Source organism: Pan paniscus, chromosome 3 (genome assembly GCF_029289425.2).
Source record: "Pan paniscus chromosome 3, NHGRI_mPanPan1-v2.0_pri, whole genome shotgun sequence".
NCBI lineage: Eukaryota > Metazoa > Chordata > Mammalia > Primates > Hominidae > Pan > Pan paniscus.
The window spans coordinates 160,879,673-161,023,851 of NC_073252.2; the positions used below are offsets into that span (position 1 = coordinate 160,879,673).

General features: G+C 38.6%; 1 protein-coding gene across 2 annotated transcripts; it reads right to left on the reverse strand.

The window, feature by feature from the left end:
* Positions 1–54,596: 54,596 nt before the first annotated feature.
* Positions 54,597–97,634, reverse strand: NAF1 (nuclear assembly factor 1 ribonucleoprotein). 2 transcript variants are annotated; one of them, XM_008976132.6, is made up of 8 exons: positions 93,856–97,634; positions 91,711–91,885; positions 76,109–76,202; positions 73,560–73,642; positions 67,988–68,148; positions 64,964–65,015; positions 60,915–61,017; positions 54,597–54,877 (listed from the first exon to the last, which is right to left on the reverse strand). In XM_008976132.6, exons 1-8 carry the CDS (start codon positions 94,218–94,220, stop codon positions 54,741–54,743), a joined length of 1,170 nt encoding a protein of 389 aa, XP_008974380.1. In that variant the 5' UTR covers positions 94,221–97,634; the 3' UTR covers positions 54,597–54,740. The 2 variants fall into 2 exon arrangements, with proteins under 2 accessions (XP_008974380.1, XP_003822578.1); XM_003822530.5 differs by lacking the exon at positions 54,597–54,877 and adding an exon at positions 56,459–57,137 and having other exon boundaries at positions 93,856–97,577.
* Between the last annotated feature and the right edge of the window lie 46,545 nt (positions 97,635–144,179).

The window sequence follows — 144,179 nt, forward strand, 5'->3', positions numbered from 1 at the left end:
ATAACCACAAACTCGTAATAAAAATTGCCAGTTTCGCTTTGAAATGTCTTTGATAAATCAGCAAAGAACCATACAATTTTACTATTTAGTACACATATTTTTAATATTTTGTGTATATTTCATACACATATGCATAAAGAACTTGAACTACTGGTGATGTACGTAAATGTTAATTTTTGATATTACACACTGAAATGTGTCAATATTTGGAAAATTTGCATAACACAGAGAATTTGTGCATGATACTACAAAATCATGCGTGAGTTAGAACTACCTTCAAAATGTAAGACAGAAAAATGTTAATGTTACGGAATACAAAAGTATATTTACATGGTTTTATTGTCACAATAAAATTAACCTTTAAGAAACAACCACTGAGCCAGGAGTGGTGGCTCACGTAATCCCAGCATTTTGGGAGGCCAAGGTGGGAGGATTGCTTGAGCCCAGGAGTTCAAGACCAGACTGGGTAACATGGGGAAAACCCAACTCTATAAAAAATACAAAAATTATCTGGGTGTGGTGGTGTGCACCTGTAGTCCCAAATACTAGGGAGGCTGAGGTGGCAGGATTGCTTGAGCCTAGAAGGCAGAGGTTGCAGTGAGCCAAGATTGTGCCATTGCACTCCAGCCTGGGCAACAGAATGAGACCGTCTCAAAAAAAAAAAAAAAAAAGGAAAGAAAAAGAAAAGAAAGAAAGAAAAAAGAAAAGAAAGAAAAAGAAATTACCATGGATCCATCTTGTGCAGTACCAATTGTAGAGTATTCACAATTATCTGAGAAGGCTATTACAATATTCTCTCACTTTTTCCAACTGAATATCTATGTGGATCAATTTCTTCATATACTCCAGTCAAAAATAACTTACCTTAAAAGATTGCACAAGATGATAGGAGAATCAAATTACCTTCTATTATGCCACATGTTAAAGAGATCTTTAAAAACATGAAACAACATCACTTTTCTCACCATTGATTTTGAAAATTCCATTATTTTTATTAAAAACATATTTATATCAATATGTGATGAGTTTATTGTTATTCAAGATAAATTAGAGATAAACATTTTTAAATTTTGACAATTTTAATTTCTCTTTAATAACCCATAGTCCTTGAGTTCTTCAATAATTTTTAAGACTATCAATGCATCTTGAGACCAAAAATTCTGAGAACGAATGAGGAAGGTTTTAAAGACTTAAGAAGATTGGAACGCTGGGGTAGATTTATAATGTATAATTAGTTCCCTCATTCTCCTGAGAAGATTAAGAAGATACAACCTTCACCAAGACTGTGAGAAATACATTTGTGAGGAGAGCGCCAGCATTGTTAAATAGCTGTGCTGGCCATTCTCAGTAGGACAGAAATGACAGTGCTAACTGCTGCCCCAAGGTGGGCTCTCTAAGTTTACTGATGACAGGATCCCATAGTGACTGCAGCCAAATGCAGACACCCAATTATCAGAGACAAAGTGGGTATTTTTACTATAATGAACAACAGAGCCAAAGCAGTACTCAGAATTGATTGGTCTAGAGGAATCTTTGACATTAGCTAATAGATTGTAGTGTCTCTATAACAGAAATAAATGGCTGCTTATTGAAGCATTGCTTGACTTCCATAGAAGAAAAGCTCTAGATCTGGCAAATCCAAGTCTGATTTGAATTATCACAATAGGGAGCTGCAGCCCCACAAGCAAAATCCAGCACATTCATCAGTGACAGACCCAGAGTCATCCAAACAGTTTCCTTTGGGGAAAGACCCTCTTTGCCAGCTGAAAACTAACACTGTCAATCTGTTTCCTAGCCTTCATTAAAAGAATCTGTCACCATTTTCCAGGGTGACTATGCTTTGAGGAAAGTAAAATAAACAGGCTTTTAGAAGATAACTAAACACTGGCTTAAAATCATTAACCATAAATTTAAAAATCGACAAACTAAGCTATAGTAAAATTAGTATTTTCCGTTCATAAATGGCACCATTAAGCAAATAAAAATGCAAGTCACTGAGTAGGAAAGATATTTGTAACACATTGAAGGAAACCAAAATATTTCCCCAAAATATTGAGGATTGTTAATTTAAAGACATTAAAAACACAGGGGAGGCCGGGCGCGGTGGCTCACGCCTGTAATCCCAGCACTTTGGGAGGCCGAGGCGGGCGGATCACGAGGTCAGGAGATCGAGACCATCCTAGCTAACACGGTGAAACCCCGTCTCTACTAAAAATAGAAAAAATTAGCCGGGCGTGGTGGCGGGCGCCTGTAGTCCCAGCTACTCGGGAGGCTGAGGCAGGAGAATGGCGTGAACCCAGGAGGCGGAGCTTGCAGTGAGCTGAGATCGGGCCACTGCACTCCAGCCTGGGCGAAAGAGCAAGACTCCGTCTCAAAAAAAAAAAAAACAAAAAAAACAAAAAAAAAAAACACAGGGGAACACTCCGCCTCAGCCTCTGTTTTCCTGATGGCAAAACATAAATCCTTTCATACTGGAAACAGCACTTCTTTATCAGCCCAGAGAAGACATCAAAGGCACCAGAAGAATCTGGGGACAGATTTTACTACCTTCCCACATATTCCTACCTTTTCAAAGACTTGAACTGCTCTCTTCTTTGTCTTGTCACTACATAGAATTTATGGCTGTTTGTTAAAATACTATTTAAGCAAGGTCTCGAAGCCATTGCCTTAAAAGAGAAATACTTTTGAACTGAGGCCTTTCCTACCTGATGGGCACACCATGCGTTAATTAACTTCTGTTTTTCTTGCATTAATATGACATTTGTTTTCACGAGAGTGTCTCAACTAAGAACCTAAAAAAGAAAAGAAAAGAAATTGTTTTCTCCCCACATCTTGAAACCAACAAGGGGATCATATCCAGAATATATTAAGAACTATCAAAATGTTTAAAAAGATTGGCAAGGTACTGTTTTTCAGTTTGACAAGAGACCTGAACAGCCACTGACCCAAAGAGGTTCTTTAGATAGCCAATATATTTAAAAGAATGCAAACTCGTAAGTAATCAAAAGAAATAAAATTTCAATGAGATGCCACTACATATTGACCAAAATAGTTAATTTTTAAAAAATACACAAATGTTGGCAAGAATATAGACAGAGTGGTAATTTTATGTATGATCATAAGACCACCTTTGTGGCCAGGCACGGTGGTTCACGCCTGTAATCCCAGCACTTTGGGAGGCTGAGACACGCAGATCACCTGAGGTCAGGAGTTCGAGACCAGCCTGGCCAACATGGTGAAACCCCACTTCTACTAAAAATACAAAAATTAGCCGGGCATGGTGGTGGGTGCCTGTAATCCCAGCTACTTGTGAAGGTGAGGCAGGAGAATCGCTTGAACCCAGGAGGCAGAGGTTACAGTGAGCCAAGACTGTGCCATTGCACTCCAGCCTGGGCAACAAGAGCAAAACTCCGTCTCAAAAAAACAAAAACAAAAACAAACAACAACAACAAAAAAACACCTTTGCAAAAGTATGGCAGTAAGAAATATCTGACATAGTTGATTCTATCTTGCTTCTGACCTCCAAGGTATCCTTGGTCACTCCTGGGCATAGGCCAAGCTAATTTGGGGAGGAATTTAGTTTATAATTTAACATTAAAGCTAGGATGATAATAGCCCTTCCCCAAACTAAATTGCCTTTATAAAATTAATGAAAGGGCACAAGGTTGGGATTAGGCGATGGGGCATGAATTCTGATAAGATGTAGACATAGTTTCTACAATTCCTTACTGCTCAGAGGTCATATGGCCAGAAGTCACAAGATTTGTGACTTCCAGCCAGGCGTGGTGGCTGACACCTATAATCCCAGCACTTTGGGAGGCCGAGGCAGGCAGATCACTTGAGGTCAGGAGTTCAAGACCGGCCTGGCCAACATGGTGAAACCCCGTCTCTACTAAAAATACAAAAAAATTAGCCAGGCGCAGTGGCATACCCCTGTAATCCCAGCTACTTGGGAGGCTGAGGCAGGAGAATCACTTGAACCTGGGAGACAGAGGTTGCTGTGAGCCGAGATGGCACCACTGCACTCCAGCATGGGCAACAGAACAAGATTTTATCTCAAAATAAATAAATAAAAAGATCTGTGACTTCCCCATTTGCTCCTATAGATAATATCACTATTGTAGAGCTTAAGATTGGTGTTTCGAGATTTTTTTTCAGACTTTTTGGCCAACAATTGACCCTGCCCAGACCCTTGACTCGTGATTCAGCACAGGAGGACTGTTTTCCACAGCCCTATGATTTCATCCCCAACCAACCAGCAGCACCCATTCCCTAGCCTCCTGCCCACCAGATTGTCCATAAAAACCTTAACCTCTGTGTCTTCCAGGAGACTGATTTCAATGATAATTCTAATTCTCCTGCATAGCCAGCCTCATGTCAATTAGATTTCTCTACTACAATGCTGCAGTCTCAGTGATTTTATTTTCTTTGTGCAATGGGCAGGAAGAAACCATTGGGTGATTACAGTAAAGGTTATATAAACTGGTATAAACTCTTTGGAAATTTTTACATTATCTACTAAATTTCAATGTATACATACCCCATGACCGAAAGAAATGCCTTCACATGTACAAGAAAAATTGTGCATAAGTATGTTCATGGCACTGTTATTTGTAAGAGTAATGGTCATATATTTATATAATAAAATATAGTCCAGAAAGGAAAATTAAAGAAATACTTGCTATTTGCAACAAAATGAATGATACTCAAAACATAAATCTTGAACAAAAGAAGGCAGACATCAAAGATTACATACCATAGGATTACATTACAACAGAGTTGAAAAACTAATAGTGTCAGAATTAAGGACAGTGGTTACCTTTGGGAAAGGGGATAGAGATAGAAATTAGAAGGGGCCCTGACAAGGCTAATGGTGTGCTGGAAATTCTCTACATCTACGTTTTGATCTATGTAGTGCATATGTAGGTGTTTCCAACTTGGGATAATTTATTAAACTATATGTATATGAGTTACACATGTTTCTATGTGTTTAATATATTTAAGTGTTTAAAAAGTATTTTTAGAAGACAAAAATTGGATGACTAGATTTTTTTAAAAAAAATCTATGAAAGTGACAATAGGCCAGTGGTTATAAAAGTGTAGCCTCTAGACCAGCAGCCTCAGTATCACATGGAATGTGTTAGAAATTCAAATTCTTGGGCCCTACTCCAGACCTACTCAACCAGAAGCTCTGGGAGAGGAACCCAAAATTATGTGCTTTAAAAAACTCTCCGGGTGAATCCAAGGTACCCTTAGGTTTGAGAACTGCTGCAGTAGACACATCTAAAACTTAAAGACAGAAATATTGGAAATAAAATAATGGAAAATATAAATATCTGGCAATTCTAATTAAGTCAGCATAGCTATATTAATTTAAAACAAAATAGAATTTAAGGCACAATGAATTATTAGAGATAAAGAATAAGTTCTTTATAGAGACACAAGGTTAATAAAGTCACTTCTTTGTAAACTGATAACATCTAATCCAGGGGCCAAGGGAAAGCTTCTCCTCCACCTTCTAAAGGTTCACTGAAAAGGAACTGACAAAGGTCAGGTTAATAAGTGAAAAAGATACACAAAGTTTATTTAATGTGCATAAACACAGAAGCCATACACAAAGAATGAGACTCAAAGAGGGGCCAGATGGTCAAGACTTAAATACTCTCTTCACAGGAGATATATGAATCCCCGGGAGGCAGATATTATTTTGTAAATGATTCTCTTTGGAAGCTAGATGAGACAAGTTATGAGAAAGGGCCAGGCAGAGCTGCATGGGAACAAAGATTGTCTTATTATGCAGATAAAGTCTGCCAGGTAATCTCTCAGAGTGCCTTCAGAAGAACAGATGAAAAATCAGTCTGATGACTCACAGTCTCTTCTCTTCTCCAGTGATTGATCACTCCTGGTTATTTGATGAGATTGCTAGGGAGGGTACCTTAAAATAATTGTATTTCTTTTGGAAAGAAGCGTTCTTAGAGAAGAAAATTCTAGAGAGAGTCCCTCTCGGTGCTGTGAGGAAGATCAGAAACAGGTCAGCAGAGGAAGATTAGAGAGATACCTTGGTTCTGAGGTTTATTTCTGTTTTTTCTTTTCTTTTTTTTTTTTTTTTTTTTGAGACAGGGTCTCTCTCTGTCACCCAGGCTGGAGTGCAGTGGCACAATCTCTGCTCACTGCAACCTCCGTCTCCCAGGTTCAAATGATTCTCCTGCCTCAGCCTCTTAAGTAGCCTGGATTAGAGGCATGCACCACCATGCCAGGCTAATTTTTGTATTTTTAGTAGAGACAGGGTTTTACCATGTTGGCCAGGCTGGTCTCAAGCTCCTGACCTCAGGTGATCCGCCCGCCTCAGCCTCCCAAAGTATTGGGATTACAGGCATGAGCCACTGCACCCAGCTGGTTCTGAGGCTTATTTCTGAGGTCTTCCAATTTTCAAAACTCTCAGCATGCCAACATCCGCACCCCAACACTATCTAACTAAAATCAACATCTTCTATATAATTGGGAAATGTTAAAATAGTTGTTTTAAAATCAGAAAGAAGACAAGAATATTTGCTGTTATGGGCTGAGTTGTGTTCTCATAAAATTCATATTGAAGTTCTAAACCCCATACCTTGCAAAGTATGTAAAGATAGGGTCTTTAAAGTGGTAATTAAGTTAAAATGAGGTGATATGGTTAGGCTTTGTGTCCCTACCCGAATCTCATATTGAATTATAATCCCCATAATCCCCACATGTCAAGGGAGAGACCTAATGGAGGTGATTGTATCATGGGGGCCAGTTTTCCCCATGCTGTTCTCGTGACAGTGAGTGAGTTCTCAGGAGAGCTGATGGCTTTATAGGTGTTTGTTAGTTCCTCCTGCATTCACTCTCCTTCCTGTTGCCTTGTGAAGAAGGTGCCTTGCTTCCCCTTCACCTTCCACCGCGATTGCAAGTTTCTTGAGGCCTCCCCAGCCATGCGGAACTGTGAGTCAATTAAACCTCTTTCCTTTATAAATTACCCGGTCTTGGGCAGTTCTTTAAAGCAGTGTGAAAACAAACTAATGCATAAGGATATTAGGATGGGCCCTAATCTTACATGATCAGTGTCTTTATAAGAAGAGGAGATCAGGAGACAGACACAGTCACAGGGAGAACTGTGTGAAGACAGCAGAAGACAGCCCTCTATAAGTCAAGGGGAAAAGCCCTAGAAGATGCTATTAGGGATATATGAAAAACAACAACAACAACAACAAGAAAAAAGCATACTTTTTTCCTATTCTCTACTCTTTACTCTCACACAACTACTCAATACACTTCATCTCTGGTCATCAAAATGTGTGAATATTTCTCCCACCAGCAACCATTTCTGCAGTGTACACCAGCTGATTGTCCTATATTCTACCTACCTGGAGATAGCATCGAATCCCACAGGTTAAGGGCTCAGACCACAAGACAGTCCCCAAGCCAGTCACGAGTTCAGGTCCCTGGAAATTTTTACCAACTTTCTATTTAGGGTCCCCACAACCCTTTCTGCAGGTTTGATTCATTTGCTAAAGCAGTTCACAGTGTTTATCCAATTATTATAAAGGATATTACAAAGGATGTAGATAAATAGCCAGATGGAAGATTTGTGCAGGGCAAGCCTTGAAAGAAAGGATGAGGAGCTTCTGTGCCTTCTCTGGCTGCACAACCCTTCAAGATCTCCCATGTGTTCAGCAGTCAGGAAGCTCCCAGCACCCTGTCCTTTTGAGTTTTTATGAAGGCTTCATTATATAGGCATGATTGATGACATCATTGACCACTGGTGATCAGCTTAACCTTCAGCCTATCTCTTCTTCCCAGAGGTTGGAGGGTGAATCTAAAAGTTCCAACTCTCTAATCCTGCCTTGTTCTTTCTGGCGACCTTCCCTATCCTTACTCTCCAGGGGTCCCCAGCCACCTGTCATCTGATTAGCATTATCACTCTGGAGATTCCAAGGGTCTTTGGAGCTGTATGTTGAGAAATGGGAAGGAAGACCAAATATATATTTCACAGTTTCACAGGCACCAACCCTGTACACCTTGATCTCCAACTTCTGGTTTCTAGAATTGTGAGAAAATCAATTTCTGTTGTTTAGGCTACCCAGTCTGTGGTGTTTTGTTATGGCAGCCCCAGCCTACTAACATACCTGTTATTACCACATCTATTGGACCCGGCATTGGAGTTCCTAAACAATACAATGACAGACAGATGACAGATAGATAGCTAGATAGACTATAAGAAAAGGAAAGAAAGAAATACAATTGTAATTATAATGATTTTATTATTGTATACATAAAAATTCAAAGGAATCTACCACTGGAATATAAAAATTACTAATTAGAAAATTTGCAGAATACAAAATCAGTGTATAGCATTTGACTTTTTCTACACAGCCATGAATAATTAGAAAAAAATACTTTTAATAAGCATACTAATTATATAACAAAAATAAAATCGTATAATTTTAAATAATATGTAACAACATTATGAATAAAATTATATTTAAAGAATTGAATGACATGAAAGAAAATCATATTACATGTGGAAATACTGTGAAAGGAAAATAAATTATGGGACCCTCCTTGCCCCTCCCCCTAAATCACTAAGCCAAGGGAAAAGTCAAGCTGGGAACCGCCTCCTGTTTTATTCCTAAATAAGATAGCTACAAAGATGAAAAGCTACATACCTCCCTCACAATTTGCCCACATGGAAATTCCTTGTGGACGAACCACAGACAGAAGTAAATTGTGTATTCAAAAAAGGCTGACCAAGGACTCAAAAGAATGCAGTCTTTCATCTCTTACCTGCTTATGACCTGGAAGCCCCCATCTCAAGTTGTCCCACCTTACCAGACTGAATTGATGTCTCATGTCTCCCTAAAATGTATAAAAGCAAGCTGTTCCCCGACCACCTTGGGCACATGTCGTCAGGATCTCCTGAGACTATCTTATAGGTACATCCTTAACCTTGGAAAAATAAACTCTGTAAATTGATTGAGACCTGTCTCAGATGACTTTTGGTTTATAATACATTATGTTCATAACTAGGAAGACTCAATATTAGAAAGGTTTCAATTCTCCTTGATTAATATAGTCAATGCAATTGCAAAAGATTTTTGTGGAACTTGTAAGTTGATTCTAAAACTTATATGAAAGTGCAAATTGCCAAACATAGCTTAAACACTCCAGAAGAATAAAAACAAGTCCAGTGGGAGGAAGTTGCCTTTTCAGATATCAGTATTTCTTATAAACCTCCAATAATTCAGGATGGGTAGTATTGATGCCATGTGAATAAATAAATGAATGAAAGAGAATGAAGATTCTGCAAACAGATTCATAAATATATAGAAATTTAGTGTATGACAGAGCATGAATTGCAGGTCCATGAGGAAAAAGTAGACCATTAGGTAAATATTGTTAAGTCAAATAGTTATCCCATGGGGTAAAACAAAGTATAAGAAATTTGATGACTTTCTCACCATATTCACAAGAAGCAGAGGAAATAAAAAAAAAAATACAGACCTTCAGTTTAAGATTAGCACTATGGGCCAGGAGCAGTGACTCACCCTTTAATCCCAGCACTTTGGGAGGCCGAGGTGGGTGGATTTCTTGAGTTCAGAAGTTTGAGATCAACCTTGGCAACATGGAGAAACCCCATCCTACTAAAAACACAAAAACTAGCCCAGGTGGTGGCATCCACCTGTGGTCCCAGATATGCAGGGGGCTGAGGTGGGAGGATCACCTGAGCTGGGGAAACCCAGGTTACAGTGAGCTGTGATTGCACCACTGCACACCAGCCTGGGTGACAGAGGTAGGCCCTGTCTCAAAAAGAAAACAAAACAAATAAGATTAGTACCATGTGGCCGGGCACGGTGGCTCACACCTGTAATCCCAGCACTTTGGGAGGCCGAGTCGGGCAGATCACGAGGTCAGGAGTTTGAGACCAGCCTGACCAACATGGTGAAACACCATCTCTACTAAAAATACAATAATTAGCCTGGCGTGGTGGTGCGCACCTGTAATCCCAGCTACTCAGGAGGCTGAGGCAGAAGAATTGCTTGAACCCAGGAGGTGGAGATTGCAGTGAGCCGAGATCCCGCCACTGCACTCCAGCCTGGGAGACAGAGCAAGACTCCATCTAAAAAAAAAAAAAAAAAAAAAAATTATAACCATGTCACCATGGCCCTCCTATTAATTACATTTCTGGAACTTAAAAAATAAATCAATCAATCCTGATACTCAGGTTTCTTCTAAGTCTATACTGGCTTTACAACACTGGAGAAGATACAGAAGTCAAGCAGATGGAGGGTATTTTGAGATTTCTGCTTGACTCCACAAAGTTTATCAGTGAAGAGGAGTTAATGGTAAGTATTTATTTAAGGAAAAAAGAATGGAATTAAAACAATTGGAATTCCAAGACCAAGAATTTGGAGAAGTATAAGTAAATGCCATTTTAAACATTTATGCATTGTGGTAGGCAGAATTCTAAAATGATTTCCAGTGACATTTGCCCTTGTATGATCAATTCCCCTTGAAGTGTGGGTGCAACCTATGAGTAGGTATCACTCCCATGATTGTTTCATTACATGACAAAGGCAAGTTAGCCTGGTGGGCCTCACCTGGTCAAATGAACCCTTTAAAAGCAGAGAGTGTTCTAGCATTGAGGAAGAAGAGGTAGTCAGAGAGATTCCAAGTGTGACAAGGACTTACACGCTTGCTTGTTTGAATACGGAGGCAAGGATCTGAGGTGGAGGTACATGAATACAACCTGAAAACTGCCTCCAGGAGCTGACAGCAGCCCCCATCAGCAGCTAGCAAGACCACGGGACCTCAGCCTTACAAATGAATTCTGCCAACAATGTGAATGAGCTTGAAAGGAGATTGTTCCTCAGAGCCTCCAGACGCGAGACCAGTCCAGATGTGCTTTGATTTGGGAGCTGTGAAACTATAAGCAGAAAACCAGGAGAGCTCACCCAGAGCTTGACCTACAGAATCATGAACTAACAATTGGGTGTGGTTTTATGCCACCAGGTTTATAGTAATTTGGCGTACACCAATACAAACCAACACATAATTATATATTCAAATAATGCCTTTATGAAAAATGTAACAATGTTTAAAGCGTGGTGATATCTGTCGCCACGTTAATACTTGAAGGTTTTTGAGGCTAGGCTTTTCATAATTAGGCATGGTAATATAGGTGAGGTGATAAAAAACTAAAGTTTATTAAAAATAACTAGTTTAAATAGCAAAAAATTGTTTCAAGGTAACTGATGAGAACCTTTTTTTTTCCTCCAAGAGGTATAACTGCTTCTTCCTGTGGGTGGATGAAAGCAAGTCACCTTATAGCCCTCATTTGAAAAACTCCCCTTCTTCATATAAATGTTTAAAGGGTAGCACTCTATCACCCTGTGAAAAGTGCAAAACACTACATTCGATGGTGAGACTAAAGCAGCTTCTCACTACACCCCGTGGCATGCAGAATTGTCATGAGAGAGCTGAGGAGTGTTCTCCTAGAAACAGGATCAGGCATCTTGCCCTCTTGCTTTTCAGTTGCAACATTATTAGAGACTAATGGATTAGGATTGTCTGCTGATAGGAAAGGACCCAAAGGTCTCTGCAAAGGGGACTTATCAAGAGGGCAGTGGCAGAGCTGGGAGGAGGGTGCAGGCTCTGTGTCAGGGTCTGATTGTTCCTGGGGAGAGACGGTTCCAGCCAGAGCGTGTATGTGGCTGAATGTCCATCTGGATTCAACCGTGACTTGAAAAACAATTTCTCTGCATGAGGACACAAACTAGGAAAAACTGTGAAATGGGAACTCTTAGCATGGATTTTAGTCAATAAAATTACAACAACAATAAATAAAAATCCACCAAACTATATAGTATCATTTACCACTGGAGACATACCATGAAATGAGAACAGAGACAAAGGCAGCCTAAAAACAGATGCCCAAAACCACACAAACCATTTGTCAATTCAGGAAGAATGGGTGGATCGCTGATAATGAACAGGAGGGAATTGAGTGAACAATCCGAAAACTGAAAAACAAAATACGGGGCAAGAACAGATTAATACTCTGACACACTGCAACCTTTTATACCAGTTTCTTAATAAAGCAACTCACACTTGAAAAGTACACCTAGAAAGGTACTCAGTAAAATTGCTGCTCTCCTGATTTGTTAACAGGGATGCACTCTTGAGTCTTAATCAATGTAGGTTACATTGATGTTGATTAGAGGGCTGTTAATTTGCAGCTCATGATCAAAACTTGTATGTGTGCATGAGTTTGTATGTGTGTGTGTGTGTGCCTGTGTGTGTGTTTCCAGAGCTTCAAAAAATCCTAATGTGAAGATCCTATTTTTGCCTCTATCAGTTCTCATCCAGGAGCGTGGTGGGCAGAGCTGTTTGTCCCACTGCTCTGTTCACTGCTGAAGGATTCCTCACAGGCTTCTGTCTCCCTTTCTGCCAGAGTACAAAACAGGAAAAGGAGGCACAGCCCTTGTATATTCAGAGGCCAGAATTTCCTCTGTTTTCATGAATCCAAAAAAAATCTGCTTTCCACTTTATCCTTAAAGACTCAGTGGCTTGAAAGTCTCCTTCAAACCTGAGGTTCTACCATTTTATGTAGTAAACACTTCCATCCGCTTTTTAGCAAGAGATTAACTATATATAATCTGAAATCTTTAAAATAGCATTTAAAATGATCTAAAAATGCCAACTTTTAAGGCTCTCTCAGAAGGAATTTCCCAAAATCTGTTCTCAGAGATGATCACAGAATAGTGTGAGGATGAATGAATGAATGAACAAACAAATCAGCTAGCTGGGGAAAGACTGCAGGGCACGACAGTTGTGCAGATACACATGCACAAACACAGTATCCACCAGCATATTAAATTGTCTAGCATCACAAATCTTCAGGTCCCTCATTTTTAAACCTGATGTCTATGATGTTATCTACAAAATTTCAAGGTCGTATGAGTCCCAGTACTCTGGGTGTCTTCGGTCATTTCCTCCTTCAGCTGCTGCAGTGAGTTGCCCCATCCATATCTCCCTCTTTCAAGATGGGAGCACTCTTCCCCCAGCTTCTAGATTGCTGACAGCTGTCAGGTCACAGGATCTCCGTACCAGATGACTACCCTCAGCCTAAGGCAACTGCCTTGCCCAAGGTTACACTTCCTCCTCAGGGCAACCGTCAGCCATGATTGGTCAGTGAGTACAGGGGAAGGAGTAGAAAGACCCAGTCCTCCTGATGGAATTCAGGGTAACTTTGAAAAATTATTTTATCCCTAGAGCTCCCTGTAGGATTGGCTAATGCATCTACTGTGGTTCCCTAAGTCCAATCCTGCTTTCTGTCCTCAAGATCCATTCTGATCCTGAGAGCACTTCCTTCTGGAAGCACCCATCACTGCCTCTCAGTTAGCTTCCTAGGTAACCTTACCTGTGACTGTAGCAGTTTCTTAGTAGGAAAGTAATATATGAGTATAGTCCCAAGGCCTACTTATCTTGGGTCTCTTTGTTTTCTAAACCAGTCCAAAAGCTGAATGATAAAAAAATTAGCAAGTTCATTAAGGCAAAATAGCCAAAACATACAGAAATGCATTTTGTTTTTATCATAATTAATTCTAAGGCATCGTTATACTCCATGATTTTTTTCTTTAATTCAGGGTCTCCTTCTGCCCCCCAGACTAGAGTGCAGTGGCAAGAGCATAGCTCACTGCAGCCTTGACCTCCTGGGCTCAACCAATCCTCCCACCTCAGCCTCTCGAGTAGCTGGGACTACAGGTGGCTGCCGCCACACCTGCCTAATTTTTAAAAAGGCTGAGGCAGGAGAATTGCTTGAACTTGGGAGGCGGAGGTTGCAGTGAGTAGGGATCATGCCAACTGCACTCCAGCCTGGGTGACAGAGTGAGACTATGTACGTCTCAAAAAAAAAAAAATTTTTTTTTTTTTTGTAGATGGGGTCTCACTGTGTGTCCTGGCTGATCTTGAACTCCTCATTTCCAGTGATTTTCCCATGTTGGCCTCCCAAAGTGCTGGTTTACAGGCACAAGCCACCAAGCCAGGTCCCTATTTTTTTTAAAAAACGAGCAGCCATAGGTAATTTTTACTATCCTTTTCACATAATGGGAGGTATTGAGGAGAGAGCCGCTATGATAAAAGCATAAGCTTCTAAGTAAAATTTATCTCTGAAATATTTTTTTTTTTACTGTCCATTTCTTTCTACAAAGACCCTAAAATTTTGCTCCTACTTTTAAAAAACTTTATGCCACAAGGAAGGCATTGCCGTAGGAAAGAGAGATAAAAGGGGCAATCTATGAGTTTGTTTTGATATTTGGAGCACACTTCAGGCATATTCATTTGTCTTTGATGGCTGCTGCAAATTACAAGGCAAAAATAGACTGATATTTTGAGTTCTGTGAAACAGGTAAATTACAGAAAGAAAGAACCTTGCCCAGCCCCCTTCAGTGCTAAATCCTTCAGGCAGTTTTGAGCACATAATAAATGTTTAATAGTACTTGTTAAATAAGTAAATAAATAAATGACTGATGTGTAAGTGCATTCTTAAAACTCAGAAGACAGGACTCTATTGAGTCTCATTTGGAATATATTTTTTTCATGTCTAGCAAAATCTAAATTATTCTCCTTATGTTTTCTCCCCACTCTCCACATGCTTGATAATAGGTGATAATGCCGTATTACATCTGAGAAGTCCGTAGCCTCCCCTTTGCGTTAGACACAGAGCCAAGGGTAGAAATCAACTTAGAATGAGAGACCATGGCCGTTGTCATCGAAATGAAATTTAACACAGTTTTTTCAGACAATTAATTTGTTTGGCACTCATTCTGTCACGATTCTCATACCCTTTATTCTTTCATTGTGATAACTGAAAAAGTGTAACACACATGGAGAAATAAAAAAGATGCTCTTTGTCTTCTTCCATTCTTCTTAAAAGACGTTTACCACACTTCTTTCGTGAGTCAGACACTACACTGAAGACACAAAAATGAGTAAAGCAAAGCTCAAAGAGCTCACAGTCTGGGGAGGAAAAACATGAGGCCCCCATGAATAGGAAAAGGACAGTGAAGGAGGTGCAGAGCCGCAGAGCACAGCGGGAGAGGCCGAGCGCTGCAGGGGGAGAAAGGCCTCCCAGAGGAGGAGAGCCCACCACGCAGTCTTACAGGATGAGTTCGTATTCACCCAGTGTGGAGCCAAAGAAGCGATTCTTGACAAGAGTGGAGGGTTATGGAAACAATGGTAGTGGGAATTGTTGTAGTAGTCAGGAGAGATACTTAGGTGACAGATTCATAATGACTTGGTGACAGAGTGCAAATGGAGGGGGTGTGAAATAAGAAAAGTCAATGGGAGAAGAAAATTATTGTGAGAGAGAAAAGGGAACCATGAATATGGCAAAAGTCTAGGTCAGGGTGGACAAACTGCTACAGACCAAAAGAGTTTAAAACTTATATCCACACAAAAATAGGCATAAAAATATCCAGACAAAAATCTTTATAGGAACTTTCTCATTGCCACAACTTGGAAGCAACCAAGATGTCCTTCAGAGGTGAACAGATAAATGAACTGTGCTTCCTGCAGATAATAGAATATTATTCAATGCTAAAAATAAATGAGGTGTCGGGCCATTAAATGACAAGGTAGAACCTTAAATTCATATTACTAAGTGAAACAAGTCAAGCTGAAAAGCTACATACTGTACCATTCCAACTATAGTCATTCACTTCATACTGCAGTTTCAGTAAACAACAGACAGCATATGCAATGGTGGTCCCATAAGATTATAATAGAGCTAAAAAATTCCTATCACCTGAGTGCCATTGAAAGCTTTGCAACGCCACAGAGCAACACATTACTCAAGTGTTTGTGGTGATGCTGGTGTAAACAAAGCTATGACTGTATTGCCAGTCATAAAAGTATAGCTCATACAATTGTATAGAGCACATCATACTTGGTGATGATAATATTAATAACTATGTCACTGGTTTATGTTTTTACTATACTAAATTTATTGTATTTTAGAGTGTACTAATTCTACTTATTTATTTTTTAAAAGTTAACTATAAAATAGCTTCAAGCAAGTCCTTCAGAAAATACTACACAGGAGAAAACATTTAAAATAAAAAATTAATAGAAAAATGCTTATAGAATAAAGATAAATAGAGATAAAATATTTTTGAATGGCTGGCTGTACAATGTGTTTGTGTTTTAAGCTAAGTGTTATTACAAAAGAGGAAAAAAGTTTAACAAAACTTCATAAAGTAAAAAATTACAGTAAGCTAAGGTCCAGTCCAGCAAGCTCCATCCTTGTGAAGTGCCCTCTACAGAAGTACCATTTTTAAATATTTTATCTCATATTCTTACTGTACCTTTTGTAGACTTAGACATGTTTAGATACACAAATACTTACCACTGTGTTACAATTGCCTATAATATTCAGTACAGTAACATGCAATACAAGTTTGTAGCCTAGGAGCAATAGGCTATGCCATATAGCCTAAGGGTGTAACAGGCTATAACAACCAGATTTGTGTCTCTACATTCTTGATGTTTGCACAACAACAAAATTGCCTAAAGATGCATTTCTCAGAATGTATCCCCATTGTTAAATGACACATAACTTCTATGACATTCTGGAAAAGGAAAAACTCTGGTGACAGTCAAAAAAAAAAAAAATCCACTCCTCTCAGGAGTTGGTGGGAAGGGATGAATAGGTGAAGCACAGAGGATTTTTAGGGCAGTGAAAATACTCTGTATGATACTATAAAGGTGGACACGTGTTATTATACATTTGTTCAAACCCATGTCTTAGTCTGTTTGGGCTGCTGTAACACCACTATCATAAACAGGATGAATTATGAAAAACAGATATTTGTTTCTCACAGTTCTAGAGGCTGGGAAGTCCAAGATGAAGGCACTGGCAGCTTCAGTGTCTAGTGAGGGCTCTGTGGGCTTCGTAGATGGCACTTTCTTTCTGCATCCTCACATGATGGAAAGGATACACATGCCTTCAGGCCTCTTTTATAAGGGCACTAATTCCATTTATGAGAGCCTAGGACCTAACTACCTCCCAGATGTCCCACTTCCCAATACCACTACAGAGGGAATTGAGTTTCAACATATGAATTTTGAAGAGATACAAACATTCAGACCATAGCACCAACAGAACGTCCAATACCAAAAGAGAACCCCAATGCAAATTACACACTTTGAGTAATACAAACATAGATCAATGTAGTTCATCAGTTGCAATAAATGTATCATTCCAGTGAGAGCTAGGTATAGTGGGGAAGTTGTCTGTGGGGTAGGGGTTGCATGAGAACTCTGGGTATTTTTCTTTCCCCTTAGGAAAAAGAGAAAGAGAATGATGTCATAATTTTTTTGAAGCCTCTACTAGTGATCCTAATTTGCAGCCAAAGTTGCAAAGTACTCTTTTAAAAGAATTATATGTTAAAAAGGGAATGACATTCTGAAAGACATCAACAAAATCAGCAAGAAAAGAGCACAATGGGAGCACTGAGACCAATTAGGATTTTAATACAGTAGGAGAAGTGACAAATGATTGTGGTGGGAGTGCAGAAAAAATATAAGTTGATAGATTTTAGAGTTATTTTGGATAATCAAGAGATCTGGTAATTTGCCGAATACGGTGGGTAAAGACAAAGGATTCAAGGATGATACCATTTTTGGGCCTGGGCAACTAAGTCTGTGGTTATAAGCAATAAATTAGCAGCCCTGATACTGTTGGCTGGTCGCTGGTCATGCCATTCTCCTGCTAAACACAAACAGTTGCATGGAACATCACCATTAGACAAGTTCCTTCTGTTATCATGCTAGTGTGAGACAAAAACAAGGCCCTCTGTAATTCTGACAAGCATAAACAAAATAAGAACACCATGCAAACTTCAAAAATGACCAAACATTTTCTTCTTCAAGCAATTAGGAGTGACGCCACTTCTCTATCGACTATAGTACCAGCCCTGCTCCATCCCTTCCGCCTCCTACGTAACAAATATTAAGATAACTAATTACAGGATTGTCCCTAAATGAATACACCCAATCTAGAGCCAATCCTCACTTCCATGAATGCTCTCCAAAATATCAAACCCAAGCTCATCTAGCAATCCCTTCCTAGCATCCTCTTACTGAAATGTCCCACATTCTGTGTGTGTGTAGAGTCTCCCTTGCTGCAGCGAATAATAACCCAACTTTGTTTGACTACAGATGTCTCCTGGTGGTCTTCTACTGGTGACATTTACTGAGAAGAGAAATATTGAAAAAGCATAGGATCATTTGAGAGTAACAGGATAGAGTTTTGGTTTTTGCATGTCGAGTGGGAGGTACAATTTTTGAAGGTAACTAGATTTATTGATCCAAGACACAGAAAATGATTTTGTACTGAGAAATAGATCTGAGAGTCCAGTAAAAAGATGGTAAGTGAAACCAGAGAGAGTGGGGCACAAAAGGTTATCATGAGAAAATCTGCACAGTGAGAGGATAATAATAGGTCCAGTAGAAATATTTAGAAATGGATGAAAGAGTAGCCAAAAATAGGAAGGAACCTAGAATGACCATAAATTTAAGGGAAGAAAAAAAAAAAAAAAAACAGAAGAGGGATGTTACAGAAGACAAGTAAAGAAAACACTTCAAAGAAAAGTAGTTAACTAGATCTGCACAATTTATTTGCTATAAATGAATATATCAAATAAATGACCCTCACTGCAACCTAGATAACCATCATAAAGATGGTCATAAAGATGGTCATTTGGGTTGCTTCCAATTTTGTAAACAGTGCTGCAATGAGGATTGTACATAAATATTTAAGTACTTGTGCAGTGCATTTGAAGAATAAATTCCTCAGATTGGAATTTCTGGGTTAATGAATTTGTGTATCTGATTTTTAGTAGTTCATTATGCACTTCAAAGATTGCATAAAGTAACATACCCACAATAGTACATAAGTTCTTATTTCCTAAATCCTCAGCAAATACACATTTTCCGTAGCCTCAAAATGAATGTTTTCCAATCACGGCCCAGTATCTACTGATTCAGCACTGTCCTGATTTCTTGATGAGCACTTTTAATTCACAAATGCTAGTTCCCGTGCATTAGCTCACTCTCCAGCCTGCTAAGGCTATGCCAAATGTTACAAATTGAGAGCAAACTTTTGATGGTATTTTGTGCTTTTATATCTAAAAATATAAAAATGCCTAAAGCCTGTCAATCATTCCTCCCTCTCCCTAATTTCCACAAATTTCCTAAATTAGCTCTCTAAAAGGAAACATAGCAAAAAATGGAAAATAGAGCATCACTTTAGTAACTGTGGAGTCAGTGACCAATGACCACAAAAGCATATTTCTGGCACAGGCTATGTGGCTTTGGCTAAAAATACCTGTATCACCCCAGGCCCCATTCAAAGCTATATCTCGGGAGGATCTGAGCATCACATAGATCTATTAGGTTAAAAAAAATGGAGGAGACAGCAAGTTGACTGAGTTTGTTGGTAAATTCTCTAGAATCCAGCCACAAAACATATAAAAAAGAAAGATGAGAATATTTCAATATTAACATGGCATTTTTATCATAAAGCAATGTCACGCCTGGTGAAAGAAGTAAGCCTCAGTGTCTTGGAGGCTGATAGATATACCAGGGCGGCAGCTCCTCTTAGCTGAGTGCTAGGAGGTGAGTGGGAAGGATGGAGCAGAAATGTCTTCCTCCTACACCACTTAACCATGACCTAAGAGAACAGCCACACTAGCTTAGACTAGAATACAGGTCCCTGAAATGGTCTCTTTTCTTTTTTCTCTCTCTCGCTTTTTTTTTTTTTTTTTTTTTTGGAGACAGAGTCTCAGTCACCCAGGCTGTAATACAGTGATGCCATCACAGCTCACTGCAGCCTTGACCTTCTGGATTCAAGCCATCCTCCCACCTCAGCCTCCTGAATAGCTGGGACTACAGGCACATACTATGCCTTGCTAAATTTTTATTTTTGTAGAGACGAGGTCTCGCTATGTTGCCTAGGCTGGTCTCAAACTCCTGGACGCAAGCAATCCTCCCACCTCAACCTCCCAAAGTGCTGGGATTACAGGTGTGAACCACTGTACCCAGTCTCTTTCTTGACAGATCAAAGTGGGTGTCATTACAAAGGCATAACTACAGAAATTTCTCTTCTCATTGATGCATTACTTTCATTTTTATTTACTACAGTTTATCTTTGTTTTAACAGGGTGAAAGGAAAACAAATGGTAAAATATTTGGCTGAAACTGAAGTTCATTGTGAATTTAAGGATGAACTTCACCCTTAAAGTATAAGGCCCATGTATAAAAATGTATAAATATGCTACCAGTTTCCATTTTTAAAGATTAATTGAAAAAGATTTACTAAAGATGTAATGATTGTGAGTTTTCCTAGAATCAAGCTGAATATAACCAAAATAATGGTGTGATTTCATAGTCATGCTTTTACACTACTCTCTGTTTTAGTAGATACTGTAGCCTATTCTGAGTGCTATTTTTTTCTTTTTGTCAGCCTGGAAGACTCCTACTTAGTCTTTAAGCTACAGCATAAGTGTCACCTCCTCTGTGTTGCCCTTTCCCTGTTCTCTCCTTTAGTATCTACTGTGCCCCATAATTATTTATACGAAGGAATCTATATCATTGAATGGAAATCATTCATTTTTTTCTCTGTCATCCCTGATAAACTATCAGATCCTTAAGAGTATAGTTCTGAGTTTAGTCATTTGTATGTCTCCAAAACTTAAAACAATGTCCTGATCATGGGTGCTCAATAAATACTTATAGAGTAAATAAAGAAAAATACGTCTTTTTCTTATGCTTCTGATTCATCAACTTGAACCAGAAATGATAAGGCAGTTAAAGGGAGCTTATCGTAAGGGATATCATCTCTTTAAAGGGCCAGGTTGGGGGGAAATTCCAATAACCAGAACGTCTCATAGATAGAGAGCTCATGAAATTTGAAAATCGATGCCAGTATCAAAATGTCAGGAATACTGATTGTCAGGCCTCTGAGCCCAAGCCAAGCCATCGCATCCCCTGTGACTTGCACATATACATCCAGATGGCCTGAAGTAACTGAAGATCCACAAAAGAAGTAAAAATAGCCTTAACTGATGACATTCCACCATTGTGATTTGTTCCTGCCCCACCCTAACTAATCAATGTACTTTGTAATCTCCCCCACCCTTAAGAAGGTTCTTTGTAATTCTCCCCACCCTTGAGAATGTACTTTGTGAAATCCACCCCTGCCCGCAAAACATTGCTCTTAACTTCACCGCCTATCCCAAAACCTATAAGAACTAATAATAATCCACCACTCTTTGCTGACTCTCTTTTCGGACTCAGCCCACCTGCACCCAGGTGAAATAAACAGCTTTATTGCTCACACAAAGCCTGTTTGGTGGTCTCTTCACACGGACGCGCATGAAATTTGGTGCCGTGACTCGGATCTGGGGACCTCCCTTGGGAGATCAATCCCCCGTCCTCCTGCTCTTTGCTCCATGAGAAAGATCCACCTATGACCTCAGGTCCTCAGACCGACCAGCCCAAGAAACATCTCACCAATTTCAAATCCGGTACTCTCTTCTCCAACTTCCCTCACTATCCCTCAACCTCTTTCTCCTTTCAATCTTGGCGCTACACTTCAATCTCTCCCTTCTCTTAATTTCAATTCCTTTCATTTCCTGGTAGAGACAAAAGAGATACATTTTATCCGTGGACCCAAAACTCTGGCGTGGGTCATGGACTGGGAAGGCAGCCTTCCCTTGGTGTTTAATCATTGCAGGGACGCCTCTCTGATTATACAGCCACGTTTCAAGGGTGTCAGACCACGCAGGGACGCCTGCCTTGGTCCCTAACTCTTGGCGGCAAGTCCCGCTTTTCTGGGGAAGGGGCAAGTACCCCAACCCCTTCTCTCCTTGTCTCTACCCCTTCTCCTTCACCCTTAGCGGCAAGTCCCGCTTTCCTGGGGCAGGGGAAAGTACCCCTCAACCCCTTCTCCTTCACCCTTAGCGGCAAGTCCTGCTTTTCTAGGGTGCAAGAAGCCCCAAACCCCTTTCCTCTGTGTCTCTATGCTCTCTTTTCTCTGGGCTTGCTTCCTTCACTATGGGCAACCTTCCGCCCTCCATTCCTCCTTGTTCTCCCTTAGCCTGTGTGCTCAAGAATTTAAAACCTCTTCAACTTACACCTGACCTAAAACCTAAATGCCTTATTTTCTTCTGCAACACTGCTTGGCCCCAATACAAACTCGACAGTAGTTCCAAATAGCTGGAAAATGGCACTTTCAATTTTTCCATCCTACAAGATCTAAATAATTCTTGTCGTAAAAGGGGCAAATGGTCTGAGGTGCCTGACGTCCAGGCATTCTTTTACACATCAGTCCCTTCCTAGTCTCTGTGCCCAGTGCAACTCATCCCAAATCTTCCTTCTTTCCCTCCCACCTGTCCCCTCAGTCCCAACCACAAGCGTCGCTGAGTCTTTCTAACCTTCCTTTTCTACAGACCCATCTGACCTCTCCCCTCCTCGCCAGCCCAAGCTAGGTCCCAATTCTTCCTCAGCCTCCACTCCTCCACCCTGTAATCTTTTTATCACCTCCCCTCCTCACACCTGGTCTGGCTTACAGTTTCGTTCTGTGACTAGCCCTCCCCCACCTGCCCAGCAATTTATTCTTAAAAAGGTGGCTGGAGCTAAAGGCATAGTCAAGGTTAATGCTCCTTTTTCTTTATCCCAAATCAGATAGCGTTTAGGCTTTTTCATCAAATATAAAAACCCAGCCCAGTTCATGGCTCGTTCGGCAGCAACCCTGAGATGCTTTACAGCCCTAGACCCTAAAAGGTCAAAAGGCCATCTTATTCTCAATATACATTTTATTACCCAATCTGCTCCCGACATTAAATAAAACTCCAAAAATTAAATTCCGGCCCTCAAACCCCACAACAGGATTTAATTAACCTCGCCTTCAAGGTGTACAATAATAGAAAAAAGTTGCAATTCCTTGCCTCCACTGTGAGACAAACCCCAGCCACATCTCCAGCACACAAGAACTTCCAAACGCCTGAACCGCAGCGGCCAGGCGTTCCTCCAGAACCTCCTCCCCCAGGAGCTTGCTACAAGTGCCAGAAATCTGACCACCAGGCCAAGGAATGCCCGCAGCCCAGGATTCCTCCTAAGCTGTGTCCCATCTGTGTGGGACCCCACTGGAAATCGGACTGTCCAACTCACCTGGCAGCCACTCCCAGAGCCCCTGGAACTCTGGGCCAAGGCTCTCTGACTGACTCCTTCTCGGCTTAGCGGCTGAAGACTGATGCTGCCCGATCACCTCGGAAGCCCCGTAGACCATCATGGACGCCGAGCTTTGGGTAACTCTCACAGTGGAAGGTAAGTCCGTCCCCTTCTTAATCAATATGGAGGCTACCCACTCCACATTACCTTCTTTTCAAGGGCCTGTTTCCCTTGCCTCCATAACTGTTGTGGGTATTGACAGCCAGGCTTCTAAACCTCTTAAAACTGCCCAACTCTGGTGCCAACTTAGACAATACTCTTTTAAGCACTCCTTTTTAGTTATCCCCACCTGCTCAGTTCCCTTATTAGGCTGAGACACTTTAACTAAATTATCTGCTTCCCTAACTATTCCTGGACTACAGCCGCATCTCATTGCTGCCCTTCTTCCCAATCCAAAGCCTCCTTTGCGTCCTCCTCTTGTATTCCCCCACCTTAACCCACAAGTATAAGAGACCTCTACTCCCTCGTTGGCGACTAATCATGCACCCCTTACCATCTCATTAAAACCTAATCACCCTTACCCTGCTCAACGCCAATATCCTATCCCGCAGCACGCTTTAAAAGGATTAAAGCCTGTTATCACTCGCCTGCTACAGCACGGGCTTCTAAAACCTATAAAGTCTCCTTACCATGCCCCCATTTTACCTGTCCTAAAACCAGACAAGGCTTACAGGTTAGTTCAGAATCTGTGCCTTATCAACCAAATTGTTTTGCCTATCCACCCCATGGTGCCAAACCCATATACTCTCCTATCCTCAATACCTGCCTCTACAACCCATTATTCTGTTCTAGATCTCAAACATGCTTTCTTTACTATTCCTTTGCACCCTTCATCGCAGCCTCTCTTTGCCTTCACTTAGACTGACCCTGACACCCATTAGGCTCAGCAAATTACCTGGGCTGTACTGCCGCAAGGCTTCACAGACAGCCCCCATTACTTCAGTCAAGCCCAAATTTCATCCTCATCTGTTACCTATCTCAGCATAATTCTCATAAAAACACACGTGCTCTCCCTGCTGATCGTGTCCGATTAATCTCCCAAACCTCAATCCCTTACAAAAGAACAACTCCTTTCCTTCCTAGGCATGGTTAGTGCGGTCAGAATTCTTACACAAGAGCCAGGACCACACCGTGTAGCCTTTCTGTCCAAACAACTTGACCTTACTGTTTTAGCCTAGCCCTCATGTCTGCATGCAGTGGCTGCCACTGCTTTAATACTGTTAGAGGCCCTAAAAATCACAAACTATGCTCAACTCACTCTCTACATTTCTCATAACTTCCAAAATCTATTTTCTTCCTCATACCTGATGCATATACTTTCTGCTCCCCGGCTTCTTCAGCTGTGCTCACTCTTTAAGTCCCACAATTACCATTGTTCCTGGCCCGGACTTCAATCTGGCCTCCCGCATTATTCCTGATACCACACCTGACCTCCATGACTGTATCTCTCTGATCCACCTGATATTCACCCCATTTCCCCATATTTCCTTCTTTCCTGTTCCTCACCCTGATCATGCTTGCCTCGTGCTATCCCCAAACTGCCATTCTTAACTCTTGAAGTAAATAAATAATCTTTGCTGGCAGGGCTATGCTGAATCTCCTTAGGCACTCTCTAATCAGGTGTCCTGAGTCGTCCCAATTCTTAGACCTTTTATACCTGTTTTTCTCCTTCTCTTATTCCATTTAGTTTTTCAATTCATACAAAACCATATCCAGGCCATCACCAATCATTCTATACCACAAATGTTTCTTCTAACAACCCCACAAGATCACCCCTTACCACAAAATCTTCCTTCAGCTTAATCTCTCCCACTTTAGGTTCCCACGCCGCCCCTAATCCCGCTTGAAGCAGCCCTGAGAAACATCGCCCATTCTCTCTCCACACCAACCCCCAAAAATTTTCGCTGCCCCTAGACTTCAACATTATTTTGTTTTATTTTTCTTATTAATATAAGAAGGCAGGAATGTCAGGCCTCTGAGCCCAAGCCAAGCCATCGCATCCCCCGTGACTTGCACGTATACATCCAGATGGCCTGAAGTAACTGAAGATCCACAAAAGAAGTAAAAATAGCCTTAACTGATGACATTCCACCATTGTGATTTGTTCCTGCCCCATCCTAACTAATCAATGTACTTTGTAATCTCCCCCCACCCTTAAGAAGCTTCTTTGTAATTCTCCCCACCCTTGAGAATGTACTTTGTGAGATCCACCCCTGCCCGCAAAACATTGCTCTTAACTTCACCGCCTATCGCAAAACCTATAAGAACTAATAATAATCCACCACTCTTTGCTGACTCTCTTTTCGGACTCAGCCCGCCTGCACCCAGGTGAAATAAACAGCTTTATTGCTCACACAAAGCCTGTTTGGTGGTCTCTTCACACGGACGCACATGAAAGTGATGGCTTCTGTACACTTAGTGAGAACTCAGGAAGAAGAAAATAATTTCCCTTTTATGGATTCATCTGAGCTGAGCACCAGATCCAGGACCTTCTAGTGAGCTTCAACAGTTTCATAACAAAATACATAAATGTGCTAACAATACTTGCCTCCTTTTCCTTTCGATCATTCTAAGACTTACTGGTGAGCAAAGATAATTTTATATATATATATTTTTTTAAATGGCCCTTTTAGAGTTTTCCCGTAGTTCATTCAAATTGCTCTTATTGGCTTAACTATTCCCTGAATCAATGTATGATGATCGATCCTCTCATTTACCTAATATAGGAAGTCAAGGACCTAAATGAAAAATATTTATCTTACTGTTACAGGAAAACGGAATGACTTTCATTCCAAGTTCTACTTTCCTTTCTATACGTACAACGTGTTATTACATCTTGCGATTCCTTTTTTTATTCACTTGTGAAAAGTGAATCACATAAATATGTTATTTTTATTCATCTAGGAAAGTTAAATGTATTATTCACAGATAAGATTATGCAGCAAGACAATAGCCACACTGACAGACTTGAGAGAAAATTTTAAAAATTAATGATTTTTCCCAACAGTATATCAACAACCAATTTTGAAGTACTTCGTTCATAGAAATTTTTATAGTGTAGAGAAAGAATCATTAAAATTTAGAGTCAGAAGGAGGAGGAGAGCAAGTCAGAAGATATGATGTAGAGAAAATCCTCCAACTGGGTGTTATGGGGAAGAGGGAGAGAGAGGTGGTACATGGTCGAATGTGTGCAAATTAATTTTAGGTTCTCTAGGCTCTATGTGTTTTGGGAGATGAGGGGTGGGGAGTGAGAGAAAGATACTTAGATACTATATGAGATAAGACCAAGGCGGGTTGGGCTGGGGGATCCAGGAGGAAGCAGCTCCCCAGCTGCCCCCTATCCACCTACTGGGGCACAGCCCCTGCAGAATAAACCTGGCAGCCTGAAGTTGAGCTTTCTTGAGTCATTCTGTACCATCTTTCAAGAGGTTTTGCCAAGAAAAATTTGGAACTTGGAAAAATTTTGGTACAACCAACGTGTGTCACCCATCAGCTGACAGAGGTATGTTGGTCCCAGCCCCAGGAGTAGGGCAACGCCTATTTATTCTACTGAATGGTTTGTTTGAGTGAAAGTTAAGCAGGCTCTCTTCATTTTTCAAAACTAAACCTTTACTAAGGGCAACTTAAACATTCAACAGTTAAGTTTACTTTCTTATAGAAGAAGTCTTTCAAGTTAAACAAAAACTGAAATCAAAATCAATGCACTTATCACTTAACTTTTGTTTATAGTTCTTATTATTCATCACTTCTCTTTCTCGCTTCAGAGAAACACTCTTAATTTCTTTCAGATGCTTCAGTTCTGACATATCAGGACTTTAACAGTACTGATCTGAGAGATTTCTTTTGGAGTAAACAACTAAGAAATTTCTTTTTGCTGCAGGCTGTGACTTCAAATTCAGTTTCTTTCTCTTTCATCTATCATAGGGTGAACTACCAAAAGAAAAAAGAAAACAGCCCCTGTTTTTTCTGATTGTTTCTCCCTGTTTTTATCTTCAACATACGAAGCAGAAATAGGGCTGAAGGTAAAGAGAAAAAAAGAGGCTACATGTCTGTGTTTCAACGCTGAAAAGTCAAAAAAATGCCCAAGCCTAATCTCCTATAATATAAAATGACAAACTCACATGGAGTTTACATTTTTTTTATTCTATACTCCTGCTCACTTGAGTCTTTGTTGACTATTTATTATTAAAACAATGACAACAGAACTGATTCATTTTTATTGAACAAATTGTGATTGGTAGAGTTTTTATGTATGGACTTGAAATTTTTCTTTGTTCTTAGCTGTTTGTTTACAACTAAATTGTAAGCTTGTTGCAGACAGGGAATATATCTTCTATTTGCTTGTTCAAACTACTCTGTTTACCACAGTACAGGGTCTGCACTGGGTAATTTCAAGAGCTCCTTAGGCATATATATATATATATATATATATGTGTGTGTGTGTGTGTGTGTCACGTGCGTCCGTGTGAAGAGACCACCCAACAGGCTTTGTGTGAGCAACAAGGCTGTTTATTTCACCTGGGTGCAGGCGGGCTGAGTCCAAAAAGAGAGTCAGAGAAGGGAGATAGGGGTGGGGCTGTTTTATAGGATTTGGGTGGGTAGTGGAAAATTACAGTCAAAGAGGGTTGTTCTTTTGCGGGCAGGGGCGGAGGTCACAAGGTGCTCAGTGAGGGAGCTTCTGAGCCAGGAGAAGGAATTTCACAAGGTTAAATACTCAGTTAAGGTGGGACAGAAACAAATCACAATGGTGGAATGTCATCAGTTAAGGCAGGAACTGGCCATTTTCACTTCTTTTGTGATTCTTCACTTGCTTCAGGCCATCTGGATGTATACGTGTGGGTCGCAGGGGATATGATGGCTTAGCTTGGGCTCAGAGGCCTGACATTCCTGTCTTCTTATATTAACAAGAAAAATAACATAAAATAGTATTTACGTGTTGGGGCAGCAAAAATTTTTTGGGGGTGGTATGGAGAGATAATGGGCAATGTTTCTCAGGGCTGCTTTGAGCGGGATTAGGGGCAGCGTGGGAACCTAGAGTGAGAGAGATTAAGCTGAAGGAAGATTTTGTGGTAAGGAGTGATATTGTGGGGTTGTTAGAAGCAGCATTTGTCATATAGAATGATTGGTGATGGCCTGGATACGGTTTTGGATGGATTGAGAAACTAAATGGAAGACATAAGGTCGGAATAAGAGAAGGAGAAAAACAGATTAAAGGACTAAGAATTAGGAGGACACAGGACATCCAATTAGAGTGCCCAAGGGGGTTCAGTGTAATTACTTGCTTGGTTGGCAAGTTTAGGCTCTATCCTTGAGTTTTTTTTATGTTGTCATATACTAGGCCAGATTGATTTAGGTAAAAACAACACTTTTCATTTAAAAATATACAGAGTCCCCTTTTTTTTTTTTTTTTTTTTTAAGCAGTGAGTAAGTTGAGGCTTCGGAGATTTTGGAGGAAAGAGAAATACAAAGCCAGCAATTGTCTGTTAAAGAAGGATTAGAAACGGCTAGGAGACAGTGAGTGAGATTGATAGTGTGGAGATAGCTGGGGAGAGGTAGAGGGTGCCATAAGAACAGGAACAAGAATAACAGTGAGTGTAAAAGTAAAGAATAGGACCTCACCAGGGTGAAAGTATTGGAGTATACCCTGTTACCAAAGATCATCTATCCACTCTAAGAGGGAGTTAAGAGTGGCAGTTTGGGGATAGCGCCAGGAAATACCAGCTGTGATGGCTTGGAGAAACAGTGTAAACCGGCAATGTAAACAAGAGCAGGACATTTATGAATAGTTGAGAACAGTGAATACGAGCATGACTAGACAGAAGATAGTAGGGATGACAAGTTTTTGGGGTGCAGTCCAAGTTGGGCTGGTGTCTCGAATGAAACTGGGGCCAAATAGAAAGGAGTATCCATACAGGAGCTCAAATGGGCTGTACCCTGTAGCATCCTGAGGACAGGCTCGAATTCTTAGAAGGGCAAGTGGTAAAAGTATTGTCCAGTCCTTTTTAAGTTGGAGGCTGAACTTGGTGAGGTGTGTGTTTAAAAGACCCTTAGTCCGTTTTACCTTTCCTGAAGATTGAGGATGGTAAGGGGTCTCAACATTCCACTGAATACCAAGAGCCTGAGAAACTGCTTGGGTGATTTGATTAGTAAAGGCCTGTCTGTTATCGGACTGTATAGAGGTGGGAAGGCCGAACCGAGGAATTACGTCTGACAGAAGGGAAGAAATGACCATGGTGGCCTTCTCAGACCCTGTGGGAAAGGCCTCTACCCAGCCAGTGAAAGTGTCTACCCAGACCAAGAGGTATTTTAGTTTCCTGACTCAGGGCATGTGAGTAAAATTAATTTGCCAGTCCTGCACAGGGCCAAATCCCCAGGCTTGATGTGTAGGGAAGGGAGGGGGCCTGAACAATCCCTGAGGAGGAGTAGAATAGCAGATGGAACACTGAGAAGTGATTTCCTTGAGGAGAGATTTCCATGATGGAAAGGAAATGAGAGGTTCTAAGAGATGGGCTAGCGGCTTGTAACCTACATGGAAGAGGATATGAAATGATGACAGAATAGAATGGGCCTGTGAGGCTGGAAGGAGATATTTTCCTTGGTCTAAGAATCATTTGCCTTGTGTGGGAAGAGATTGATAGGTGGAAGTTTCAGTGGGGGAGTAGGTGGGAGTGACCAATGAGGAGAAAAACCAGCCGTGAGGGACAGAAGTTGGAATGCTACCTGCTTCTTTAGTTGTCAGCATAAGCGTTGCCCTGAACAATGGGATCTGACGCCTTTTGATGGCCCTTGCAGTGAATGACTCCAGCTTCCTTTGGAAGTAAAGCAGCCGTGAGAAGAGTTTTTATTAAAGAGGCCTTAATGATGGAGGACCCTTGCATAGTGAGGAAACCTCTTTTTGCCATATAACAGCATGGTGGTGTAGGATATGGAAGGCATATTTAGAGTCATTATAAATATTGACACATAGTCCTTTTGCAAGAGTGAGGGCTTGAGTTAAGGCAATGAGTTCAGCTTGCTGAGAGATAGTGGAGGGAGGCAGAAAGTATATGCATCAGGTGTGAGGAAGAAAATAGATTTTGCAAGTTATAAGAACTGTAGAGAGTGAGTTGAGCATAGTTTGTGATTTTGAGGGCCTCTAAAAGTATCAGGGTGGTGGCAGCCACCACACAGAGACATGATGGCCAGCCTAAAACAGTAAGGTCAAGTTGTTTGGACAAAAAGGCTACAGGGCGTGGTCTGGCTCTTGTGTAAGGATTTTGACTGCACAGCCCTGCACTTCAGCTGTGTGTAATCAAAAAAGGGTTGGGATGAGTTAGGGAGAGCTATTGTGGGAGCAGCTTTTAGGGCTATTTTTTAAGGAATGGAAAGGGGAGTGGGGAAAGGATTTAGGATTTATGGGGTCAGCTAGGTTTTTTGTGTGTGTGTGAGTTTATATAATGGTTTTGTAAGGATGGCAAAACCAGGTATCCAAAGGTCAAAGTATCCAACCATGCCCAGGAAGGAAAGGAGTTGTTGTTTTGTAGAAGGGGTTGGGGTTTGAGAGATCAATTGGACACGATTGGCAGGGAGAGCATGTGTTTTCATGAAGAATTATGCCAAGATAGGTAATGGATGAGGAAGAAATTTGGGCTTGACTGAAGCAATGGGGGCTGTCTGTGAAGCCTTGCGGCAGTACAGCCAAGGTAAATTGCTGAGTCTGATGGGTGTCAGGGTCAGTCCAAGTGAAAGCGAAGAGAGGCTGGGATGAAGGGTGCAAAGGAATAGTAAAGAAATCATGTTTGAGATCCAGAACAGAATGGGTTGTGGAGGGGTCGCGGAGGGAGGTATTGGGGATAGGAAAGTATATGGGTTTGGCACCACAGGGTGGTTAGGCAAAACAATTTGGTTGATAAGGCGCAGATCCTAAACTAACTTGTAAGACTTGTCTGGTTTTTGGACAGGTAAAATGGGGGAATTGTAAGGAGAGTTTATAGGCTTTAAAAGGCCATGCTGTAACAGGGGAGTGATAACAGGCTTTAATCCTTTTAAAGTGTGCTGTGGGATGGGATATTGTCATTGAGCGGGGTAAGGGTGATTAGGTTTTAATGGGATGGTAAGGGGTGCATGATCAGTCGCCAAGGAGGGAATAGAGGTTTCCCATACCTGTGCATTAAGGTGGGGAGATACAAGGGGAGGATGCGAAGGAGGCTTTGAACTGGGCAAAAGGGTGGCAATAAGGTGTGGCTGTAGCCTAGGAATAGTCAGGGAAGCAAAGGATTGATCTCCCAAGGGAGGTCCCCCAATCCGAGTCACAGCACCAAATGTCATGCACACCCGTGTAAAGAGACTACCAAACAGGCTTTGTGTAAGCAATAAAGCTTTTTAATCACCTGGGTGCAGGCGGGCTTCCACACCAAATGTCACGCGCGTCCGTGTGAAGAGACCACCCAACAGGCTATGTGTGAGCAATAAAGCTGTTTATTTCACCAGGGTGCAGGCGGACTGAGTCCAAAAAGAGAGTCAGAGAAGGGAGATAGGGGTGGGGCTGTTTTACAGGATTTGGGTAGGTAGTGTAAAATTACAATCAAAGGGGGTTGTTCCCTTGCAGGTAGGGGCGGAGGTCACAAGGTGCTCAGTGGGGGAGCTTCTGAGCCAGAAGAAGGAATTTCACAAGGTTAATCACTCAGTTAAGGTGGGGCAGAAACAAATCACAATGGTGCAATGTCATCAGTTAAGGCAGGAACTGGCCATTTCCACTTCTTTTGTGATTCTTCACTTGCTTCAGGCCATCTGGATGTATACATGCAGGTCACAGGGGATTATGGTGGCTTAGCTTGGGCTCAGAGGCCTGACCATAAGCATGTAGTTAAGGCTGTAGTTCTATTAATGCCATATTTGGTGTACTTCGCAATTCATAAAAATAGGTTTTCAATAAATTTGAACATACATACTCACTGAAAAAAGATACTATTGTAAAAATGGCTATAAAAATATGGTTAATGTTGGGTTGATATTGGATTCTGATATATTTCATACCTGTGATCTCATTTTGTTTCTAGTTTTACTGAATATAACCAACCTTGGACACCCAAAGATGTTGTTTTTATTTCTGAAATTACTCAGCTATAGTAAAGTATCAAGAATAGATATTTATATTTAAGAAGACTCACTCATCCCAGACACTGAACTCACTAATTAGCCGGTCAGAAAGATCACTAAGGAACAATTTACAATGCAATAAAAGTGATACGCTTTACTTTCTGAGTAACGGCAGAGCAAGAGGTTCCATAAGAATCCTGGCAAAGCAATCTTTCCACTTTCAATGTTGATCACTTAGATTTTGTGAAATTCGTGGTGATTTTTAGTATAAATGACTAGGAAAGCTATTATTTGTGCATAAGAGAAACCTAACTTAATTATATCCATAACTCAACAATTTGCTCAGTGCTTTTTTGTGCATTGGGAAATTATGTTTCAGAAAACCAAACCAAAACAAAACCAGTCGTTGAAATTTTCTTTATTAGACTCAGTACAAATCTTTCTTCATCCTTTATTAAAAGTGTTATTCTTGCAGTATATACCAAGGGATCAGCAGCCCCCTACTATTTAATCATTAGTTTGAAGTTTCTATTGTTGTTCCTGGTGTGTATTGTTATATGCTGGAAAATTCTTAAGATGCAGTTGGTGCAGAGGTTAAGATGTGAGCCATGGGCTCTGGGTTAAGGCAGAGCCTGATGCAAATCTCAGCTCTGCAATTTGCTGGCTGTGTGAGCTTTGGTAAGTTAATCACTGTGAACTGCAGTTTACTTCATGATATAATTCAGATAGTAACAGCTCTGATATAATAGCATTATTATAAACATTAAGTAAGATAACATCTATCGAATTACCACTTAACACAATGCCTGGTGTATAGTTCAAAATGCTTAATAAATGTTACCTGTAAATAGTTCCTAAAGTAAAAACTGGAGGCAAATAGAATAATCACAAGCTGAAACATCACTTTTGAAGCTGTTGTGACCCTTAACTAAAAATGTGTCAGCTATTTAATATTAAACCAATTAATATAAATATCCTATCATGCTATCTCTAAACTTTAGAAGACAGTCTTGTATTATTGCATAAAAATCTGTTGGAAATAATTTCTTAAGATCATAAAGAGTGCATTACATTTTCATTAAATTATAAGCAAAATTTCATCCCTACAAAATAGAATACCTATTTAACTCAAATAAATTTGATATACTTCCTTTTGGCTAAACAAGTATATTGCATTTTATAAGTAAATTATTTGGACTTGTCTGGCTTGTATCTGTCTTAAATCTTTTAGCAGATGTGGAAAACATGTTTATTTTTGCAGTGTTCAATAATTGTCTGCTGGGTTTTGTCACTGAATGCAAGCTCTAATTCAACTTCTGCTGAGAATTAGGCTTAAGTTATGATTGAGAATAAGGAAAATTATGAGCAAGTTGCCAATTATATCTTGAAAAATGTTTACTTCTAAACATTTTGTTCTAAGTTGCATATTTCATTTAAACATGTCAATATTCTTTAATATTAGTCTAATCATTTAAAGGACGTTAGTTTTTTTGTGTAAGAAACACACAATTGATCAATGCATTTTCATTAACCACACCTGTGGGAGGCCTCCTTATTTGGATTTGAACCAGGAGACCACTATCGACAGTTATCCCAAACAAAGACATAATATTAACCTAGGAGCCCCAAATACGTGTAGTGAGGAAAACTCACAATGGTTTGCCAGTGTTCTTATTACATTATTTCAAACTAAGGAATTTGATTTTGTAAATTAAAGTATGCCAAACATCCTCAGAATCTAAGTGTTGCACTGACCAATATGGTAATGCACTAGCCCCAAGTGACTATATGCTAAATTTAATTAAAATTAAATGAAATTTAAATTTAATACTTCAGTCCCACTGCTATACTTCAAGAACTTAATCCCAAATAGCTAGCACTTTCATATTAGAAAGTGCCTATATAGTTCCTGTCCATCACAGCAGGGTATTTCATCAGACAACACTAGTCTAGCGTTTCCATTTTCTATAATAATGAAAACTAAAGTGAAAAAGAACTACTGAAATAATATGAATAGTAAATAGTCATTTTTTTATTCCTGTATTTTTCTCTGCCCACTTGTTTCTTATATTAATACAGAATCATCCAATAAGATTTCAGCCTAAAAATGGAAAAAATAACTTATTTTAATTAATAAATAATTCAGAAAAACAATCAAGAGTTAATCTTATGTTTTCTGAGGTATTTACAGAATATAGAAAAAAAAACCTGAGTGTTAGAAGAATATTAACTTATACAGAGAAATCTAAAACAAAGATCTATTTATCAGTGGCAAATTAGGCAAAACTAGTAGACAAAATTCACTTCGATTTATAGTACCACACATTTGAGAATCCTCCATTCTTTTCTCATATTTTCAAAGAATGATACATTTCAGGGTTATTTCTCCACATCTACCTTTCTTAGAAAAAGTGGCTAATTTGAGGCTTTTTTTTTTTGAGATGGAGTCTCGCTCTGTCAGCCAGGCTGGAGTGCAGTGGTGCAATCTCGGCTCACTGCAACCTCCGCCTCCTGGGTTCAAGCGATTCTCCTGCCTTAGCCTCCCGAGTAGCTGGGATTACAGGCACCCGCCACCACACTTGGCTAATTTTTGTACTTTTAGTAGAGGCGGGGTTTCACCGCGTTGGCCAGGCTGGTCTTAAGCTCTGGACTTCAAGTGATCCGCCCGCCTTGGCCTCCCAAAGGGTTGGGATTACAGGCATGAGCCACTGTGCCTAGCACTTTGAGACTCTTGCTACTTATTATGTCATTTTGCTAGTAGAGGGGATCACTGGGCCCAAAAGCAAGTCTCTATGTGTACTTGCTGAGAGCAGCCTGTGCTCAGATACAGCAGGCTCCTTCAGCCTGCTCTTTCACTCTGTGTCCAGGTACACTGTGCTCTCGCTGTGCAATTTTCTCTCCAGGACAGAGCTTTCCCTCTTTCTGTTTCAGGTTTAGATCGTCTTGTAGGAATGACTTGACTACAATTCAAACAATAAGGACCTCACTTCAGTCCCAGATCTAAGCACAGTCTGTAAAGAAGCTTTTACCTGAGAGTCCTACATTGCTCGACTATTTTTAAAAAATGGTTCCCATAGGACTATTAGTTCTCTATTATTTGTTCCATTAGCCTGAACCTGGAGGAGAATAAGATTTTTTTAATAAATGGAAAGCACAATGTACAATAGTGTTTCTTAAGCTTTTTTGGTTATCCCCTCCGCCCTGCTTGCCAAGGAGCCTTTTTAGACATTTTTTCCCTAAATCCCCCACTATGAAATTATAATACCCCAGATATGCGGTATCTGTAATTACTGTATGTATGTCTGTGCTTATTATTGTACATTAAAAAGATAAGAACTTTCCACCTTCCAATAATGAAGTTTTATCCCCTTGGGGGCGATATTGCCCTCTTTGATAATGTTTGACATACAGGAATTGAAACATCAGAAATAGATACTACTTTCAATATTGCAGAACATTGTCAAGTATACTTCAAAGCATTTAGCTTGCTAGAGTGTGGAAATTAAGAAAATTTTTTTTCTTCCTGCATGCATCATAATTTGCATACATCAACAGCGATGTAAGTAAGGAAATAACTTATTTGGGCTTTCTGAAAAGTCATAGTATCTGAAATCACCTGGCCCTTGACCTTAAAGATCTTATGTCATTCTACTCCAGCATTTTTCACTGTAATTGCTTATAGGCAGGGAAGGATTGTGGAAGAATGAGAGACAAGGATATGGAGAAAGAACAGAGAAATGGCTGTAGATACCTAGATCATGGCATATGGTACATTTTTAACTTTCCAATAACCATTAATTCAAGCCCATTAGCCAATAGCTTGCTCATGTTTCTTTTGAAGCCTCCTAAAACAATAGTTGACACCTGGAGAACATCTCTTACTCCCCAACTTCAATTATGAAAAGAAAATAATATTCAAATGTTAAGCACTGAATTCAGTAAGAGAAAGCCAGTCATAGATTAAAGTAATAATTGCTAAGATTTACACTAACCTGTTTTTTCACTTAGTCAAAAATTTCCTCCATATTAGTTGATAAATCAAGAAATCTTTACAATTAAAATAAAAGGTGCTTCACTGATATTTTCTTCCATTATGCTTTATAAAACTAATAGAATATGGGTTTTCAAAGAGTAACATATTATTCTTAAAATGTATTCAATTAAAGTTAACACAGGCAAAAATACACTCTCTAATGTATTCTATCATGCATTCCCTCATTCAGTGAATACTCTCTGTGGGCCTACTATGTGCCAGGCATTATGCACCAGAGGAAAACATATCTTCTTGAGAAGCCAGTGCTAAGTCACTGTTCTTGTTCATATTTGGATCCCTTCCCTTTCAGGTGAATTTCTTATAAGAAAAGGGCTTAGTGTCTTTTCCCTTTGTTAAGTTTCTTAATGAAATTAGGCTTAGGAAGACTGAGTTCCCTATTCCCTCCTTTCTCTTCCTAAATCTTTACTGCATGTTGAGAGTAAATATTAAAAACTTTCTGACTGTACTTATCACATTCCAAGGCATTTCAGTGAGGAGCAGAAACAAGCTTTTTATTAAATCAACTCCAGTCATGTAAGGTTTTGGTGCTCTCCTTTTCACCCTTTTTTTTTTTTTTCACATAGAAACTTAATCTTGGAGGGGCTAAGTGAATACAACTTAGATTAAATTACTACTTTCACAAACAACTCAAGAATACTTAGTTCTTCTCCCTCTTCATTAGCTTCTATCTTCGTATTTCTTATCAAATATAAAATTTATAGAGAATTTATACCATAAATTATCTCAAATGATGCATTTAAAATAATTTCATGATTAAAAAACTAATATTATCTACCTATGCTAATCTGAAACATTAGCCTACAATTGTTATTTATTCACTTTGGGGAAAGAAGAAAAAAGTTTTGAGTAGTTACACTCCATTTATTAAAAATCCTTTATTTTCTAGTGTCTAAAATATTTCAATGTCTAGGAAGAAAAAAAATCCTCTTATTGAGAGGTTAATAATGTATTCAAAGCATTTTTCTATTAGTGAATTTAAAAAGCACATACAGAAAGAACACAAGTGGTAACAGAAAAGTGAGGATGATCTAACCCTACCTCACAGCCTAAAAAAAGAATGCTATGACTTGTTTCTGTGAGGTCCTCAAGTGGCAAGAAGAGAGTGCTCCATGGGGAGCTAACACCTGACATTTTGCACAGAAAGGTGTCTCCTAGAATTACCTCACACTCTACATAGATATAGAGATTACTGCCATCTTCAGTGAGTTTGAGAGGGGCCTATAAATAAGATCAGGTGAGGTCTGAATAAGCAATGATATGTGTCTGATTTTCTGATCCAGAATGAAATGAAAACATAGTTAACACGGAATGTGCTTTTAAAATGCAGATATGTAATCCTTATCTTACTTTTGTATGTCTCTCATTTTTACCTTTGTTTACTGCAAATGATATGTGAGGTAGCATCCTGCCCTATTAAGTATGCAGATATGGAGAACATTCAATAAGATAGCTTTTCATTATTTATTTAGGCAGAACATACAGTACTTGAAATCTGTGGGTTGCCATGAGGTTCCCATGGCAACTCTTCTATGGATAAGAATGCTTGACTAGGCTGGTAGACTTGCTGTTACCATCACCAGCCATACCATCATTTGAGGATACAGTACTCTCCCCTCATCTGTGCTTTCACTTTTCGTGGTTTCAGTTACCTTCAGTCAACCATGGTCTGAAAATAGGTGAGGTAAAATCAGATATTTTGAGAGAGAGAGAAAGAATACATTCACATAACTGTTACTACAAAATATTGTTATAATTGTCCTTTTTTATTATTAGTTGTTGTTAATCTCTTACTGTGCCTATTTCCTAAATTAAACTTTATCATAGGTATGTAAGTATAGGAAAAATCATGGTATATATAGGGTTCGCTACTATTTGTGATTTCAGGCATCCGCTGGTCTTCGAACATATCCCCCAAGGCTCAGGGGGAACTACTGTATCATCATCTTAACTTTGAAAGTTAACTTGTAAATGAATTTTGCATATTCTCTTACTGATCTGGAAATCTAAGGTCAAGCAAAAGTGATGTTTATTTGCTTCAATACATTTCCACTGAAAGAGGACAGGAACTAGAGACAGATTTTAAGCTTTCAGTTTTGTTTTTGGTTTTCCTATTTTTGTTTCCATCAAGTTAAATTCTACTATGGATTTTTGTAACTCAAAATTGATGAGCTCTAGCACTTTGTAGCGTAGTTATTTACATATTTAGTCTTAGGAACCTGGAACTGTAATCTCTAGGGATTTATTTATATTTTTTAAAAATGGATTAAGGCCTACATAAAAACTGAGATAGAGCTGCTTGAGTTTTGTTTCTCCCTCTATAATAACTAGAAATTGTATTCCTTTTCACATATTAAACACCGGAAACATTTTAAAAAAGGTAAACCCCAAAAATTGCTTCTTGAAGGTTCCTCAGAAAACTCCTTATTAATTTATATCTCGCAAAAAAATCTTTTTTGTAGATTTCTAGACATAACTTCAGCTATTGCATAACTACCTTTTGTTTTTTCAGAAGTGTCAAGTGTTGAATATATACTTCTAGATATAAAGCTGAAGGACTGATTTGGTGTTAAAAAAAAATAGGTGAATATGAGTCAGGAAGTAATTGAATACCAGAGGAGAGGGAGGAAGTAGTGGGAAAATGTCTTTGGTGGTTGTCAACCCATTTGAAACATTTAAATTCAGAGTGCTATCCCTAGAAAATTGGAAAGCAGGTTAATTCTTTAACCACCATTATTCCCTCCCCATCTCTGAGCATAAAGTAAAAGTAATATACAATCCTTATTGTTCTTCTATTTTGTTTTGAAACACAAAATAAAATGAAATAGAATGAGCTTGATCAACTGGAAGGATGGAGTTGTCATAAACTGAGGGAGCAGAAATGTCCAGTGGCGCAAGTTTGGGGTGAATTTAGAATTCATTTTGGACGTTAACATACCTATTAGTCATTTAAATAAAGATGTCAGGGAGTTTGTGCATTTCTGAGTCCAAGTGTCTGGAAGAGAAATGTGTACATAAAAAACATAAATGGACCAAGCATGAACTCTGTGACCCTCCTACCTTAAGAGACAGGGAAAAGAGAATCAATTAGAAAAGGGGACTGAGAAGTAGAGCCACCGCTAGTGTTTTGTTCCAGGTAAATGGCATTTCTTCGAATTGTGCACTAGGTGGCCCATCTGAGAGTGAGCCGTGAACTAGGAGGAGAAAAAAGTAAAAGAGTTTGATGTCCTTGGAAGCCAAGTGGGAAACATTTTAAGGAGTAGAAAATTTTACCAATCACGCAAAAAACGTTAAGTATGATGAAGACTGAGGTCAGACCATCATAGTTTGCACTGTAAAAGCCATTGATGACTTTGAAAAGGGCAGTTTCCACTAATGGAGGGGGAAGCCTGATTAGAATAAGCTACAGAGGAAATGAGAGAAGAGGAATTGGGAGTCTGAGATTAATAATTTTGCAAAAGAAAGCAGAACAGCTCAGTAGCTGGTGAAATGGGCCAAGGCAAGGATAAAAAAAAATAAGATGAGAGAGATAATAGCAATTTTACAAAATGGAAAAAATGATTGGGGGGGGAGAAAAATTGCTAGAGTTCTCTCTCTCAGTAAGCAAAGACAGTACACAAATGAAGTGATTAGCTTTAAGTAAAAGTACTCTGTAAAGAAGGCAGTCATAGAATATTGAGGAAAAAAGTAGGTTGGTAGGTGAACATGGTGATGGAAATCTGAATGTATTTGAGCTATCACAGGTTGGATTCACTGGAAGCAAATACTGAGATGGAAATTGGAATACTGAATATGTGTTAGGGACCAACACTTAGGGAAGGAAGAGAGAGGAAACAAATGGATGGAGGAGAAATTCAAACTACAGTACATGCTTGGCAAAGCTTAACCAACCCAAAGAGAGCTCTGGATTTGTTCCTCCAGCCTTTATGCTGCCCTCAACCACTCCTTCTGGAAATGGACATTGGATTTGGGCTCCCCCTAGAAAGGTGCACTTAGGGCTCTCCATAAGTGAGATGGACTTTATAGTTGCTGAATGCTGGAAGATATCTGCTAACCCCAGCAGCTGGGGTATAAGGCTCTTTTTGTGAAGAGGGATGTGGATGATACAGCTCTATGTCCACCCAATAAAACTGTTTCCATTTTCTCAGTACAAAGAGGAAAACAAAACTGCTGCTGAGGAGGGATAGTGAAATCAGGGAACAGGAGGCTTGAAGGTTGTAGAGGACAGTTATGAAATTGTCACCTTGGTGAGTGACAAGTGAATGGACTAGGAAAAAAATATTGCAGCTTTAAGGCTCCCTTTTAGGTTTGGTAGTTATGAATCTCAAGTGATACCAGACAGCATGAGTGTTGGGTTTTCTCCGATCACGTTCAACTCTATATGTGTAGATGCAGGAGCAGAGGGAGACAAGAAGAAAAATTGAGACATCAAACCATTAGTAGGAGGCCAGATTATTTAGAGACTTGTCAGCCATTTAAGAATCTTGTCTTTTGTTTCCCAGTTAGATGGCAAGCACTTCAGGGTTTTGAGAAATAATACATATATAGATAGTTCCAGAATATAAGTGTACAGCTCAAAAAACTATCACAAAGCGATCCCCCTTGTTACCTTAGTCAATCCAAGGAAGAGAGTATGGCCAGCATGGAAACGGTCCCCTCTGGTCCTCTCCCAATTATTATTCACTTCTCCACTTTCATAATTCCTCTCCTAACATTTATGGTAATCCCTTTTTTTTTTAATAGTTATGCCATCAAAACTTGTAAGGTTAGTTTTAATTTTTTCATCTTTTCAAAAATGCAATTAGACCGTATATCCTTTTTGTATCTGGAAGTTTTGCTCTCCATCATGTTTTTGAGATGCATCCACATTGCTGCATTTGTAAGTTCAGCCGCCCACAGGATCAGACTTCAAGCTTGGTTTTCAGAAATTTTAACCCTGCAGCTACAGGAGATATTTCTCTGTGTGTCTGTGTTTTCCAGGACAATTATAGAAGTTTCCTGGATCCCTACCCAGGTTGTGGATTAGGATTCAAAGCCATGAACTCATCTTTTCCTTCTTCCGTATCCTCCAGTACACTTAGTAGAAATCAAATCAATGCAAAAGCCTTTATTCTTTATTCCCACAATAATGTTTATTGCAGCAACTACTTGATCACTTAAAGTTATCTTCTCCAGACCCTAGCTACCTGTTTAGTTATTGCATGCCATGGACTACTTGTGTTTTATTTACCATGGCAATGAGGTCACTAATGCCTTTAAGTCTAGTAGGATTCTCATCCTTAAAATTCTATTGCTTCTACTCTAATTCACTTCTATTACCAAAAACTGTATTAGCCAAGATTCGGTCAGAAAAACAAAGCCACTACAAATATCATGTGAAAAGGAGGTTTACCACAGGAATTAGAGCATACACCAATGTGTGGGAAACTGGAAAAGGAAAGACTGGAAGAGAATGGAGAAATAACAGCATCACTAATATGACAGTTGTGGGTATGTAGGAGCATGAGGTAAAATTCAGGAAACTGCATGTATCTAGCCACTAAAGTAGAACCACAGAGGGGATTTGTGGAGAGGTCTGTGGAATCTACCACCTCTGAGGAAATGGCAATAAAGCACTTAGTAGTCAGCAGGTCCAGGAGCTGGGCAGAGCTAGAAGCTAGAGCTACCTGTGTCTGTCACTAAGTCTGGGACCAGGAGCTTCCTCCTGGTATTTACCCCTCCTTTGCTTCTACCTGTCCAATCTTGTGAGTGCCTTCCTTGATCAACTCGAATCCAGAATTATGCTGAACACAGGATTCCAGAAAATTTATTTTCAAGGCTTACACAGGAGTGGGAGTGCCAAGTTGATAAATTCAGAACATTCTGTTCATGTGATGAATAATGATGGATAATCACGTGTTAAACCAATGTCGTATTCCTGGAATAAGTCCTACTTGGTAGTGTATCTTCTTTTTATATTTGCTGTTTCCATGTTGTTAATTCACTCTGTGAGTAGTATTTTTATATCTATATTTGTGAGATCTGCTTGCAATTTTTCTTCTTTATAATGTCCTTGTCAGATTTTGGCATCAAGTTTATGTTGTCCTCACAAATGGGTGACATTGTCTCTTATTTTTCTACTTTCTGGTAAAGTTTACGTAAAATTACATATTTTGTCCTAAAATATTTAGTAAAATTCACTGGTAAAGATATCTGGACCTGGGGTATTTGCTGTGGGAAGATTCTTTTATTTTTCCATATGGTTTCTACTTAATAGAGGACTACTCTGATAATTTATTACTTTTTGTATCCATTTTCATAAGTTTGTTTTTCTAGAAATTTGACTATTTCACTTACATTTTTACATCTTATTGGCATAAAGTTATTCATAATATCATCCTATTTCCTATGACGGTTATCTTAACTATAAAAATGTGACAGTCAACTAGACTTTCTTCATAATGTCATCATAAATAAATTTCAAAACGTAGGATCATTAGGACCACAGGCATGAAAGACTCTACATTTTTTCTGTTATTCTCAATAAAGTTTGATACTATTGGCGATATAGGACAATAATTTTTTTTTTTTTTTTTTGAGACGGAGTCTCGCTCTGTCACCCAGGCTGGAGTGCAGTGGTGCAATCTCAGCTCACTGCAAGCTCCGCCTCCCGGGTTCACGCCATTCTCCTGCCTCAGCCTCCCGAGTAGCTGGGACTACAGGCGCCCACCACCGTGCCAGGCTAATTTTTTCTATTTTTAGTAGAGACAGGGTTTCACCGTGGTCTCGATCTCCTGACCTCGTGATCCACCCGCCTCGGCCTCCCAAAGTGCTGGGATTACAGGCGTGAGCCACCGCACCCAGCCAGGACAATAATTTTTTTGAAGCCGTTGCCATACTCAGTATGACAATCGTGTTTCTATTTATTTTTTGCCAATCTGATACACTCAAAATAGTATTCTTAATTTTATTTTTATTTCTTTAATTAAGTTTATTTGGAAGGTTGGGCAGTATTTTTGCAAATTTTTATTGGTAGTTTTTTTGTGACTGGGCTGACACATCCTGTGGGTTACATTTTGATTTAAATGATTAAACAGGAAAAATCTACAAACAGAAAAAAAGTCAAGTTCTTTCAATATGACCACTGACCAGTGTTACTAATAGGAAATTACTACTGAAAATACAAGTTGTACCCTTTATAATGTGTACAAATGCAACAAAATCTTGCAGCTGTTTTGCATAATTCTTCCCTATCAGTTTTATTTGTAGAGATCTATTTCTATGCACAATTTTAAAAGTAAAAAAAACTACGTTTGCCAAATTATCATGTATACTAATATCATCATTATGACACTAAATTGCCTCTTGAAGTAAAATTGATTTAATAAACCAATAAAGATGCAACAGATGCATTCAATTCAATAGATTTTAGAAGTCTAAATTATTGCTACTTATTCTAAATAAATTCCTAAAACTGACACAATATGGCAATCTGATGACACATCATCAGTTTTTTATTGATATTGAGTTAATGCTAATAAACAACAATCCAGTTTCCAACTAATTAATAGGTCCAAAAATGTTATGAAGTTTTAACCCAGTGGTGTATACATAAGTGAAACCCTTGAAAATGTGTAGTTTAATTATGTAACTGCTACCACAAGTGTCCTTATTATGGAATTTTGAGAAAATTATAATTGGATGAATAGAAAAGTGTATCACTGAGTTAACCTTGAATTATTTTTGTTCGTGTGTGTGTGTATGTCTGTGTGTGTGTGAGAGAGAGATCTGTATTAAGGCATATATGGGTATTAAATATATGCAGTTAGTTTCTAGCAGAATTTCTTAGCACTAATGTCTCCTTAAATATAAATTTAACAGTTTTTTTCCTTAGTCTTTGTTATAATATTTCTTCTTCTCTTCCTCAATTCCAACTCTGAAAATCTTGTGGTTTACTAGTGCCTTTGAGGAATCCTACAATAGTGGCTACAAGCTCAGATCCTGGGATCAGACAACTCTTGTGTTCCATATGATTTCATCAAGTACTAGCTGCAAGAAATCAAAGAAAATCTTTAAACTATACAAGTCTTCACTTTTCTTCCTTATAAAATGTTAATGTTTACCACCTCACAAAATTGTTGTGAAGATGTAAACACATAAAAGATGCAAAATATATCCCTTTTTTCAGGGACTACCACCCTACCTAGCCATTCAAACCATAAATAAAGCCAAGAGTCATTCCAGACATCTTCCTTCTGCAGCACAATCCCTAACATTGCCGAGTCCTGTCAATTCGTGTCCCATTACTTCCAGGATAAAATCCAAACTCCTTAGTAAGGCCCCAAAGGTCTCCTGTCACCTGACTTACAGTTACTTTCTAGCTCTAGGAATTGTTTTCTTCTATTCCATCCTTGTACACTCTTCATACCCGTCATACCTATCTGCTGGTTTCAAAACATGCTGAGCTGTTTTACAGTTCTACGGCTTTTCTCAGGTTTATCTTTTATTTTTTAAGATTCAGCCCTAAGATCATGTTCTCTGTGAATTATTCCCTATCTTCCTCCTCTTCCCATCTGCACCCAAGGTGGAATAGACTTTTCTCACCTCTATGTTCCCACCATACCTTGTACAAACATATACTTGTATTATAGCACCTAGTGTCTTTTTTATCCATTTTCTACTATTGCACTTAGGATTGCATTCCCAGCATCAAATGACTGACCAATAATAAGCACAAATGTTCATTGAATAAATGAATATATTAAATTTCAATGGCTAATTTCACTAGGTTGGTTCATTAACGGAAATATTAACAGCAACTTATATGTACTTCCCCACTTGTTGCTCCAAGAGATTTACAGGTTTGTGCTTCTATTTTTTTTTTCATACTTTCAAGTAAATCTAAGTACATGGCCTCAGATGGCTTTCTCATCCTGAACTATTTTACAAAGTAGAGAAAACCAGAAAGGGAAAGCAAATGTCTCCTAGGATACTAAGTCTTCTCTTATTCTTTATTTTTAAACTCCCTGGAAGCAATACACACACACACACACACACACACACGCATGAATACATCATCCACTATTCGTTGCTATCTGTAAAGGTCAGCACTCTGGTATGTTTACGGATAGAACAGCATGGATACACTCTTACTGAATGATCATATAGAGATCAACCCAAAAACCTTGCAGCAGATTGATTGGCCTTAATCATTTGGTAGCCAAATTTTGGTGTCATCTGAAGTTGAATTTTTTAAGCAAATTTTATTATCCTAGGGGAAAAATAATAATTTTTCTAAAATGCTATGATTTCCAAATTAGAGGTGATAGGGTCCTCTCAAAACCAGTTCCAAGAAAAAGAGAATTCATGTTCCATTTATCTTTCGGAGCCATTTTTGATGAACAACTGACCTGGAAATCTGTGCTAAAATAGGTTATGATACCTTGTGAAATACTTTCAAGTCATTAAAAAAAAAGAATCCTCACTAATGCTTGTCACAATAATCTTGAATCCACACATATAAACCACTATACTCTAGAAACACAAAGGAGAATCCCAGGGGTGATGAATCAGAAAGCGGTATCTAGAAACAAGGTTTCAGTTACTGTCTCTCAAGTAGCTTCTCTGTACTAGAGTAGGGACAGGTGTAATAAAACAGTGCTGGCCCTCAGACAATACTTAAACAGAAAAGATGATTTAAGCAATCAATTACAATAAAATGTCATGAGTATTATGACAAGTAGAGCACTGTATGAGAACTGAAGTCTATTCTCATATCTCATGTTACATTCACAGACAGAAATAAAACCTATTTTTGGCCAGGCACGGTGGCTCACGCCTGTAATCCCAGCACTTTGGGATGCCAAGGCAGGTGGATGACCCAAGGTCAGGAGTTTGAGACCAGCCTGGCCAACATGGCGAAACCCCGTCTCTACTAAAAACACAAAAATTAGCCGGGCGTACATTAGCACATGCCTGTAGTCCCAGCTACTTGGGAGGATGAGGCACAAGAATCACTTAAACCCGGGAGGTAGAGGCTGCAGTGAGCCAATATCGCACCATTGCACTCCAGGCTGGGCGACAGAGAGAGATGCTGTCTCAAAAAAAGAAAAAAAAAAGAAATAAAACTTATTTTATATGAGCATTTGTAACGGTCATTGCTACTTGCCCACATTAGGAACTGTCATGACATATCTATCCAGTCCAGCCAGCTATGTGAAAAAGTACCTCGATGGGTCCTTTGACTAGAACTCTACGAGAACTAACAAAATATTAACTAGCATGATTGAATCTACTTTTTTATAAGGGCAATTTATATATTTTGCTTTTCTATAACAAAAACAAATTATGCAACTATAAGACTTATATATAAACTTTCAGGTCCTCTAAGTAAATGGAGAGACACCTTAGCCTATTAGGCCTATGAGAATGGTCTCATTCTGGTCTTCATTTCTCTCCTTCCAGAAACCTCTCTGAATGATTTTCTACATTCCATTTGTATCTTATCCTTTTCTGTCATTGTTGCGTATGGGCATTTTTTAACTATTTGTAGAATGTCCTTAGAATTTGTGTGGACTTGCTCAGATTTCACTGTTTATCACAATATGCCTGGAATCAGCTTCATAAAATAGGGACAGACCATTAAATTTGTTAAGCTGAATATAGTGCCCCTTCTTTTAATGTAAGAATGATTTCCTATTTATATCCTAAATGACGGACTCTTTGTCTCCAGCCTCTTTTTCTGTCTTCAGATACTACTTTGAAAACAAGATGAAAGCCACGGAATCTCCCCCTGAGAAAAATGTACATCTTACAGACTTTCAGTGAGTTCTGGAATACCAGGAACCAGAGCCCACACTAATGAACAGCAGTTTCCTAACCTAATGAGAGAGATTTGAGATTTCTTCTGGCTCCCATGATCTTCTAATTGTCTTCTTAGCAAGACTAAACACATCTCCAAGAAATGTGCACTGCCATGAATGTCTTCCAGCTATCTTCTATGACAGCACTTCCCAGTGTGTTCTGTGGAATAATGGTACAGGGTGATGTTCTATGAAGAAAAATACGGAAAGTAATATATTCCACAGTCCGTATATTAGATCGGACTAATAAAAATAAATATGGAAAGTAATATATTCCACAGTCATATATTAGATTGCCTACACAACAGCAATTTGATATAGTTTAATAGGATTTGAATGAATAAAATTAATGCCCACAGCTACTTTCTTCTGCCGGTAAATATTTTCCTGCCCATAATCTTGCTAAACAAAATTCATCTGAACTTACGTTGTTGCCAACAAATATACGAACAATTATACCTAATCAAAAACAAAAACCAAACTGATGTTAAAGAAAATTAATCATTTGCTTTGAATAAATCAACTATTAAGAAAGCTTATATAATTGAGTCTGACAGTGCCAAATCATGTCTGAGATGAAACGCTGCATGATACATAATCAAACAGACATTCGCAAGAGCTGTGGGTTGGGGGAGAGTGCAAATGTTTCCCAGCACTCCTGTATGTCATGGGAGCACACAATAAAACACTTGAAAAGCTGCAATAATAAAAGGTTTAAAGAGCTGCAATAATAGGTTTTGCACACTGTAGTGGCTACTGACACTGAGAACATTTTAGAAGTTCATCTCTATCATCCAAACACTACACACCACCATAATCTATCTATTACGTTTTAATAGGAATTCTATGCTAATATTTTATCCCTTTGCATCTGCTCTATTTTACTATTTGGGTCATATCTCTTGTTAGAAACAATGTTTGGCCCATCTATCCTCAATATAAATAAAAAGCTTTTACCACATAAACAAGGTCAGTTTGTTCTGTTTGAAAGATGGAGTAATGGAACTAACTGTAAGATATGCAATGTAAAATTTATTCCCATTTCACCTTTATATGAGTAGAAAGGGTACTCAACTAAAATATGCGTAACAATTAGGCTTTCTGTACTAGCCTTCAAATAAATACGTGTGTACTTATACAGATAATAGTGTAAATGTATGCTTTCTATAGAATGCACAGAAGAAAATATTTGATGTTTTTCTTCATGGCTTATTTTCATTATTAAGTATTTTACCATTTGATACATGAATCTGTACTTTGTTTTCAGGTAATTGCATATATCTAGTCTGCCAATGACAGCAATTTATCATTGCACAGAGTCAAAAATGAGATGTAATTTTATTGCTGCTAGTAGCTCAAAACAAGTCCTTTGGTCTGATTTATTTATTTTTTTTGAGATGGAGTCTCGCTTTGTCAACCAGGCTAGAGTATAGTGGAGCGATCTAGGCTCACTGCAACCTCCGCCTCTCGGGTTCAAGCAATTCTCCTGCCTCAGACTCCCGAGTAGCTGGAATTACAGGGATGCACCACCACACCCAGCTAATTTTTGTGTTTTAGTAGAGATGGGATTTCACCATGTTGGCCAGGCTGGTCTCGAACTCCTGACCTCAAGTGATCTGCCTACCTCAGCCTCCCAAAGTGTTGGGATTACAGGTGTGAGCCACCCCGCCCAGCCTGATAGGTAATATTAAGGGAATATTTCTCAACTTTAATTTCAGCCACACTATAGAAAATAGTCCCTTGGTTTCTGGAACATAATTGCATGTAGTCCATTTCCATACAGGATATTATCCATATCCTAATTTATATCCATATAAATTTAGGATTGGACTGGGTTACAAAATGAGAAGTAAAAAAAAACTTTTGAAATACTGGCAATTTATCTGCAGAAAAGGACACAAATACATGCATTTTTTTTCTTTTGTATCCCGAATGCACTAAATCATAAACAGTGTAGCTGCAACATTACCTGAAAATGAATTCTTGTGAATAATACTGTTCTTTATTTTTTGTATTTTCCAGCTTGCATTACTAAAATTACCTACTTTTTAAACATTTAGACCTCAGAGATTATTATTGGTGTTAAACATGAAACGTCAGACTGAATATTTTATGAATGCATATTGTGTGAACATGAATTCATTCTACAAATTAGTTTTTAATTCTTTTTTTAAGATCTAATATTTAATAATACACTAATTTACTTTCCTTAGCACTTAATTATAGAAGTACATGACTGCTTATTTCAAAAAATTCTAAATACCCTGAGCAGGTTAAGATAGTGTCCTAAGTAAAGAATTTCCTCAAGTCTGCTTTATGTGCCTCAGCCAGATTGGGAAAGACTGAGAAGTAAAGACACAGAAAGAATTGTTTATCTTCTTTTGCTTATATTTCCTGATTTGAGTCATCCAGAGGTGAAAGAGATTGCCTTTTCTGCAACAGAAAATAACTCAATAATGGCAAGTTGTGTAAAAGAACTAGTATGAAGCATTGAGCCAGTTTAACATACTGCCTAAAAACTTTTAAGTTAATAAAATCAAATCCAAATGCCAAACATTCTTGTTGAAAGAAAATACATACAAATGACACATTATATTTGAGACTCTATGTCTCCCTAATTCAATGATTAGGACTTTAAGAAACTGTTCCTTAAAACATACAGTAAGATTTTCAATACCTGAGAATTTTAAATACCACTTCTTTATATTTAATAAATAGCTTAAAATTATAGCAAACTGGAATTCAGATTCTCATTTCTTCTTTATCAAATTGGCCTCAATTTTTTTTAAATATAGTTGCTGTTCACCAGCTCTAAACAATCAACAAAAAATGCAGAACAAAAAGAAGTGGAGAAGAGTGACAAATCACAATTTGGTGGGAAAAGAGGAAAAGAATGAGAAAGCATTCGATATTCATTGCCCCAAAACAATGGAGACCTGTACACAGGCACCATGGTAATAACTTACATCTTCCCTATGTCCCACTAGTACATATTAATAATTTAGTTTCTATTACTAGTCACTTACCTACACAGAAGAAACTGATACATTTTGGAATTTATATGACTTAACTACATGGCTTTTAAGAAGTATCCTACTATAGCTTGACTGTCTGTCCCCTCCAAAACTCATGTTGCAATTTAGTTGCCACTGTAACAGTATTAAGAGATGGGACCTTTAACAGGTGAGTAGACCATGAGGGCTCCACCCTCACTGGGGGACTTCTACCGTTATAAGGGTGAGTTCAGCCACTCCTGTCCTCTCTTACCCTCCTGCCTTCACCATGTGATGACATAGCAAGAAGGCCCTCACAAGATGCCATGCCTTGATATTGGACTTCCCAGACTCCAGAAGTGTGAGCCAATAAATTTCTATTCATTATACATTACCCAGTCTGTGATATTCTGTTAAAAAAGCACAAAACAGAACATGTCCTTTGGTAAGTTATGCAACTGCACTCTATTCCAGGTTTCCCCTAGACAGTCTGTAATAGTCTGTTTTATATTGCTATAAAGAAATGCCTGAAGCTGAGTAATTTATTAAGAAAAGAGGTTTATTTAGCTCACAGTTCTACAGGTTGTAAAAGGAACATGACACCAACATCTGCCTCTGGTTAGAGCCTCAGGAAGCTTTCAATCACAGGGAAGGTGAAGTGGGAGCAGTTATGTCACATGGTGAGTGTGAGCAAGAGAGGTGCCATGCTCTTTTAAACAGCAGCTCTTGTGTGAACTAACAGAGTGAGAACTCACACATTACCATGGGGACAGCACCAAACCATTCATAAGGGTTCCATCCCATGACCGAAACACCTCCACAAGGATCACATTTCAACACAAGATTTGGAGGGGACAAAGGTCCAAACTATAGCACAGTCTCAACCCAGTTATTTCAATTATCTATTTCTAATAAGTAAACAAGTCACCCAATTACCATGGTGTGATCATAGCTCATTGGAGCCTCAACCTCCTGGGTTCAAGTGATCTTCCTGCCTCAGCCACTTGAGTAGCTGAGACTACAGGCATGCGTAACCATGCTCGGCTAATTTTTGTATTTTTTGTAGACAAGGTTTCACCATGTTGCCCAGGTTGGTGGTCTTGAACTCCTGGGCTCTAGCAATCCTCCTGCCTCAGCCTCCCAAAGTGTTGGGATTACAGGCATGAACCACCCTACCTGGCCTACAGCTACTCACCTTAATAAAACAAATATATTAGCTTAGGCAATGATTTTAATTTCATTCTATATTTGCAACTGTAGACATGCAAAGGGGTTATCCATACACAATGATGTGAATGTCAGCCTACCTTATTATATAGTAAAAGGCTAATATAAAGAATTCTCCATAGAAAGTGAGAAACTGTGTGAGTGGAACATTTTAAGTATTTGCCCTTACATCAGTTTAAAGATCTAGGGACACAATTTTAAAGAAGCACTGTAAGATTAAGGTGAGGATAATGACAACTGCATTGTTTCTCTCTCCCCAATAAGAGACACTTGGTGACTTAGTCCTTTTGTGCTGCTGTAACAAAATATCACAGGCTGAGTAATTTATAAAAACAATAGAAATTTATGCTGGGCATGGTGGCTTGCGCCTGTAATCTCAGCTACTCAAAAGGCTGAGACAAAGGGATTGCTTGAGGCCAGGTGTCCGAGAGCAGCTAAGACAACATAGCAAGACCCTGTCTCTAAAATAAATAAGTACGCCTTACAGTTCTGGATGCTGGGAAGTCAAGATGAAGGCATTAGCAGGTTTAGTGTCCGGTGATGGCTGCTCTCTGCTTACAAGATGGCACCCTGTTGCCACATCCTCCGGAGGGAGGAATACTGAGTCTTCTTCACATGGTGGATGAGACTGAAGAGCAAAATGGATCTAAGCCAGTTCCTTCCAGCCCCTTTTATAAGGCACTAATCCATACATAAGTGCAGAGCCCTCATGACTTAATCACTTCCCAATACTTTAAACAATTTCTCTAGATTATTTATAATGCCTAATACAATGTAAACCTTATATAAATAGTTATACTCTATTGTTTAGGGAATAATTACAAGAAAAAAAAGTCTACCATGTTCAGTACAGGTGCAACCACACATTTTATTTTTTCTATATGTTTTCGATCCACAATTGGTTGAACCCACAGATGCAGAACCTACAGACATAGAGGGCCGATTTGTATAGAGAGGAAGGCAACCAGACCTAAGTGGTTAAGACACCAACTTAATTTAAAGCAAAGATCAAATGGTATAATTCAGATGTTTCTGTAGATAGTAAATATCCACTGTCAGATAATACTACAGGCGTACAGTTTTATTGTACTTCATTGTACTATACTTCATATATATTGCATTTTTTACAAATCAAAGGTTTGTAGCAATCCCACACCTAGCAAGTATATCAACTCCATTTTCCCAACAGCATATGCTCACTTCATGTATTCTGTCACATTCTGGTAATTCTCCCAATATTCTGAACTTTTTCTTAATTGTTATTTGTGTTATAGCGATCTCAATCAGTGATCTTTGATGTTACTATTGTTTTGGAGGCACCATGAACTATGCCCATATAATACAGTGAACTTAATGGATACATGTGTATGTTCTGACTGCTCCACACATCTGCTGTTTCCTTTTCTGTCTCCTCAGGCCTTCCTATTTCGTGAAACAACAACACTGAAATTAAACCGATCACTAGCCGTATAATGACCTCTAAGTATTCAAGTGAAAGGAAGAGTTGTACATCTCTCACTTTACATCAAAAGTTAGAAATGATTAAGCTTATTGAGGACAGCATGTTGAAAGCTGAGGCAAACTAAAAGCTAGGCCTCTTGTGCCAAACAGCCAAGTTGCGAATGCAAAGAAAAAGTTCTTAAAAGAAACTAAAAGTACTACTCCAGTGAACACAGGAATAAGAAAGCAAAACAGCTTTACAGCAGATATGGAATAAGTTTAAATGGTCTGGATAAAAGATCAAACCAGTTACAACATTCCCTTAAGCCAAAGCCTAATCCAGAGCGGGCTCTAACTCTCTTCGATTCTACGAAGGCTGAGAGAAACTGCAGAGGGAAACTGCAGTGGGAAGGTAGCAGAGGTTGGCTCATGAGGTTTAAGGAAAGAAGCCATCTCCATAACATAAAAGTGCAAGATGAAGCTGCAAGTTATCCAGAAGATCTAGATAAGATGGATGCACTAAACACTAAACAACAGATTTTCAGTGTACATAAAATAGCCTTATATTCAAAGAAGATGCCATCTAGGATTTTCATAGCTGTAGAACGGGAATCAATGCCTGGCTTCCAAACTTCAAAGGACAGGCTATCTTGTTAGGGGTACTGCAGCTGGTGACTTTAAGTTGAAGCCAATGCTCATTTACAATTCCAAAAATCCTAGGGTCCTTAAGAATTTTGCTAAATCTACTCTGCCTCTGCTCTATAGACTCTATAGATAGAAAATCTATGCCTGGATGACAGCACATCTTTTAAAATCATGGTTTACTAAAGATGTTAAGTCCACCATTCAGTAAAAGATTTCTTTCGAAATGCTACTGATCATTAACAATGTACCTGGTCACCCAAGAACTCCAATGGAGATGTACAAGGAGTTGAATTTTTTTAATGCCTGCTAACACATCCATTCCATAGCCCATGGATCAAGGAATAGTTTTGACTTTCAAGTCTTATTATATAAGAATATTTTTTGCAAGGCTATAGCTGTCATAGTGATTCCTCTGATGGATTTGGGCAAAGTAAATTGGAAACCTTCTGGAAAGGATTCACCATTTAAGATGTCATTAAGAACATTGATGATTCATGAGGGGGGTCAAAATACCAATATTAACAGGAGTTTGGGAGAAGCTGATTCCAACCCTCATTAATAATTTTGAGGTGTTTAAGACTTCACTGGAGGAAATAACTGAATATGTGGTAGAAATAGGAAGAGAACTAGAATTAGAAGTGGAACCTAAAGACATGACTGAATTGCTGCAATCTCATGAAAAAACTTGAACAGATGAGGAGTTACTTCTTATGCATAAGCAAAAATGAGGTTTCTCAAGTAAAAGCTACTCATGGTGAAGACGCTATGAACACTGTTGAAATGAAAACAAAGGACTTAGAATGCTACCTTCTTCGTTGATAAGGCAGTGGCAGGGTTTGAGAGGACTTGATCCCAAATTTCAAAGTTTTACAGAGAATAAAATGCTATCAAGTAGCATCACATGCTACACAGAAATCTTTGGTGAAAGGAAGAGCCAATTAATGTAGCACACTTCACTGCTATCTATTAGGAGAAACTACCACTTTTAGCAACCACTACCCTGATTAGTCAGCGGCCAACAACACTTGAGTCCAGACCTTCCAACAGCTAAAAGACTGTAACTCAGCGCAGGCTCAAAGGGTCATTATTATTTTTTGAACAGTAAAGTATTCTCCAATTGAGACATGCACATTGGTTTTTTTAGACACAATGCTATTGCATACTTAATAAACTAAAGTAGCATGTAAACGTAACTTTTATATGCATTTGGAAACCAAAAACTTTGTGTGACTCACTTGACTGCAATGGTCTGGATCCGAGGCCACAATATCTGTGAGATATACCTGTACCTGGGGTAAAGAAATGGACAGATTTTTACTTTGAGATGGAGTCTTGCTCTGCCACCCAGGCTGGAGTGCAATGGTGCGATCTCGGCTCATTGCAACCTCTGCCTCCCAGGTTCAAATAATTCTCCTGCCTCAGCCTCCCGAGTAGCTGGGATTACAGGCACGTGCCACCACGCTCGGCTAATTTTTGTATTTTTACTAGAGGCAGGGTTTTGTTATGTTGGCCAGGCTGGTCTCGAACTCCTGACCTCAGGTGATCCACCCACCTCAGCCTCCCAAAGCGCTGGGATTACAGGCATGAGCCAGTGCACCCGGCCGAAATGGACAGGTTTTTAAATGCCATGATGATCAGAACAGCTTGATGACTAATAATAACATGTTACTGTTCCCACTCTTGTGGAAAAGGATTTGGGTTTTTCTTTTAGTGCTTTTAGATATAATCTCATAAACTCTTACAATATTCTAACAATCATAAAAAGACAGTGCTATAACCTGTGAAGGTAACTTCTAAAGAGAAGTTGTAAAAATATTTTTAAAAATAATGAAGAAAGTACTCATATGATGAAGTTAAGGTATACCAAGGCAGAGCCTCTCAACTTGTGTACTAGGAATGCTGCAAAGAGTCCCCTCAGCTCATGGGGAAGAAAAGTGGGGCCTTAGTGCAACCAGAGTGCATGGGCTTGTGCTAAGTGGTCTCCAGATTACTCCAATGTGCCATACAAATACTGTTTCCTAAGTGTGTAAAGGAATGTAAGATTGGGAAACATCTACTTAGTGGAAACTGCTAATAAGAAAACCAGAAGAACTAGGTTCAACTCCTTGTCAACTCACTAGCTGAGTGATCTTAGTTAAATTATTTTAACCTCTTTGGAACACTTAGGCTCCTCATTTACTAAATGAAAACTGGAGTATTTCAATGGTCTCTTCTAGTTCTAAAACTCATAATTTCCCTTACATTGACACTTCATAATATAAAGCAGTAGTCATTACTCATTTAATTAAAAACTCTAAATTCAGATATTCAATAAATATTTGTTATTTATTGAACCTAGTCTGCATGTGAGGATCTGGAAAACAAATATGGAAGACAAAATCCCTAAATAGATCTTATTGTGAATAATCTTTGCATCCCTTTTAGGAGGTTAAATAGTAAAGCCTTCTGAACAGTGCCCAAATAAAGGAAATATTTTGCACAGATAATGGAAGCTTGCCTATGCATAATAAATATTTTTTACTTTAGCTATAATCAGAGCTTCTACCAATATATAAGAATTTTCTCCTCTATATCCCTCAACTGCTTTAAAAAGAAAAATTATGGTCATTTAAACTTACTCACAAATTACATTTATAATTAAAATTGATTTCCAAAGTATAAATTTATAAAAATAGTTTAAAGACTCTCAAAAGGACTTCATCTTATATTCAGATTATAGCAAGAAAATCAATGTGCTCCATATATTTTACCCATGATGAAACTTGTCCCATATCCATTACCATATATATATATATATATATATATATATATATATATATATATATAGTTTAACTGGGTGGGGTTGGGAGGGAGAAGGCATGAATTCAAAATTTTAATTAAATATTACATAATTTAATGTTCTCCCAAGAATCTGAGCTGACATTTTCATATGAATACAATTTCACAAAGGTTACAAATATATATCAACTTACAACAGAAGGAATCATTTAGTATTTTACAGTGTTTTTAAAAATCTAGCTCCATAATCACTCTTGAAAAAAAAAATCCTTACCACATAATATGAAAAGTCCACATTTCTCTGGAAATGCATAGTCACCTAATAGTAAGGTCCAAAATGAGAATTACTATCTCCAGAAGAGGGTGGAGGAGGCAGCGGTGGAGGGGGAGGGGGTGGGGGTAGGGAGTATGGTAAGTTAAGTAATGGATGAGCAGCCATGTTTGGTGTAGCCCAACCCATGTTTACAGGTGGGGGTGGTGGTGGGGGTGGAGGGCGGAGTGGAAAATTATGCATGTCAAACATTGGAAGAGGAAAGGGGTATTGTGGCATAATGGGATTATCTTGTCTCTGAGAAGGAAATCCTGAAGTCTCCTGAGATACCATATGTTCTGAGTTATAGAAATGCTGAGGTGGAGGCCTGGCATGGCAAGATCGAGGGTATCTGGCCCTGGAAAATCCTCGTGTGAATTCTCTGTTACGATATCCTTTTGCATGCTCTGAAGCAGAGCTATGAGCATTCCAATTCTGATGTACTTCAGTAAAATCTTCACCTTTGAGTGAGGGGAGGGAAAACATAAAAAGGAAAATAAGTTTAATATATCAAAAAGCATTGTTTGAAATTTCAATTATGATTTTTATTATCCAGTATATCTTATGGCAGTTAAAAAAGTGTAAGACATAAAATGGTAAATTTTAAATGAATTGAAAAGACAAAACTTAATGCCAAAGAAAGAGAACCCAGCAAGTCAGAAAACACTTAGATGATAACCATTCTACTCTAGCCAAACACCACAGAAGAAAATGTGGCACCATCCCTACACACTCTCAAAGGCTGAGTACGGATCCTAGACTTCTATCCTTGACAGGCAGTAATGAGGTACTCCAACCCTTCCACCACAGTAGCATCAGGAACAGGCTGAACAGGGTGCCAGTAACAAGCCTCCCTGCAAACAATGAACATCACATGGGGAACCTGAACTTCCACCTCCACTGGCAGCAACACAGTGTTCTTCCCTCTTTTACACTGGGGCAATGTCAGAGAAGACGGAGTAGAGTTAGGATTTTTGTCCCCAACCAGTGATAACAAGGCCATCCTCCACTGGTGTCAGTGCATACCATATGGGGAGGAGTGACAAAGTACTCCTGTCCCTACCAGGCATAAGACCTCGTGGGATGTCAGAACTTCTACCCTCATCCAGCAGTAACAAGGCACCCCTTGGCCAAAGGTGTCAACAGAGGCGAAGAGGAATACCTAGACTTCAATCTACCCTGCTCCTTTCGCTGCCAGAGTAGCATTTTTAAAAAGACAAAGAAACAATCACAACAAACCCAGCTAAATGAGAAGATTTACATAAGATCCATGGTCTTGTAATATAATACTCAATATACCCAGGTTTCAATAAAAGAAAATTGCTCATCACAAAAAGAACCAGGAAGACTTCAAATTCAATGAAAAAAATAAATCAAGCAAGGGTGTCACAAAGATGTTAGAATTATGAAAGGTATTAAAGCAGTCATAAAAATGCTTCAACAAGATATTATGAACATTCTAAAAAATTAAAATTACAAAGTTTTAGGAAAAAAAAGAAGACATAAAATAAAGAACAAATTGCAATTTTAGAACTGAACATTACAATAACCAAAATTAAAAACTCAATGGAACAATATTGAAGGAGAAGAACAAAGCTGGAGGACGGAAACTACCCAACTTCAAGACGTATTATAAAGTTTAAGTAATCACAGCAGTGTGGTACTGGTGAAAGAACACACAAATAAATCAATGGGACAAAATAGAAGGTACAAAAATAGACCCACATAAACATTAAACGGATATTTAACGAAGGAGGAAAAGCAATACAACAGAGCATAAGTAGTGTTTTCAACAAATGGGGCTGGAACACCTGGACATCCACATGCAAAAAGAATAAATCTAGACAATAACCTTACACCGTTCACAAGAATTAATTCAAAATGGATCACAGACCTCAATGTAAAATGCAGAATTATAAAATTCCTAAAAGATAACATAGAAGAAAATTTAGACAACCTTGGGTTGATAATGACTCTTTTTTTTAGAGACGGTGTCTTGCTCTGTAGCCCTGGCTGGAGTGCAGTGGCATGATCTCAGCTCACTGCAACCTCCACTGCCCGGGTCCCAGCTGATGCAATTCTCCTGCCTCAGCCTCCCAAGTAGGAATGCGCCACCATGCCTAGCTAATTTTTGTATTTTTAGTAGAGATGGGGTTTCACCATGTTGACCAGGCTGGTCTTGAACTCCTGACTTCCTGATCTGCCTGCCTCGGCCTCCCAAAGTGCTGGGATTACAGGCATTGGGCCACTGCGCTCGGCCAATAATGACTTTTTAGATAATGACTTCTTAGATAGGACATCAAAGGCATGACCCATGAAAGAAATAATCAATATGCTGAATTTCATTAAACTTAAAAATTTCTGCTCCACGAAAGATACTATCAGGAGAATGAAAGAAAAAAGCTCAGAAGTTCAAGATTACAGTGAGCTATGATTGTACCACTGCATTCTAGCCTGGGCAACAGAGCAAGAATATCTCAAAAAACAGACAAAAACAAAAACAAAAACAAACCTCAGCAAGACATTTGTTGATGTAGAGAAGATTCTAAAATTTATACTGAAAGGTAAAGGACCTAGAATACCGATTATAATTTTGAAAAAGAGAAATAAAGTAGGAGTTATCACTCCACGCAATTTTAAGACTAACCTCACATTCTATACAAAATTTAACTCAAAATGAATCACAAGTGTACAATTTAAAACAGAAGACTACAAAACTTTTAGGGAAAAAAATAGAAGAAAATCATTAGGATCTAAAGCTAAGCAAGAAGCTCTCAGATTCCATAAACAAAATTGATAAATTAGTTTTCCTCAAAACTAAAAACTTTAGTATTGCAAAAGGCCATCTTAAAAGAAGGAAAAGACTACAGACTAGAACAAATCATGAATGAACCAAATATTTGACAGAAAGCTAGTATCTAAAATATACATTTTTAAATTCTCGTAACTCGACAGTAAAAATCCAGCAATACAATTTAAAAGTTGGCAAAAGATAGTGAACTGACATATCACTGAAGATACAGATAGTAAATGAACACATGGAAAGATATTCAATGCCATTAGCCATTAGGAAAATGCAAATTAAAACCACAATTATATTAGCACTACAAACCTAGCAGAATGGCCAAAATTAAAAACAGTGATAACACCAAATGCTGGAGAAAATGCAAAGAAATTGTCACTCATACATTGCTGATAAAAATGTAAAATGGTATAGCCATGCTGAAAAACAGTATGGTAGTTTCTTAGGAAACTAAACATGTAATGCAACTATTATACAACCAAGCAATTATACTCTTGGGCATTTATTCCAGAAAAATAAAAATCTCTTTTCACAAAAAACCTGTATATAAATATTTATAGCTGCTTTATTCCTAATAACCCCAAAATGGAAACAACCTAGATGTCCTTCAATGGATGAATGGTTAGGTAATCTGGTAAATTCATGCCATGAAATGTTACTCTGTAATGAAGAGGAACAAACTATTATTGATACATGCAATAATGTGGGTGGATGCACAGATACTACGCTCAGTGGCAAAAGCCTTTCCCTAATCGTACTACAGTGTATAACTTCACTTATATAACTTTCTGGATATGACAAAATATATGAAAATGGAGAACACATTAATGATTGCCATGAGTGAAGGAGGGGCTGAGAGGTAAGGACGTGGCTGTGACTATAAAGAGGCAACTGGGTAGCTCTCTGGTGATGGAAATGTTGTATAGCTTCATTGTATAACTGTCAATATCCTGGCTGGGACAGTGTTCCATATATAGTTATGCAAGATGTTGCAACTGGGGGAAACTGAATAAAGGGCATACAGCACCTCTCCTATTATTTTTACAACTGTATGTGAATCTACGGTTATCTCAGAAAGTTTAATTTTCAAAAAAGGTAAAGGGAATGCATGTTTAAAAATAAGATACTGTTATTTAGGGGTTCATCAAGTACTTGATCATAAAATCCTAAAAATGGAAGCAAATAGGTATCTTAAGAAAAAAGTGCTGACAACACGAGTAACAAGGTTTAGTCTCTCTGTTACCCCACGAAGCCATTTTTACTGCTTAAGCTCATAAAACTACCACACCTCCCGCTATGTAATGGCTCTAAATGTTAGCAGGATGCTAGGAGGTAAACAGAGAGAACCCAGATGTTTCCTTCAGTTTTATTATTGATAAACTTATATAGATGTAAATGAAGATAAAGAACGACTATATATATTGTATTCACTCACCAGGCTCATTAAATTCAGATTTGAGTTTTTTCCGGCCTTGAATCTGAGATTTTTTCCTCTGTTTGGCTTCCTTCTCTTTTTCATCATCACTAAAATCTAAGGCCTTGCAGAGAAAAGTATATAATAGGTTTATGTTACATGAATTTGCCAATTCAATAGTACATACTTGGAGGTGAAGAAAATAAGCCTATTATGCATCAATGACTCTAAAAAAAGTTGTCTTTTTGATACTTAATATTTTCTATATCTGAATTAGACATGGTATAAAAATAAAGCATTTTTTGATAAATGCTTAATGACTTTAATTAACACAGGCCAGTAATCAGCCTTCAGATATGAGTCTGACTTCCAGTTTAGACTTAAAATTCATCATAGTATCAGATGCAAAAGGGTGCCAAAGGTAAGAGTATCAAGGACTAAGCAAATTATATATATTATCAGAGCCAATAAAAAACAGAAGACAATGTTCCATAATTCATTCATTCAAAATACACACCCAAGCACTGTTCTAAACATTTCACAGGTTCATTCTTTACAGGTTTACCATCTTATTTTTTAAATATAATTTTAGGTATAGAGCAAGAGTTATAAGTAAATAAGGCAAAATAAGGGTATACAAATCATGGGGAAGCTATTTAGATAGAACCATAGGCAAAAGCTTTTGTGTGTGTGTGTGTGTGTGTGCAGTGGTGCAATCTCAGCTCACTGCAACCTCTGCCTCCCAAGTTCAAGCGATTCTCCTGCCTCAGTCTCCTGAGTAGCTGGGATTACAGGCGCACGCCACCATGCCCAGCTAATTTTTGTATTTTTAGTTTGAGGCCAGCCTGATCAACATGGCAAAGGCTTTTATAAGCAGATACATGAATGATCCAACTCCTAAGAGGAAATTATTTAAAAATTAAAGGTGGTAAAACTCACATTAACTAATTATTAGGATTCATTGTTATAGTCCACCAAGAAAACCAAGATTATGAGCTATATATATTATGACTGCCATCTATAGTTCAGGCATTTTATTATTCTATTAATTATTCTATTAATTTATTATTCTATTAATGCCAGAAAACTTCTATTATGTTTCATACAAAAAATATATGAAAGCAGGCCCACCATATATGGATGGATACACATTTAAAAAGAAGAAATAAAATGTATATGAAAGTCTTTGTATGTAATTTTCAGTATGGCTTCACTGGAATACATTCCAGATCAAATCCTCCATGAACCAGGAATCCATACACTTCAGATTCTGAAATCTAATTTGAAAACATGAACTAATTGTATGCCTTCCAATGCATAATTTCTTATTACTGATCTTAATACGATAAGATTTTAAAACTCAGGTTAAATCTGGTATCTGAAAGACACTAGAAAGTATGGAGATCAGATAGAAGACTCCTTTTTCTGAGAAAACAGATTAAATGTACAATGAACAAGTGCTATGACTTAATGCTATGTTATTATAGTGCTGGATAAAGAGAAAAAAGGAAAAGATAGACTTCTTGGTATGGATAACCCAACAGAAATACCTGAATGAGTTAGCTATGAAAATAAAGGGAATTTTCAGAAAATGGGAACAATACACACAGAGGCATGATAGAACAGTATATACAAAAAAGAAAAATGGTTCTGAAAGGCAAAGTGAAAGCTGCTTCTTCTTACATGGCAAAACCAGAAAAAATAAAATTGGAGAAGCTTATAAGGAACCTTATTGTGCCATTTTAAATAATTGAACATCATCTTAAGAGCAGGAGGGAGGAAGTAAGGATTTTAATTGGGAATAGTTTATTTCAGAGAGATTACTCTGGTAGTATTTTGCTATCACTCCTAAAATCAGAGAAAAATTCATGTTTCTTATATGCAAATTAATTCAAATTTCCATTCATTAAATACATTTATTCAACCATAAAGTATATGGTGGCATATTAAAAATGGCTATGAAGATGAACATGATACAACCGTAGGTAATTTTTAGGTCCTTTACGCAGCCCAACATTTCATAGCACATAATTTCTCTTATTTTCCTTTATGCAAGCTTTCTATTTTCACATCACGCAATGTTTCTCCTTTTTCTCTTTTTAAGTTTAAACCTCACAAATTTCTAATTTTAATCTATGATCAATACCAGGCAATAATTCTAGACTACAAAGTTTCACCAACAAATATTACAAAATTAAATCCCAAGATACTTAATGATCCAGTTCAAGCTACCTGGAAAAAACAAACACCATGAACTAGGTGAGATGTAATTTTGCAATTAACCTAGTCAAACCAATTTTACAAATAACTCGCATTGTTGTAATTGATAACTTCAATGCTTAGGTCCGAAACAAGAGGGATTCATTAGAATATCTGGATTTTGGCCGGGTGCGGTGGCTCACGCCTGATATCTCAGCACTTTTAGAGGCAGAGGGGGGTGGATTACTGGAGGTCAGGAGTTCAAGACTAGCCTGGACAACATTGTGAAACCCCGTCTCTAATAAAAATACAAAATTAGCTGGGCGTGGTGGCATGCGCCTGTAATCTCAGCTACTCAGGAGGCTGAGGCAGGAGAATTGCTTGAACCTGGAGGCAGAGTTTGCGGTGAGCTGAGACTGTGCCACTGCATTGCAGCCTGGGCAGAAAGAGCAAAACTCCATCCCCCACCCAAAAAAAGAAAAAAAGAATATCTGGATTTTATAAGAAATATGATTTGAGATGTTTATGAATCTCTAAATACTTTTAAAACATGTAATTCCAGTAATAAGATGCTATAGATACTCTAAACTTAATTCAGAACATTAAGTGAATATTCAGAGCCTTAACTGAAATCACATAAATACATAACATTAATTAGAAAACATAATTCCATTTCAATTCAGATACTAAGCAAGGATCATTCACTGGTTAAGTGATTCATACCTGTATAGAACCCTCCAAGTGGGCATAAACCTGATTCATACCTCAGTAAAATTAGAAACACGGATCATGATTTATGATTGCTTTAAACATCTAAAATGACCAAGGTTAAATCGGTAAGTATCAAAAATCTGTAATACTGGCTGGGCAAGGGGCTCATGCCTGTAATCCCAGCACTTTGGGGAGCCAAGGCAGAAGATTGCTTGAGGGCTGGAGAATCACTTGAGGCCAAGAGCTTGAGACCAGCCTGGGCAACACACTGAGACCCCCATGTCTATATTTGTTAAAAAAAAAAAAAAAAAAAAAAACTGTAATACTGAGAAACCTTCATAAGAACTGCTGAGCAAGCTTTAAAAACTCTCATGTATAATTTTTACTTATAAAAATATTTATATACATTTTTATTTTATACTGTATAAATACATGCTATTTTTAAGAAATGAATATATTCATTGTTGTACTTCAAAAAAAAAAACCCCTCAAGATAATCTGCTTAAACACTTTCATGGAATGTTAACCAAGTAATCCTATTAAATCATTAACGTATTTACATATTATTCCTAAATTTACTTCACATCTCTAGGAAGACTAGATTATCAAGTCACCTTGGGGCATAAAACTATTGTTTTGCTGACATGGATACAAAAAGAAAATCAAGGTCTCTTTTTAGAAAGGTAGTTATATCGTAAAAAGTAGAGAGGTAGGTAGCTTCCAATGATCTTGTGCTTCCAATGATTCTGTACTTCCAAAAGAAGGACAGCTATTAAAAGCACCATGTCTTCATGTCCCATATGGTGTATTTACTAAACTCAATTAAATTTTTTAAAAATAATGACAGCCTGCCTTTATCAGACATCAACAAAGTTGACAAAAATAGTAAACTACAATGTAAATGATAAGGTGATAATTATTAAAATACAACTAAATGTAACTGAAAAAAGTTTTTTTCCTAAATGATCAATCAAAACCTTTCATTGAAAGGTATGAAATAGTCATCTAGGACGGTGAGAGAATACATGCGCTAGGACAGGATAAGGCAGTATGGTTGCTAGCCAGTATTAATGACTTCCCTAACAGCAAGAATGATAAAATTTATAAGATTAAGTCCTGCCCTACTTTATAAAATGTTGCATAAAAAGACTTATACTTACCTCTGGTGGTGGTTCCTGATCATTCTTCCATGATGCATCTGATCCCTTATCCCTGAGTGGGGTGGGGATGGGAGTCAAAAAAGTATTCATCACAATTCTATTAAGTGCTCATAACTTAAAAGTACAGAAAATAATAAAGTAAAGGACATGAGTTCAACCTTTAATTTTGCAATACAGTTATGTGTCTTTTACCTTATTTCAAAAGATGTGGGAAGCTCCTAAGAAAAACACAAAAGTTGAGCAAGTAGAAATATTAGGATTAGGGAACTGGAATGAGAAGCCAAGGCTATGGTGTGCAGTGGAAAGCAGATGGACAGCTCTTTTGATTTTTGTTTTCATAATATTTGCAGTTTTCACAAAACTCAGTTTAAAAAAAATGCTTATTTCACACCAACTGTAGATCAGAAGTTGTTCCATGTGCGAAGGACATAAAAATGACTATGAGGCATTCCCTTTTCACAGATTTTACAGGTTTAATGGCAGAGATATCAATATGAATTATTTTCTCCTCAGTTTACCTGAGGAATGTCAGCAATCCTCTATGAGTAACCAAGGCTTATTCCAACACTGATTCTCAAAGCAGTGAGGGTCAAACAAAGGCTAACTATGAATAGTTTGAGGAAGAGGAAGAGGAGCTGCTTTAAAGATTCTGAAGGACAATATGATGACTGGCATGTGTGAAATGTGTAATTGCAGCTGAAAATCAACAACTTTTGGTGGAGAGTTTTACACTTTACATCCAACAAAAGTACAGATATCTATTATGAGTAGTATAATTTGTGAAAGCTCATTTTTAATCTTTTTAATTTTGTTAATTTCATAGTTTCAGCTACTATTTTGTTATTCCATTATGTTAAAATATCACAAAGTAAAATATTACAAAGTATTAGGACTAGATGTCCTTATTGTTTTAAACTAGATCTCAAAAATAAATGAGATTCCCAGGAATTAAGGCCATTAAAATCAATGTACAGATGTCAGTTTGCTGGCACAACATGAAAGTTATTAAGTTTGCTTTAAATTTTTGATTCGGAACTTTGACATTATATATGAGCCATTATCAATGGCTTTTCCATCACTTAAAAGAAAAAAGTATTTCCTCAACTGTCATTTCACATATGGGCCTTAAATATACCTCTGGTATTCCTTTCTGCATATATGACATCTCATGATCTGGACTGCTGTTAGCCTGGAATCACAGACATAAATGTGAAAAATTCCCCAACTAGTGCGTCTATTACAAAAAATCAAAATCTACTAAAGGAAAGATCAAGCAACATTTCAAAAGGCACTTTTAACAAGACAGTAAGTACATGAGAAACTAAGATCAAAATAGCCTCATTAGAGAACAGTAAGCTGGAAAGGAGCTGAACTTCTCTACCTCAAAGACAAAGTACTCCACCAAGTTCCCATGACAGACGCCAAAATGAGTTCTAGAATACAACAGTTTTCCTGGGAGAGGGAGGTTTCTGCAATATAGGTCTAATTTCCCAATTCATTGATTTACTACTGCTTCTTAATAGAAGAACTGCAAATCAAAACCAAAGACTGAGTCTATTATCTAAAATCTATTTAAAAACCATCTTCAGAAAACCTCTTCAAATTTATGTTTTAAGCTAAAATACTCTATTTGTTAAAAAGCTAAATATATGGCATATCCACAGCAGTATCTTTATATTCAAAGCAGGATGAAATGCTAAATATTTAAAGCATTTTAGAATATATTAATATCGTGAAGACTTTATGTGTATTTAATTCATCTTTCTTGTCAGTGTTATTTAAGAAAATAACCTTATGCAATGTGAAGAATAACTTAGGCAAAATATTCCTCCAGATCTTTATGTAGATTCTTAAACATGAGTTAAATCAATTATCAGGATCAAAATTTTCATCTCTGAAATAAATGAAATTTGGTGACTTGAGACTTGATTTAACATGTAAGTGGTATAAGTAATCTTCTTATGCCATGCAACTGGGGTTGGTACCTTTGACATAATACCAAAGTTACTAAGTGACCAAAGTTCCTTTGTTTTCCTGCAAAAACAACATCTATAAAAATGTATCGCCTAGGTTTTAAGTTTCCAATAAAAGAAGAGCTAGAACTAAAAGGAACTTCTGTGTCAAACTGAGTGCAAAGTCTTTCTGGATTCAACCTTCCCCCAGTCTTTGGCAGTCTTTTCTTCCACTCCCAATTTGAAAATATTTTTAGTGGCTCATATTCATTACATCATTCGAAAGCATTCAAGTTATTTTTATTAAAAAAAATTCTTAAATTCATATGCTATTTGCTGATATAAAAAATTAAATAACATAATTATAACAAGTTCAGCTGATACAAACAGCTCTACAACTAACAGCTGGCAACAGCTAACATTTGAAAAATATTCAACCAATGGGAGCACAAACATAAAAAAATATTGCGGTCACATGCCACAGAAATCACTTAGCATTATTGATAGACAAAATGGAGAGCACTGGTTTGTTGGTTAGGTCAACTCCATACACCATAACTTTCTACACAATTTTTCAGGGACACGTGTTAGTTGTCTCTTCTACAAACTTAAAATTTATAAGCAAAATAAAGAGATAACACTCATTTTTTTTTCTCTTGAAAACTATTTTAAAGTTTTATTGAAGAGCAAGGCCCCTAAATACAATCCAAAGAGAATTTTACTTAACTGAAAAAAAATGTTATTAAGAAATGATAATAATATTAGTACTAATACTAAAATAGTAAGTACATTAAAGAATGTACATAATGGAAAAAACACTGAACTAGAATCAGAAAGTGCACATGGCTCAAATGTGCTCTTAATGGCTGATCATCTCATTTTTTACAAAAGATATGAATTCTACGTACAAAATCTGAAAATAAATTGTAGGCTTCAAAGATATTATTAGGAAAATAAATGAACTCTTTGCAAGACACACACAATATAACTGTAAGAAATTACATCACTGAGAATTATTCTTAAAATATAAACGTTAGGTAAGTGAAGAACAACATGCCAGTAAAGTACTTACTGTTTAAGTTTTTCTGTGAATATATATTGAGTGAAATCTTTCATTGATGGAGCAAAATACATAGTCTCCTTTATTTTAATACCTTTACTCTCAATGTGATCTGAAGAATTAAACCGTAACACATAAAATGGATGTGCAACAGGTCCAAATATCTCGAATATCTGTAATAGAAACATAAAGGCCTCTTTTAACATGTAAAATAACTATTTGAAAAGTCAGCAGTGTTTTATTTTAAAAATCCCACTGATAATTGCCAGAACAAGGTAATTTTGTCAGTGTTAGGGCAATAAAATAATTTTTTAGTTATATTTATGTCATTTTTACATATTCAGTCTTCATATATTGATTAAAATGCACTCGCTCATTCCAGATTTCCCTTCTATGAATGTGAAACAATAGTAACAAGTTTGTTCCTCACCAAATTCAAATCATTTTGATGGTACCAACTCGATGCAAATTATGATTTTTTTAAGTTATTGCTCATTTAACTTGTAAGGTACAAAGAAAAGGATTATAATTGGTAACTTTTGAGAAATAACATGCTGTATACATTTGGAATCATCAGATGGGAAATATAAAAGCAAGCTTCTGACTTCAATAGGAGTTAAATCACTTTTGCTGTTTCCATAGTGTTAGGAATTTTGTAAAATTACAGACTTTTTCTAATTTAACAACTAATAAAGTAGAAGTTATTTATGTTTAAAAAACACAAAGATGGTGCAGCCTTTAACATTTAACTAAAAGAACTGCTTTTAGCAGAACCACATATTTTACTTCTGAAAACGTTTTAAGAATAATGAAAGGAAACTTCTTGGTTTCAAATTGTATTTTCTTCTCAAAATACGTGAATTAAAAAATATATTTTCTGGCTGGGCGCGGTGGCTCATGCCTGTAATCCCAGCACTTTAGGAGGTGAGGCGGGCGGATCACCTGAGGTCAGGGGTTCAAGACCAGCCTGGCCAACATAGTGAAACTCCGTCTCTACTAAAAATACAAAAATTAGCCAGGTGTGGTGGCAGGCACCTGTAATCCCAGCCACTCAGGGGGCTGAGGCAAGAGAATCGCTTCAACCCAGGAGGCAGAGGTTGCAGTGAACCGAGATTGTGCCATCGCACTACAGCCTGGGGGACAAAAGCGAGATAATATATGTATATTATAGAGATAAGACCATGACCAATGCCAGTATAGATTTTTCCAGTCTTTTTTCTATAATACGTTATTTTTTTCTTTAAGACCATACTGTAGTTTTGTATACTGCCCCCTTTTAAAAACCTAAAGTTGTTCCATGTTATATTCTTTGTAAGTATAATTTTAGCAATCATAAAACACCCCTTTACAGACTCAGGACAACTTACTTAACTTCTTCCTTATTGTAGGACATTTAGGCAGCTTCCAATTTGTTCAACATAATACATGATGCCATGATAAACATCTTATATATAAATCTCTATACTTCAGACTTCCTAAAAATTGATTTGTAAGGAGTGGAGGTATTGAAGCTGAAAGTACGATAATTAACACTAAGGCATAAAAGTTTTAATGGAAATTACTAAATAGCTTTCTAAATAGCTTGGACCAATTTATACCAACTGCATTGAACATGGCTGTTTTATTACATCCTCAGTTCTTGATTTTTGATAGTAAATGCTCTTCACATTTTATGATTTTAGTACAGCACTGAATCTTTCATTAGTTTTCATTAAGGCGTAAAACAGCTCACCTATCAGGGCACCACCATTCTGAAGATATGTGTACTCTAAAAAGAAGTAGTGACATTAAAAACTATTAAAATGCCAATGTATTATGAAATAACACTAATAGCATCACAAATTTAAAGCTTTAAAAAAGTGTAAAAGCAAAAAACTTTAAGAAAATAGCAAGACGTCTGCTTTGAAAAGGTTTAGATAAATCCAGTAGACCTCGTCCAGTAAGAACTGTGAAGGACAGAAGAGGTGCACTCAGCACCACTCTTACTGGCCTACATGACATATATTATTGTAGTCTTACTTTCACTTAAAATTGTCTTAAAAACAATTCACAAGTTTAATTCTCTCACATATACGCAAACCCAATTCTTCATTTGGTCAGAGATTAAAAAATATCTTCTAAGTTTCCTGTGTATCCATTAATACAAGGTAAAATAATCATCGTTTGCAACCTGGTACACAGACTGTTTCCCAGGGATTTGTTTCCTAGATAGCATGAATCCATTTCGTAAGTGTGAAAAACAATTTCAGTGGAAAAATTCCTTGCCAACTTCAGGTCTGTGCAGTATGGTTTGAACTAAAATATAAGTGACATTCAAAATTCTTGGACAAAAGCAAAGCATAGTATTTTAGTTGACTGTTCCTAGGTTCTGAAGTGTTTATGAGCCACAACTATAATGAAATCATTATAAAGTTTTAAGTAAAACAACATCACAGGCAGTAGATAACAGGAAGCCATACAATAGACAGTATGTGGCATGAGCCAATACTAATAGGTATGTTACAGGAAAACTTGACCAAGTTCACATAAGCAATTTGGCTAATCCAGAGTAGAAAAGAGGAATTTAACAATATTTTAAATAACCATTAGCCTCTGAGTGTAGAGTTTAGATTGACTAACACCTGAGAGCTAAACTGTAAAGAGCAACTTAAGACACAGCAAGGCTCAGGCCGGCCCACTTCTCCTCATACAGCTCCATAGGAGGCACCCATATCCCTTCTTGGTCATTCCACCCAACTTAGTGGATTTTGGAACTTCCATACTACCTGATTCAAGATAAAAGCAAAGGAAGTAATAGACTGTAAGGAGAGTATAAGAAACTGAATTTGGAAAAGTAGCAGCTGAGACCTTTACTATGAGGTGGGCAAGCAGCTTTCTTTATATCTTTAAAACTAGTATATATTCTGTAGGTGTTCATATAAACATTTAATCCAACTGATGCTTTATACTTGCCCTGTCATTGAGAAGTGGTTTTCTAGGTATCCTTTCACTTGGCTCTAGGTGATAATACTCACCATTTTTTACTCAAAGTCATTATATTTTTGCTACAAGATCTCCAAGGATTCCTATCACACACAGAGGTTAACACACACTGTAACAACAACGTGGTACAGCTATAATGTAGGATCTGCTGGGAAAAATAACTGACAAGCAGAGAAGATATAGAGTGCATGCAGTTCCCCAAATTCCATCCCAGCGTAGGCTGGGCTTAAATGTTCTGTGTGCACCATGGCAAAAGTTTCAGCGGCGTAGAAGGCCTGTTTGAACCAGCAGGCTGGAGGTGCACAGACAATACTGCAAAAGGGAGAATGAGCTGTACTCTCCTCCCCCTCTCCACACACATACCATGTCACAAACTTATTAAGTTATCTAGAGGGGACTAGGTAACTCCCAGTTTTTCTATTATCTAGGAGGGGACTAGGTAAATCCTAGTTTCTCTAAGTAACAATAAATACATCAAGGAATCTCCAGGCCTAGGAACAATGCTGGCAGGCTGTGCCTGTGAAGGGCCAAGGTCTGCACGCTGCCACCTGGGAACAGCCTTCAAACAATGTCTCTCTAGGTGAGCAGCTTTGGGCTAAACTGCCAAAGGAGAAAGGAAATGAGGAAATGAACCTTTACAACTATTCAACATTGTCTTTTATCAATCACTTTGTGCTTTTTTCAATTCCCATCAACAAAAATGAAGAAAATACAGACGAATAGAGTATTCTAATCTATGAGTTAGGTAAACTGATCATTTCAATCACTGTGTGTATTACTGTATCATAAGTTACCTTGAAATATGTCATGAGAACTGAGGGGGTGGGGAACAACACTCCATCAATATAATACAGAGTCCTCTAGAAAATCATCATATCCTACCAAACAAGACAGTAATATAATCGTTTAAAAAGGAATCAGTAAAAATTTCCTACCCACTGATATATGAGAAGGAAACAGATTTCACTAGTTCATCAAGAGAACTAGCAATTCTTAGGATTAAAGGGCAAAGGTAGGAATAAAAATCTGAGACTGTCCTCCCTTAATCAGTGGGGAAGGCAAAGGGAGGTGGAAGGGAAATGAACCTGGGCTGTAAACTCATCCATTTCAGCTTTGTGACTTTTTAGCAAGGTTTCTCAAGTTTTAAAATAGAGGTAATTTTACTTCCTTGCAGGGTTTCAGTGAACTTAAAAAGATAACATAAATATCACTGTAGCTGATTACTATCGTGTTACTGAAGAAAAGAGGGAAAAGATGTTCGATGGCTTGCTACTGAAGGTAAAACTAATTTAGTATTTAGATAAGACATGCTAATAATCTAAAAGGTACTCAGTTTCATATTCTGGTTATTGGTTTGTTTAACAAATACTTTCTAATCTCTACTCCCACTACTATTTTGGGGAATCATTTCAAGGCACTTAGATTTATAATCAAGTATTTTTGAAAGACTTGTCACAAAGTCTTTCAAAAGCATTTATAAAGCATTCTATGTAAAATTTAGAAATAGATTTAATTTTTGCCAACAGGCTTATGCCATATAACTAAAGTTAGAGGTGTAAATGTTATATTTTATCTGACTCCTTTCAAAGCTAAATGACAGCTGAATATTAATATTAGTCACATTTACAGGTCTAGAAATTCAAATGTAGTGGGAAATACAAAAAAAAAGTCTGTTTAGAGGTTTTAATTTAGCAAAGTGTTGAGTATTTTCAGATTAAAATTGTCTAAGTTAGGTACTAAGAAAAAAAGACAACTGTCATGAAAATCACAAATAGCTCCTTTCTTATTTGTTTGTATTCAACTCAATACACATTTACTTGGCACAAATAATTTACAAAGAACTGTACTAGATACAATGGGGAATATCAAGGTGAATAAAACTGTCCCTATTGCCAGGAAATAAATACTTACTTAGTATTTACATTCTTGATTTTAGAATGTTTTATGTCTTCTGCCAACCAGTCAGAATTGCCTACTTGCTGAGTAAAGTGCACAGTTTTCTACATTAAGGTGGACATGCAGGGTTGTTCCATTAGAAAGATGTTAAAAGGGACCAAATCTTGTAGTAATTACTTGAATGCACATATTTGTAATTCCCCAGGATGTGCCTACAGTGACAATTCATTGCTGTCAGTGAAATATTTTTCCACTTGGAAAAGATTCCACACCGAGCTTCCACCTGAGGAAGTCAAAGTCTGAAAAGTCTGAGAGCCACTATTCAAAGGAGCTCACAAGACAAAAATGCTTAAGAGCTACTATACTATGGGAAGTCTTCTTCACTCAGCTGAGTATCTGGAGGGTAGGAAACGATGTGTTATGCATTACGTAGACTCACTGCCTAGCAAGTTATCTGACAAACACTAGGAAAGAATTCTATACATGTGTATTTAATAACTCATGTGGCAAAGAGTAATAAGCAGTATTAAACCAATTTACAGACAGATATGAAGTACTAAAGGAAATCAAGAATGTACTGAAATTAGAGAGCTCTAGATTGTCCATCAATTAAAATAAATAAACTCTTCTGAGAACTGATGGGGAAAGTCAGAAAAAAACAATAAATAAATAGAATAATTTGTAAGATTTGAAATGTTTTACAAACCTTTCCTGCTGCTTGTCGATCACTTTTAAAAATTACAGTCTCCTCATTAACTGGAGGTAGGTTAGTCATAGATTCAATTATTACTGAAAAATAAAATAGATTACTTCAAGATTTACTTATAAGAGAATGTAGAATTTTAATGAAAATCTAAGCTTTAATTCCAACATAATTTAAAAAAAAATTGAAGGTGGGATTATTACCTCATTAACCATTTTCTCTTCAGTAAACAAAGTCTACTTATTACCAAATAGCACTGGGAAATGTTTTATACCTATTTTTAATACAAAAAGCTACAATTCTAAGGGAAAAAAATTAAAATGCAAATCCCACAGAAAATCTGAATCATCCATTAAAGATTCAACAAATTCAAGCTATGTACATATTCTCAAGTAATTTTTACCAAAAATAGTGTAATCACGTTTAGTTGTAAAACTGTTTTAGAAGAAATTAGTCTTCTTTCTCACTCTTAAAAATTCTTTTCTACAAAGCACTGTTTAGTTACTGGTATATGAAAAAGTTAAATAAAAGGCTTCACAAAAGCATCTTCCTATGAACAGAAGAAGTAAAAGTGCTAGAGCTCACAGTAATTTTTATCATTACATGAAAATTCCTTCCTCAAAAAGCAAAAACATAATCTCCAAATCTCCAGTTCTTTTAAATGACACAAATGTTAAAGAACTGATCTACCATAACAAAGAGAAAACACACGCACACACAAACACACTCTCAATAAGTTTTTAGAACATCAGAGCCACAAGTAAGAACACTGTTACATTACATAGATAATACCATGTCAACTAAGGGAATAAAATATATTACCTCAGATTATCAAAATTAATTCAAACAATTTCTTTTGTATCTCAATTAATTTTAACAGTGGGTACTTCAGGCTGGGCACAGTGGCTCACGCCTGCAGCACTTTGGGAGGCTGACGAGGAAGGATGGCTTGAGCCCAGGAGTTTGAGACCAGCCTGGGCAACGTAGCAAGACCTCGTCTCTATTAAAAATCTGCAACAGTAGCATGTGCTGATTTTGACCCATTTACTCTTTATTCCCATTAGGTTGAGAATTTTTTTAGTCTATGTTAGTCAAAATAGTATTGCTAAAAAATGCAAAAATGACATGCATTATTCCATGTATGTCAGAGTTTACATTTATTTTTTTGAGGATCAACATTATGACCTAAAATTTTTCTGTATACATCAAGTCTAATAAATGTTTAAATCATACCACATAATCAAGAAATTAGTTGCCTGTTTGATTTATCTATATATATTATTAAATACCATAAGATAACTCTAAAACTAGTAAATGTAATGATTCCAGAATCACGGAAAGAATTTTAATTATTATTTTTGAAAAGAAGGTTCATTTTAATCTACATTTTTATTAATAAACTGAAAAAGTACAAAATTATGTAAGTATTAATTTTTAAAAATATCAATATAGACACTGTTAGAAAAAAGTCAAAAGAAAAAGGTCCTATTTCTACCACTGACTCACTATACAACTGGTCCTAAGAGCAACTGACTTGAATTTTTCTGTTTCCTTAGGTCCTGTGGAGGCTGGTGGGCAATCTAGGTCCTCTTCACAGTTCCAAAATCCTATTACTTTGTCAGTGCTGAGTTCTATTCTCCAGCATATCCTACTACGAGTTAATAGTACCTATATTAACAAGAATCTCACAGAACAAACTCACATGTTGGGGCTAAAGAAGTCTAAAATATTAAGTTCTCTTATAACTCAGCAACTTCATATTTCATGCCATTAATAACAGTATTAAATTACAAAACTTTCTCACATGTTTTTAAACAAAATCAAAGGTGGTGAGCAGAATGGCTCCCCAAGAGATATCCACACTCTAATACCTGAATCTGTAAATACATTACATTTTTAAGAGCCTTTGCAGATGTGATTGAAGTTAAGGACCACGAGATAGGGGAGATTATCCTGGATTATGCAGGTAAACTCAATCTAAAAAGTCTTTAAAAGCAGAGAACCTTTCCACATGTGGTTAGAGTGAGGTGAGATAATGGAAGAAGGCTCAGAGACAGACGTTACATTACTGGCCTTCAGGATGAAGAAAGAGAGCCCAAAGTCAAGGAATGTGGGCAGGCTCTAGAACCCAAAAAGAGCAAGGAAATAAGATTCTCCCCTAGTACCTACAGAAAATAACTCAGCCCTGTTAACACCTTTGATTTTAAGCCCACTGAGACCCACATGAGAACTGTATGATAAAATTGTGCTGCTGTAAGTCACTAAGTTTGCAGTAATTTGGTATAGCAACATTAGAAAAGTAATAAACCAAATCAAAGGAAATTCCGGAGGAAGTATGTCAGTAAAAGCAGACATTTAAATTTCTATATAGAAACTGTATTTATATATAATTTTAGTATATGAAAACTGAATTTTATCCCTTCAAACTTAATGACTATAAAATAAAGTGTTAATTACGTATGTCAAAGAAAATTTACTAGTCATAAAAGTCATTGATTCAATTATTAGTGTGTGTTTGGAAACAATTTTTATTAATAGAATTCTTAACATACCTAGTTGTTCAATAATACTTGAAACCATCCCAAGAGGCTTTAACTCAATATCTTCAGGCAGAATAATAGTGAGTTCTTCAACAGAAGGCAGTTCCTATAATTTAAAACAAAACAAAACAAAACATTAAACTTCCTCCAGCTTCAACAACTTAAAAAAAATAAATTTTCCATTTAAAGTGTTACACATCTCTGAAAATGCTTTAAGTGCTTAGAGCATCTCTTTAATGTTATCATTTTAGTGGCTGCAGACTTGTGATAGCACTTCTCTCCCTCCAACATTTCTCCACCTAAGTGACTCAACAGGTCTCAAGTATACACCCCAAATTCAGTTAGACTAAGAACACAGACATAAGTACTATTCTACATTCTTTCAGTCACACTTGAACAAGAGACTACCTACTTCCTGTAAAAAAGGCTATTATCAGGCAGAGACATTCCATTTGAAAAGAAATAATTCTACTGGTAACTATAATTTCTCCACATAAGTTCTTTTAGCTGTCTTGTTAAATTGGTTAGTTAATTAGTTTGACTGTGATTAAACAGAATACAGAAGCAGCAATCTTTTCTGGGACTGTGTCAAGAAGAGTTGAATGGCCTCTTCAGGAAAAAGGAAATGACACCTATCAGTGAAATATTGAAGTCCTGAAAAAAGAATATAGGCTTTAGCCTATAAAAACATGAAGGTGTTGCCTGATACCTTCTCTCTCTAGGTTAAAAAATAAGTTTCTTTACACCTAAAGATTTCTCTTTTCTTACCCACCTGCAAACTGCATCTCAGTTGCTATGGAAACTAGATATTGAAGTACAGATGAATCTGAAGAGAAATCTAAGAATAAATCTGACCTTAGCCTTTAGATTAAAAACACAGCTTTCTGTTCTTGACCCTTGCCAAATGATCTAACTCTCAGAAGGAAGCTTTTCCTCAAGATGGCTTGAAGTGCAAAGACCCTACCAATGGCATTTTAGCAGTTAAACTGGGAGAAGGATAACTTTTGGAGAAATGTTGGAAAAGGTGGGAAAACCTACATAACATGAAGTATACTGCAGATGAATGCATCTTGAGTAATCATATTACCCCTACGGAAACTTAAACTAGGTTCTTAAAATCATTCAACCAGAGTTGATAAGCAGACATCTAAAATACACTTTGTTTCTGGGATATGCTATTTTCTGATAAAGGATTACTTATGGAGAGCAACACTACGGGTCTCAACCAACTGATGCAGAAGGAAGTCAGCAACATGCCTTTGTATGGTTAGTCTGCCTGGTGTTAGAGGAAATTATTTTGTTTTATCCATCAGAATTCTTATGAGTACTTTCAAAGAGAGAATAACCACTTGCCCTTTCATCATATTAAACGTGGAAAGCCTTATCTTGGGAAGACCATGGTTTGAAAATGGTTCATGTGTGTATCAGAATGCAGAAGGGAGTTTAGTTGTTAGAACAAACTGTGACATTAAATAGCCTTTTTACAGAAGTTCTTAGCTAAAGCAATCTCAAACCTTGTTAAATATAAGACTGGATAACTATAATTTTGAGGGACTGCAGAGAAGAGGGCTTTAATGATATTTCAGAGGGCAATTGTGAGGGGAGTTTCACATTGACTCGGGTTCTGGGAGTGGCTCCTCTTGTAAGTTGCAAATATCATTTGCTAACCCAGAAGTACAGTGATAAAATCTGTCCCATCACCTAGACAAATTATAAGATCTAAAACAAAAATTTCAGTACTTTTGGATTGGGATAAAGCCTACCGGTTAAATATTCTCAAATAAACAAGTGCTATTTAACGAGCAGGAAAGGCCCCTGGTTTTGTATTTTCTATTATGAGAAATAAAGGCCCATGTAATATAATAGTTATGCTTTGATATAAATCTAAACTGATACTGTTTTGCTTTTGTTGTTTGTTTAAAGTATAAAAGTAAAACATGTTCCTATTTTTACAAAAGGAAAAACTCAAGCAGTTATGGAAGGATACAAAGTAAAAAGTGAAAATCCCCCTACTTTATTCCTTTCAACCACCCAGTGCCAAGCCCCATAGATAGCTAATGTTAACATGTATCTTTCAAATACCTTTACTATGCAGATATAAACTTTAATTCTAACTTCAAAATATTTTTTACTTAAATAAAATATCCATATTTTAATACAAGGTACCCTTTTTACTGATCATACCCTGCACATCTTTCTATAACAAACAAAAACATATATCTAATTTTATTTAAACACTTAGGATATTCCACTTTTATCAGTGGTACTATAATACACTAGCTGCCTGACACAACATATATCTGCCCTTTCAAAACTTTTGCCACTACACACAATGATACAACATTCTTTTACATATATCTTTGTGTAACCCCTGTGATAAATTATTTTAAGTGGTCCTGATAGACTAAAACACATGCATATTTAAAATTTTGACAGTTACTGCTAAATTTCTTCTTAAAAAGTCACATCAATTCACATTTCCACAATGTATAAGAGATTTCCCCACAACCTTGCCATTACTGATAAGTAAATTTTAAATCTTTGCCAGTCTTATGAATATAAAATAGTATCTTGCTTTAATTTGAATTTCTTCATTCATAAGGAAGAGTGAACATCCTTGCATGTATCCTGGCCATTTTTATGTGTGTTATGAATTGTTTCTTGTATAACTTTACATATTTTTTAAGGGCTTATCTTTTATTAATTTATAAAAAAAAAAACTTTGGATTTTCAAGGACATTTGTCTTTTATCAAATATGTAGCAAATATCCACTCCCTTACCCCACAGCATGTTTTTTAGCTAAAGAACTTAAACTAAACAATTTCAGTCGTTTAGTTAACCTTTAGCATTTTAATTTTTATGTAGTCAAGTATATATATATATATTTGGCTTTTGAAACTTGTGTCACATTTAGAAAGGTCCTCCCTATCCCCAAATCACTGAAAATTCACTACTGTTTTATTTCTCTGGTTTCTTTTTTTTAATATTTGTGTATTTGGTCCATTCACAATTTTATTCTTGTATAAAAGTGCAGCAGTGATTGGCTTTATCTTTATCCAAACTACTAGCCAGTTATCCTGACATGCTGTAGAACAATCCATCTTTTCTCTCACTGATTTGAAAAACAAACTTTAACATATACTAAGTACACTTATATATTTGGGTTTTTTACTGAATCTCCATTCAATTTCACTGATCTAGTTCAGTGTCAGTACTAAACTATTTTAACAACTGTGGTTTTCATAAAACATTTCAATATTTGAGATGACGGGCTAGTTCCTTTACCCAATCCATAAATATTTTTCCCCTTGGAATTTTTTTTAACTGTTCTCACATATTTATCTCACTACACTTCAGAACTATTTTGTCATATTAGTGTTATCAGTATTGATTGAGATCACATTTAATTACAGTTGTCTTCATAAAGGGTCCTATACAAATGCTTAGGCTTATTCCAAGCTATTTTATATATTACTTGCTATTATAAATTCCTATCTAATATATTTTATTGCTATTACAAATAGACCCTTTATAGGGTATTGCTTGAACATAAGAAAGCATCATGCTGAAATTTACTTTTAGTAATTTTCTTGTATATTTATTATACAACCATATTTTCAAAGAGTAAGTTGTCCTTCTTTTCAATATTAGTACAACATGGCTTTCATTTTTCAGATGATACTGGTTGACAATTCCAAATTCCAGAATCTCAAATATGAAACAACTGTGATGACAGTGGACATTGCTAATAGGAATGTTCCAAATCCTAAGCATAATGATGCATTTTTATCGGAATTTCTTTTTAATGGGTTAAGAAAGTATCCATCTATTCCAATTTTAATAAAATTTTTAAAATCAGAAATAAGTGTTGAGTTTCATCAAATATTCTTTTATCATTTTGAGATCATTGTAACGTAATTTCCTGTAAGTTAAGCAGTTCAGTCTACAGGGTCTGATGAAGTCCTGATGTTCTGCTCTAAAGAGTACTAGGAGACATCCAGTATGAGGAAGATAAGGGAAAATATATAAAGCCAGATTATTTGTAGTGAGTCAGGGTCTCACAATTTTGGTCAAAAACAGTGTCTGGCAGGCCCTCTTAGTTCCTGTTGCTGTTCCATGTTTCCAACCTATGTACTGGAAGAATGAAAAGTTTTGCCCACAAAGGTGAAGGTTCTCTGATTTTGCGTAGAACCAAACTTTGGGGAAAACAGACACAGACACTGTTATCTTAAGTCACCACCATATTTCCAATACCAGTTCAGTGATCCTAGTGAGAGGTGACAGCGTGCTGGCAGTCCTCACAGCCCTCGCTCACTCTCCGCGCCTCCTCTGCCTATGCTCCCACTTTGGCGGCACTTGAGGAGCCCTTCAGCCCACCGCTGCACTGTGGGAGCCCCTTTCTGGGTAGGCCAAGGCCAGAGCCGGCTCCCTCAGCTTGCAGAGAGGTGTGGAGGGAGAGGCGCGAGCGGAACCGGGGCTGCGCGCGGCGCTTGCAGGCCAGGTGGAGTTCCGGGTGGGCGTGGGCTTGGAGGGCCCCGCACTCAGAGCAGCCGGCCAGCCCTGCTGGCCCCTGGCAGTGAGGGGCTTAGCACCCGGGCCAGCAGCTGAGGAGGGTGTACTGGGTCCCCCAGCAGTGCCAGCCCACCAGCACTGCGCTCGATTTCTCGCCGAGCCTTAGCTGCCTTCCTGCGGGGCAGGGCTCGGGACCTGCAGCCCACCATGCCTGAGCCTTCCCCCGCCTCCGTGGGTTCCTGTGCAGCCCGAGCCTCCCGGACGAATACCACCCCCTGCTCCACGGCACGGAGTCCCATCGACCACCCAAGGGCTGAGGAGTACGAGCGCATGGCGCGGTACTGGCAGGCAGCTCCACCTGCAGCCCCGGTGTGGGATCCACTGGGTGAAGCCAGCTGGGCTCCTGAGTCTGGTGGGGATGTGGAGAGTCTTTATATCTAGCTCTGGGATTGTAAACACACCAATCAGCACCCTGTGTTTAACTCAAGGTTTGTGAGTGCACCAATCGACACTCTGTACCTAGCTGCTCTGGTGGGGCCTTGGAGAAACTTTATGTCTAGCTCAGGGATTGTAAACACACCAATCGGCACTCTGTATCTAGCTCAAGGTTTGTAAACACACCAATCAGCACCCTGTGTTTAGCTCAAGGTTTGTGAGTGCACCAATCGACACTCTGTATCTAGCTGCTCTGGTGTGGCCTTGGAGAACCTTTATGTCTAGCTCAGGGATTGTAAATACACCAATCAGCACTCTGTATCTAGCTCAAGGTTTGTAAACACACCAATCAGCACCCTGTGTTTAGCTCAAGGTTTGTGAATGCACCAATCGACACTCTGTCTCTAGCTGCTCTGGTGGGGCCTTGGAGAACTCGTGTGTCGAAACTCTGTATCTAACTAATCTGATGGGGACACGGAGAACCTTTGTATCTAGCTCTGGGATTGTAAACCCACCAATCAGCGCCCTGACAAAACAGGCCACTCAGCTCTACCAATCAGCAGGATGTGGGTGGGGCCAGATAAGAGAATAAAAGCAGGCTGCCCCAGCCAGCATTGGCAACTTGCTCAGGTCCCCTTCCACACTGTGGAAGCTTTGTTCTTTCGCTCTTTGCAATAAGTCTTGCTACTGCTCACTCTTTGGGTCCACACTGCTTTTATGAGTCGTAACACTCACCACGAAGATCTGCAGCTTCACTCCTGAAGCCGAGACCACGAGCCCACCGGGAGGAACGAACAACTCCAGACATGCTGCCTTAAGAGCTGTAACACTCACCGCGAAGGTCTGCAGCTTCACTCCTGAGCCAGCAAGACCACGAACCCACCAGAAGGAAGAAACTCCGAACACATCCGAACATCAGAAGCAACAAACTCCAGACGCACCACCTTAAGAGCTGTAACACTCACCGCGAGGGTCCACGGCTTCATTCTGGAAGTCAGTGAGACCAAGAACCCACCAATTCCGGACACACTAGTACTCTGTAATATAGGAACGTACAGTTTCCTGTGCCTTCCTAAAAAAAGGCCAGTGACGGCATTAAGTTGCCTCTTGATCGTAACAAATCTACCTATAAAAGTGATGCACATGAAGTCTCACCCCAAATACTCCACAAAACATAAAAGGTATATAAAAACTAAATAGTACATATTTTGTATATAAGAGGTAAGTGAAACCATCCTTGTACAATTCCAGGTTAAGAGCCTGTTATAGAGTCTGCCTTTGAAAGTACAGTTAAATGAAGCAGTATATATTAATTTTGAAAAAGGCACATATGTGGAGGTCTGAATTAAGGGAAAACAGATCTATTTGTTTCTTTTAAATGAGCATGCTAAGAGAGGAGGACAGGCCAGGCATGGTGGCTCACGCCTGTAATCCCAGCACTTTGGGAGGCCAAGGCAGGCGGATCCTGAGGTCAGGAGTCTTGAGACCAGCCTGGCCAACATGATGAAATCCCATCTCTACTAAAAATACAAAAATTAGCCGGGCATGGTGGCAGGCACCTGTAATCCCAGCTACTCAGGAGGCTGAGGCAGGAGAATCACTTGAACCTGGGAGATGGAGGTTGCAGTGAGCAGAGATCGCACCATTGCACTCCAGCCTGGGCGACAGAGCGAAAGACTCCATCTCAGGAAAAAAAACAAAAACAAAAACAAAAACAGAGAGAGCGAGAGAGGAGAACAAAGAGGAAAAATAACCCAAACGCCAACAGGAAGGCACCCAAGAGATGTGCTTTCCATGAAAATTTTTGGCAGGTTCAGAGAGAACTTTAGAAGGTTCGAAGGGGATAGATCTCTGAAAGGTACAAAAAGCGATTTCCTTTGGCAGCCATGTCAGACAAGGTAATATAAGATTTTTGTTTTGATGTATGAATGCCAAATGTCACCATCTCTTTCTCAACTAGCAAATTTAATCTACTGTATCACTATCAAGCCTAGTCATTCTTTATCAAACTATCCTGCTGCTTTGCTTTTTTCTAAACACATTGTTGTCCAATATTTCTGTATTTACTTAATGTCTATTTCTCTAACTATACAATAAATCCAACCATAACTAGGACCTTTTTAGTCCCAATCATAACGAGGACCCAGTCTTGCTCATTGCTATAGCACCCAAAAAGATGGCTAGCGCATAGTAGGTATTTAGTATTAATATATATCTATTAAATGAACTAACCTACCTCTTCAGTCCAAGCTTAGCAAAAATCTCAAAAGTCAGTCTTAGTCTGAGCAGAAATCAGGTAATGAAAATATAACCCGATATAGAATCCTCAAAGAATGAAAAAGACTTGAACCTAATCTTCTCAAAAATAAAATTTAAAAGCCAGGCTTCCAAGGAAGCTTAACTGCCTAGGATTGATGCATAGGTACCTCTGGGTTGCAGCAGCAAACATTATTACAATTATTAGATTAACACTTGGCTCCCTGAAAACACACCTGCTGCCCCTCCTAAGATAATGAATAAATCTCCTCAGATATAAAATCTCCTTTAAGGAAATAAAAATCCATCACTTTGCTTTTCCACGTTTCAGGGAAGGGTGTATATGTGTGACAGAGAAGAGAAACACAGACGCACTCCAATAAAGGGGAAAATACGGCCAGAAAACATACTGTGGGACATTACCATTTTGGCAGTGCACAGAAGATACAAAGAATTAGATGTAAAAGGCATACTAATAAACTAAAAAAATTGAAGGTAGAGGTGATAGGAAAGGCCTGGGATAGAAAGACCTTCTTCATCACACATAAGCAACAAGCAAGGGTACTAAAAATAAAAGACAAGGTGATTTAGTGCAGATTAGAAAGATTAAAGTATCTGCCTGGATACCAACAACCCCTGTTAAAAGAATGATGAGTAGATAGGAAAGACTTTTTGTTTTATTTACTCAATATTAGATACAAATTTAAATTTAATTAAAATTAAATAAAATTTAAAATTTGGTCTTCAGTCACACTAGCCACATTTCAAGTAAGACAGCACAATATGGACATCCCCAACACTGAAGAAAGCTCTATTACACAGCACTGCTTTACATTCTCACACATCAAAAAAGCCCTCCATTACAAAACATATTCCCAGGCATTAACAATGTCAATTTATTTCTGGCCATTAACACAGGTATAATTTTAAGACCACATTTTAACAGCATGCACCATATTACTAATGAAGTCTTAATGCTAACCTGAATACTCTACTTGGGAAATGAAGATTTGTGATAAATCTATATTTTAATTTCATTGTTTCCCAAAATTAAAATGCAACTAAAAACCTGTTCTGGATGTACATTATCTGCGATTAGAAATAACTATTTTATCATACAAATAAAATTATTGTAAATGTTTACTAACAAAAAATCAAAGAACAGCAAAAAGTTTTTCTGGACCCATTTATTCAATACTTCTACACATAACAAAGAGTAGGAAAGGAAAGGAAAACTATTTCATTCACATCATTAGCAAATGAAAAGCCTGCATGGAAATAAACATCCCCAAACACCACAGCATTTGGCAAATGAACTACTAAAATTCAACATACTAAAGAAGCTCCACCATTTATTTCCCACACACTACACAGTTCCAAGTCAAAAGCTTTATTGAGAGGCAATATAATCCAAGCAAATACAATTTTAAAAAGCTTACATTAGATGATACATTCATCCTTCACTTTGAGAAAATATGCTACATGATTATTCAGAAACCAAATAATGAGAAAGTCCAAACGACCAGATTCCAACGTTGCTATGCAGGTCTCCACAAATACTAAAAACACAGCAGTTTGGAATGTATCTATTACCAGTTCAGATCTGCTCCTCCCCACTAATATGACTTCAGACAAGTTTCTTTCTTTCTGGTTTCATTTTTCTTACCTACGAATAGTAAGGAAACTGAGCACAAGTTCTAAACAGTTACACGAATGGCTAACGACAATTTAAATGTCCAACTGCATGTAATCAAAAAGACAACACATTAATACAGAAATTATATACTAGATCCCAATAAAAAAATTACTGTGCTTCTGTGATAACAGATACTCGTAACGATGGCATTAAAGAAATGCAAGATCCTAACCACACTTCTGGAATATCCATGAAAGAGCAATTATTGTCTGTTTTGTAAGATTATTATATTTTAATTTTCTAACATCTGTATGGTCTACAAGGTTATTCAGTTAAGCAAAATATTCAAAAGAGTACCACATAACATTAAAAATCCATCCTATTAAAAATGAAGTTATAGACATACCAGTCAAAAAATGGGTGCCTAAAACTTTCAATGCAAAAATGGAAGAAGCTAATATGTCAAAAGTGGCCCTCTGAAAAGGTAACATTTATAATTTACAACACTGTTGACTCTTCAAGCATTTGTGAAGGCTTACTGAGCAAAAAAGAGTATCAGTAAATTGATGACTTTCTAAAGTAAAATTATATAAAGAACTTTCAGTAGGATTTTCACTCACAAATATGGAAAAAGGACAACAGAGGTTGGTGGGAGAAGGAATCAAACATTCCAAATGAAAACTAAACCTTTTTGGTGTCAGTTTGGGGACAATTGAGAAAAGTGAGGAAGGTGGGATGAAATTATCTAACCACTTTTCTCATATTACCCAACACAGGACATGCACGTGGCAGCCAATTACCTGATGCTATTAGGTGAGCCTTCACTTTTCAGATATGGTTGGAAAGTAGGATCCAATCCCTGGAGTACTGAGAGCCATGACTGAATTTTTTTTTTCTCTATAGCTGGTAAAACATATTGGAAAAAGAATGGATTAGGTCTGTACACTTTGTGTCAACTATGACTATACTTAACATGTATTCTAATTCATTAACTTCTTCAGGGGAAGTAATTTTACAAGTTTCCATGGAACTCAGCTATTTATCACCAGTAAGCATTAGTCCCCTCATTAATTACCCTATTGTGTATGACACTAAACTTAAGACTCAGACAAGTCAATTAAAAAATGAGGGTCAACATTTCTTTGAAGTGTCTTGATATTTTTCTTTTTTAAATGAATACATTATTATCCTGTTTTTCTCTAAAATTACTGTTAAGAGAAACAAAGTTCATAAGAATACTTTCAAAATTTAATTTGCTTAAATATAAAACTATAGTCCATCTCAACAAGAAACCTCCAACAATGAATATAACTTTAAGCCTATCTTTTATGTTAATTGAGTGCATATTTCATCAACTTTAAGACACTGATTTTATATATCACTAAGATAAAAAGACTGCCAAATAATTGTAAAATGCCACAGAGTATTAGCCTAAATTTTTCAGAAATCCTTATTACCTCCCCTTCCACTCAATCCTATCACTTCTTATGTGCAGTACACCATTAATCTGACATTCAACCATTAACTCTCTGGTGCTACTTTGCTTTCAGCTAAAGTGTATATGCTCACTCTCTAGTTCCATTGCTCTTTAACAGATATTTGTCTTTATCTTCTAAAGCAATCAGCAGAATTCACTTATTAGAAACTACTGAGGAATGGGGGAATCTAAACAATTGAATGTTTCTGTGTAATAATAATTATATATGTATATACGCAGGACATAAATGGATACTCTACTGAATAAAACAGTATTTATTTCATGTTTATGGAATCATTCATGCCTCATGTAAGCTTTATTGAAATATTCTGTAAGATAGAAAACTTTAATTAAAAAAACCCTGAGTATTATTTTTGAAGAACACTATTGAATATTAATGAAAAATGATCTTCTTTAAGTATATAAACCATTGCTTAAATAACAAGCACTTTGGGAAGAATGTTAATAAGTGCTATCAAAGTGTATTCTAAAATAGAATTTAATAGTTCCAAATATACATATGGTAATAAAAGCCTAAGTTAAAAGAGGCCTGCATTCAGGACAAAATTTATAAACCAACTTATGCCTAGAAAACAATATATTCAATTGATAATTACTAAGTGTAGACCAAGATGCAATACAATTTCATATATGATGGGAGATCAAACAGGCATGAAATATTCTACTGCAACTTCCAACCACTTGAGTGGTCCAGATATTTCCATACATTCACGTTAGGACATTTTAGAATGTGTCCACACTGCCACAATCAGGAGAATAGAGTGCACTCAACCTAACTACCAAACGTACTTATTTTATAAAATAAGCAGTCACCAAAGTATGACAGCTAAATTTCCCCCAAAATTGCCAATAAGCATTAATTTTTTTCTTGGTCACGCTACATTATATGCCTAAAGACACATTATTATCCCTACTGAAGTATTATCCATTTCTTATCTCCATAAACATTGTGCCAATAATTTTTAAATGTTATGTGAAGCCTTTCAGGTTTTCAGAAAACAATGGGCACTAATTTATAAAACTCATTTCTGATTAAGACTTTAAAAATTATAATCCCAAATATTTTTATGACCCTACATTTTTAATTACACTTGATACATTTGAATGAAGAGTTCAGAGCATCAACTGCTGATAAAATTGTTTAAAAAGAATCTCAATTTTCCAATTCATCAAAACACTAAATACATCCTATGTGGCTCAACGTAGTTCCAAAGCTGTAATATGTATGCTGCTTACAGTGACTGTGTAGGTTATATATAAACCTTCTGAGCATTAAAAAAGAATTTATGTTTAAAAGAATAATTTTATCTAGTTAAACTTATTAATTGTGACATTATGAAGAGAGCCACTTAAGACTCTCCTTTTTCATTGCCACTATAGCTCGCTAATTCCTCTTTTATTCTCTTCCCCCTTAATGTACCCTCACATTAAAAAAAAACAAAAACAAAAACAAAAAACTGGGTTATAACCACATCTTGGGATGGCAAGATTTGGTTATAAACTAATTTTAAAAATTATATCTTTCTAAGGTTTAAGAACAATCATAAAGTTATTTCACTGTAGTTCTCATATACCTAAAGATCTGCATTGTACATAGTTAGATCGCAGAGATCGAACAACCCACAATGGAAAGATTTAAAGGGATAGATCCAGAGAGGCGACATTCCTGCTTGAAGCACAGACTAAATGGAGGTAAAAATTAAGCTAAGCATGCCTGAGTGACAATAGGAAACTGCTAGAAAACTCTTTAGAAAGTGGTTGGACATAAAATTGGGTTAAACTGGGCTAAATGGGGCACGTCTATGTCCAGATCCCTGAAGATCCAGCACAAATTCTAAAATTGGTTTTAACTGTTTGGCACACTTTAATTTGTGTATACCTTTTGGCAGAAAAGTTCATTAATTTTCTTCAGAATTTCATTAGATAGTTAATAGACCACATAGAGCTTGAAGCTCCATCTAGCTAAGATACACAACCTCTGCTGCCTAAAAGTCTAAGTGACATATCAAGAGGCCTGAACAAAATGGCACATACCACACAAGCTAGGAATAGTTGTGGAGAGGAGATGCTTCCCAGAAAGAATGGACTGTCATTTTCCAAAAAAAAAAAATCTAAGCTAAATAACAGAATTGTCCCAAAAGTAAGCAAGGAAATACAACACTAATTAGCCAGTTCATGGGACACTGAAAGCAAAAGATGCCATTTTTAGAGCCAGAGATACTGAAATCCATGTATAAGCTAGAATTAAAAAGATAAATCTGTCCAGGCACGGTGGCTCACGCCTGTAATCCCAGCACTTTGGGAGGCCGAGGTGGGTGGATCACCTGAGGTAAGAAATTCGAGACAAGCCTGGCCAACATGGCAAAACCCTGTCTCTACTAAAAATAAAAAAATTAGCAAGGCGTGGTGGTGGGCGCTTGTAATTCCAGTTACTTGGGAGGCTGAGGCAGAAGAATAGCTTGAGCCCAGGAGGTGGGGGTTACAGTGAGTCGAGATCGGCCACTGGGCTCCGGCCTGGGCGACAAGAGCGAAACTCTGTCCCCCCTCACCAAAAAAAAAAAAAAAAAAACCAAAAAACAAATCTATAGATAAACAGAGGAAGCCAACCAATAATGAAAGAATAAAATGACAGAGAACTGTGAGACTATCCAGAGGCATGTAAAAGAAACAGTGTGACTAGCCTTCATAGCTGCCTTAGTTCCCAGCTGCTTTCGAATAAACTTCCATTTCTCCTGAGGTAATATGAGTCTCTGCTCCTCCTAACAATGAGTCCAACATAAGTCGTACATGATATCACTTCCAAGTATTTCCCTTTCCCTCTAGTGAGTATGATCCATTATTACTGTCTGCCCAGCATCCCCTTTTGGAATGGATATAAGCTCCCTTTCCTGTGAAAGATAAACCATTCCATGTGGTTTATACAGGGCTGATATTACACCCAACATCCCACCCTCCTCACAATACATACACATTCACACTCCCTTTCTGTCAACTGGCTGTTACGCACTCCCACCCTCTCGCACTAGCCCATGTGCTCTTTCAAGTGTTCATTTTCCTACACATGCTCTCCTCACTCTCTCCTACACACTCGCCTACACAAACAGGAGTGACTATGTGACTCACAGCCAAGCAATCTGAATACCCATTCCACTAGCCTCAATGATCTGTTCAAGGCTGTGTAACAGACCATAGGCCAGCAAAAGTCAACTCCAAGACTTTCATGCAAGAGTCTATCAGTGGTAAAACTGCCAGCCCTGAGAAACGGACAAAGAGGCAGACTCCTAAACACACTACATACCTGTAACTATACACTATCCTTAGTACTCAGGACAAAGTCATTCTTTTCCCCCAAACTTAAAGATTTGAAATCCCGAAGAAGTCCTTATATCTTCTTTCAGACCTGTAAGCCAGAGATTTAGGGCAGACTGGGAAACTCATCAATTCCTCTACCTATCTCTAGCAGCACAGTGGTCTGAAGGACTTCTAATAAGTTTCCCAAATAAAGACTGTAATTGCCTCTTCCATCATTCCCAAAGATCCATTGAAATGGTCACAGAGAGGAACAGACCAACCCATCATTCCAAGTTTGAAAATCTAATAACATTCAAATGGAATTTTGTGTTTTGAGGCAAACATACACTTACACAATTCAATAGCATTTTTAGCAATTAAATTTATTTGTCTCCACTTTATTTACTGTCTGTGTCTCTCCATTAGACACTATGAGAGCAGAAACTGGACTGGTCTTGTTTACAGCACCTGGCAAATGGCAGGTGTGCTATAATAATTTCTTAAAGAATTAATAAATATAAAATGCCTATTCACACACTCATTCTATAATCATGTATTACTTTGGCCTGAGAACCCATTATCTGTAAAGCACTCCACTGGGGACTATGGGAATTACAAGGATCACATATGAACTCAGTCCTCAAAGAACTTGTTCTTGGACTCCTTGTGGCCACAAATCCTTTTTGATCTTCTGATGAAAACAGGGCCATTCTGTTCAGAAAAATACCTAAACAAATATGCTAAGACTTTGCATTAAATTGGAAGAAATTCCCAAGGTAAGAATTGCAAATCTAGTAAGACAATGATATGTATGCATTTACAGAAGTACTGTGGTCTTTTCTTTGTTAGTTATTATATTCTAATAAGGAAATTATGTAGAAAAATGATCAAGAGACAAGCAAGAAAGACCAAACAAGTTTCCTACTTTCAGAAAATAGTTATGCTGGGAGCCTTTGTGTACAAAGACCACTAAGAAATATTAACATATCTGTAGCATGAAAATATGAGCCACTGATGAAGCTGCATACAAATCCAAAAGTTTTCAAGGTATAAAGCATAAGCGAGACGAGAATTTCTTGTTATGAGTAGAGAAAAAGAGAAATAATTCAGACTGGAAGAATCCATTCATGAAAAAGGCTCCTGAGTGCCTGTAGGCTTTAATTTATTTTTTCAAATCTTGCATTAAACTATCTCATCAATTTAAGTGTTATATAAGAATTATGATTAGTGACCATTAAATATTTTTAAAGCATTAATAATTAAAACTACATGCAGGGGTGGAAAAAAAACAATGTGATAATATGGCCTACATTCTGAAATTCTGAGAAGACTTTCCTCTTGGGTCATAGGTTTCAATCAGACTAACATCATCCTCCTAAGGATGTTTACAGCATAAGAGGAAATAACCTTGCAAGAGTTAACTTTGCAAACCAAACCTATCGAGTGCCAATAAATACCATTCTACAATTAACAAGTTTTCTCCAACTGTAATAATAAAAACACTCTAAAAACTTCAATAGGAATCCTAACAAGCTCAACCCTCTGAATTTCATCTTCTACTTCTCTAAATGCAGTCAATTAAAAAGTCAATTGCTATTGAGCAAAATTTTCTGACGTGCAGACCAAAAAAATTGATTTCAATTGCTATTGAGCAAAATTTTCTGACGTGCAGACCAAAAAAAAAAGTAAATCTACATAAGAAATATCTTCTTCTAGGGAATGCAAAAAATGTAAAGTTCAAAGCTGAAGTTGATGCCATAATCGGAACAATTATCAAAGGTCAGCAGAGTTAGAAGCAACCTAAGAAATTATCCAGATCACTACTCTCCTTTACATAAGAAAGCCAAGGCATACCAAAAGCATGCCTATTAGGCTGAGAATAAATTTCAAATTTATGGAGCAGATACAGGCAAAATTAGATCAATACTGGCACCAGAATACGTTTTAAAACATGCAAACTAAACTTAATAAATCTAAGTACTTACATTAAGAAGTAATTCATCTTTTGTTTTAAGAGGAAAATTCTTATTTTCCTTCTCAACTTGTAAATCATCATCTCCATCTGACAGCACTGGAGGAAGTGATATACAAGAGGAAGAAGACGACGATGAGGAAGATGAAGAGGAAGACGATGAACTTGAACTATCTGAATCTGTTTCACTGTAGGGAAGAAAACAGTTTAAAAAAATAGTCCAGTATTATTATACTAATATTAAAATAAGATTATTCAATTAAGAAATATCAACTTTAATACATGTTTACTATTGCTTATTCTAATATTAAAATAAGATTATGCAATTAAGAAGTATCAACTTTACTACCTGTTTACTACTGATGTTCTAATTCAAAACTAGCACTTCAAAACTGATACGGTATTGGGAAGGTAGTCTTTAGTTTACCAATAACATTTTCAAACCTTTGCCATAACCCAGATCCTCTTATTACAATACTCTCACATATCATACACCTGTCTGAATATAAGCAAGCATGTGACAAATCACTAAAAAAGGGAATTCTGGGCATGGCACCTCTCTTAGTCACAACAACCAGATCGCTTAATTGCCAGATCGCTTAATGAGTTTCTTCTCAGGCTACAGACAACTTGGGAAATCCTCAGTTACGAAAGTATGTAGACCATTCTACTTTCTGAAAACTCACTTGGTCCTTATCTTCCACAGAAATTATCGTTAACAGCAACCACTGTCTCAGTTTAAATTTTGTTTGTTGGCTCCCCACTTCAAGCCCTTTTATATACTATTTTTAAGGGTTCCATCCTCACTTTCTCTTCTTTCGCTACTACTTTCATGGATCCCATACACATTAATGATTTCAGTCATCATCCATGTGACATTAACGCCTAATTCTTCGGCTATGACATCTCTAAACTCCATGTCCAATCTCTGACGGCATATTGGCCACCTTTGTACGAATGGCCTATACACCCACACTCATAGCAAGTTAAAACAAGAAAAAGTGCATTATACTAACTAAACCTGCTTCTTCAGTTTCCATTTGATTTCACTGCTGTTAACTGGCAAAAAGTTGTACCCCTTTTGACTTCTTCAAATATTTGGTATCCTCTGCCATCACCCACAGAGTCAGAAGTAGTATCCTGACACTAAGTTGGCCTATTATGACGCCATATCCCTTCTGCTTTCAAAACGTATCCCCAAATCATCTACCATTTACTTTTCTTTGCTAGTAAAATGAGCTCTGAAATCCCACAAGATGATTATACTGCAATCTTAGTACTGCCAAGAAATCCAACCTTGTTTACAGTTGTTACTTCCCCCTCCCAGTACATTTCATACCCTCTCCTTCTACTCAAATCCTTCAGCCTTCTTCACTTCCACTCTCCGCTGATGACTTCCCTGAAAACTAAACTTCTCACCTCCTCAACACGTGTCTATCTTGTTAACCTGTTCAGTACCCCACTCAACACACTCAACTATTTGTAGACAATGTTCAGTGTGGTTTAGTAACATCCCACATGCTGGAGTCCTCTCCAGCCCAGAGATTTCATATTTAAAAGACAGGTGTGGGGGCAAGGGGGAAAGGCTCTCACAAAACGTAAGAAGCATAAGATACTACTAAATAACGCTGTTTGGCTACTTTCATAAACACGTGTTCCCTACAAGGATTCTATAAATTAACGTAATCATCAAGAGCCAGCTTTGAAACACAAAAAATAATACTTTTCCTGATCCCCAATGTATGTGGTTCAAAAAACAAAGCCTAGATGTGATGATAAAAAAAAAATCAGATCTGACACAAAACTCAACTATAACCACAAAAGTACAGCCTAAACTGAGTAGTTATGGAAATAACCTAAGATCCTCGGGTTTTCTAAAGTCTAACAAAAAATGATACGATCTATACATAGAACCCTTCAGGCCACCAAATTTAGGAAAGAAGTGAGTACTAAGCTCAGATTCACAACGCGACCTGCTTTGAGAGGCAGCGAATAAGGGGCAGTCGGAGCCAATACTTCAACACGTGAGCCCGGAGCACCAGCGACCTGCCCACCCTCCAGGGCCCACACAAGCAACCTCTAGGCTCCTAGGCCCCGGCCACCCCCGCCCGTCATACAAGATCTCTCCCCACAGCTCCGGGTCCCTTAGGCACCCGACCTGTCCGAGTCCGAATCCGAGTCCGAGGTCTCCAAGGAGTCCGGCGCCCGCGCAGGCTCTGCGGCTCCTGGAGAGGTGACGCAGTCTCCGCAGGCCGGCGATTCAGCCGGCGGCTGTGGCTGCGGCGCTGGGGTCCCGGCCGCGACGGCGTTCAGAACGGGCTGCAGAGGCTGCTCCCCGGCAGGCTTAACCTCCACGGTCTGCCCAGCGTCCGGGGACCCCTCAAACGACTGTAGCGGCGGCTGTGTCCCTGGCGCAGGGGCAGAGCCCGGAGACGGAGCCGCCGGACCTTCCCCAACTCCAAAGTCGGTGCCATTGAATTTCAGAGTTTCCAGCTGGGCGGCGGCGGCCTCCACTACCTCCATCGCACCGCGCCAGAAACCGGGTCGGCCTCAGGATTGGGGCCCCTGGACAAGCTCACGGCTCTCTCCAGAAATAGTAAAACAACTTAGGCAACCGCAGCAACAGTGCCTGGGCCCAACTTCCCGCGTTTCTCAGGTAACTACACGCGGAGGAGCCAAAAGACACGCCCCCGCCATTTACGCAGCAACGCTTTCCGATGAGCGTGTGACGTATGTGGCGCGACAGCGCTTCGGCGCTCGCGGGGGCAGGATACATGCGTCATATCTTCGAAAATCAGGATTAGGGAGGGGGTCGGGCGCCGTGGCTCACGCTCGTAATCCCAGCACTTTGGGAGACCGAGGTGGGCGGATCACAAGGTCAGGAGTTCACAGACCAGCCTGCCCAACATGGTGAAACCCCATCTCTACTAAAAATACAAAAATTAGCTGGGCATGGTGGCGCGTGCCTGTAATCCCCACTACCTGGGAGGCTGAGGCAGGAGAATCGCTTGAACCCAGCAGGCGGAAGTTGCAGTGAGCCAAGACCGCGCCACTGCACTCCAGCCTGGCGAGAAAGCGAGACTCCGTCTCAAAAAAAAAAATAATCAGGACTAGGGAGGTCCTACAATCGACCGTTTTCACTGCGTCATGTGAACCATTCAAGGCCTGAATGTCGGATTTTCCTATTGCTGCATGTGAACCAGTTCTGCTTGAAGCGCCAAAATGAAGCAGGGATTATACAACAGGGGGGTGCCTGAAGAATGCTGAGTTCTGTACATCAGAAACTTGAGCCAGGAAGTCTTGACAAGACGCTAGTAACTTCATGAAAGTTAAATGAAGTTTATCCATCAATAGATCCATCTGTCGATAGATAGGGTATTAACCATTTTTTCAAAAATGTAACTACAACTATTCCATTTTCCTTTCTCCAAAGTACCCTCAAAGAGAGCAGTAATGGACAAAATTTTGCTGTGTTGTTCATGTTATGGTGATGTCTATATCATACTTAGCACTGTTTCGTAGTAGAGAGATGAGACTATGAGACTGAAATGTACTCACTTATTGTTGGAAACCACTAGTCTAAATTGTGGAGAAAGCAAGCAGAGTTCTTAGGACTGAGGAAGAGATCAGAATTTTCTGGTTTCCTGTTAGGTCTTCAATTTGATGCATCAGTCCCTGTGTAGTAATAATAATCACTGATACCATTTGTTAAACATGCATATGTGCCAAGGACTGTGCTAAAGATTTTATAAATTATTCACTGAGAATTTAGTGTGTCATCTACAACAGTACATCTTCATAGAAATGCATGGCAAGTGTAATAAGAGTAAGGTTTTAAGAAGCTTACAATCTACTTGAAGTAGAGAAGGGCAATGCACAGGAGATAACTAGAAAAATATTTGAAATATGAAGTAGAAAATCCAAGTGCAGCAGAAATGGGAAGTAGGATTGGTAGGCTATTTCATGGAAATCCTCCAAAGTGAAGAAGGACTTTAAACTTGGGATACGAACTTACTAGCACAATGATTAAGCAGAGCTCAGAGTTTTCAACTAAAAAGACCTGTGTTCAGGCCTCAGCTCTACCATTTTGTGTTTGGTGTTACTGACTTTGGGCAGTTAATCTAAATCCTAATCTCCTTATCTGTAAAATGGAGATAAAAATACTATCTCATTTAGTTCATGTGAACACTAAGTAAGGCTTTATATAAGGGAGTGGCATGTCATACATTCAGTGTGCAAAAATACTTGGAAAATGGAACAATGCATGAACTCACGAATAAAATATTTAATTAACAATGATCTTGCAAAGACATGCAGTACAGATTTGAGAAGGGAAGACATTTGAGCCAGAATTATTCCCCAGCCAGCCACTTTGTTGCATTTTTCCAGGAATTAGGTGATAAAAGTCTGAACTAGGCTTACAGTCAATGAAATAGAGTAAAGGAAATCCCCAGCATCAGGGGAAGAATAAAAGTACTCTAAAATTTCTGGTCAAGGAAATTAGAAAGAAGTTGGTATTACCAATAAAAACGGAGAAGTTGGCCAGTCGCAGGGCCTCACGCCTGTAATTCCAGCACTTTGGGAGGCTGAGGTAGGCAGATCATCTGAGGCCGGGAGTTTGAGACCAGCCTGGCCAACATGACAAAAACCCATCTCTTCTAAAAATACAAAAACTTAGCTGGGCATGGTGGTGGGCACCTGTAATCCCAGCTACTTGGGAGGCTGAGGCAGGAGAATCGCTTGAACTCAGGAGGCAAAGGCTGCAGTGAGCCAAGATTGCACCATTGCACTCCAGCCTAGGCAACAAGAGGGAAACTCCCTCTCAAATTAATTAATTAATTAATTAAATGGAGAAGTTGGAAAGAGATGTGGGTATGTGAAGTTGAGTCTGAAGAAAAACTAGACAATTAAAAATGTAAATAGGCATTTAAAAATAAGAAACTGGAATTTGACAGAAAGGTTAAGATCAGAAGCATAAGTTATGGGATAATTGAAATACTCATTTGTTCATTCAGTAATCATTTTCTTAACATTACGATATGCTGTGCACTGCATTATAAACTATGCATACAGGAAGATAAACACAGTCCCTACCCTTATGGAGTTAACAGTTCAGTAGAACAGACAAGTTGAAAACAAGCAGAAGGTACTATTGTAGAGAAATGTACCATGTAAATGCAAGAATGTATGAAATGGGAAAACTAAAGACAGAGAAGATACTTGGAAAATTAAGGAAAATGTACTATAAGAGATATATCGTGGCTATAAGATTAATTATAGCCATAAGGCTCACTCAAGTGTCTTGAGGGGCTGATATTAAATGTATTTATCAATATAATACTAACTGGCCCTGGAGATTTCCACCCCTGGCCCAGTGATTTCCAGGAGACCAGGCCACTTCAGCACAGATGCAACTTTCATGAACCTTAAAGCTTACCCTTGTAAGAATAGCTTCGACTCCATTTATGAGAGAAACATCTGATAACTGACCAAGCTGAATACAGGTTTTAAAAAGGGGGAAGAAACCCCCAACACTGAGAACAGTCTCTGGTTGGAGACTCTCTTGATCATCCGAGCCCTGACTATCTGGTCTATACCCCCAGCCTCTTCCCACTATCTTTTAAGAGCGATGCCAGAATAAACTACTAAAGCATGAGACAGTCTCTAAGACTCATCTTTGACTTGAATAGAACTGAATGGGAGAAGTCACCTCTAGGAAAGATGGTTAAACAGGACCACCCAACCACTGCCTCACTGACAATGACAAAAGGCTTTACAATGCGTGTGATACTTGAGCCGGACTTTTAAAGAGAACCATGAATTTGTTAATCTGAGAAAATAGGAGACCTTCACAGGGGATAATAAATAAGATCACTGTAATTTCCTGCTTAATTATTTATAAACTCTAAATATTTGTAAGCACACTTAGAATAAAATTCAGACTCCCTGCTTTGGCTTTCAACAGTCTACCTGATCTGGCCACTACTTACCTCTCCAGTTTCTATCTCCTACCGTCTTCCCCACCCTTGTTTCACATGAGCACTGGTCTTGATCTCCCTTCAACTCACCAAGTTAATTCTTCACGTGTGACATTTTCACTTTTCTGTTCTCTCTTCTCTTCATATTAACGTGGCCTTTTTACTCATTTATGGTTCTACTCTAACACTACACCTAAGAGAGAGCTTTCCAGACCACCCAATCTAAGTGCACCCCTCAATACCAATCACTTTCTAGCTTATTGCTCACTGTTTTTATTTAAATAGTATTTATCTTCACATGAAATTATATTTATTTACTTCTTTATTGTCTGTTTTTTCATAAAATTAAGTCTCAGGTGCCCACGATCTTTGTCTAATTCACAGCTGTTTCTCTAAGTGCCTGGAAACAGAATAAATCCTATAAGGATTTTTGAATGGATGAATGAAAGAAAGAAAGAATAAAGCTCAATGGGACAATCAGAGTAAGGAATATGACTTAACAGATAATATCTGTTATTCTTTCAATTTAAATTAATCTGATGATATCTAAGAAAGGCTACTGTTTTTAAATAAAAGTCTTTTGTTTGTGTGGTGGAAATGTTTCTGTGTTTCAACATAATGATAGTGGTACCTATGCCTAGCTTTGAAGTAGGTCAGTGTTTCACAAATGGTAATTTTTCTAAGTGCTTGTTTCAGAATGTCCTGAATTTACCTACTTCCACAGCCTTCCTCTCAACCGCATTATTTCTAACAGTTGCTAAACTTAGCCTGAAGTCTTTAACCTAAGACTAAATCCAAAAAAACTCCTTGGAAGACTGTGTAGCTTACAGGGTCACTATTAACGTTATGAGAGAATTTACCTTGAATTAAATTACAATTTAAATGGCATATTACATTTCAAAGGGAGCACGTAAAACTTAAATTATTTCTATAAATGTCACTGATTGATCTTAGTCTATTTCAATGTTTAAAAATACATGAATAGACACATTTACATTTCCAGAAACCTACAATGCACTTGCTAGATAAAAATGATGAGATTTTCTAATATATATCACAAAATGATTAAAAGCAGGTTATGTGACTGTTTGGGTGAGTTGCTATTCCTAGTTATATATTGTAGCACTAATTTAAGTCAAGGTCATATGTTTGCATTGCCAACTAGTGTAGTAGGGAAAAGAGAGGTATAAGTGCTATTTTAACTCAAAATGGACTGAAACTGTACTGGACTCATTTGAGAGTATGGACAGAAATTATAGATTAGAGACTAGGCATCTCTTGCCACCTAGTCTCCTCTCACACTCAGCTTGTAAGAGAGTGACTTATCAGATAAGAGAGTGACATCTGACTGGTGATCTTGGGAAAAGGAACTGAGCATACTTGGTCCAGTATCTTTGTGTTATAGGAGATAGAAATTATTTAGGTAGAGAGTTAGGGTGAGTCCCTGGCAGAAAACTTTCCTTCTAACAAAAAGCAGCTCAGAAATAGCTCCCTTTTTAACCTCAATCAGTTCAAAGAAATCACTTCCTTTCTAACAAAGAGCAGCCTGGACGCTCAGGCTGTAAAACACATATAAGCAACTAAGGCACAGAGTGGGGAGTTTCCTGGGTAATCACCAAACTTCACGTACATACAATGGGTCCCAGTAAAAACAGTGGGCCTTCATAAGCATATCTCTTTCTCTTTCTTTAGGCATACTAAGACAGGGAAGCTGGAAGTAGGCACAGGTGAGATACCTGCAGCTGCAAGAAGGTGCCTGGGAATAGGCACAGACACTCTTCCCTCCCTTTTAGCACACACAGACAAACAGCACAGAGCAGCATAAACTAAGAGTGTACCCACATGATCAAAGAATGGGGTGGGGGCTGATAGAGACCCTGCTCTATGCAGATAGCACACCTGGTCCTAACCATTTGTTCGGGCCCTAGGAAGATAAGTCACACCCTCCTTACTAGCCCATTTATAAAAAACTGACATTTTTTACTACAACTTGGCAACCTGTTTGGGACCCCTCTCTGTGACCGAGAGCTGTTCTTTTCTTTTGCCGAATAAACTCCTGCTCCAGTCTCACTCTCTGTGGTTATGTGTTCATGTTCTTGATTTCCTCAGCTGTGAGACCAAGAACCTTGGTATTTATCCCAGACAATGAGGCCATTTTATACTTGGGGACCCATCCGGGATTTGAAGGTAAATTTATCGGCAGGATGAGTATAGGAGCGGACTCTATACTTTAATTTCCGAGGCTTCTCATCCTCAATTTTTATTCTCTCAACTATCAAAAACCCAGGCATTTGACAGCTGATTAAGGAGCCACCAGGGCAAGTTGCTGCTCTTGAAGACTCAGAGGAGAGGCTTGCTGGGGAGGACTTAGTCAATCTCCCAGTGTCTTCGGGGTGCTGGGAATGTTGGCCCTGTCCAAACCAGTTTCCTTTCATGGAGAACCTGGCCATCCTGTGGGGCTGGAGAGGTCCTGGAGCAACTGAAAATTTCTGTCTGGTCAGGGCTATACCCTGGTGCTATCTAAAGGCTTCTGGACTGTCCCCAGCCCCCAACTGCCCAATCAGGTGTCAGCTACAGGATCTCCAAGCTTTCCTATTGCACATTATACTTTCCTCCTTTCCTTTCCACTGTCACCATGTCTCCCATTTCCTCTCTGTATGCAATGCAGCAGGAGTTTTTACAGCCCTGGAAAAAATTCAATTAGGCAGGCTTAGCAACCACCTTAGAAACCAGGAATGCAGATCAAAGGATTGCTGTTTTTGTGATTTTCTACAGACAGGGAGATTTTCCAGTTCTTTTCTGTTTTGCTTCCCTCTGCTAGAGACCAAACTTTTTGCCCCCTCTGCAAGCGGGAGAACTCTGCTTTCAGCAGTGAGGAGAAAAATGTCCTCCAAAACCACATTTTAATCTCAATACTCTCTCCATTAGCAGAAAGGCTACCATTTGACCTTTATGTTCTCTTAAGACGCCTATTCTGCCTACAACTAGAATGGCATCTAAATAGAAAGGGGATTTTGTGTCTCGAAGTTAACTGGAACCACTACCTAAGAATAAATTCTCTAATCTGGTCCATAAGAGCAGATTATAAAGCTCAATCCAGTATACTCCCTCCATTAAGGGGTCTTGCCCAAATGCAATTGTTACATAGTCTCTCTCGAGACCCATCCATCAAGGAGTCACGCAGACCACACAAGTCTAGGAGGTCAAAGGGTAATCACCAAGCAGAGGACTAAGGTCACATGGGATAGTAGCGTGACTAGCCCCATTGCTTAGTTCTGTGGTACCATGGTTTGAGGGTCATACCTGCAACTATGGGTGGCACTACAGTGCCAGGACCCAGGAACCAAGGAGGGAGAACAGTTGGGGTGATGCTCCCACTGTCTTTCCCCTCCACCCTGGGTCACACTGAAAAGAACAAGGAGACTGAGGGATGCCTCTTGTCTCTTTTCTAAATGGATAACAAGCCATCTTTGGCCTGCACTCCTCTGGAGTACATTCTGAAGCACTGGAACTCCTTTGACCTTGAGACTTTGAAGAAAAAGTGGCTCATTTTCCTTTGCACAAGGGCGTGGCCTTCTTACCATCTTGGAAATGAACAGACCTGGCCAGCTGAAGGAGCCTTGGTTTTAATCTTATCCAACAATTAGACCTTGTTTGTAGATGGGAGGGCAAGTGGCCCAAGCTCCTCTATGTACAGGCTTTCTTTGCCTTGAGAGACAACTCAGACTTTTGCAAGCATTGCACAATCGACTAAGCCCTCTTGGTGGCCATATTGGGCAAGTCTGTAGAGAGTAGACTAAGTCAGAAAAGCAAGTTTTTAAGGAGCCATTGGAGGCAACTTCTAAGTGCCCCACCAGTTCTTCCTGTCCCCCTTATCCAGGATGCCCTGTGACTGTGCCATTGGCTCCTCTGGCTCCTCCAGCTCCCCCATCTCCAAAGCTCTCCACTGCCCCATCTTCACTCTGACCCCTACAAAAAATGCCAGATGGAATGGGCACCACTAGGGTGCAAGTTCCCTTCTCATTACAGGACCTTAGGCAAATAAAGGGAGACTTGGGCCAATTTTCTGATGACCCTGATAGGAATATAGAGGCCTTCTAAAATTTAACTCAAGTGTTTGACCTCACGTGGAGGGATGTTATGCTGTTTCTAAGCCAAACCCTCACTGCAGCTGAAAAAGAGGCACTCTGCAGGCAGCAGAGAAGTTCAGAGATGAAAAACATATCTCTTATAGTAGGCCAAAAAGGAAAAGGGGAGATATAGAAGGTGAGGAAATAACAGAACAACCATTCCCAATATGAAGAGAGGCTATACCTCTTGACAATCCTGATTGGACTCCCTGTGACCCCATAGATTAATGGAAAAGGAAACGCCTTTTAATGTGTGTATTAGAGGGCCTTAGAAGAACTAGGGCCAAACCACTTAATTACTCTAAGTTGTCCACAATAGACCACAAGCCAGTTGAGAATCCCTCAGCCCTCATGGAATGGGTGAGAGAGGCACTAGTAAAACACACCTCTTTGTCCCCTGATTCAGTTGAGGGATAGCTCATTCTAAAGGACAAGTTTATTATCCAGGCAGCTCCTGATATTAGAAGGAAACTACAGAAACTGCCATTACTGCTCAGAAGCCCTGGGTGATTCTGGAAACTGAAGGGAGGAGGGCGGACCTCCTCCTGGACACTGGAGCCAGTCTTTCTGTCCTCTCCAATCCAGGCCTCCCCTCTTCCCACAGCACAATCATGGTGGGTGTTATAGGAAAGACTAACACGATTTTTCTCTCAACCCCTTACTTGTAGTCAGGGGGACTTGTTATTTACACATGCCTTCTTGATCATGCCTGAAAGTCACATTCCTTTATTAGGTAGAGACATTTTAGCCTGCATAGGGACTAGCATCCTCATGGCCCTGGGACAGACTTTTTGTATTCCCCTAATGGAAGCCAATATTAATCCAGAAGTGTAGGCGGCTCAAGAAAGAATAGGTCGAGCTAAAACTGATAGGCCAGTTTAGATCCACCTTAACAATCCCACTTCTTTTCCTAACCAGAGACTATATCCCCTAAAGCCAGAGGCTAGGAAAGGGCTAGAAACCATAATAATAACCTGAAAACACAAAGCCTCCTCAAACCCTGTAACAGTCCTTGAAATACCCCGATACTAAGAGTGCAAAAATCCAATGGGGAATGGAGACTAGTTCAGGACCTCTGCCTCATTAATGAAGCCATAGTCCCAATTCATCTGATAATTCCTAATCCCTGCACCTTGGTAACCCAAATACCTGAGGGAACAAAATGGTTTATAGTCCTAGATTTAAAGGATGCCTTTTTCTGCACACTGTTACATCTTGACTCTCAATACCTATTTGCCTTTGAGGATCCTCTGGCCAAACTTCCCAGTGAACCTGGATGGTGCTGCCTCAGGGATTTCGAGACAGTCCTCACTTGTTTGGACAGGCACTGTCTCATCCTCAGACCAGGTCTTGCAATATGTAGATGATCTTCTGTTCTGTGCCCCAAGTGAGGAAGATTCCCAGAAAGGCACTGAAGCTCTTCATAATTTCTTAGCTGACAGAGGATACAAGGTTTCAAAATCTAAGACCCAGCTTTGCCAGACTTTAGTAAAGTAACTGAGTTTACTGCTGTCTGAGGAAACCAGAGCATTAGAGAAAGAAAGGGTTAAGCCCATTTCTTCCTTCCCCCTCCCCAAGACCCTCAGGCAACTAAGAGGATTTTTAGGCATTACATGATATTGCAGACTGGATACCTGGGTATGGTGAGATAGCCCGACCTCTATGTCAGCTCATGAAGAAACTCAGGCAGCTAAAACTCACTTCCTGACCTGGGAAACTGAAGCCCCAAAGGGCTTTAACCAGTTAAAGCAAGCCCTACTTAAGGCACCAGCCCTCAGCCTTCCCCGAGGAGGGCCCTCAATCTTTATGTATCCGAGAGGAAGGGAATGGCCCTGGGAGATTTAACTCAAGCCCGGGGACCCGCTCAACAGCCAGTGGGCTACCTGAGTAAGGAGCTTAATTTGATAGCCAAGGGATGGCCAGCATGTCTTCTAGCAGTCGCAGCAGTGGCCCTACTGGTAGCAGAAGCCACCAAATTAACCCTGGGAAATGGCTTAACTGTTTACACTCCACACAATGTAGAAGGATTGCTGTCCTCTAGGGGAAGCCTTTGGCTAACAGACAGCCGGCTCCTTAAATATCAGGCTCTGATGTTAGCAGGGTCAGCAGTTCAGCTAAGAACTTGCTCTTACCCAAATCCAGCCATTTTCCTCCCCAAGGAAACTGGGGAATCTGAACATGACGGTGAACACATTGTGGTACAGACCTATGCAGCCAGGGAGGATCTCAAGGAGACTGCCCCAGAAAATCCGGACTGGACCCTCTTCATGGATGAGAGTTTCTTTGTAGAACAAGGAGTGAGTAGGCAGGATACGCAGTAGTCACTCTGAATAATGTTATGGAAAGTGCACCTCTCTCCAGGCACAAGCGCTCAACTAGCTGAGCTGACAGCTCTTACAAGAGCACTTGAATTAAGCAAGGGAAACGTAACTAACATTTACACTGATTCTAAGTATCCTTTCTTAGTTCTCCATGCTCATGCTGCCATCTGGAAGGAGAGGCACTTTCTAACTGCTAATAGGTACCCTATAAAATACCATCAGGAAGTTAACAGGTTATTATCCTCGGTTTTCCTTTCTTGAGAGGTAGCAGTGATGCATTGTAAAGGCCATTAGAAGGAAATAGATGAAACAGCGGAAGGAAACAAGTTAGCTGATCAGGCAGCCAAGTCAGCAGCAAGAAAGCCTCAGGGCATCAACACACTTAAAGCCCCTCTAGTCTGGGAAGGCTCCGTAACAGCAATGAAGCCTCAGTACTCCTCTGAAGAGATAGAGTGGGCCACTTGCAGGTACATTTTCCAGCCTTTAGGATGGCTACAGCCAGAGAATGGCAAACTCCACTTGTCACCTCCTAGACAATGGAAAGTCCTTAAAATTCTTCACCAAACATTTCACTTGGGAAAGGATAAAACTTATCAGTGTGCCCAGAGATTGTTTTCAGGAGATAACTTACTAAAAACAGTCAAATAGTGTGGCTTAAAAATAATTCCCTCAAGAAACGGCTCCTTCCTCCTCAAACCCAAAGAATAGAGAGCTATCCAGGGCAGGACTGGTAAATAGACTTCACCCACATGCCAAAGGCAAAGGTGGGGCTTCTTTCACTCATGGGGAGAAGCATTTCCATGCTGTACAGAAGAAGCCTCTGAGGTAATTAAAGTTCTAGTTAATGAAATAACTCCCTGCTTTGGCCTACCTAAGCATCTCAAAACTGACAACGGCCCCTCATTTAGAACAGCTGTCACCCAGAGGGGCCAAAGGCTCGAGGCATACAGTATCATCTCCATTGTGCTTGGATGCCCCAGTCCTCAGGGAAGGTAGAGAAAAAAACAACATTATCAAAAGACACCTCATAAAACTGTCCAGGGAAACTCACCTTCCTTGAGTCACTCTTCTTCCCATAGCTTTACTACAGGTAGGAAATATCCCTTCAAAGTCAGGCTTGAGCCCTTTCGAAATGCTGTATGGACAGCCTTTCCTTACAAATGACTTCCTATTAGACCAAGAAACCTCTGAATTGGTTAAGCATGTAACCTCCCTAGCTCACTTCCAACAGGAATTAACCAACTAGTGGAGGTGGCCCAACACTAGGAAACAGGACCACCTTTATTTAACCCAGGATATTTAGTACTGGTGAAGGCTCATTCCTCTCTCTCTCCATCTTTAAGCCCAAGTTGGGAGGGACCTTACACTGTTCTTGTCTCTACCCCCTCGGCAGTAAAAGTTACAGGAATCAACTCCTGGATACATCACAATCAAGTTAAGCCTTGAAGAACTGAAGGAGAAGTCCCTGACAGCTCGGAACACCCTCAATATCACTGTGAAGAAATGGGGGATCTCAAGCTGAGAATCACCAAAGATAAGTAAATGAGTGAGGACTACTCATTCTACTTAGTCCCACCTTCGTCCTACCGGATACTCTCAGTTATTTCCACCTTTCCCTTTGAGATTTGCCACCAGATATTAGAACTCCGCTTTGACGCATACTTGCAGGGAGACTGACTATCTGTGGGGTTACATTTGTAGCTTCATAGACTCACAGGGGGAAATTCTATATCCTGGTGAATAAAATTTTAAATAATTTACTGCATTACAATTGGAGGAACTGCTATGCTCACTCCACTGTTTGCAGTTGGACTATATACTGTGGCACCTGCACAGTGGAATTCTGGGCAAACAATTCTAGTTGCTCTAATATTGTGCCTGATTATCACCTTTATAGCAGGCCTAATAATTACAGCAAAAAGACAAATATGAGGGCCTTGGTGCTAAGACTTTTCTTCCTCCTCTTAATAGTGCAGGTTAATCTCCTGAACCCAATAGCCCAACAGATCCAGTGCCTAGCCTTGGCAGTCAATCTAACTTCATGTTATATCTGTATTTCAGATTCGCCGTCAGCTGAAGTATTACCACGATCATTAGAAGATTTAGCTAACGTTAGCACTAAAGTTACCCTAGTCACTCAGTCCAATGCAACTTATCCTGATGAGCAAGTAAAAAATGTATTTCTCCCAATCATATCACAAGTTATAGAGGATGGCCCAGACCTGAATTTTACAGAAACTTCACCTCTTGTAAGAGTCTTTTGCACTGTACTTCCAAGGTGCACATTATCCATTTGTTTCACATCCTTGAGAACAAAGGGAACTTACCTGGGAACCTTGTCCAACTGCTCATATGAAGTCTTTCTTAGTTGGACAACTCAGGAAAGGTAATACAACTCTTCAGAAAAGAGAGGCAAATGGTATCTTAAAGTAAGAAAGCAACACCAGTTCCTTCTCCTTAAATACCCAAATTCAAGGTGACCTCAGTTTACTAGTAACACCAACACTTCCTGCATTTCTACGGGTTGGTACTCAGTGTTGAAAGATAACTCACCTTTACCCCTAGCCCAAATGTTAGCCTGGGGAATACAAAGAATGTTCTTAAAATTCCACCCCAATCACGTATTCCTTTCCAACATTCGGGCAGAATTTGCCTCAATATGGGAGGACCTCACTGGAAACTACCTAAGTGCATGGGACACCCCCTAACCCCCCCACCCTCTGAAATTAGAGCTGGCCTTCTGGGGATATCAAGTGTCTTTAGATCCCAAACAGGAACTGTTCTTCATATGAAGAAACACGGGATATGTGAGCCTGCCAAGTCAATGGAGGGAGCCTGTGGTGTTGCAGCAATACTTCCAAAAGTATCCTATGCCAATGCTCTACACAATTCCCATTCCTTATAAAACATACCCACGCTGTAGCAAAAAGGGCAGCTCATGTAATTCTACTCCCTTTAGCACCTGTTGTAACTGGACTTCTGGGAACAACCCTTGGGTCCATCTCTCTACATTTATCCTCTCAGCAAACCCAGGCACTAGCTGAAATTATAGCTGCCACTCAGAAACAACAATGGCAAATAGACTCACTCACAGGTGTCACCTTGCAAAATTGAAGAGGACTGGACCTCCTAATGGCAAGTCAGGGAGGAATATGTGTTTTTCTTAAGAAAGAGTGTTGCTTCTATATTAATGCTTCTGGTAAAGTACAGCAACATCTAGTTGAGGCAACCAATATTATCACCCACTTGCAGTAGTACAACCCATCTAAATGGCTCACAGGTATCAAACAAACTCTGCTGTCATGGTTATGGCCTATAGTGACTCCACTGATAATGGTAGTCTTAATACTCATATTCGGACCCTATCTTCTAAACCTCCTTGTAAAGTTTATCTCTTCTCACCTAGAAATCATCAAGTTTCAGATGGTGCTGCAAATGGAGCCGAAATGAAACCACCCTTCTACTAGGAACCCTTAGATCCACCCAGAAGGAACCCTGGCTGCTGTTCCCATACAATGCCCCTCTCCAGCACGAAGTAGCCGGAAGAAGTCGTTGCCCAATTCCCCCTAACAGCAGTTAGGGATTTCATTCCTGAGGGGGGAAATATGTTATAGGAGATAGAAAGAAATTATTTAGGTAGATAGATTAGGGTAGAGAGAGTTTCCAGCGAAAAACTTTCCTTCTAACAAAAAGCAGGTCAGAAATAGTTCCCTTTCTAACCTCAAGCAGTTCAAAGAAATCACTTCTCTTCTAACAAAGAGCAGCCTAGAAGGTCAGGCTGTAAAACGCAGATAAACAATTCGGGCACAGAGCAGGGTTTTCTGGGTAATCACCAAAATTCACATACGTACAATGGGCCCCGATAAAAAGAGTGGGCCTTAATAAGCACATTCGTTTACTGCAACTTGGCAACCCATTCAGAACCCTTTTCTGTGACAGATAGCTGTTCTTTCCTTTTGCCTATTAAACTCCCGCTCCAATCTCAACATGTGTGTGCATCCACTTCCTTGATTTCTTCAGCTGTGAGACCAAGAACCTTGGTATTTATCCCAGACAACCAAGCCATTTTATTTTGGTTCTCCTTAAGCTCTACCTATCAGCAGAGAGGATGCATTTTGAGCTATTTTCCATTATGCAATAATAATGATAAATCCAAACATATAAATAGAATTTACTGTGTCCCAGGGACTGTTCTAAGCACCATATAAATAAATTTACTTCTTTCCCCAAAACCTTGAGATACAATTATTCCCATTTTACAGATAAGGAAACTGAGGCTCAAAGAGATTTAGTGAATTCCCTGAGGTCCAACAGTTGATAAATGTTTCTGAATGCTCCTTCGGGGAGGGCTGAAGATTCTAGCTAACACAGTGACTGGGTAGTCAAGTGTGTCTCATTTTAGAAGTCCATTTTGCTGTAGATCTAAAACTATTAATATGTTGTCTAATCGGTTTTATCACTAATTAAAGCAATATTGTTATTTTCCAAATAATTGTCTCGAGTCTTTTTTCTAAATTGCTCTATACTCAGAAGTACAGAGCCACAATAAGCCAGGCTTATTGACCACCCAAGTCTAACATTTAGAGGCCAGAGCTCAGGAAGAGCAACACACATAGAAAATGAGTTCTCAATGCTGAGTAGCAACACCTCACCCCTCCAGAAACAAAAGACGTACACAAATGTTGCACTTTCTGAAAAGGACATTTTAAACCAGTGATGTCCTATTGAAATATCTGCAGTGATAGACACGTTCTACATCTGCGCTGTCTAATGCAGCAGCCACTAGCCACGTTTAGCTATTGAGCACATAAAATGTTGTTAAGGCAATTAAGAAACTAATTTTTACTTCAATGTTAATTAATTTAAATTTGAATGTTCCTCCTGAAGGGGCCTGAAGATAACTGCTAATACAGTGACTGGATGAACAAGTCTGTCTAGACCCAAAAGTTCATTTTGCTGTAGTGCTACTATATTGAACAGCGCCATTTCATACCTTCATCATACTTCTGAAACTGCTTTTGATAATCCTTTTACTCTCATCAAATACATGTTAGATTATGAATTCCCTCATCTTTTTGCCTAGAGATTGATAAACCTCATTCATACCCATTTTTACTACCATCACTTTGATCTCAAAAACCGAGGGGTCTTTTCTAGTCTAAATCTAATTCTTCAGCTGTGCTATGAATTTCATTTTTGTGCTTTCTCAGAGACCTTCCTTATATTTTTCCCTCTCTCTCATCTCTGTGTTAGAGATGATTTTAAGCAAAGGATAGAGACAGGAAAATGTTGGGCTAATTTGTCTTCTTTGGGGCTGGAAATTTTGTGATTTCTACGTTCAACATACTGTTCTCAGATATGTTAAAATACATATATGTGGGATGTTATCTAATACTGTGGGCTCTTGAGAGGTAGAGTCATAGACTTTATTTTAAAATGCCCTGAAGACTCCATGTACATTATTGCTGACCCTTAAACATTATGATCTACCCATTGTTTTACATCATCCTCTGTTCCCACCGGTAGAACCCTGTTTTTATGGCAGGTATTTTAAGGAGCCTCTAGCCCCATCAAATCTGAATTAAACTGCCAGCCAGTTGGTGTCAGTCTTTCAGGGAGTCTTCAATGCTCTTTTAGGGCAGATATGTTTTTCCACTGCCCACAGTTACTACAGCAAAAACCAGACAGATCATATGAACCAGATCCTTGAAGAATGTTTCCACAAAAACAAATCCTCCAGGGAGGATTACAGAGTTACTTTTTTCTCTGGGGCCAGAATTTATATATAACCAACACCCCATGAACATGGTTGTAACACGATATTAAATGGAAACTTTTGAATGAAGCAACAGAATACATGAGGTGCTACAGTGAAGGAAGTTCTAGACCATATGCAGAATTTCATAGAAAACAGCCAAAACTCATTTATAAAAACCTCAAACTCCCACACTCACATCAGGGTTATGAACAAGTAGAAGAGTGGAGAGTCAGAGGATTTTGTGAAGAAGGTCTTGGGAGACAATTTGGTGGATTGTGGTGACCTGCACATCTACCCTCAATCCCCCTTACCTCTTTCTCTGCCATCTCCCTTGCACACAGGAAGGACTGAAAACCCCAGAATGATAACAAGATGGAAAAGAAGGAAACAACAGGGCAAAAGAAAAGGAAGACCACATTCCCTTTCCCTCCGTCAGTAGCCAGCTAGATGAGGGCTTCCACTGACAGAGGTGAGATGATTCTATGTTGAAGTCAAATTTAGAGCTGAGATTATTATCTAGGGCATATTACATTTCTGGCTTAAGACTTTGCCACTTTAAAAAGTCAGAGAACTGCCCAGGCGCAGTGGCTCATGCCTATAATCTTAGCACTTTGAGAGGCCGAGATGGGAGGATCATTTGAGCTCAGGAGTTTGAGGCCAGCCTGGTCAACATAGGGAGACCCCATCTCTATAAAAGAAAAACATATTTTTAAATAGAAAAAAAGAAAAGAAAATTAAAGTGCTAAAACTTAAAAATAAAATAAGATAAAAGATCTGAGGACTTTTTTCTTATAGAAGAGTAACCAGACAGATGGTGTCATGAAAGCTGGGTTTCATCCAAACACTGTCAGATGTTTCTGTTAAGGTAACTGCCCTTCAGAGTTTGCTGTGAACAATCCTGTGGTCTACGATTACTATGTCTGTGGTCTCAGTGCAATCGAGGATTGCTCTGCCTTTCATTCTCATGAGTATCTCATGTTGGACAATAAATTTTATAGCCAGTCTGTTTTCGGCATATGTCTTGTGGAAGCAGATGAATTTACAAAATGGCAAATTCATTGGAAACAATGGCCAAATCAACTTATCTTTTCCTTTTAATATTTCACTGGCTTTAATTTTATTTTCAAAACAGCAATATGTTGTACTTGCCAAAAGAGAAAAAAACACATAACCAGATAAGTCAGAGGGATTAAATTTCTACAGACAGGGGTAGGATTATTCCCACTGGGCTGGTTTAATAGGACAGCAGAAGACCAAAGTAAAGCTGTTTTTTAGATTATATGGTACGAATCCTCCATATTCAAAGTACCAGTTACATAGGCATAGTCCCCAGGCTTTCCCAGCCGCCATCCTGTCAAGACCTTGCCAAGTTCTCTGCTGCAGCATACTCTAGGCAAAACCCAGCGTCGAATAAAGCCTCACAAAAAACCTGCTTCTCTGAGAGCAGGAGATAATTCAAGTGAAGGTACAAAGTGCTACACAGCAGAAGACTAGGTTCACACCAAATGTATGGTATTATTGATCTCATCACTTTCTTGCCTAAATTCACCCACTTTGTATGTTAACCTTGTTTTTCTTCACTGTTATCCTGTTTTGGATACCAGCTCATATGTTTCTGTAACAGACACAGCTTCAGTGCCTGGCTAGATTATGGGCTTGAGGATCATGGCAAGGGCCTGCTTCCCTCCTCAGACACACTCAAGATCAGTCACATTATGGTGGAGAGAGTAAGGACAAGAGAGCGATTGTGTCATTATGTCCTTCCTGGCAAGCCAATCTCCTGGAGCCTCTGGGCTCTAGGTTAAAAGGGGGTCTGTGTGATGTGTTAAACTGTTAGATTCAAATAATCTTTACAGCCACCTTTGCTTAACCCTTTATTCTTCTGGTAACCTCTTTGTAGTAATTTTCTAATTCAGTCTCATCAGATTTTGCATTCATTATGTATCTGTTTACACTTTTGGCCCTATTAAATGTTGTCTTTTCATCCCACCTACGGATCTCAGAACTACCTTGGTTAATACTGCTTCAGAATCTCTACTAACTCTCAAATAACCTATAACCCAGGGATGCATTCCTATCATCAGGGCTGCCACACACTTTTCTCACCTATGCCTCAAGGACAAGATCTGAGCTGAGTCAGGCAGGCATGGCAGGCAGAGAGACGTAAGAGAAGATAGCTTCGAGAAACGTGAGCATTTTTGGAACTGCTGTAACATAGGGTGGATGCAAAGGTAATGCATTCAACACATTTTCCTCACTTGAATTTTGTTTATTTTCAGTTCTGTCTGAAGCCAGCGTTTATGTTCCCCTTTTTCTAAATTATAATTTACAGGCCAGCTTTCAGTGGCCTTTCTATTTGTTGGCTATAATTCAATCTTGAAGTTACTAAAATTGATTTTCCTTTTCCAAGAAAAATATATTCTTTTTAATAAAGCAGTATGAAAGTTAAACAAAGGTCAACCAATAATTGAATGGTTTTATGAAATAACCAGTTAGAATGTAATGGCTGTCATCATTTCCAATTTGTGAAAGAAGCAATGAAAACAGATGTTTTGTGGTTTGTTTGCTGGATCAGAGAAAATTATTTTTACACTGCTTTGTTAAGAGTAATGATTGAGGGAAAGCACTTATAGGAAGTACTTTATTTTCCTCTAGATTCCAATTTCAAAGATATCAAGGTCATTCCTAGTTCAATTCTCTGAATTAAATGATGATGGTAATCAGTGGATTATTTATTGCTTGTATCATTGGAAATTTAATACTTGATTGCTAGAGTGAGGAAGGTACTTTGGCCTCATTGGCCGGGAGTCTTTTTGTCAAAGACAATCTGGTGCTCTGATGGAATTAAACAAGAGCATTTCAGTATTTTTCAGGGATCACATGATTAACTCACTTTCCAGCAACAACAACAACAAATCTGAATTTGTTGAATGAATCCTGTCTACAAATAAAAATGGTGGTCCTGCTACCTCTATCCATTCTTTACCTGTCTCCTGGAAAGTGTCAATTTAAGGAAGGATTGCTGATTTGTTTGTGCATTGAAAGCGGCACAATTCAACTATGTAGCCAGCTTTTTCCTGAGTTGGTGAATTTAAAACCATACTAGAATATTTCTTTCTTTCTTTTTTTTTTTTTTTTTGAGATGAATTTTCGCTCTTGTTGCCCAGGATGGAGTGCAATGGTGCAATCTTGGCTCACCACAACCTCCACCTTCCAGATTAAAGCAATTCTCCTGCCTCAGCCTCCTGAGTAGCTGGGATTACAGGCACGTGCCATCATGCCCGGCTAATTTTGTATTGTTAGTAGAGATGGGGTTTCTCCATGTTGGTCAGGCTGGTTGTGAACTCCCGACCTCAGGTGATCTGCTTGCCATTGCCTCCCAAAGTGCTGTGATTACAGGTGTAAGCCACCGCACCCAGCCTAGAATATTGCAAGCAAAGGATTAGATTATTTTCATCATGCAGTACAGCTGTCAAAAGAAACAGAGATGGAAACAGAGATGTTCAGCTAAGCTGTCTTGTTGCCTGCTTGCTTTGTTGTTATCACTGTCAAACCTCGGTTTCTTTGGAGTAATCTTTTAAAGCTATTTGGACATATTGTGAGAACTACTTTAGTTAAAACCAGGTTGTTAAAGCCTTAAATCCACTTGAGTCACCCTTAAACTTTAGTGTGTTGCAATATACTTCTGTGTCCTCTGTGCTGTGGAACCATCATTCTTCCCCCTAGAATACCTCTCTTATTATAGGAAAGCCTTAACGAACCTAACGGCAGAATCAGGGTACAGAGTCAATCCATATATTTAATGTTAGTAAATCTTCCCTCCTCCAAAAAAATCCTAATTAAAATATAAATATAAATATAAATGGAAGTTCTAAAATTTCTTCTTACTCAGTGGCTTGTCACTGAGTGGATGTGTTTATTTGGATGAACATACCCAAAGTGTTTGTGTTCTCTGAGCTTTCTGCTCTGTATCTGCAATTTGCTATCAGTACTTTTGGAAAGTTCTTGGCCATTATTACTTCAACTATTTCTTCTGCTTTATTCTTTCTTTCTTCTTCATCTGATATTCCAATTACACACATGGTATACCTTTTGAAATTGTTCCACAATTCTTGAATACTCTATTCCTTTTTTGTGTGGGAATTTTTTTCTTTCTTTCTCCACTTTGCATTTTATTTATGGAAATTTCTATCGATAGCTCTTCAGCTTATTTTTCTTCTAATATCTAGTCTACTGATAAGCCTATCAAATACTTTTCATTTCTGTTACAGTGTTTTTTATTTCTAGCATCTTTTATATTCTTTGATTTTCCATCTTTCTTTTTACATTACCCATCTCTTCTTGCACGTTGCCTACTTTTTTCACTAGAACATTTAATATGTTAATCATAGTACTTTAAATTCCCTGTCTCATACTTTCAACAACTTTGTAATCTTCTTTGTAATCTCTAAATCTAGTCTGATGTTTGCTTTGTTTTTTCAGACTTTTTTTCTTGACTTTTAGCATGCATTGTAATTTGTTGCTGCTGCTGTTGTTGTTAAAAACCAGATAGACCTAAAGAAGACCTATTTTCCTGTTTTACTATTTGATACATTATCTGATACATAGTAAAACAAGTAAATAAGTCTTCAGGGTGAAGTTTCATGTTAATTTGATTAGGAATTTGGCTGTGTTTAATGTCTTCTGTAGCTGTAAGCACTAGAGCCTTCACATTACTCTCGTATCCTCTTTTTTGTTTCCAATGTTGGCTTTGGGGCTCCGTAAGGGTACTACCAAAATGGCCTCATTTTCTGGGGTAAATACCAAGGTTCTTGGTCTCAGGGTCAAGAAAATCAAGGATGTGGATGCACACATACAGTGAGATTGGAGCAGTCGTTTAATAGGCAAAAGGAAAGAACAGCTGTCACAGACAGGGGTCCTGAATGGGTTGCCAAGTTGTTCTAAAAATGTCAGGGTTTTTATAAATGGGCTAGTGAGGAGGGGGTGCCTTATCGTCCTAGGGCCAAAGAACTGGTTAGGGCCAGGTGTGCTATCTGCATAGAGTCTCTATCAGCCCCCACCCCATTCTTTGATCATGTAAGCAGACTCTTAGTTTACACTGCTCTGCACTGCTTATCTACATGTGCTAAAAAGGGAGGGAGAGTTTCTGTGCCTATTCCCAGGCACCTTCTTGCAGCTGCAGTTATCTACCCCATGCACGCTTCCACCTTTCCTATCTTAGTGTGCCTACAGAAAGGGAAAGGGATGTGCTTATGAAGTCCCACTATTTTTACTGAGGCCCATCATACGTATGTGAAGTTTGGTGATTACCCAGGAAACTCCCCGCTCTGTGCCTGAATTGCTTATCTGTGTTTTACAGCCTGATCTTCCAGGCTGCTCTTTGTTAGAAGAGAAGTGATTTCTCGAGGTCAAGAGATCAAGACCATCCTGGCCTTGATTTCACATGGTGAAACCCTTTCTCTATTAAAAATACAAAAAATTAGCCAGGCGTGGTGGCAGGCACCTGTAGTCCCAGCTACTCAGGAGGCTGAGGCAGGAGAATGGCGTGAACCCAGGAGGCGGAGCTTGCAGTGAGCCGAGATTGCGCCACTGCACTCCAGCCTGGGCGACAAAGCGAGACTCCATTAAAAAAAAAAAAAAAAAAAGAAGTGATTTCTTTGAACTGTGTGTGGTTAGAAAGGGAGCAATTTCTGAGCTGCTTTTTGTTAGAAGGGAACTTTCCTGCTTGAGACTCTCTTCACCCTATCTATCTACCTAAATTATTTCTATCTCATATCCTATATCATATTTCCTCCCTCAGGAATGGAATCCCTAACTGCTGTTAGGGGGAGTTGGGCTACGACTTCTGGCTACTTCCTGCTGGAGAGGCGCGTTATATTGGAACAGCAGCCAGGGCTACTCCTGGGGTTGATCTAAGGGTCCCTAGTAAAAAGCCATCTTCATTTTGGGCTCCATTTGCGACACCATGTGAAGCTTGATGGTTTCTAGGTGAGAAGAGATAAACTATACAAGGAGGTTTAGAAGATAGGGTTCAAATATGAGTACTGACTAACATTATCAGTGGGGGCACTAGAGGCCATAACCATGACAGCAGAGTTTGTTTGATACCAGTGAGCCATTTAGATGGGTGGTATTGTTGTAAGTGGGTGATAATATTGGTTGCCTCTACTAGATGTTGCTGTACTTTACCAGAAACATTAATATAAAAGTAACATTTTTCTTTGAGAAAACATACATTTTCCTTTGGACTTGTTACTAAGGAATAATTTAAGGTTTAGGCCTTTTTTATAATTTCTGATATGATTGGGAACAGTATATCATTGGGAGGCTAAAATAATTTTAGTGTTAATCTTGGCAATCCCTTCTCTTTAATGATTAAATTCTTTTATGACTTCCACAGACCATTTTACCACATCCTTGAACTTTCTGACTTGTCCTAAGCATTCTTCCTTTAAACAAGCAGTCATTTCCTTTTAGGATAAGAATTTGCCATACAAGATCCTTCCTTCTATATATAATCTCTTTCTTTATAACCTTCTCTGCATACTTAGAGTGCATCATACTAATAATTTTTAATAAAAAGTCATATCAAGCTTAGTGATAGTAACCTTTTTTTGTCTGTAACTATTGCCCCTGCTATGAGGATAATTAAGTAAAACAACCTTGACTAAATCTTTCCTGTAATTATTAATCCTGTAATAAAGATGATAATTAGGCAAAATATTATAGCCATTAGAATTTCACAACCAGAATCCCACATTGTGGGTGCCACTGTGTCTGGAATTGGTGGGTTCTTGGTCTCACTGACTTCCAGAATGAAGCCGCGGACCCTCGCGGTGAGTGTTACAGCTCTTAAGGCGGCAAGTCTGGAGTTGTTCGTTCCTCCCCGTGGGCTCGTGGGCTCGCTGGCTTTAGGAGTGAAGCTGCAGACCTTCGCGGTGAGTGTTACAGCTCTTTAAGCGGCGCGTCTGGAGTTGTTGGTTCCTCCCCGTGGGCTTGTGGTTTCACTAGCTTCAGGAGTGAAGCTGCAGACTTTCGCGGTGAGTGTTACAGCTCATAAAAGCAGTGGGTTCCCAAAGAGTGAGCAGTAGCAAGATTTATTGCAAAGGGCGAAAGAACAAAGCTTCCGCATGGTGGAACGGAACCCGAGCAGGTTGCCAATGCTGGCTGGGGCAGCCTGCTTTTATTCTCTTATCTGGCCCCAGGCACATCCTGCTGATTGGTAGAGCCGAGTGGTCTGTTTTAAAAGGGCGCTGATTGGCGCGTTTACAATCCCTGAGCTAGACATAAAGGTTCTCCACGTCCCCACCAGACTCAGGAGCCCAGCTGGCTTCACCCAGTGGATCTCGCACTGGGGCTGCAGGTGGTGCTGCCTGCCAGTCCCGCTGCCATGCGCCCACACTCCTCAGCCCTTGGGTGGTCGATGAGACTGGGCGCCCTGGAGCAGGGGGTGGCGCTTGTCGGGGAGGCTCGGGCGGCACAGGAGCCCATGGAGGGGGTGGGAGGCTCAGGCATGGCGGGCTGCAGGTCCCGAGCCCTGCCCCGCGGGAAGGCAGCTAAGGCCTGGTGAGAAATCGAGCGCAGCGTCGGTAGGCTGGCACTGCTGGGATACCCAGTACACCCTCCGCAGCCGCTGGCCCGGGTGCTAAGCTCCTCATTGCCAGGGCCAGCGGGCTGCTCCGAGCGCGGGGCCCGCCAAGCCCACGCCCACCCGGAACTCCAGCTGGCCCGCAAGTGAGGCACACAGCCCCGGTTCCTGCTGGCGCCTCTCCCTCCACACCTCCCTGCAAGCTGAGGGAGCCGGCACTGGCCTTGGCCAGCCCACAAAGGGGCTCCCACAGTGCAGCAGTGGGCTGAAGGGCTCCTCAAGTGCCGCCAAAGTGGGAGCCCAGGCAGAGGAGGCGCGGAGAGCCAGCGAGGGCTGTGAGGACTGCCAGCACGCTGTCACCTCTCACCACAATGTATAGTTCTATTGCAAATAGTAGAGTGAGTATAACAATTCTTGCAAGAGTGGCGTGATAGATAATTTCCATTTAAAATTTTACTTGCCAAGATATAGTTTCCCTCTGGGGTCCTATGAAGTTATAAATGCAAGTGTATGAGTAATTAAAGTTTCCTTGCAAATATCTGTTAAAAAGAAGTTCTAATATTTGGTGGTGAATTTTGAGAGGGAAGGTAGAAACAACAAAAAGGATTTGGTGAGGTAAAGATGGGACTGAGTAAGGCGAGTAGCCCTCAGTTACTTATCTTTTATGATTTTCAGCTTAGTATCTTCTGTTTCTTCACATTGATATTCAGGGTGTTCTCTGGGCTGTCGGGTTGCTCCCTCAGATTTTCAGGCTTTTACTTGAGTGTGATGTATTCAGAAGTTGATACCTGTAACTTTTATTGCCAAGTGGGAGAGAGCATTGAAAGAACAGTGTAGGGCCCTTCCCAGCTTGGGCTTAGGGAAGGAGAGCGAGGAAGAGAGAGTTTTTACTAAAACCAAATCTCCTGGGTTAAAAAACAGGTGGTCCTATTTCTTGGTATTGGGCCTCTGCTAGTTGTGTTGATTCCTGTTGGAAATGAGCTAGAGAGGTTGCATGCTTAACTAATTTAGAAGTTTTCTGATCTAATAGGAAGTCATTTGTAATGAAAGGCCGTCCATACAGCATTTCGCAAGGGCTCAGGCTTAACTTTCAAGGGGTATTTTTTTTTTTTTCTGTAGTAAGGCCGTAGTAGTAAGGGAAGAAGAGTGACCCAAGGAAGGTGAGTTTCCTAGAAGTTTTCTGAGGTGTATTTTGGTAATGTCATTTGTTTTCTGTACCTTCCCTGAGGACTGGGACCTCCAAGCACAATGGGGATGATACTATAAGCCTAGTGCCTTTGAGACTCCCTGGGTGACAGCTGCTTTGAATAAGGGGCCATTGTGGCTTTGGAGATACTTAGGTAGACCAGAGCCAGGGGTTATTTCATTAACTAGCACTTTTATTACCTCACAGGCTTTTCTGTACAGCATTGAAATTCTTCTTTCCAGTTAGTGAAGAGAAATTCTTCTCTCCATGTCTTTGGCATGTGGGTGAAGTCCATTTGCTAGTCTTCCCTGGATAGCTTTCTATTTTTTGGGTTTGAGGAGGAAAGACCCGTTTGTTGAGGAAATTATTTTTAAGACAGAGTTTTCAAGCATTAATAACCTATTTGGCTTTTTTTCTTTTTCTTTTTCTTTTTTTATCAAATAATCTCCTGAAAACAATCTCTGGGCACACTGGTAAGTTTTTTCCTTTCCCAGGTGAAAATTTTGGTGAAGGATTTTAAGGACTTTCCATCGTCTAGAGGCTGGCAAGTGGAGTTTGCCATTCTCTGACTGTAGCTGTCCTGAAGGCTAGAAAGTGTACCTCCAAGAAGTGGCCCACTCCATTTCTGCAGGGGATTACTGAGGCTTAATTGTTTTTATGGAGCCTTCCCAGGCTAGAGGGGCTTTAAGTGTGTTGAGGCCCTGAGGCTTTCTTGCTGCTGTCTTGGCTTCCTGATCAGCTAACTTGTTTCCTTCAGCTATTTCATGTGTTTCCTTTTGATGTTCCTTACAATGCATCACTGCTGCTTCTTGTGGAGGGAAAACTGAGGATAATAACCTGTTAACTTTCTGGTGATATTTTATAGTAGATCCACTAGTAGTAAGAAATAGCTTTCATTTTAAATGGCTGCATGAGCATGGAGAACTAAGAAAGCATACTTGGAGTCAATGTAAATGTTGCCTACATTTCCCTTGCTTAATTCAAGTATTGTAAAAGCTATTAGTTCAGCTAATTGAGTGCTTGTGTCTGGGGAGAGATGTAATTTAGGGTGACCACTGCTTATCCTGCGTTATGTGTCTCTTGCTTTACTGGCTGTTGGTTAGCTAAAGGCTCCCTCTAGAGGACAGTAATTCTGCCACATTATGTGGGGTATAAATAGTTAAGTTATTTTCCACGGTTAATTTGGAGGCTTCTTTGACTAGTAGAGCCACTGTGGCAGTGGCTTGCAGACATGTGTAAATAATAGGTCCTCCTAACTGCAACTAAGGGGTTGAGAAAGATACTGGATTAGAATTTTTCCTGAGATGCCCTTTATGGTCGTGCCTTGGGAAGAAGGGAGGCCTGGATTAGAGAGAAGAGAGATACTGGCTGCAGTCTTTAGAAGGAGGTGTATCTTCCTTCTTTCAATTCCTAGAATCATGTGAGGCTCTTGTTCTGTAATGGCAGTTTAAGCTGCTGGAGCCTGGGGTTTGAGCGCCAGGACCCATTAGTCCTGTTGGACCATTTGTGAGACTGCTTCTGAACCCAGTGACCTCTGTCTTTGAGGGCAATTTGATCTCCAATGGTCTCCACCACAGGCTGGACAGGGTTGAGATGGCTTCTTTTTGCTGTTTTGGAACTCCTTTTCAAAGTGCCCTGGCTTGCCACGCCGATAGCAATGAGCAGATGCACCTCAGGGATCCTGGACTTTGCAAGCCTGCAAAGCAGGTACTGGAGCCTCAGTCTTTCTTTTATGCTGTCTCTGTCTCTCTCGGGCCTCCTCGTGGTCCCTATTATAAAAGGCCTAAGTGGCCAACTTCAGGAGGTTCTTTAAGGTGCTATTTGGTCCTGTAGCTTGCTTTTGTAGTTTCCTTTTAATATTGGGAGCTGCCTGTGTAATAAACTTGTTCTTTAGAATGAACTGTCCCTCAACTAAATCAGGGGATAAGGAAGTGTGCTTTATTAGTGCCTCTCTGCCTTTCCATAAAGGCTGCAGGATTCTCATTTGGCTTTTGGTTTATCATGGACAGTTTAGAGTAATTAAGAGGTTTGGCCCTAGTTCTTCATAGGCCCTCTAAAATGCACATTAATAAGTGTTTTCTTTTCCATTCATCTGCAGAGCTATTGGGGTTCCAATCAGGGTTGTTAAGAGGAACTGCTTCCCTTCTTATTGGGAATGGTTGTTCTATTTTTTTCTCACCTTCCTTATCTCCGCTTTTCCTTTTTGGTGTATTATAGGAGATAAGTTGTTCATCTCTGAAATTCTCTGCTGCCTGCAGAGCTGCCTGTTTTTTGGCTGAAGTGAGGGTTTGGCTTAGAAGCAGCATAACATCTGTTCATGTGAGGTGAAACACCCAAGTTAAATTTTGGAGAGCTTCTATATGTCTATCAGGGTCAACAGAAAATCAACCTAAGTCTTCCTTTACTTGCCTAAGGTCCTGTAATGAGAAGGGAACTTGAGATGACCTCAAATAGGGAGAATTCTCTGATGGTTCCCCCAGAAGTTGCTTTTCTAATTCTGGGGAATTATTCTCAATAGGCTTGCCTGATATGACTGTTAAAAAAGCTGGGTTGATCTTAGAATGCTTGCAAAGGTTTAGTAAAAATGCCATGCTTTTGTGCCAAATAAAATAACTCACTTTTCTCTTCAAGTTCCTGGGGTCAAAGGAGTTTGAGTGTTTCAGAGTGCGCTCCAGAGGGGTGCAAGCTGCAGTTGGTCTGTTACTAATCTAGAAAAAGAGACCAGAGAAGAGGCATTCCTCAGTCTCCCTCTTCTTTCAGTATGACCCAGAGTGGAGAGGAAGATAGTGGGAGTGTCCCCCCCAAAAGTTTTCCCTCCTTGGTTCCCTAGGGTCCCAGCATTGTGTTAAATGTGTTACCCATGGTTGTGGGTGTGAGTCCCCAAGCCATGGAAACAGATGAACTAAGTGATGGGATTTAGTCACAATTTACCCACACAGTCTTAGTTATCTGCGTGTGATTCCCTTTTGACTTCCTAAACTTCTGTGACCTGTGTGACTCTTTGATGGATAGGTCTCAGGAGAGACTATGCAATAGTTGCTTTTCAGCAATGCTTCTTAATAGAGGGAGTGTACTGGACTGAGTTCTATATTGTGCTATTATGGCCCAGACTAGAGAATTCATTCTTAAATGGTAGTTTCTGTTAACTTCCAGACATAGAATCCACTTTCTATTTAAATGACATCCTAGTTGTAGGCAGAATAGGTGTCTCAAGAGAACATAAGGGTCAAATGGTGACCCTCCTGCTAATGGAGAGAGTATTGAGACTAAAATTTGGTTTTGGAGGACATTTTTCTGTTCACTGCTGAAAGCAGAGTTCTCCTGCTCGCAGAGGGGGAATAAAGTTTGGTCTCTAACAGAGGGATGCAAAAGGGAGAAGAACTGGAAAATCTGCCTGTCTGTAGGAAGTAACAAAAACGCAATCCCTTGATCAGCATTCCTGGTTGCTAAGATTCTGGTTGCTAAGCCTGGCTAATTGAATTATTTTCCAAGGCTGTAAAAACTCCTGTAGCAACACATACAGAGAGGGGATGGGAGACATTGTGAACACAGAGAGGAAAAGAGGAAAGTAAGATTTGCAATAGGAAAGCTTGTAGATGCTGTGGCCAACACCCCGTTGGGCAGTTGGAGGCTTGGGTCAGTCCAGAAGCTTTTGGATAACACCAGGGTGTAGCCCTGGCCAGAAGTACTCAGTTGCTCCAGGACCTTTTCCAGCCCCATGCAACAGCAAGGTTCTCTGTGAAAAGAAACTAGTTTAGAACAGAGCCAACATTCCCAGCACCCTGAGGACACTGGAGGATTGACTAAGTCCTCCACAGCAAGCCTCTCCTCTGAGTCTTCAAGACTGGCAGCTTCTCCTGGTGGCTCCTTAACCAGCTGTCAGATGCCTGGGTTTTTGATAGTTCTTTGAGAGAATGAAAAATGAGGACAAGAAGCCTTGGAAGTGAAAGTATGGAGTCTGCTCCTATACTCACCCTTCCAATGAATTTACCTCCAAATCCTGGATAAGACCCCAAGTATAAAACAGCCTTGTTGTCTGGGGTAAATACCGAAGTTCTTGGTCTCATAGCCAAGGAAATCAAGGATGTGGATGAACACACAGAGTGAGATTAGAGCAGGAGTTTAATGGGCAAAAGGAAAGAACATCTCTCTGTCACAGAGACAGGTCCCGAATAAGTTTCCAAATTGTAGTAAAAATGTCAAGGTTTTTATAAATGGGCTAGTAAGGAGGGGGTGTCTTATCTCTGTAGGGCCCGAAGAACTGGTTAGGACCAGGTGTGCTATCTGCATAGAGCAGAGTCTCTATCAGCCCCCACTCCATTCTTTGACCTTGGAGGCAGACTCTTAGTTTATGCTCCTCCGTGCTGCTTATCTGCATGTGCTAAAAAGGGGAGGGAGAGTTTCTGTGCCTGTTCCCAGACACCTTCTTGCAGCTGCAGGTATCTATCCCTTGCATGCTTCCAGCTTTCCTATCTTAGTTTGACTAAAGAAAGGGAAAAGAATGTGCTTATGAAGGCCCACTGTTTTTACCGGGGTCCATCATATGTATGTTAAGTTTGGTGATTACCCAGGAAACTCCTGGCTCTGTGCCTGAGTTGCTTATCTGTGTTTTACAGCCTGTTCTTCCAGGCTGCTCTTTATTAGAAGAGAAATGATTTCTTTCAACTGCATGTGGTTACAAAGGGAGAAATTTCTGAGCTGCTTTTTGTTAGAAGGAAAGTTTCTGCCTGGGACTCTCTTCACCCTAATGATCTACCTAAATGACTTTTTTCTATCTCCTGTATTACTACTTCTTAGAAAGAGTTTGCATCTCACAACTCTTTTAGCAGTAACTCACTGTTCCTATAGGGGAGCAGTGTAGGTAGGTAGTAGGTGTGGCAGAAGGGAATCATTCTATAATTTTATGAATAAATGTCAGTCTTTTAGTGGACATTTGTTTTTGGCTTGTTATTTTCCCAAGTGTTTCTTAGATTTTTTTCTTCTTCGTGTGAGACAAAAGTCTAGAAGGGACTAGAGTGAAATGTTGTTTCCCTCTTTGATATAAGGCTCTGCTAAAGTTTTTTCACCTGGAGAGTACATCTTTATTATGTACTGGGCTCTGGGCATTTTTTCCACAATTGTTACTCTACCCTTTTCCCTGATAGAGTCACAAGGGAATCTTTCTCAACTCTACATCATGAAATCAGTTTTTAAAAATCTCAGGAATTATTACTTTAAATACTGCTTATATCCCACAGCCTCCCTCCTCTATTTCTAGGGCTTTAATTTCATATGTAATAGATCATTTTACTATGCACGTATATTTCCTGTGCTCTTTTGTGTGATTTCTATTTTTCTTTTGTCTTCATACTTCAGTCTGGACATTTTCTTTCTATCCTATATTCTAATTTCATTCTTTTTTTTTCAGCTGGACTTTACCTGTTGTTAAACCCACCCATTTAGTTCCTTATCTAGTTGTTGTATTTTTCAGTGCAAAATTTTCATTTGACTCTTGCTTTCAGTTTACTATTCTCTGCCAAAATAGCTACATTGTCTTTTAATTCCTTGACCATATTAAGCATAGTTATTTCAAAACTCATGTCCAATAATTACATAATCTGAATCTTTTGATTATTATTCTCTCAGTATTTGGTCACGTATTGTTTTCTATGATGCCTAGTGATTTTTCTTTTAATGTCAGAAATTATATGTGGAAAATTATAGATGACTTGAATCTCTAGATGATGCTATTTTTCCACAGATAAATTGTACTATTACTTCTTTTCCTAAAGTGCTAGACACCTCAGATCATCTCATTCTAATCAGCAATTGAGAGGATTCTAATTTGAGATTTACTTTTGTTTCACCCTTGATTCCTAGGGTGGGTCCCTTTATGGTGTTAGCATAAAACTTGCAGTGTTAATAGCCTCACTTCCTCCTTGTAGTCCCTAAAATCTAATTTTTTATTACCTGAACTTCTCTCAAGTCTCTATTTAGCTTTCCAGCCTCAGAAGTTACTTTGGAATTGGCATATCCTGAGTTCACCTCTATGAACTTCCGTTCTCTCTGGGAACTTGGTGTTGCAAATCTACCATTTGGCAGCTTTCCTAGGGCTTTATTTTACTTTATTTTTGTCTATAACTTTTAGTCTTAAGTTAGAATTAGAATTACTGAGAATACTTTTTTTTTAATAGGACCATAGAGAGTAAAAATATTTGTTTAGTCTCTGTATCTTAGTGATCTAAAATTTCAGTCCCATAGCAATTGAAGTATCCAATAAGGTCTGGCAGAGAAATGGGATAACATGCTTTGGTTTTGGCAAAATACGAGGGCTCTAAATCAGCTAGTTTTTATACTGTATTTAAAAAAATTTCCCCAGAAATCCCTAGTTGATCTCTTATATACAAAGTTTCTTTTTGCAGTTGTCCTTGGAAACACTAGTTCTGGATAAGGCAGCAAAATTTTATGGCATATAACAACTGCAAAGGAGCCTGTGAAATTAACTATAGCTATTTGGATATTCTGTGGTTAAGCAAGCTCCATAGGTAATAGTTTTCTCTTTAAGACCCTATAGCTGGTTTGTTCAATTTCATGATTACGGAAACTTAGGCAATAACCATAATTTTACATATTTTAGAGACATCTTAAAAGAAAATGAGCAAGCTTTTCAAACTTACTTTAAATAAATTCTAAGCTCCTAGAAAAGATGCCTCCCCACCTTAACCAGTGCCTTTATGTTCTCTGGACCACACAAATGCTCAATGAGTATTTGATGTATGCATCAGTGAATGAATGAATAAAAACAAAAGGCATTTTCCATATTTTCAATGTTCTTTTGAAAATATGAAACCTCAAACTGAGCATAATATTCCATCTGTGTTCTTATCAACATCCAGTAGGCAAAGAAATTACCTCTGAAATTCTGGAAAATTTCAATTGGAGAAAAATATTTAAAAGAATAGTATCAAAAATGTGAGTAATACCATCACTCAGTTAAAAAAAGAACTGGATTGCCTGTGGTTGAGGCCGTTATTTGCCTTTAGGGCTTAAAATAACTTCCAAAGGTTTATATAGCTTAAATCTATTCATATTCTCATAATTAATAAATTATATTATTTGAATAGGACTCTATTCGCTAGAATATGATACTGCTGATGTCATCTTCCTCTACAATACATATACGGAAAATCCAAAGATACACTAATAAACCTGACTAAACTGGGAAAAATAGAAATTTGGAAAGCACTTAATGACTTCCAACTTGATCCTTCTTCAATGTAATAAAGTTATTTGTTAACCAACATGGTATCAATTCTCTACCAATTTATTTATTACATTCTACCTACTCTTTAAAGCTTTCTTTATAGTGATGAAAATAATAATGGATGATTAAAGAAGAATGTGTATCTTTGATTGTTTAATAGATGATACTTAGAGTGGCTGATTGTTTCTTTTTATTTAAACTTAGTGGTATTTATCTTAAAGCAGTTTTTCTTGTTTTATTGTATTCAATAGCAATTAGACTAAATATATAGAAAATATTATAAGTAGTCCTCTTTTTAGTACAACAAATGGTGGTTCTATCCCCCGAAAAGAAATCCCTCAATTAGATATTTATATAACATTTAATGTAAAAAAAAAAGTGTAGTTTTCTTAAACAACATCTTTAAAAGCGCAATATATGACATCATGTGGGATCTTTCAGTGTCCTCTCAGGAAGTTTTATGTGTAGAAAAGAAACTTTAGAAGTTTTCTTGTGTATGTCCAATCTATTAAATTTACAATTTTAAAACCCAGGTATTTTCTTAAGCATTTAAGTTAATATCATAATCTTATTAGTTACTTTTAAGATTCGTAAGCTTTAACCACTTTTAAGAGACCTTTGGATAATATTTGGAACTGTTCAAACAGTTAAACACCATCACCATTTCAAGTTGCATTTGTAAGTCTAATGTACTTGATTTCCTTCTTGAGTACTTCAATTATCTTCAAATAGATCCTTCCTGATTACTAAAGTAACTCTTATAAACCTAGACTAGGCACAGTAGCTCACACCTATATTCCTAGCACTTTGGGAGGCCAAAGCTGGAGGATTGCTTGAGCCCAGGAGTTTGAGACCAGCCTGGCTAACAAAGTAAGACTGCCATCTCTATGAAAAAATTTTTAAAAATTAGCTGGTCATTGTGGCATATGCTTGTAGTCCCAGCTCCTCAGGAGGCTGAGGCAGGAGGATGGCTTGAGCTCAGGAGTTCAAGGCTATAGTGAGCTATGATCCCACCACTGCACTCCAGGCTGGGTAACAGAACAAGATTCTGTCTCAAAAAACAAACAAACAAACAAGCAAAAAACAAACAAAAAACCTCTTATAAATGTAATAAATTACTAAACATGCTAAACCTAAACTCTCAGATGTCCTAACGCTATGAAAACAGTAATATTTCTGCTTAAAAATCACAAGTCTAAATTAATTATCCAACTTCACATATTAAATTAAGTAACAAGACTTTCATTCTAATTAACCAAATTCTTGTTAAATGACTAATATTTAAGACTTTAATATGTACTTTTCTTCTAAACACAAAAATATACTAATATTCTGCTTAGAAGATTAATTAAATCATAAACCTTTAAATTCTTAATTTATTATATTCTTGTGGTTAAAAGATGCATACCTAAAAAAAAAACTATCCCGATTCACTCATTCACTCACATATTCATTCATTCAACATATATTTCCTGAATACCTATCATGTGCCAGGCATTGTTCTAGGCACTGTGTGTAAAACACAGTGAACAAAGCAGGAAAAAAAGCTTGCTGTCATGGAGCTTAACTTTTTGAGGAAGAGGACAAATAATAAATAAGACAAATAATTACAATTTATAGTATGTTAAAAGGTAATTCATGCTATGGAGAGAAAAAAAAAACTTGGAAAGGGGCCCAACACAATTTTAAATAGGGTCACCAGGGAACTGAGGTGACTTAAGATTGTAGATTTGAGTAGGTCGGAAGATCTGGATCTGCAAACATTGAGAAATGTTGGTTCTATTGTCATCTGAGCCTTCATTTTTGGTCGCTAGATCACTGACTACAAAATTTGTGTAGGGATTGACCTCACAGCTCACCTTACCTAATTTTCTTTTCACTCACAAAAGTCTGTAACTCTACAGCAGATACCTCAGAGAAATTTGTATGTCTTTAACTTTTAAAATATGTAAAGTTTTCCTTTTTCATGCTAAAGAATCTTGTCCGTATTTTTCAGGACCTCTAAACTTTTATGGATATTTAAAACGTTACCTGATAGACTTTTGGATATTTCACAGGCTTTGTCTAATATAATTACATTAAAATATAATTACAAAATATAATTACATTTATAAAATTATTCTACCTTCAAAAACATATACTTTTCTTTTTGAATGCACAAAATATAAATATTGCTTGAAATTGTATTAATAGATATTTTTCCTGAAAAAATCTATTACCTTTAGAAAATGATACTTGGAATATGTCTAAAATGCTAATAGCTCCCACAGGAAATTATGTTAGATTCGTATAAACAAAAGATTAAGAAATTTTGCCAATTTAAACATAAAAATTACAGTGACAGATTTTAAACCTGATCTGGTCAATTTCATTGAAATGAGAAATACCCGCTTCTACCAATGGAAACTTATATGAGAAACAGCAAAAATTTTCCATGCACAAATTCAACAAAAAGAGTAAGTGCCAATATTTTATATGCATTTTTAAATTTTGACAATTGACTTGTGTGACTTTAAGAAAAATACCAGACACGCTTGATTAAAATTTGCTGACCACATTTTGAAACGACATAATACAGAAACCAAATAAAAATCTATATTGTACATGAAATTGCACTGCTGTGTGCATGCAAGTGATATCATAAACTGACAAGCTTATTCCGTTTAAAGTGCAGACAGAACATTAACTCTCTAAAGCAGAATCACAGTTATTTCTCCTACTCCCACTCCAAGACCTAAACTGCTTCTAGTAGCCAGGAAAAGGAAGATGCTGGAGCTGGAAAAGCTTTCTTGAAGACTAGAGGGTAAAAAAGTCATATGTGTTTAGGGGTAGTTGGAATGGGGAAGTGACAGGGCCTTCAGAGGGAATAGCTCCACAGTGTACCAAGAAAGGTTTGATTTAAAGCACAGGGGATCCCACCCTGAGCAGAGTCTCTCACACCAACATGACTTGGAAACAGCAAAACTTGTTGCCAAGGGTCCTTCATAGGAAAAGTTCAAATACCAGGCTACCCTATTCAAAACCTGATACCCAGCAACCATACTGGTCAAAAAATGGCATGGTGTTTTTGCATGTAAACTTGTATTTAGATTTTAAGATTAGGAAACTAATTAGTTTCACTCTAAACAACTTTTATATTGGATAATATATACTAAAGTAAGAAACACATTATTTAAAAATTCTCAGTGACTTGGTGATATTGCTAGCTTTTTTCACAGATTCTTTCTCTATTATCAAGCTCTTGTCAGTTCTCACCATATTCTAAACTACTTGCTCCAGCTACAGTTAAGGAGAAGAGGAGTGAAGGTCAAAATAGAGGAGATAAGAGGGAAGTGTGACAAGTTACAAATAAAATAAGGGAAGTTAAAAAATATGCCCTTGGACAATGTGTAGTTATTCATATACCCAATAGAAAAAGGGACTGATAATTCAAAAAGATGAATATGACTACTCTTACCCCTCTTCCACCTCAATAACTCTTTCAGTAACTAATTGCATGACAATTTGCTAGAAAAATATATACTCAAATAAATTTTTGGAGAGAGATATGGCATTTGAGGGTATGTTTAGTTCCCTGAGATCATATACTGTCAGATCATAATACTTACAAAAGAATAATAATAGCTAATTTAACAGTGTCTTCGTTGCACCTTGGCTTGGGAGTACATTTAAAAAGAGAGTTGTGAGTTTATTTCCTTTGTATTATTGTGTCATTAACATTCTGAGTCACAAATAGGATCCACCTCTATATCCATATGCTATCATGTATTTATGTAATCAGCAGATCATTCTTTTTTCCATTATTTGTTTAGCTCCAGCAATCACAAATTTGTGCATTGCATAAATTATTTCTAGAACCAGAAGATGCTTTTACCTGGTTGATAACTTAGATTATATACTAGACAAAAAAAGGAGAAAAGAAAAATAAGAAGAGAGAAGAGGGAAACCAGAAAGTAAAATATAATTCAGACAAGTTTTTTCTCAAGCAAAGACACATACTCAAATAAAGACACATACTCAGAAGAGTAGTTATTTGATAAAAGTTGCACCAATGCATTTAGATTTCCCTTTGGTACAAATTATAAGAAATTGCTTAAAATAAAATTCAATTTCTTGTTCAGAATTATTTTATGTTTGTCACTTCTCTTAGCAGTAGTTGGAGAGTGTTAGAGCTTATGAAACTCCAAAAGTTAAAATACTTTTCATAAAAACTTAGAATATGTGATAAACTGAAAGTACATGAAAAGAAGTAAAATCATTAATAGAAAACAGTTATTCACTCCAGATTTCCATTTTATTCCACTTTGTCTTTTTCTAGTCTAACAGTGGAAATATAATGAGCCCCCCAACTTTGTTCTCTAAAATATCATTGATCTGCTCAATATTTTCTAGGTAAATTTCATCTCCCCTGAAATCAATATCCTGAAGTTTAAAAATCTATGTATGTATCTGAAACCACCATTTGGATTACTAAAACAAATAAACAACAAACAAAACCAATCAACCTGTCAGCAAAAACAGGCCATGATTCTACGTAATAGAAGATAACAATGTGTAGTGCAGTGTTGAAGCACATAATAGCCATAATAAATCATGTAGCAATTCAATTAAAAAAAGATAGAAGTGAACATTAAGTTGAGTTAAATTTAAATTAAGCTGAATATGGCACTTCAGCTGAGCCTGGAAGGATAGATAAAATTTTCATAATTAGTGGAAAAGGGAAGAACATTCAATACGAAGGAATGCCATTTAGGTTTTTATTTATTCAATGAATACTTTTTGAGTATTTACTGGGTGCCAGGAAGATTCTAAAAACTAGGAATATGGTGGTGAGACCAAGTCTTTGCCTTCAAAGAGCTTTTATTCTAGTAAAAATCAAGTAATTAGCCTATGTGAAGTAGCATTTGACAGAGTTCACTACCCCCTCCCACTTTCCTCCCTGCTTTCTATGAGGCCAGACTCACATTGTTCACCTTCTATCATAATGACCAATTTTTCTATCTGGATGACTCTTTTTAATCTCACAGAACTCTAACTTTTGAGTACTGCAGTCCAGGGCTCAGTTATTTTACCCGTCTAGCTATATTCACTCTTTTGGCGGTCTAATCCAGGCTCACATTTAAATATCATCTGTGTGTACTTACCACTCAGATTGATTTCTCAAACTTTGAGTCGCCTCCATGAACTCTATTAGACATCAGATATCTAATAGGCATCTCAAACTTAGCATATCCAGAAAGCACACTCTTAATTTCTCCTTCAAAATGTGTCCTCTTGCCACCTTTCTCTCTTCATAAATGACAACCAGACTCTGCAATTTCGTTGGCCCAAAGCCTTGGAATCTCTCATGTCATTTTCATTCTCTCATATCTTGCAGCCAATTCATCAGCAAATTCTATTTCTCTACCTTCAAAATATATCCAGAATCTCACTATTTCTCATGCTGTCTCTGGCAGGATCGTCGTTATCACCCCACAATTAGAGGATGCTTTTGCCTGGACCTCCTAGAGCTTATGATTGAATAGAAGACAGAAAAAATATTCCCTTAAAATTTAAGTCAGAATATGTTATTTCTCTGTTCAAAATGCTCTGCCTATTTTCCATCTCACTCAATGTAAAGGCAGAGTACTTACATAGGCCTATAAGACTTTACATAATCTGTCCCCTTTCAAATCTGACCTCACAATTCTTTGTCTTCAGTGAGACTTTCTATGACAGATTATCTATTTTCCAAAATGGCACAATAATATTTCCAGTCCCACATGCTCTTCCAGAGCCTTGCTACTCCCAGGTGAAGAGGTAGAACCTATTTCCCAACCCTTGAAACTATGTATGCCTTTGTAACTACCTGAACACATAGAAAGCAGCACAGCACTGCATGATTTTTGAGATTACACCACAAAGTGCTTCTGCTTGGGTTTTTCTCTCTCTGGGAACTCAAGTCCATAGAACCCAGCTACTATTTTGTGAGGAAGCCCAAGCCGTGAGGAACGGCCGTGCTGTTTGTAAGTGTTTCATCATTAACTGCCATATTTCTATGTGAGCAAGCCTTCAGATGATGGTAGCCTCAGCCTTCAAGTCTTCCAGCTGAAGCCTCAGATATTGTGGAACAGAGACAAGCTGTCCCCACCATGCCCTGTCTAAATTTTTTACTCAGAGATCCTTGAGATAACAAATGGTTGTTTTATACTACTATGTTGGGGTCATTTGTTACACAGTTATAGATAACTAGCAGGGCTGCCAGTAGAATATGTGGGACCCTAGGCAAATATTTACTGTGAGGCCCTTGTCTATATAAACTATCTGATAAAAATATATATTTAATATTATAAAAGTCATGGACCCATGTGAAGAAAAGAGATGTATTTGCAAAATATTTTGTTTATTGTCCAATCGGTGCACATGAAGATTCTTAGTCCTGTGTCTGACCTGTACTAGAGTTACATAAAATCAGCAGTCAGTACTATTCTAGTGGTTCAATCTCTCAAAATCCCAAGAAAGAAATAATGTGATGGCCAGCAGAAGTGATGCCATCTTTCTGGGGATCTGGGGTCTGGCCAGAGGACCCCAGTATGACCCCAAAGGGATGAGTCCCAGCGTTCTTCAGGGCATCCAGTGAACTCCAAGCATAAGGATGAAGGGCAGAGAATGCCACAAAGAAGAGAAATTGAACCAGGACTCCAATCGCCTTATGGCATACCTGGCCTTAGGCAGTCTCAAACACTAAAGTAGGATTTAGAATATTTGGAGAAAGGAGATCCAAAATAAGAGGACTCCTGAGACTCAGGGACTGGGGTAGGGGTTCTGTTCAACCCTACTTTCTAAATGTCATACTGACACTCAGAACACCTTCTGTAACCTCCTCATTTTAAATTTCTCCCTCTGATTCTAGCACTCCCTATACACTTTTTCTACACTGCTTTGTTTTTCTACATAGCACTTACAACCATTTCATATAATACCTATTTTAAAAAAGAATTAATGCTGGCTTCCTTCCTCTAAAATGTAAGCTCCAAGAAGAATAATTTTGTCTGTTTTGTTCACTCCTGTATCCCCATCACCTAGAATAATGCCTGCAGTATGGCAGATATTCATCATTCTCAGCAAACTATCGCAAGGATAAAAAACCAAACACTGCATGTTCTCACTCATAGGTGGGAATTGAACAATGAGAACACATGGACACGAAGGGGAACATCATTCACCGGGGCCTGTTGTGGGGTGGGGGGAGGGGGGAGGGATAGCATTAGGAGATATACCTAATGTTAAATGAAGAGTTAATGGGTGCAGCACACCAACATGGCACACGTATACATATGTAACAAACCTGCACGTTGTGCACATGTACCCTAAAACTTAAAGTATAATTAAAAAAAAAAAAGAATACCAGGTAGAGATAACTGGTAAGAAGAAAATAGTAGGAATAAGGGGACAGAGAAAGGTTGAGACAGATAACTACTTTAGATAGGGTAGTCAGGGAAGGTCTCTCTCCGAATGATGCGACATTTGAAAAGAAGTCTGAAGGGAGGCAGAGATCCAAAGATGTAGGGAGAAGAACATTCCAGAAAGAGGAGTATAACACAAAGACCCTGAAATGGGAATGTGCTTGGCCTGTTTGAGGAACTGATGAGGCAACTGTGATTAAAACAACAGAGGACAGTGGAAGGAAATGAGGTTGTAAGATCATCAGGATGGAGAAAATGAAGAGCTTTTATAGCCAATTTAAGCAATTTATATTTTATTCTAAGCAACTGAAAGCCTTTGGAGAGTTGTGAGCAGGAAACAACATGAACAGAAGGTGACTAAGCAGGCAGGGAGAAGACTGGCCCAACCAGAAATAAAGGACTTCATAGGGAAAATATAACAGAAGCACTTTAATGGAGGCAGAGCAGTTAAATTTAGATGTGATTGAAGAAGAAAGTAATTCGACAAGCATTTTTCAATTACAATGTGTTTACAATGTGTTTCAATTACAATGTGAATCCTATGAATTATCCCAGAACCTCAGCCTTATGACCCTCATCTTGCTACTAGACCTCTAATACTGGATGGACTATTGGCCTGCATATCCAACCATCACTTTCTTGAAACCCAGCTGAACTTCTCTTGGCTGCTGCCAGAGAAGTTTAGGATTTTATGGAAAAAATAGTTTTAGTTAAGGTTTTATTTAGAGAAAAATTTATTTTTTTAATTAGGTTTAGAAATCATATATTAAGATTTCAAACTGCATTTTTTAAAATAAATTATTTATACACATTGTTATTAGAAAATTAATATGCTATCACATAGTTACATTTCTTTTTTTTTTCTTTTATTATTATACTTTAAGTTTTAGGGTACATGTGCACATTGTGCAGGTTAGTTACATATGTATACATGTGCCACGCTGGTGCGCTGCACCCACTAACTCGTCATCTAGCATTAGGTATATCTCCCAATGCTATCCCTCCCCCCTCCCCCCACCCCACAACAGTCCCCAGAGTGTGGTGTTCCCCTTCCTGTGTCCATGTGATCTCATTGTTCAATTCCCACCTATGAGTGAGAATATGCGGTGTTTGGTTTTTTGTTCTTGCAATAGTTTACTGAGAATGATGATTTCCAATTTCATCCATGTCCCTACAAAGGACATGAACTCATCATTTTTTATGGCTGCATAGTATTCCATGGTGTATATGTGCCACATTTTCTTAATCCAGTCTATCGTTGTTGGACATTTGGGTTGGTTCCAAGTCTTTGCTATTGTGAATAGTGCCGCAATAAACATATGTGTGCATGTGTCTTTATAGCAGCATGATTTCTAGTCCTTTGGGTATATACCCAGTAATGGGATGGCTGGGTCAAATGGTATTTCTAGTTCTAGATCCCTGAGGAATTGCCACACTGACTTCCACAATGGTTGAACTAGTTTACAGTCCCACCAACAGTGTAAAAGTGTTCCTATTTCTCCACATCCTCTCCAGCACCTGTTGTTTCCTGACTTTTTAATGATTGCCATTCTAACTGGTGTGAGATGGTATCTCATTGTGGTTTTGATTTGCATTTCTCTGATGGCCAGTGATGATGAGCATTTTTTCATGTGTTTTTTGGCTGCATAAATGTCTTCTTTTGAGAAGTGTCTGTACATGTCCTTTGCCCCCTTTTTGATGGGGTTGTTTGTTTTTTTCTTGTAAATTTGTTTGAGTTCATTGTAGATTCTGGATATTAGCCCTTTGTCAGATGAGTAGGTTGCAAAAATTTTCTCCCATTTTGTAGGTTGCCTGTTCACTCTGATGGTAGTTTCTTTTGCTGTACAGAAGCTCTTTAGTTTAATCAGATCCCATTTGTCAATTTTGTCTTTTGCTGCCATTGCTTTTGGTGTTTTAGACATGAAGTCCTTGCCCATGCCTATGTCCTGAATGGTAATGCCTAGGTTTTCTTCTAGGGTTTTTATGGTTTTAGGTCTAATGTTTAAGTCTTTAATGCATCTTGAATTGATTTTTGTATAAGGTGTAAGGAAGGGATCCAGTTTCAGCTTTCTACATATGGCTAGCCAGTTTTCCCAGCACCATTTATTAAATAGGGAATCCTTTCCCCATTGCTTGTTTTTCTCAGGTTTGTCAAAGATCAGATAGTTGTAGATATGCGGCGTTATTTCTGAGGGCTCTGTACTGTTCCATTGATCTATATCTCTGTTTTGGTACCAGTACCATGCTGTTTTGGTTACTGTAGCCTTGTAGTATAGTTTGAAGTCAGGTAGCATGATGCCTCCGGCTTTGTTCTTTTGGCTTAGGATTGACTTGGCGATGCGGGCTCTTTTTTGGTGCCATATGAACTTTAAAGTAGTTTTTTCCAATTCTGTGAAGAAAGGCATTGGTAGCTTGATGGGGATGGCATCGAATCTGTAAATTACCTTGGGCAGTATGGCCATTTTCACGATATTGATTCTTCCTACCCATGAGCATGGAATGTTCTTCCATTTGTTTGTATCCTCTTTTATTTCATTGAGCAGTGGTTTGTAGTTCTCCTTGAAGAGGTCCTTCACATCCTTTGTAAGTTGGATTCCTAGGTATTTTATTCTCTTTGAAGCAATTGTGAATGGGAATTCACTCATGATTTGGCTCTCTGTTTGTGTGTTGTTGGTGTATAAGAATGCTTGTGATTTTTGTACATTGATTTTGTATCCTGAGACTTTGCTGAAGTTGCTTATCAGCTTAAGGAGATTTTGGGCTGAGACAATGGGGTTTTCTAGATATACAATCATGTCGTCTGCAAACAGGGACAATTTGACTTCCTCTTTTCCTAATTGAATACCCTTTATTTCCTTCTCCTGCCTAATTGCCCTGGCCAGAACTTCCAACACTATGTTGAATAGGAGTGGTGAGAGAGGGCATCCCTGTCTTGTGCCAGTTTTCAAAGGGAATGCTTCCAGTTTTTGCCCATTCAGTAGGATATTGGCTGTGGGTTTGTCATAGATAGCTCTTATTATTTTGAAATACGTCCCATCAATACCTAATTTATTGAGAGTTTTTTAGCATGAAGCGTTGTTGAATTTTGTCAAAGGCCTTTTCTGCATCTATTGAGATGATCATGTGGTTTTTGTCTTTGGCTCTGTTTATACGCTGGATTACATTTATTGATTTGCGTATATTGAACCAGCCTTGCATCCCAGGGATGAAGCCCACTTGATCATGGTGGATAAGCTTTTTGATGTGCTGCTGGATTCGTTTTACCAGTATTTTATTGAGGATTTTTGCATCAATGTTCATCAAGGATATTGGTCTAAAATTCTCTTTTTTGGTTGTGTCTCTGCCAGGCTTTGGTATCAGAATGATGCTGGCCTCATAAAATGAGTTAGGGAGGATTCCCTCTTTTTCTGTTGATTGGAATAGTTTCAGAAGGAATGGTACCAGTTCCTCCTTGTACCTCTGGTAGAATTCGGCTGTGAATCCATCTGGTCCTGGACTCTTTTTGGTTGGTAAGCTATTGATTATTGCCACAATTTCAGATCCTGTTATTGGTCTATTCAGAGATTCAACTTCTTCCTGGTTTAGTCTTGGGAGAGTGTATGTGTCGAGGAATTTATCCATTTCTTCTAGATTTTCTAGTTTATTTGCATAGAGGTGTTTGTAGTATTCTCTGATGGTAGTTTGTATTGCTGTGGGATCGGTGGTGATATCCCCTTTATCATTTTTTATTGCGTCTATTTGATTCTTCTCTCTTTTTTTCTTTATTAGTCTTGCTAGTGGTCTATCTCTTTTGTTGATCCTTTCAAAAAACCAGCTCCTGGATTCATTAATTTTTTGAAGGGTTTTTTGTGTCTCTATTTCCTTCAGTTCTGCTCTGATTTTAGTTATTTCTTGCCTTCTGCTAGCTTTTGAATGTGTTTGCTCTTGCTTTTCTAGTTCTTTTAATTGTGATGTTAGGGTGTCAATTCTGGATCTTTCCTGCTTTCAGTTGTGGGCATTTAGTGCTGTAAATTTCCCTCTACACACTGCTTTGAATGCATCCCAGAGATTCTGGTATGTTGTGTCTTTGTTCTCGTTGGTTTCAAAGAACATCTTTATTTCTGTCTTCATTTCGTTATGTACGCAGTAGTCATTCAGGAGCAGGTTGTTCAGTTTCCATGTAGTTGAGTGGTTTTGAGTGAGATTCTTAATCCTGAGTTCTAGTTTGATTGCACCGTGGTCTGAGAGATAGTTTGTTATAATTTCTGTTCTTTTACATTTGCTGAGGAGAGCTTTACTTCCAAGTATGTGGTCAATTTTGGAATAGGTGTGGTGTGGTGCTGAAAAAAATGTATATTCTGTTGATTTGGGGTGGAGAGTTCTGTAGATGTCTATTAGGTCCGCTTGGTGCAGAGCTGAGTTCAATTCCTGGGTATCCTTGTTGACTTTCTGTCTTGTCGATCTGTCTAATGTTGACAGTGGGGTGTTAAAGTCTCCCATTATTAATGTGTGGGAGTCTAAGTCTCTTTGTAGGTCACTCAGGACTTGCTTTATGAATCTGGGTGCTCCTGTATTGGGTGCATATATATTTAGGATAGTTAGCTCTTCTTGTTGAATTGATCCCTTTACCATTATGTAATGGCCTCCTTTGTCTCTTTTGATCTTTGTTGGTTTAAAGTCTGTTTTATCAGAGACTAGGATTGCAACCCCTGCCTTTTTTTGTTTTCCATTTGCTTGGTAGATCTTCCTCCATCCTTTTATTTTGAGCCTATGTGTGTATCTTCACGTGAGATGGGTTTCCTGAATACAGCACACTGATGGTCTTGACTCTTTATCCAGTTTGCCAGTCTGTGTCTTTTAATTGGAGCATTTAGTCCATTTACATTTAAAGTTAATATTGTTATGTGTGAATCTGATCCTGTCATGATGATGTTAGCTGGTTATTTTGCTCGTTAGTTGATGCAGTTTCTTCCTAGTCTCGATGGTCTTTACATTTTGGCATGATTTTGCAGCGGCTGGTACCGGTTGTTCCTTTCCATGTTTAGCGCTTCCTTCAGGAGTTCTTTTAGGGCAGGCCTGGTGGTGACAAAATCTCTCAGCATTTGCTTGTCTGTAAAGTATTTTATTTCTCCTTCACTCATGAAGCTTAGTTTGGCTGGATATGAAATTCTGGGTTGAAAATTCTTTTCTTTAAGAATGTTGAATATTGGCCCCCACTCTCTTCTGGCTTGTAGGGTTTCTGCCGAGAGATCCGCTGTTAGTCTGATGGGCTTCCCTTTGAGGGTAACCCGACCTTTCTCTCTGGCTGCCCTTAACATTTTTTCCTCCATTTCAACTTTGGTGAATCTGACAATTATGTGTCTTGGAGTTGCTCTTCTCGAGGAGTATCTTTGTGGTGTTCTCTGTATTTCCTGAATCTGAACGTTGGCCTGCCTTGCTAGATTGGGGAAGTTCTCCTGGATAATATCCTGCAGAGTGTTTTCCAACTTGGTTCCATTCTCCCTGTCACTTTCAGGTATACCAATCAGACGTAGATTTGGTCTTTTCACATAGTCCCATATTTCTTGGAGGCTTTGCTCATTTCTTTTTATTCTTTTTTCTCTAAACTTCCCTTCTCGCTTCATTTCATTCATTTCATCTTCCATCGCTGATACCCTTTCTTCCAGTTGATCGCATCGGCTCCTGAGGCTTCTGCATTCTTCACGTAGTTCTCGAGCCTTGGTTTTCAGCTCCATCAGCTCCTTTAAGCACTTCTCTGTATTGGTTATTCTAGTTATACATTCTTCTAAATTTTTTTCAAAGTTTTCAACTTCTTTGCCTTTGGTTTGAATGTCCTCCCATAGCTCAGAGTAATTTGATTGTCTGAAGCCTTCTTCTCTCAGCTCGTCAAAGTCGTTCTCCATCCGTCCAGCTTTGTTCCATTGCTGGTGAGGAACTGCGTTCCTTTGGAGGAGGAGAGGTGCTCTGCTTTTTAGAGTTTCCAGTTTTTCTGTTCTGTTTTTTCCCCATCTTTGTGGTTTTATCTACTTTTGGTCTTTGATGATGGTGATGTACAGATGGGTTTTTGGTGTGGATGTCCTTTCTGTTTGTTAGTTTTCCTTCTAACAGACAGGACCCTCAGCTGCAGGTCTGTTGGAGTACCCTGCCGTGTGAAGTGTCAGTGTGCCCCTGCTGGGGGGTGCCTCCCAGTTAGGCTGCTCGGGGGTCAGGGGTCAGGGACCCACTTGAGGAGGCAGTTTGCCCGTTCTCAGATCTCCAGCTGCGTACTGGGAGAACCACTGCTCTCTTCAAAGCTGTCAGACAGGGACATTTAAGTCTGCAGAGGTTACTGCTTTCTTTTTGTTTGTCTGTGCCCTGCCCCCAGAGGTGGAGCCTACAGAGGCAGTCAGGCCTCCTTGAGCTGTGGTGGGCTCCACCCAGTTCCAGCTTCCTGGCTGCTTTGTTTACCTAAGCAAGCCTGGGCAATGGCGGGCGCCCCTCCCCCAGCCTCGCTGCCGCCTTGCAGTTTGATCTCAGACTGCTGTGCTAGCAATCAGCGAGACTCCGTGGGTGTAGGACCCTCCGAGCCAGGTGCGGGATATAACCTCGTCGTGCGCCGTTTTTTAAGCCCGTCGGAAAAGCGCAGTATTCGGGTGGGAGTGACCCGATTTTCCAGGTGCCGTCTGTCACCCCTTTCTTTGACTAGGAAAGGGAACTCCCTGACCCCTTGTGCTTCCCGAGTGAGGCAATGCCTCACCCTGCTTCGGCTCGCGCATGGTGCGCGCACCCACTGACCTGCGCCCACTGTCTGGTACTCCCTAGTGAGATGAACCCAGTACCTCAGATGGAAATGCAGAAATCACCTGTGTTCTGCGTCGCTCATGCTGGGAGCTGTAGACAGGAGCTGTTCCTTTTCCGCCATCTTTGTTCCTCCCCCCCCCCTTTTTTTTTTTGGGACAGAGTCTCACACTGTCCCCTGGGATGGAGTGCAATGGCGCAATCTCAACTCACTGCAACCTCCACCTCCTGGGTTCATGTGATTCTCCTGCCTCAGCCTCCTGAGTAGCTGGGGTTACAGGTGCACACCACCACACCCGGCTAATTTTTTATATTTTTTAGTGGAGACGGGGTTTCACTGTGGTGGCCAGACTGGTCTCAAACTCCTGACCTTGTGATCCACCCGCCTCGGCCTCCCAAAGTGCTGGGATTACAGGCGTGCGCCACCACACCCAGCCTGATTTCTTTTCTATAATCGGTCAAAATCCCTATTTGATTCTCTTCCTCAAGAGTGCCACTCAAATAATAAGTGAGGTATTCGTATTTGTGTGGATCTTATTTTGTAGTTGTTATTCAGTTCCATTTCCATATGTATATTGTTATACCAACACCACATTATATTAATTACTCTAGATTTATAAAAGTTATTGATAAATATGTGTGATCTATATATAATACATATATATGTATTATATATAATACACATAGATATATAGATACATATCTATCTCTACATATATCTGTGTATATATGCATATATATGTACGGATAGATATCTATATGTGTATATATAGGTATATATCTATATAAGTACACATATGTGTATATATGTATAGATAGATATCTATATAATATATATTATATCCATATAATACCCATAATATACATACATAAAGATATATATACACATGTATACATTTATATATGATACATACATATATATTATACAGAGATGATATATTTACATATATTTCTCTCTCTCTATATATACACACATATGTATTTTTATTTGAACTTTTTTTTTGTGGGTTTTTAGCTAAAAGTCTACTAGTTTGATTTTTTGTTTGTTTTGTTTGGAGATGGAGTCTTGCTCTGTCAACCAGGTTGGAGTGCAGTGACGTGATAACAGCTCACTGCAGCCTCCATCTCCAGAGCTCAAGGGATCCTTCCACCTCAGCCTCCTGAGTAGCTGGGACTACAGGTGTGCACCACCACATGCAGCTAATTTTTTAGTGTTGTGGAGAAAGGATCTCACTATGTTGCCCAGGCTGGTCTTGAAGTCCTTGCCTCAAATGATCCTCCTGCCTCAGCCTCTCAAAGTGCTGGGATTACAAGTCTGAGTCCCTGTGCCTAGTCCCTACTAGTCTGATTGATTTTAATATAGCTACACAAACTTTCTTTTAGGTAATGTTTACATGGTATATCTTTTCGATCCTTTTTTCCTTATATTTTGAGTATTATATTTTATATGACTCTCTTATAAGCAGTATACAGTTGTCTTTGTTGTTGAGAAGTTGGTTCATGTTTATTTAATAACTGATATGTTTGGATTTAAATCTATCATTTTGCTATTTGTTAAGTATTCATTTTGTTTATTCTGAATTCCTTTTTCTCTCATTTAGGTCAGTCAGTTGCTCTAAATATACATGATTTAAGTTATCTTAGCAGGATCCCTTCACTAAAATACACATATTCTCAGAAGTATATAACTTTAGCAAATGTAAAACATAGCTTGAAAGAGGCAGCATGTAAAGTGAACAGTTAAAGGTCTAAGGAAACCAGAATTGGAGAACCAAAGGGGTGCAGCTGTTAAGGAGAAAAATAAATCTTAAGAATAAGTTAGTGTCTATTTAATCCTAGTATTGGAGAGGAAGTTATAGCTGAAGAAGTGTTCAAGGATCATGGGTGTGAGGATTGAACACTGCGCATTCTCATTAGTTCCTACAGTCACCAGGTATTGGTATTAGTCAGTTTTGGCTGCACATGAAACAACCTTACAATCACCATATGAAATATAAGTATTTATTCTCACACGAAGACCATGTGGGTCAGCTTCTATGGCTCTACTTCTGAGGTGGCTCCACTCCATGAATGTTCATTCTGGAACTTAGAAACTAGGAGTAGTGGCTACTTTGGAAGAGATCCAAAACTTCCAGAGGAATAAGTGGAAATAGACAATGACATTTAAGATCTTAAGATCTGGAATAAAACATATTCACGGTCACTTTCACCCACATTCCAAGGACCCAAATCAGTCACCTGGAGAATGCTAACATCAAGGGGCAGGGAGGTAGGAGGTTAAGGAATAAATATTTAGTCTAATTGATCTCAGTGTCTAACTAGAAAATGCTTTTAAATCAACGGTAATTCTCTTCTGTGCTTTCAGCTCATGCTGCAAAAATGTCATCCTTGGGCTTCTGTACCTTCTTATTTTGATCTTAATGAATCTTTAAATGAAATCTGAAAAGCAGCTGGGTCCTTTCTTTATAAACTCAGCTTGCAATAGTCTATCATATATTTTAGAACTTGAAAAAGGTTTATATAAGATAGTTGACTTTTTCCCCCCTCTCTCAACAACAGATAGTTCTTATTGCATTTAAGATGCAGGAAATGTCTATTTCGATAGGCAATTTTAGCTAGGTTCCATCAAATGTAGAAATCTGCTCTTGGGCTTTAGGATGTTTGCAATTGTAGTCTGAAATTTTACTATTTTGAAATTGATTAATAGGTATTAGAAGAGTAGAAATTCAGAATATAAATCTAAGCATATTGCTTTTAATCACTTAATTTTTTATAGTGAAATATATCATAGATAATAAGATGAAGGCATTTTCAAGAATATACTCACATAAATAATAAGGCATAATGGTTTCTGCTTCCTAAACATACAAATATAAAACCCATGCATAGAAGAAACTCCTGAATTAAAGATGAATACAGTGAGATACACATCCAAAAGACTATGAATAAAACAAAAACCTCCAGTCCACCGAATATATGCAGCAAAACAAAAGTATAGATTAAAGTGGCAGAGTATTGGAGCAGCTATTACCAGTGGTGAACATTTCATCATTACCTAATATCTTCAGATAAAAGGAGTTCAAAAGTAGGCACTTCAAAAAAATTTTAAAGAGTAACTGCAAAAAGGGATTTATTATAGTACTGGAAATGGAACTGTATTTTAAAAATTGTGAAGGAACAAAACAAATTCAATGGGAATTTTAATAGGGTTTGGTTGACCCAGAATTGCAAAGCATCATTAATGCTGAGGAGTCAAAAGCAGCAAAGACAGAACACAAATTAACCACCTAGGTGGAAGATAAGTTACAAAAGAAACTGAGAGCCTTAGGGAAAAAAATGAGAAATCCAATCTGCAAAAATCAGAAGTTTCAGAAGAAATATAGGGGAGAAAGGAAGGAAGGAAGGAAGGAAGGAAAAGAAGGAAGGAAGGAAGGAAAAGAAGGAAGGAAGGAAGGAAGGGAGGAGAGAGGGAGGGAGGAGAGAGGGAAGGAATTGGCAAGATATACCCAAGGCAATTGGCAGCTTTAACTCTCATGTGCTCTATGAATTTTTGCTTTGTTACTCTTTTTATTCTATGAGAATTTTTCTTTTTTTTTTTTTCTAAAAAGAATGTTTCAAAAATATATCCAGCAGTTTATATGTGCTATACTGAAAAGGTTTCTCTGAACATTTAAACTCTTTATTGCCAGAAATAAAAGTCTCTGCTTATGAAAATCTTTACCAAGTCTAAGGCAGAAATTAAACCCTCACATTACAATACCAGTTTCCAGTCTTCTTGGTGGTGGTGGTCTGAGATGCTCAGTTTTTTCAAATCAAAGAAGTTTTTTCTTTCAAGATAATTTACATACTTAAGTTTTACCAATATACTGTAATGCTAAAGAATTTCTGTTTTCTGTTTCTATGATAGCAACCATTTTTTGAGGTAAGATATGCTCTGCTAACAGCCTAGACTGTCAGGAAGGGCCACAGGATACAATGCAAGGAATTTTCAGAGGAGAATTATTTAGTCAATATTCAGATTTTATCCCACCCTGTTTAGTTTTGAAACACAAGTTTATGAGGGACAGTACTGAAAAT

Excerpts from the sequence above, each read along its gene's own strand:
- NAF1 (XM_003822530.5), bottom strand. The coding sequence starts at position 94,220 with ATGGAGGTAGTGGAGGCCGCCGCCGCCCAGCTGGAAACTCTGAAATTC. Across the intron at positions 76,203-91,710 it reads AAGATGAATTACTTCTTAAT|GAACTGCCTTCTGTTGAAGA; the intron begins GTAAGTACTTAG and ends TTTAAATTATAG. Across the intron at positions 61,018-64,963 it reads ATCAGGAACCACCACCAGAG|GCCTTAGATTTTAGTGATGA; the intron begins GTAAGTATAAGT and ends TTTCTCTGCAAG.